Source organism: Trichosurus vulpecula, chromosome 1 (assembly GCF_011100635.1).
Source record: "Trichosurus vulpecula isolate mTriVul1 chromosome 1, mTriVul1.pri, whole genome shotgun sequence".
Classification (NCBI taxonomy): domain Eukaryota; kingdom Metazoa; phylum Chordata; class Mammalia; order Diprotodontia; family Phalangeridae; genus Trichosurus; species Trichosurus vulpecula.
The window spans coordinates 436,057,878-436,202,056 of NC_050573.1; the positions used below are offsets into that span (position 1 = coordinate 436,057,878).

General features: G+C 41.2%; 1 protein-coding gene across 2 annotated transcripts; it reads left to right on the forward strand.

Moving 5' to 3' along the window:
- Positions 1–5,759: 5,759 nt before the first annotated feature.
- On the forward strand, positions 5,760–117,227 carry SERINC5 (serine incorporator 5). 2 transcript variants are annotated; one of them, XM_036762526.1, is made up of 12 exons: positions 5,760–5,945; positions 56,159–56,326; positions 72,781–72,959; positions 73,988–74,070; positions 74,608–74,701; positions 82,814–83,025; positions 87,108–87,203; positions 89,522–89,648; positions 104,170–104,236; positions 106,863–106,902; positions 109,330–109,474; positions 111,378–117,227. In XM_036762526.1, the coding sequence occupies exons 1-12, from the start codon at positions 5,919–5,921 to the stop codon at positions 111,523–111,525; spliced, it is 1,386 nt and encodes a 461-aa protein (XP_036618421.1). In that variant the 5' UTR covers positions 5,760–5,918; the 3' UTR covers positions 111,526–117,227. The 2 variants fall into 2 exon arrangements, with proteins under 2 accessions (XP_036618421.1, XP_036618416.1); XM_036762521.1 differs by having other exon boundaries at positions 5,831–5,945; positions 109,327–109,474; positions 111,378–113,262.
- The last annotated feature ends 26,952 nt before the right edge of the window (positions 117,228–144,179 follow it).

The following is a 144,179-nucleotide window of genomic DNA, read 5'->3' on the forward strand; positions in this document are numbered from 1 at the left end:
TTAAGTAAAACATAGTCAACATACTGGTCATATCTGACAATTGTAGAAATACATTAAGGTTTCCCTTTTCCTTAAGGAAAACGTTAAGAAAAAATGTTATTTCGGTCTAAGTCCTTTCAGACGCCCTGAATGGAAAAAAAATCATACTGATACTTAATATTAATCTTACAATTATTAATACTTAACTTCCAAAGAAGCAAGGCCCTATTCTGAAATCCTTTTGTTTCATCACCATAACAAATCTAATCACTTTTATAATGGGAAACTCAATCACAGTTTTCTTGAAGTTAATCAAAAGAACCTTAAATTCCCTGAAATTAAATTAGAGTGATGACCAGATTAAGGGAACTCTTTTGATTGATGCTATTAAGAACAATACCTCTTTCTCTACCCTCTGACCAGATTTGATGGTTTTAAAAAGATGATCTTCCAGGGTTTGCTGATAAGTTTAAGTTATTGTAGTTCTCTTTTAATAAGGTCAAAATCCCTAACCTAGACACTATACCTCTGTTTTTGTCTTTCTGTAGAATTTTGTCTTTGTTTCTAAACACTAAATTTTAAATAGCAAGGACTGGAGTCAGAGACATTTCCAATAAGCCCATGTGGCTCTCTTTTACCAACCATGCGTGAATAGATAATGAATAAATTTGTCTTTGACAGACCTATGCCAAATGAGCTAAGTGTTGAGTTTTTCCACATAAATGTATGCCTCATTCTTTACCTACAGTCCATCTCCTCTCAGCTGAGAGACAGGAAGCATGTCTTTTTTCTCAGTTATATGTAGCACTGAAGAAATGCCCCAAAGCTGACTGGGATTAATAAGACAATGGCTAGAATTGTACCAGCTATCTATCAATCTTTTTTTTTTTTTTAAGAATTGTACCATATTGACAACTTATATGAGATACGCCTTACATCCAGAGGCTGGGCTGATGGGCAACTTGGCCTGAATATCTTCGGTTTTTGTATCTTTCCTTAAAAATTTCCTTAAGATTTTTAATTTGGTTCATCACTGTCATCCATCCAGAAACCAAGATAAGAATGAAGGATCAATCTTTGAAGGGAAATCAAAGGAACAAAACCCAATGAGGTGCAAAACTAAATCAAAAGAAGTCTATCAGTGATGCAAATATCAAGTTACTAGAATAATAAGCAAAACAGCATTTATGGGGATCATTTTCCCAACAGATAATAGGTAGACAGAGTAACTGGTAGTATCGAAAGGAAGAAATCCAACTAGATTTAATCGTGTGAAAAAAAATGCTTCAAATCATTAATTAGGGAAAGGCACATTAAAGCAACTCTGAGGTCCTCCTACCTCATGCCTATCAGATTGACAAAGATGATAAAACAGGAAATAAGATTTGTGGAGGGGCAGCTAGGTGGTACAGCAGATGAAGCATCCAGCCTGGTGTCAGGAACATCTGAGTTCAAATCTAGCCTCAGACACTAGCTGGGTGACCCTGGGCAAGTCGCTTAACCCTGCTTGCCTCAGTTTCCTTATCACTAAAATAAGCCAAAGAAGGAAATGGCAGATCACTCTAGTGTCTTTGCCGAGAAAACCCCAAATGGGGTCTCGGAGAGTCTGACATGACTTAACAACATTTGGTGATGGGTTTTGGCAAACCAGGCACATTGAGGTGCCTTTGGTGAACCTATAGATTGAATTGGTCCAGACATTATGGAAAGCAGTTTGGAACTATGTCCCCAAAGTCATGAAACTGTATATGTTCTTTAATCCAGCTATGTCGCTTATGAGGCCTCTACCTCACAGAGATCAAACAAAGAGAAAAAGGACTCCTAGATACAGAGCATTTCTAGCAACTCTTTTTTTTTAATAGCAAAGAATTGGAAATGAAAGGATGCTCATCTATTGGGGAAAGGCTAAACAAATTATGGTATATGAATGTAATGGAATATTATTGCACTACAAGAAATGACAAAACGGTTGGTTTCAGGAAAACTTGGGAAGATACCTATGAACTGATGTAGGGTGAAGTGAGAAGAATAAAAACAATTTATACAATAGTAGCATTAGGAAAAATAACTTTGAGCACCTGCCCTCGAGTCAGGAGTACCTGAGTTCAAATCTGACCTCAGACACTTGACACACTTACTAGCTGTGTGACCTTGGGTGAGTCACTTAACCCCAGTTGCCCTGCCTTCCCCACTCCAAAAAAAAACCCAAAAAACTTTGAAAACCTTAAGAACTATATGAGTGCAACTACCCACATGATTCCACAGTATTAATGATGAAATACCTACCTCTTGACAGAGACAAGATGCAGAGCATAGGACCTACGTTTTCAGACACAGCAAGTGTAGGAATTTGGTTCACTTGACTGTACATTCATTACATGGGGTGTTTAAGAAGGACTAGTATCTTCAATGTGAGGGCATGCTGAGCCCTTTTCAGGGCTGCTTATCCACGTTTGATGTCTATCTGACTCTGGCTGTCATTGATTGGCCAACAATAGGTAAACCACCCTTAGTAGTCATTGTTTGAGGCCTGACTGGCTCAGAGTAAATGTAAATAGCAATTGTTTCTGTTTTGGCCAGAAACCCTAAGGGTCTTCCCCTCCCAGACCAATTTTTTTTTTTTAACTAGGCAAAAGGGGCTGTTCTCTGTCTCATTTCTTACTTAGCCTTAATCACTGAAAGGTGTTGCCTTAGTCAAACTTGAGACCTGGGAATAGCTTAAAAAGGCCAAGGTCTCCCACTGCACCCAGGGCCATCTCTAGTCATCCTGATGTATATCTTGCCACTGGACCCAGGTGATCTGACTGTGACTTTGCACAGCCCTCCCTCACTTAAACCCAATTCACTCACAAGTCACGGCATTACCTTCCTGATCTTCTAGGATTAAGGACCAACAGCAACAACCACCACCATCTGACTCACTCATCTCTCTCCTGTAGATTCCAGAATTGTAGCATGCACAGCAGTCACCCCTGGTAAAACTGTTGTACCAGAAGCGAGTGAGACACGCCACAGAGTTTAAGTTTAAATGGAGAATTTATTAGCCGGCGGCCATTGGGGTACTGCAACTGCAAATCAATGGCCCCGTGTTGGGGTGACAGCTTGACTTATATAGGATATGTTGGGGTACAGGGTGGGGGGAACAGGAACAAAGGTCCTGGCTGATCAAAAGATTCAGTCAGGTTATCGTACTAGTGGGATAATCTCATTTACATTCCTTGGTGGAGTCACAGAGCCCCAGGGATATCTGCTAGAAAGGGTCTGCCAGGTTATCCTTCAGTGGGGTGGGATGGTCCTATCTATTGACATTCCTTGGTGGAGTCATGGAGTCCCAGGGGGTTTGCTAAATGCCAAAGATATCTGAGTCCATTCTTTCTGGGAGTGCTTGTCAGTAGCTAGGGGTTTCTCAGGGGTTCCTAATTTTCCCTGTATTACAAAACCATCTCAGTAGATAGACTGCAGATAGACCAAATCAGGTTGAAGAATACAGGCTTTGGTGAATTAAGGGGATGTCTATCCCAAGCATATGAAAACTTCCCCTGGTGGAATGGACAGATGAGAACAATTTGTTCCAAGAGCTCTGAAGGCGGTTGAAGCAGGCAACGTGGAGTGCTTAGAGCTTGATCAGAAACCAAGGATGCCAAAGTCATCCACTGCATCCCAGGATATGGCCAGTCACATTGATTTTTGTCTTGCCACTGGACTTTGATGACTCAGAAAGAGAGAGTGAGGCTGATAACGACTTTGTGTAATTCTACCTCAAATGATGTGCAAATCAAGACATCACCCTGTGGTGTTACTGGTTATTGAAAAAGGAAGGACAAACAACATATTTGTCACAAGTTTTTTTTTTCTCTTTTGTCAGAAGTGGGGGATAGGTAAAAATGGGTGAGGGGGGATAGGGATGGCTAGGTTAAGGGGCACGATCTTAGGGTAGCACAAATGAAAAAAAGAAAAAGATGCTATGAGGCATCTTTTAAAAATGTGCAGATGAAACACCAGAAAACACAGCCAACAACTGGCCAATTCTATTTTTTTTAAGGAGTTCTTTTCTTCTGTGAATTTTTGTACATTTTTTTCCTTTTGACCAGTTCTGTTTTTTAAGTAGTTCTTTTCTTCAGTGGATTTTTGTGCCTCTTTTACATTTGGCTTATTTTATTTTGTAAGGTGTTATTTTCTTCAGTATTTTTGTGTCTCCTTTACCAAGTTATTGACTCTTTTTTTTTTATGATTTTCTTGTATCTCTCTCATTTCTTTCCCCAATTTTTCCTTTATCTCTTTTAGTTGATTTAAAAATCCTTATTGAGCTCTTTCATGGCCTGAGACCAATTCATGGTTTTCTTTGAGGCTTTGGATATAGCTGTTTGACTATGTCATTTTTCTTCTGAGTCTTTGTTTCTATCTTCTCTTTCACTGTAGTAGCTTTCTGAGGTCAGGTTCCTTTTTTTTTTTTTCCTCTCATTTTCCCAACCTATCTATTTCTTGACTTTACTTTAAAGTTGTACTCTGCTCTCCAGGTGGAGGGGCACTGTCCCGAGCTTCAGGTTTTTTGTGCTACTGTTTTCAGAGCTAGTTCTGGGGGCTGTCTGTAAGTTTTCCAAGGTCGAATGCTCTAAGCAGAGGTGTGGTCACTGCGCTTCTGGCCTGTGCTTTAATCTTTGGGGGACCACAAACCTGGAACAGTCCCTACTGCTAGCACACTAATGCTCCGCCTTGAACTGAGACTGTGACCTAGAACCTCGTATGGGCAATAGAGCAGTCTTGCATCCAGTGACAGCACAGGGTTCCCGATGGTTTCCTTTTGACCAGTTTTCTGACACCCCTCCCCACACTCCCCTTACTGACAGTGGACTGAGAGTCCCAGAAGCTGCTGCTGCTTTGGCTTACGGGGCATGGCCTGCAGTGGCACAGCCTTCCCACCTTCTAAGCTGTCTTGGGCTGGAAAACTGTTTCACTTTGTCCTTTCTGAATTCATTTTGCAGGGTTGTTTGGGGGAACTCAGGCAAGTCTCTGCCTTTACTCCTCTACCTTTGCCTTGACCTAGCTAATGTCCATCATCTAGTAGTTAATGAAACCTTCTGAAATTGAACACCAAATTACATCTTACATTTTATGGAGTGCTTTTACGTGGACGAAGCGCACTCCCCACAACAACTCTGCGGAAGGGTTACTACAAGTATAATTATCTCCATTTTACAGACGAGGAAATTGAGCCACAGGGATAAAATGAGTTGCCAATCGACCACAGAGCTAGTTAATAACGTGAGGGCAGATTTTAAACCAGGTCTCCCGTTCCACATTCAGCCCTCTAGCCACTCCACGACCATGCATTTTCTCTGGGGGCGGATTTTTGTCATTTCCAGACAAGCCGATTTTTCCCAGCAGATCCGGGTAGAGAGCAAACCTTGGGGTGGTGGTGGGGTTTGGGGGGGTGGGGAAAGCCTCGTTTCTTTTAATCAGTGCAATCAGCCACTGTTTTTTTAATCCCAGCCTCCTACTTAGCTCTTTTTGTAGGAACCAGGGGAGTGGAGTGCTCAATAGACAGCTCCTCTCCTATACCTCAGTGGTGCGGAAAAGAAGGTAAGTTTGGAGAGCAACTACTTCTTCCCACCGGGAAGTAATTTACCAGTCTGGGCTGTCCTGACGACAGCGGAAGTCAGTGCAAAGCTAGAACCTATCACTCCCCGGCTCTGGAGAGGCGAGGGTGGAAGGGGGCGCATCGCCGCTCATTGTCTGTCCTGGGAGGGTGGGGGCGGGGCCTGGGGTTGATAGAGGGGGCGGGGCTCACGATCGTTTGTTTTTGCTGGGCTGCCCGCAGAGCTCGGAGCTGCTGTGATCGCTGGAAGTGGGAGGCGCGTGAGGCTGCTAGTGCTGCGTGTTCCGGCCGCTGGAGCCCAGGAGCCGTCGGGGCAGAGCGCTGCTCCTCTGCAGCTGCCGTGATGTCAGCCCCCTGCTGCGCAGGCCAGGTGAGCGGGGCTAGCTGGGGCTCAGGGGTGGCTGTCACCGCTCCTGCGCCTCCTGGGGACCGAAGCTCCGCCGGGGAGCTGGTAGGGCTCCGTGCTGGGAGAAGGAGAGGTCCCCGATTCATTTGCATGGGTGGGGCATGCAGGACGACTCTCTCCAGCCCCTCAATGCCATCTCGACTCCTGGAAGCGTGGTCAGAGCTCCGGCTCAGCGTTGCCCCTTTCCTTCCGGGCCAGAGCTGGGCGCACGCCGGCCGTCGGGGGAACGGCCCAGCCTGGATGGTCCGCGCGCCCCTGGGTTCGGGTGCAGCCGCCGGGTTGGGGGTGGGGGATCGGCGGGCGGCAGGAAGGGCTGGGCTGCTCTTCTGAGAGAGAGGAGCCTGACCTGACTCAGGGGCGGGTCTCCTGTACTGCTTTAATGAGGGTTTCTCTTTGGTATCTCTCTCTGACCTCATTGCAGCCCGGTTTCTACTCTCGGTGAATCACGTAATCCCAGACTCTGTGTGTGGGGGGGCCTCCCGGGGTCGTCTAGTGCATCCCCCACCTGTAAGGGAATCTCCGCTGCTGCATCTCCGACAGGTGGTCACCGGGCTTGGACTGGAAACCCTCCAGGGACGGGAACCCGCCCCCTCGGAATCGAGGGGAAAGCCCGACCAAGTTGCACTTTCCAGTCCTCTTTGGCCGTAAAATAGCGTGAGTTCATCCCCGCTTGTTACCGTCCTTGGAAGAAGGAACTTGTGAAGGAAGACACAGTGGTACCCTTTGGGTGTTTAGACTTTAAACAGACTGAAAAAAGACAGGAACTCTGGAGTGTGCAAACTGATTTTTAAATTGGTTTTTCTTTTGTCGGACTTGCCTTAACTTGTTAAGATGATCGCTTCCCAACCGGTTCACTTGGGGGTGATGCATTTTCATCTCCTTAGTAATATACTCCCAGGGCAGAGTGGATTGAACTTGGGCTTGTTCGGTTCATTTTATCTCATGCCTTGCGGGAGTTTGGTGTTAAAGGAGTGGGTTAGGTGAGTTCCTACCTTTTCAAGTTTCTTCTTCAGGAAATGTCCTGCCTATCTTAATTTTGTTAACAAAATTGTAAAGGAAATTGATTTAGAGCGGCTACTTGGTGTAGCGAATGTAGTGTGTGTGTGTGTGTGTGTGGGGGGGGGGTGTCCAGAAGACCTGGGTTCACATTCAGTGTCAGACTAAGCCGCATGCATCCAGTGTCCTTATCTGTAAAAGGAGGGGATTGGTTGCATGACCTCTTCCAGCCCCAAATCTACGGTTCTTTGACTTTAGGTGATGAAGTGCCGGTTTTCTTTAGCTCTTGAAGAGTGGAGACTTCTCCCTTTCCTCAGAACCTACCAAATCATAGGTGCTTAATAAATGCTTGTTGTAGTGGGTTAAAAGTAACCCACTTGGGTAATATAATTGTATTCATTACTGCTAATAAGTGTAGCTGTATAGAAACCCACAAATGAATTTGAAGTTGGACTAGTAAGTGATGTGTTCAGAATGGCCATATTTTAGATGATTCAAGATGGCTTTGAAGTGATCACCTGGTATCTTAGTTTTAATACCGTACTTAATAAACATTCAGCTAGGTCTTTTTACACTTGAAGATTTTAAATCGAGGTTAAATGATTTTTGCCCTGGGTCAGAACCAGGCCGACTAATGTATCTTGAGACCTAAGTAATGTTGTAAACTTCACCTCTGAACAGCTAAAGATTCCCAGGCTTGTAAAAGCACACAAAATTTTTTTTTTTGGTTGGAGGCATTGTGGAGGTTGTTGGTACCGAAGAGGAATAGCTAAGTTATCAGTATTTTGGTTGAATTGTATTTTCAAATTTCTGAAATTCCCCTTTTGGTAGCTCTACCTTGGAAAGAACCAACTGCTAAGATGTTCATCAGTCTGTGAACTTGTGTATTCACCCAGTGTGTTCATGGATCTCTGTAGTCCTGGAGTGAATTGCCACTATGTCTTTTTTGGATCTCAGCAGCAATGGGGATCATGTGGGGGTGTATGTGTATAAAGATGTTTGTAAAGAGCAGTGGAACTCATAGCAGTTACAGTGAACAGTATCATACTGAGAACAGTGTGATACTGTAAACAGTACAAAGGAAACCTCATTTGAGTGTTCCCTAACACTAGCTTTACTGTATCAACCAGTCTTTTTTTTCCATGGTGGCAAAGGAAGCCTGTGTTCATGATGGTGATACTAAAAGGCCACTTTATATAGTGATTTTCACTTTTCCCAACAGCAGCCCTCTATTATTTCCATTTAATGGATGAGAAAGCTGAGGTTCAGAGAAATGAAACGATTGTGCCCATAGGCACATGACAAAGTGGATAGAATGCCAGTGTGGAATCAGGAAGACTAAGCTTCATGAATTCAGATCTGGCCTCAAGACACTTAATATTTGTGTGACCCTGGGCAAACCACTTTACCGTGTTTCCTTCAGTTTCTTCCTTTGTAAAATGACTGGAGAAGGAAATGACAAACCACTCCAGGATCTCTACCCAGAAAATCCCAAATGTGAGGTCGTGACCAGCAGTGACAGGACAGAGCCACTTAAGTGGGTATGGGAGGTTAAGCAGCTTCTCCAGAGTTTAGCACAGTGCTTGGCACATAGTAATCAATCAACCAACATTTATTAAGCAGTTACTGTATGCCTTAGCAAATGCCCAGTTGAGTAAGTGGCAGAGCCAGAACTCCAACCCATGCTTTCTGAGTGCCAATCCAAGGCAGAAGATAATTCCTTGAAATTATCTGGAACCTGTCAGACATACCTGAGGTCCCATTTTATTGCTTTGATTGTATAACTGTTTTGATGTCTTGTCGACACACAACTGGAATTGAAATGGTTGCCCCGCCCCCCCCCCTTTTTTTTTTGCTTGTTTTTTTTGCTGCCTTGAAAAAATAATCAGGGATTTCTCTTGTTTCTAGGCTAAAGTTTTGTGTCAGTTGTACAAATGCACACCAACCCCTGTTTGGTTTAAAAATACGTTCTAGATCTAAAATTAAGGACACATTTTTTCCCAAGAGATCATTGGAGAATAATTTGTAATTATGTAGAATGATGTAATAAGAATTGCCATGCTCTTTGTCTTTTAATATAAATCAGGTGCAAGTTTGAAATTTTAAAAAACTGAACTACCTTGCCATTCATCCAAAAGGTATTTCTTGAACAGCTACTAAATACATGGGTGCACGGTACTTCCGGTGATGAAAAGATGTATTTCCTTATTTCTCTATTCTGTCTCCCCCTTGACATTTGTCCCTCTTCCCTTCCCCCACAATAAGAGAAGGGATTTATTTAAGCAACTTCTACTAGAAAACTTGATGCTAGGTGGAGTTGTGGTTAGAGTACTGGGCCTGGAGGTCCTGAGTTCAAATGTGACCTCCAACTGTGTGACCCTGGGTAAGTCACTTAGCCCTGTTTGCCTCAGTTTCCTCACTTGTAAACTGAACGGGAGAAGGAAATGGCAAACTACTTTGCCAAGAAAACCCCAGGGTCACAAAGAGTCGGATGTCACTGAAGTGACTTAACAACAATAAAACAGTCGAAAACCAGAGGGGACCCTACGATATTCCAAGGTCTCCCCTTCCCAATCTCAGGTGGATTTATTTCCTTTAATGATCCCCCACCAGGTTGCCTGCCACCTTATTCCTGAGAAGGGACACCAGCCTTGAGGACAGAGGTGGAAAGAGAGGCAGAAGAAGAGTTCAGCTGGGGTCCTGCCTCCCCGACAATGACTCTTTCCAATCAAGTTTTTAATCCTCTTTAGGCCTTATAGGCACACTCATAGATTATTGGGGTTTTTAATGGTTAAGTATGGATACTGAACTTCCTTTCAGTGTTCTTTGGCTGGGGAGATGACGTGTGTGTGGTGTGTGTGGTGTGTGTGGTGTGTGTGTGGGGTGTGTGTGGGGTGTGTGTGGGGTGTGTGTGTGTGTGGGTGTTTTCACGTGTGTTCATTGTTCTAACACACTTCAGTTGTCTTATTCTCCCAAGCTATGAGGAAGCTGCCCCAAGGCCCCAGCTTAGTATTCAGAATAATTTTTTAAAAATTTCTTTGCCTTGTGTGTTGTAGACTTTGAATTACTTTAATATGACTAAACTTTCTTTTTAAAGACCTTGCCACTTTTTTAAAAAAAGAAGTTCCCTTTTGTAGATTTGATCTATTCTATACAAGGCTCTCTTTGTTTTCCTTAGGCATAGTAAGGTGGTATGTGTGTTTTTTTAAAAATTTCATTTTAGATCAAAGGCAGCCGTCTCCCAAGAGCCGATATCTGGCCAAAAGAACCAGCCCGTAGCAGAGTCCCGTTCCCCCCATCACAAATAGGAGAAAACCACTTCTGCTTTTTAGAGAAGATATATTCAGTCCTCTCTTTAAGGGCGGTAATAGTAGCTCACATAGAGTTTATTAGTTTCAGGTAAGAGACTGGATTAAAGTTTGAATACCTTGAATACCTATTAGCATTTTATAAAGTTAGTCTCAGGGTATTTGAAGTTGAGTGAAAGAAGGCAAATGTACTCTTGAAAGCACATAACGGGGTGAATGTGTGGCTTCTGCTTTTTTTAACCTTCCAACTGATAGTATCTCACTCTTTTTATTCCTTACTAAACAGTTTCATTGGCCTGTGTGTGCAGATATTTTGCTCATTAACTATGCCCTTCTTCCATCCCTCCAGGAAGTAACTAAGAAACATTTCCAGATAACAGTTAAGCAAATACAGTCCACTTCATTATGCTTGAAACCCTCAGGGGAGCAACAGTTTGCATTGTCTTTATGTCCCCAAGTGCTTAACATGGTGCCTTCACTAAATCTAAGAGTTAGAGCTCCAAAAGAACTTTAGCAGTCATCTAGACCTACCTCTTTTTTTTTTTTTTTTGCAGGTGAGGAAACTCAGTCCCAGAGTTGTAAAGTGACTTGCCCAAGGTCACAGAGCCAGTATGTGTCAGAGACAGCACCTCCCTCAGTCTTCCCAATGGCAAAGCCAACTCTGTTTACTGTTGCAGAGCTGCTTCTTGGCCCTCCCCTGTACTAGGCACATTTGTTAGATTGGAGGGAAAAGGCCATTTTGTAGTGGAGTCATTGGGGAAGGAAGATTTCATATAATTTTAATTCAGTAAACATTTATTAAGTGCCAGGCATGGTGCTAAGCCTGGGGATACAAATAAGTAAATCTCTGCCCTCAAGGACCTTACATTCTAAAGGGAGAAGACAGTATAGGAAAGGAAGCTGAAAAGGGGGGCCTCAGGATATATTGGGGGGGCAGGGATGATGTTCTGTGCAGTCAACCAACCAGAGCTGCTGAAGTAAAATGGAGAGTAATTTTACACCTGGAAAAAGTCCATCTTAGTACAATCTCTGATTTTCAGATAGGGGAAACTGAGAGCAGAGTTGACTAGTTCAAGGTCAGGCAGGTGGTGACAGAACTGGGACTAGAATCCAGGTCCATAGGGTTTTTTCACCCATGTGGAGTTGCCTGTTGACCTGGGCCTATGAGGTAATGTCTGTGTGATTGATTTGACCAAGAGGTGGGGTGGGCGTGGGTTAGCATTGTACATTGAGTTAATTACAAAACCTATTTTGCTTAGGCCTTGATTACTTCTCACCTGTACTATTTTTAATAGCCTTTTAATTCTTTTGCTTTCAATATTTCCCCTTCTCCAATCCATTCTTCACTTAACTGCCAAATTAATCTTCTTGGGGCCTAGGATTGACTATGTCATCCCTGGTTCAGAACCTAGAGTGGCTCATTCACTGTAGAAAGAGATAAATGTCTTGTGTTTGGCCTTCATTCTCCATGAGGACCATGACGACATCAGGAAAATGATGACATGACTTGCGGTTGGCCTTCATTTGGGTGAGGGAGGGCTGTGCAAGATCACCAGCCTCACTTTCTCCTCCAGAGCCATCTGAGTCCATTGGCTTGATAATCACCAGGACAAACTGGAGATGGCCCAGGATGCATTGGGAGACCCTGGCCCTTTCAGGCTAAGGCCTGTTCAGGTTCTCACTTTGAATGAGTAACTCTGTTAACACTGTAATGCCCATTCAGTGAATAGGCCTCTTTAAGGAGTGAGTCAAGGCATGGGCCCTTTAATCCAAAAAAAAAAAAAAAATCAGTATCTTAGACTGGCAGTTAAGATACCCTCTCCTCCCAGCCTTCCTTTCTAACTTTATTTCATACTTCCTTTATTTTATCCTTCCTTTTCATTTCAGCTCAATTCGACTATTTAGCTATTCCTCGATTTCCTCCCACTTCTTTGGGTATATTAATTAGTAAACCTTTTAGGCTCCTGTTTGTTTCAGACACTGTGCTAAGCCCTGAGGGTGCAAAAAGAGGCCAAAGACTGCCTCTGCCCTTAAGGTGTTTCCAGTCTAATAGGGGAGAAACAAACAAATCTAAACATACAAGCTATAGACCCGATAAATAAGAAATAATTATCAGAGAGACAGCAGTAGAGTTAAGAGGGGTTGAGAAAGATTTCCTGTCTTCCTGATGGATGTTAGTTGGGACTTAAAGGAAGCCAGTAGGCAGCAGATGAGGCTTGACCAGAAGTGAGTGACGGAACAGCTGGGAGTCACTGGATCTAAGAGTGTCTGTCAGGTATAAGAAGACTGGAAAGGTAGGAGGGGGCTTCTTCAGGAAGGGCTTTGAATGCCGGAGGATTTTTTTATTTGATCCTGCAGGAGATACAAGAAGCCTCTGGAGTTTATTGAATTGTTCTTAGGACGAGCTGTTTCTTCTCCCCACTCCCCACCACTGTGGCTGGGCCGGTCGCCTTCATCTCTGCCTCAAAGAAAATCATTGCCTTTCGTTAAGGCCCAGCTCTGGTGTCGGCTCCTTTAGGAGACTTTGGGACTGTTAGTCTGGAATTAAGAGACCCACCTAGTCAAACCTTGCTCCTTTTAAAGATGATGAAAGTTATGTAGTCCTGGTAAGGTTTAAGTGGCTTGTCCAAGGCCAGACAGCTAGTCAGTGCTTCAGATGTGCATTTGAATTCCTTTCTTCTCTGGCCTAGTGTTCTTTCCACTGTATTCCAGCTGCTTCCCTTCCTTTATATCTGTATTATCTGAAACGTGATCTATGTTCTCACATTTTCTTTTTTCTTGAAGCCCTTTGTCTGAAGCCCTGATGTCTCCTTTTTTTCCTTATCATTTTCTTCTGCACATTTCCTCCTTCTCTCCCCCTTTAGGTTATAAACTCCCTTGGATGGACAAGGACAATTCCCCCCCCCCCCATTTTTATACTCCGGCACTAGGGCCTGGAGTCGGGAAGACTCATTTCCCTGAGTTCACATCTGGACTTAGACAACTTACTTAGCTGTATGACCCTGGGCAAGTCACTGAACCCTGTTTGCCTCAGTTTCCTCACCTGTAAAATTAGCTGGAGAAGGAAGTGGCAAACCACTCCAGTATCTCTACCAAGAAAACCCCAGATGGGGTCAGGAAGAGTTGGACATGACTGAAGAACAACAATCCCAGCACTTGTAAGAGTGGCCTCTGCTAGTCAGCCCTTAAAACAAGTTTGTTGAACTTTATTAAGATGCCAGAGCAAGGGGCAGCTAGGTAGCACAGTGAGTGGAGCACCTGCCCTGGAGTCAAATGTGACCTGAGACACTTGACACACTTAACTAGCTGTGTGACCTTGAGCAAGTCACTTAATCCCAATTGCCCTGCCTTCCGCCCTACAAAAAAAAAATGTAAAAAAAAAAAAGATGCCAGAGCAATAGCAGTTTTTTATTTGCTACGTTTACTTCATGTACAAAGATTCATTCTTTCCGTGGCAGACTGTAGACACTAGTGGTAAGCCTTTCACCAATGGCATGTTTTTTATATGCTTACATTGAGGTGCTTTAAATTTCTTTTCCTTGCCTTAAATTCTAAGAAGGGCAAAGTGCGTGGTGTTGGTTGCTGTCATTTTTTGTATAAAGTTTGTTCACTCAGGCAAGGCTGCTTTTCTAAACTGGCCTTAGTTGCCCTGGGTGAAACTGGCACATAACCCGAGACTGGGAAAATGTCTCATGGAGTCTTTTACTTCTGGAGGTGGCGTTTGGGGAGCGGCAGACCTGTAGTAACGACAACTTCTGAATTGTTTTAAATATTGTTTCAATTTTTTTTTGTTCTGAACAAAAAATATACATTGACAAGTAGCATCTTCACCTTGGAAGAACAGAAAAAAGGAATGGATGTCTACACAAATCCATTATGTAAAGGTTGCATAAAAAAATTTAGTATATTAGTTTCAAACTTGTTCTGATTCTATCTCCTTCTGAACCTTCTGAACCTCCTGTTCTCTTATGTTCATTTTTTTTAGGCAGTTGGGATAAAGTGACTTGCCCAGGGTCACACAGCTACCAAGTGTCTGAGGCCAGATTTGAACTTGGGTCCTCCTGACTTCGGGCCTGACACCCTATCCATTGTGCTACCTAGCTGCCCCTTTCTGTGCATTTTTCAAATAAATGCTGAAATAACCCTCTTTTCTTTTTGGCATCATTATTTCTGATCCCTCTTTTCTCCCAGACTCCTCTCCTCCCTCTGTTAAAAGCAAACAAACAATACAATAAGTGTAGTCAAGCAAAACGAATCCACATATTTTGCCACGTTCAATAAATTTATATGTTTACTCCTGAGTCTAAACCTGTCAGGCAGATGGTAGTGTATGGTGTGCTTCATCATTATTTCTCAGGTATTATGGTTGATCATCGTATTGGTCGGAATTCTGGTATATCAGAGGTTTTTTTTTTGTTTTTTACAGTGTTGGGGTTATTGTAGACATTGTTCCCCTGGTTCTGCTTACTTCACACTGCCTCAGTTCATATAAGGGAATTCATCTACAGCCCAGTAATATTCCATTATCTCTCTCTCTCTCTCTCTATATATATATACACCTTAATTTAGTCAGCTAATTCCCAAATGATGCCCTTCCCCGCTTAGTTTTTGCACATATGTAGGTATGCCTCCCTGCATTGGTAGAAAGGCAATTTCCTTACCCTAGTAGTTCCCTGAACCAGTGAGAGCACAGACCTGACTAACCTCTACCTTAAGTTCTGACTCATTTTTGGTAATGGTCTTTCTTGCTAAAGGATAAAAACGGGAACTGCTTGTTTATTATTATTATTATATATTCCATTTATTTCAGTCTCTCCAGCGTGAGGTACAATATCTTCCAATATGAATACAGAAAAAGTAAAAGGAGCTATCATTAGAAGCTTAGTTATTCTTCAGCTTTCTGGCTCACAGGATAGTAGACTTGGGGCTGGAGGAGCTCCTTGGAGCCTCATTTTGCAAAAGAGGAAACTAGGGTGGGGGAGGGGGAACCTGTGTTGCTCCTGGTAACACAGGTATTAAGTGGCAGGACTGGGGTTTGAATCAGACCCAGCGAATCTCTCTCCTGCATCCAATTGCCTCCAAGATGGCTTGATCCATAACCCATTTAAGAAGCCTCAAAAACTGGGCAGAGGATAGTGACCACATTTACTTGTGCGTCAGCCAGTTACTAGGTCCATCCATCTAAGGTAATTTGACCTCAAGAAGAAAATCCCCAAATAAGATAGGCTCTAAAGAGCCTAGCCTGATGCTTGGGTCAGCTTAGTAATAAATACCCTGAATTATCCTGGGTTGTTCAATCTGTATTTCTGCATTACTGACTAAGTCAGTTCTCCCTTGAATTTGCTGTTGCTTGCATGCCTTGGCCAACTGAACACAGAACTGAGATTTGGTGCTAAGTGATATATATCAAGTTATAGACCCCATGCCTTACCCGGTGTCCCTCAAATATTGTATGATATTTTAAAGACCAATTTCATCGGCAGGGATATCCCCATGTTTTGTTAGCATGTGGTTTGCTTCTCCTTCCAGTTCGGCCCATACCTTATAAAATATACGGGATACAGTAGATGGGGTGGAGCTTCACAATAGTGGTTGGTTTGATTACATAAAACATCTGTTTGAATTTTACAGGAAACAGGATTTTACATTTGGCCTTTCCTCAGTATTGTGCCTCATGAGACGAAAATTGAGCTTGTATTGAAGGAAAACAGCTGTTGTGGAAAAACTTAGTTACTGAGCTTCTTAGTGTAGAATAAAATTTACATGGAAAAAAAATCCCTTTACAGTACAATGTGATTAGACAGCAGTTCCTCCCGCCCCCATCAGGAATGTCTAGTCAAAACAATTTTTTAAAAAATGGTCATGCATGTACAAGAGATAATTAGGAGAGATTAGCATATCAGACTTCTGTTTGTGTCTTTAAAAATTTTTTTAACACTATTGTCATTTTCCCCATGATCCCTCTCCCTCACAGAGAACCATCCTATATAACATTAAGACAAAAAAAAGGAAAAGAAGAAAAAATTAGCCCAAGCAATCAATACATTGAACAATTCTGAAAACGTACAGTGTGCACAGTGTAGACCCTCTGCCTCTGTGATGGGGTGGGCTGTGGGGGTGTGCTTGACCTTTCCATTTACATCGTTGTAGTCATCGTGTGTATTGTTTTCTTGGTTCTGCTTACTTCATTCTACATCATTTCCTGTGTATCTTTCCATGTTTTCCTGTATCCATCACGTCCATAGTTTCTTACAGCACAGTAATATTCCACTGGGGCAGCTAGGTGGTGCAATGGATAGAGCCCAGCCGTGGAGTCAGGAAGACTCACCTCTCTGAGTTCAGATCTGGCTTCAGACACTTAGTGGCTATGTAACCCTGAGCTAGTCCCAGGGCAAGACCTTGTTTGCCTCAGTTTCCTCATCTGTCAGGTGAGCTGGAGAGGGAAATGGCAAACCACTCCTGTATCTTTGCCAAGAAAACCCCAAATGGGGTCATGAAGCGTCAGACACCACCGAACAATATTCCACCGCATTCATATACCACAGTTTGTTTAGCTAGTCTCCAATTGATGGGGCATCGACTCTGTTTCACTCTTACATAAACAAACCAGTTACATTTTTGAATTATAATCTACAGGGTCACTGTTGGATTTACATTGTGTAGTTGTAAAATGGCTCCTCACAGATGGAAGGAATCTGCTGTAGGAATAAGTTTGCATTAGCGATCTAATCGCCCACCTTGGCTTCATTCTTGGCTAGAGTTTGAGTCTTGTTAGGAGCATCAAGTGACAGTGGGAAGGTGGGATTTTTGGTCTGTTTTCTCTTAGCATTCATTGACTCATTCATTTAATCTTCTGCATGGGCATAGAGACAGATGTGATGTTACAGCGCCATTGGCTTGTTTTATCTGCTGAATGTGAATTAATAAATAACACAGGTTTCTGTAGGGCTGTATTTGTTGTTCAGTCCTTTCCGTTGTGTCTGACTTCATGACCCCATTTTGGTCGTTTGCCATTTCCTTTTACAGCTCATTTTATGGTTGAAGAAACTGAGGCAAACAGGGTGAAGTGACTTGCCCAGGGTCACACAGCTATCATTTTTTCCCCCGGTACATGCATCCTGGCTATTCCTTCTCTTCTTTCTCCCCCAATTCCTTCTCTACCCGAATGCCTACCTGTCAAGGCTCTACTCCACATCACCCTCTTCAGTGACCATCCATACCATAGCGGTCTCCCTCCTCATGAGTCCTATGGAGCATTTTGTACCTGTCCCAGGCTCCTTTGGCTCTCAGCATGAACTACCTTGTATTGATATTGATTTATTGGTATTATTGGAAATAGATCCATAGTGCTGAAATGTGCACAAAATGTTCTCTTTCTCTAAAGTGGAAACTTCTTGAAGGCAGGGCTAAACATCTTGTGCTTAAATGTCCTCCCAGCTTCTAATGTGGTGCTTTACACAATATCTGTGATCAATAAATGTTTGTTACTGAATAAATATATGAGAAAAGAGAAAGGAGAAGATGGCGATAGAGAAAGAAGCATGTGAAAGAACTGGGCAGAAATGAAGTCAGTGTTATTCTAGAAACCATGTTTGGAGAGCTATAAAATTCAGATTATTGAGGCCAGGAAACAAATGGGCATGTGCCTACTTGACTATAGTACCTAACAACCATGCCTTCTGGTAAGGCTGACTCTTTTTTTAATCAGTCAACAAGCATTTTACTAAGCAACTACCATGTGCCCTGTTCTGGGACATAAGTAAACAATTTTTGCTCTCGAGGAGCTCGAGTTCCACAGAAACCTATGTTATTTATTAAACAACATTCATCACCCGACAGCAGATAAAACAAGCCAATGGCGCTGTAACATCCCATCCGTCCCTCCCATGCTGAAGATTAACTGAATGATTCAGTGAATGCTCGGAGAAAACAGACCAAAAATCCCACCTACCCACTGGCTGCCAGTATGTCATTTGATGCTCCTAACAAGACTCAAGCTCTAGCCAAACTCTCCTCCCATTAGGGGTGTTAGGTACCTATAAAGATAATGGAGGCCATGGCAGATGACAGGATGGGCACAAGTCTCATGGAGGAGGTGGTATGTGAGCTGTGCTCTACCCCCCTTCACCACCAAATGTTGAGTATTTCTCATTGTGATTTCAAATAGATTTCACAAAAACTTGACACTAATGTAAATTTTGGATGTCTTATTTTTCCACACTTCATTCTGAATATATTGTTCCCTTCCAAGCTTTCTTTTTTATTTCTTTTCCTTATTTTCTATTCTTTTATAACACAGTGAAAAAGGAAAGAGTTGGAAAAAAAAGACTGAAAGCAGTGTTACAAAACTAACCAACCGAGTCTATTGCCCATGTCATGTTCTGTGCAAAGAACGGTGTATTTTGTGCAAAATCGGTCATTGTAAGTATTGTTCTTTTGTTTCGGTAGTCCTTTCCATTTGCATTGCTATCCTCACTTTTTCTAATCCATGTGCTTTGCTAGTTCAAGGCCCCTCTTTCCAAGAATGACTGTCAGGAACCCCTGAATCAAGGAAACTTGCCTAGAAGAATGATGGGCTTCAGAAATTAGGCCAGAGAATATGGAGAGGAATTTGGGTGTCTCCACCTGGTCAACCAGCCTAGATTACGGTCACAAATGATGGTGTTTTTCCTTTTGCAGAAGTGTTACAAACAAACAAAGTGACACAAATGTATCAGTGTAGTTGAAAAGCCTTTTCGTTATGCATAGAAAGAAACAGAAAAATAAAGTTTATTTTTTTCTCGATAGGCAGTTGAGTCAATGATAATACTGGAAATAATTCACCAGGGCTTCTGACTTGTGGTTTTGAATGGGGAGCCACAAGACTGTCTGTCATCCCTTTATGTAAATTTAATTGCAAGAAAAAGGCTCTTTCTTGCCTAGGACAAATATAAGAGAACTAGATGAATTGTGGAGGTACTTGGCTATTTTTTTGATCACCAGAACCAAAGTGAAACCCTTCAGAGGTGGAGTGGGGGAGGAAGAGGAGATGGAACTAAAATTTCCTATCTTAAAAGTGGGCCATTATAGCTTATAGACAATGTCCTCACTGGCAGTTATTGATGGCGTGTGAAAATACTTATGTGAGTCTTATTGGGCACAACAGAAAGAAGGGAATCACTTCCCTTGGAACTTGATAGTTACAGTTGGGAATCCTGAGAATCACTTATGGTGGTAACTGATGGAATTTTTGACAAATCAGGTGCAACACAAACTGACTTTTACCTGACAAACTAGGTAACCCTTGATTTACGCACAATAATAGGAAGAAGTAGTGGCTTCTATGGTACAGAGGACTGGTCTTCGGATCATATGGGGAGGTGGTATAACTGAAATGAGCAGGAGCTATGGCCCTATTTTTCTCATTCATTCATTCAAAAAATATATTAGCTTTCTGTGTGTAAGATACTTCAGTGGGGGCTTACCCAGTTTCAGTGAAAAGGATAAATAAGAGTCACTTGTGTTTTTTATTTTTTTCAAGCAGTCAAGGTTAAGTGACTTGCCCAAGGTCACACAGCTAGTGTCTGAGTCCCGAATTTAAACTCCAGTCTTCCTGAATTCAGGGCCAGTGCTGTAACCACAAGCACCACCTAGCTGTCCCCAGTCACCTCTGTTAAACCTTATGACATAGTATGGGAAAAAAAATCATGCAGATAATTATGATCACAGAATCACAGAAATGCCAGAGCCTTAAGGGACTACAGAGGCCAAATAGTCCACTTCCCTCATTCTAGTAATGAGGGACACTGAGACCCAGAAGATGAAGAGACTTGTGCCGGGTCCCAGGTCAGAAGTGGGATTTGTACCCCTGGGATCTAGTCTGGTTCTCAGCACCACAGAGTCTGTGCTCAGCTCTGCAATCTGAGGTTTGGCTTTTCCTGTAATCCACTCAAAACCTTAGTTCAGAATGAAAGGCTTGCTTGTGATGTTCCCAGTCACTCTTGGAGGGAAATTACTTCTAGATGGCACACAGTTGGATGGTACAATTAGTTCTTAAGTCCCGGAAGGGATAATTAGGACTCTGAGAAAGTCATAAGATTTTAGAGGTGGGAGGGACATTTAAGAGATCATTTGGATTCAATTGCCGGAATGCTGGATGAAAAAAGAATTTATTAAGTGCTTATAGTATACTAAGCTTTGGGGGTAAAAATAGAAAAATAAGACAGTCTCTGCCCAGCTGGAAAGGCCCCATAGTCCTGATAGTGGCAAAACAGCTGTTAATGCTTCTTCTTAATGTCATTTCTGCTCATTAAAATCCCATCAGTTTCTGTTGTTGAACAAGGAGGACTTGGGTTTGACTCCCACTTCAGACGCTAGCTGTGTGACTCTGAGCAAGTCAGTTAACCTCTTGGAACTTCATTGTTCTCATCGATAAAATGGGAATGGTAGTAGCACCTTCCTCTGAAGGTGGTTGTAAAAATCAGATGAGAGATGTTTGTAAAGCAAACCTTCAACACTGAATAAACATCCATAAAGGCAGCACGGTACAGTAGAAAGATAACACACATCAAACCCTTGAACTGCTGCTTCTAATAACATTTGTATGGCATAGCAATTTAAATTTTGCAAAGCATTATAAATATTATTTTGTTTGATTCAGCAACCCTGGGAGATAGATACCCCTTATCACCTCAAAGGGCAGCTAGGTGGCACAGTGGATAGCGTACCTGACCTGGAGTTCAAATGTGAGCCCGGACATTTACTAGCTACGTGGCCCTGGGCAAGTCACTTAACGCTGTGTGCCTCAGTTTCTTAGGGCAAACCACTCTAGTATCTTTGCCAAGAAAACCACAGATGAGGTCATGAAGAGTTGCACGGGACTGAAACAACTAAACAACAAAAATTACCTCATGCTTGGATTATTGCAATAGCCTGCTGGTGGGTTTGCCTGTCTCAAGTTTCTCCTCCATCTAGTCCATCTTTTATTAAGCCACTAACATGATTTTCTTAAAGTGCGGGTCCGATCATGTGACACCTCCCCACACCTTCACCCCCCAGTAAACACCAGTGGTTCCCTGTTGCCTTGAAGCAGATACAAAATTCTCGTTGTTCAAAGCCCTTCGTTCCCTAGTCTCCAGATGCCTTTCTGTGTTTCTTACTCTTTGATTTGGTAGCAGTGGCCCACCCCTCACTCGCCAGTGGGCATTTCTATGGCTGTTGCCTAAGTCCCCCGCCCCCATTATCATATAATACAGTGGTTCTGCCTTGTTCAGAATTAAGGTCGCCAGTCACCTAGCTTCATTAGATCACCTAGGTCAGGCCCAGCTGGCTTTGAAGCTGTTTTAAAATAGCCCTATTCTTAAACGAGTAACACTAGTAAAGAATTAGAAACAGCTTCTTCCAGGTGAGGGCCCTTGGAGCCAGCCTCTCTTATGGTTGGGAACTTGTCTACCCAAACCACCTGGGGTAGGGGTTGGCGTGTGGAAAGAGATGGAACTTTCCATTATTATCCTATGGAGGAAAATGGAGTGGTAGGTGGTCTTCCCCAGACCCTCAGACTTTTGCGTTCTGCTGCTGAGCTCACCACCGTTGCCCCTTCTGCGGTTTCTCAGGGCCTGCCTCTCCTTTTTTCTGGCTGGCCTGCAGTCTTCCTTCTTTTCGTCCTTCCTAGGGAGGTCTTCCGCCATGTTGCTTTGTTGTAAGCAGGGCTTGGGTCTGGGGCACTGCCTCTTCTCAGTCTGTGAGTGAGCTGGCCCTTTGCTTCTCTCCCTCTCTGTATTCCTTGGTAGCCTCAGCTACCAAGAGATCCTTTCTAAACTCTTTTCACATGTTGTGACCTAGGTTTCCATTTGCGTGGCCACCTGCTTTGTTAAGCTTAAAATGAGGCACGTGCCACCCTGAGTAATTTAATTAAACTAATTTAAATCTCAAGGGTGATGGACCAAATCTTTGTTTACGTTTTGTTCTGTGCTTCTAGCCTATGAAAGGGAGCATCCTTTCTGAGATGTGTTTATAAAAGTTTCAGGTGGTTGCTAGTTTTCTGCTAGGGCCACTTTGGGGAAGTGTGGTTAATGAATTGAGACTTGGTTGCAAATTAGTTTAAATAAATTCTGTTCAACCAAAAGTTCTAGCTAGAAATAGTTTATGGGGTGGAGACGGCGGGGGGGGGGGGGGGGGGGGGCACTGGGGATGGGGAGTGCAGGGAAGGGGTGCCCAGGAGGAGGTAGAAAGTTAAAAAAAAAAGAATTAAAAAACTCAGGGATTATTTTTATGTTCTTTGTAGTAAAGCAACCCTGTCCAACTTGTTCTTTCCTTCTGTAGGTGTGGAGAAGGGAGGTAAGGCTCCAAGCAATAGAAAAGCAAACAGGCAGTTCCCTTTTGCCTTTGTCAGTCCACTTTAGCAAGGTGGGCAGAGAGCCTGGATCATGTAGGCATTTTTACGTGAAGAGATTGTGAAACCCAGCCCAGTAATGTTTGAACTTTGTGTTTAGACTAGCAAAAGGCAGTTAGGAAGGACTTCTAATCTGCGCTCCCCGAACTACTAGATTGAGATCTCCTGGTAGATTTTTTAAAAATTTAAATTAAATTTTATTTTCAAACTAATATCAGACATTTTCCCCTTCCTCCTCTACCTCCCTTGAGAAAGCAAGAAAAATACAACTTGTCACAGACATCTGTAGTCATGCAAAACAAAATTTCTTCATCAGCCATGTCTGTCTGTCTGACTGTCTCTCTCTCTGTATATACGTATCTATATCTATACACACATACATATATACATACACATGCACACACATACACACCTCACTTACACACCTATCTATATCTGACTTACCTGCATTGTAAACCCATCAGAAGGTGTTTCATCATGTGTCCTGAGGATTTGTAGTTGGTCGTTGTGTTGATTGGAATTCCAAAATTTTCTTTTTTTAAAAAAATATTTTGTTTTAATAAGTCAAGATCCACCTTCTCATCCTCCCACCCTAAAATTCCCATCCCCATTGAGAACCCAAGAAAAACAAAGCCCGTTACAAAGATGTCTGGTCAACATTGGCCGTGTCCTCAAAGATATTTATTTCATTCTGCATTCTGAGTCCTTCATCTTTCCAACACGTGGTGAGCAGGTAGCCCATTTCCTCATAAATGCTCTGGAATCCTGATCAGTCATTACTCTGATTAAGAGTAGTTAAAGCACAATAATATTTCATCACATTTATATTCCACATCTTGTTCATCCAGTCCCCAGTTTATGTGCATTCTCTGATTCCTATTCTTTGTCTCCTCAGAAAGAGCTAAATTCTTTTTTGTATGTCCTTAAAATGTATTTTTCTTAGGACAAATCCCTTTTTTAATCCCCTCCCCCCATTTCCCTCTTATTTCACTATTGAGTGAAATGTATTTCTGTACCCAAACTCTGTGTGTGTGTGTGTGTGTGTGTGCACGCGCGCGTGCGCATGTGTGTGTGTCTGTCCGTCTGTGTCTGTATTTGTGTATGTATGTATGTGTGTAGATTTCAAAGACTACTGCACCACATCCTGCTCCACTCCCTAGTTTGGATTTCCAGGGGAGGAGAACAAAGCTTGTGTTCCCCTATCTTCTCCTGCTACAGTGAGGGGTGATTACCATTCAGCTATCAGGCAATCAACAGGTATCTATTAAACTTCTGCTGTGTGCTAAGGAGTACAGTGCTCCCTGCTTGGGACATAATTAGAGGATATGGGGCAAAAGTAATGGCCAAGTGGGTTTGGTCATTGAACTTGCTTTCCACTAAATTCACAAATGTCTTTTTGAGAAGCGAATGTGGGATTGGAAACCCTGGAGTTTTGAAGTAGTATCGACATCCTAAGAGGATCTCCCAGTATTTTTTTCCTTTGCAACACCCCCCCCCCCCCCTCCTCATCCTTATTGGGGAGGAGGAGGGATGTGCCTCTGATAACAAAAGTCATCACATCTGAGAGGTTGCCTATTGCGGAAAGCTGAGACAGTTGGCTCACCTTTTTTTCATAGTTCTCCCAGACAATGCAGGGCATTTTTATCGCTCTTATCATTAATTTTACCCATCAGCTGTTTGATAAGGGAAGCTTTCTTTCCAAGTTTTACTAGGAAGAGGGAACTGAGGAAAAACTGTCTTTGCTCATAAAAATAGAGTGGAAGATTAAATTTAGCAAGCAAGTGGCTAGATTAGCTGCAGATGTCTTGGGAAGTTCTATTAAAAGGGTCTCCATGGACCAAAAACAAGGAAAATCCATATTGGTGTGAAGTGGGGCCTTGAACTAAAACCTATTTATGTGAAATGGATAAGCTCCTAGGAAAACAAAATGTCCATGTCATAAAATACTTTATGGAAACTTTATGAAGCATTTTACAGCGGAGCAGTAACTTCAGAAACAAATGAAAAATTATCTTAACTTATAAAATATGAGGACTTTGCCCTTGGAGGGTATTTTATTCCTTTATAAACAGGTGTAGCAAAAAAAAAAAAAGCCAAAAAAAAAACCTTAAGAAAAAAACTCCAACCACTTTCATTTTACTCTTAAACTGTGGCTGGAGAAGATGTTGATTTCTCCCCCCACCCAAATCTCATAGTTAGAAGGGACCTTAGATGTCCTCTAGGATATCTTGTAGCTGAACAGATACCCCCTCCCCCACTATCCCCAACAAGTGGTTTTCTAGTCCTGCCTGAAAAACTCAGGTGAGCCGGGGCCCACTCTCCCCAGGGGTGGCCCATTTCCCTTCTGGATGGACGTGTTATGGTTTTTCCCAAACCCAGCACCGAAATCAGCTTCTGCCACTTTTATCCATTGCTTCCAGTTCTGGTCTCTGGGGCTAAAGGAGACAAGGTCTAATCCCTCACATCCCTTTGCTGATGCGCATATGCTGTGATCTTGATGCCAGCTTGGTATCTCTTCTCTGAATACTTTCTAGGTTATCAAGATCCTTCCTAAACTATGCCACAACGAACTAAATAAGATAGTACATAGAGATCTGGACTGACCAGGGCAGAGGAGTTATATCATTACCTCCCTATTCCCGGACACTATTTCTTTAAATGCAGCCAGATATCTTATTAGGTTTCTTGGCTGCCATATCACAATGTTGGTTTTTATGAGTTTTGAGACCATTAAAATCCTAGCTCTTTTTCAGATAGATTGGTATCTTACCCGTACCTCCCTCATCTTTTAAAGTTGCCAGTTCTAAAAACCCAAGTGTGAGACTTTACATGTATTCCTGTTACGTTTCTTGTTTTTATTGATATTGTTTATTTTGATATCATCTAGATTTCCTTCCTTATGACACCACCAAAGAGCTATCTCTTACGAGAAGAGTTTTAAAAAGAAAAAGAAGAGAAAAAAGGCAGTGAAACTGCTCATTACTTTGAGAAAAAATCCTGACATGTGCAGTATTCCACATCTTTAGACCCCTGACTCCTGCAAAGGACTTGGGAGAGATGTCTCCTTGTACCCCTTCTTCTTTGGGACCAACTTTCTTTATACATTGTTCCACTTGTTTTATGGTGGCTGTCCCTTCCATTTACATTATTTTAGTCATTGTATATATTGTTTTTGTGTCTGTGCTTCACTTTGCATCATTTCCTTGAAGTCTTTCTATGCTTCTGAATTCATCATGTTTGACATTTCTCATAATATTCCATTATATTCATGTACCACCATTCATTTTAAATTTTTTTTAGTGATTCCTTTTTCCATTTACATGGTTGTAGTCACTGTGTGCGTGTGTATATATATATATATACACATACATATGTATATATATACACACAGTGACTACAACAATGTTAATATATATATATATACACACACGCACACAGTGACTACAGTGTAAATATACATATATACGCACACAAAGTGACTAAAAAAATGTAAATAAAAGTATATACGCACACACAGTGACTACAACATGTTAATATATGTGCACACAAGTGACTACAACAATGTGAATATATATAATATATATACACTCACACACTGACTACAACAGTGTTTATATATATATGCACACACAGTGACTACAACAATGTAAATATATGTATATATGTACACACAGTGACAACATGTTAATATATATGTGCACACAAATGACTACAATGTAAATATATATATACACATACACAGTGACTACAACAATGTTTATATATATATGCACACGCACACACAGTAACTACAACAGTGTAAATATATGTATATATGCACACACAGTGACTACAATGTTAACATATATATGCACACACAGTGACTACAACAATGTAAATATATATATTCCTCTTTCCATTTCCATTGTTGTAGTCACTATATGTACACACACACTATACATATATATAGATATAGATGCATAGATATATGTTTTTGGCTCTGCTTTTTTCCCTCGGCATCATCAGTTCATATAAATCTTTCCATGTTTCTCTGTATTCATCACTTAATTTCTTACAGCACACTGCTATTGCATAGCATGCATATACCACCAGTTGCTGATCATTCCTCAGTTGATGGGCATCTGCTTTGTTCCCAGTTCTTTGCTACCACAAAAAAAGTACTGCTCTATTTTGGTTCACGTGGATGCTTTTCTTTTTGTCCATGATTTCCTTGGGCAACATAGCTGTTACTCACATAATTCTAAATTGCATTTCAGAATAATGCCAGTTAGACCAGCAGTGCATGAGTGTGCCTGTCTTTCTACAACTACTCCAACATTGATTTTCATCTGTTTCCTTTCCCATTTTTGCTGGCTGTGTGAGATGAAGCCCCAGATTTGATTTATTTTGCATCCATTTCTCTTATTGTCAGTGGTTTGGAGCATTCTTTTAGATGGCTATTTAATAACCTAAAATTCTTTTATTCATATCCCTTGAGTAACTAATCAATTGGAAAATAGCTTTTGGTTTTACAGATTATATTCTGTCTTATTCTTGCTTGTCGGGATCTTTTTTTGGATCCTCACCCTGTCATCCCTCATGTTATCTCTCTCTCCAATTTTCATGTCATCTTACAATTCCAATGGACATGCTTTTTTCCGTGTTTTTATGCAAAACCTTGATTAAAATGCTAAGTAGCACAGGGCAAAGGGCGGGCGAGATCCCTGGGCTGCTCCATTGCAGTCCTTCTTTGTGGACATAAGACGATTAATCACTGCCTTTTGGGTCTGACCATTCAGCTGGTCAGTTTACCCAAGGGAACTGTTGTCTGACCTGTATCTCTCCTTCTTTCCATTAGAATAACGTGAGAGGTCTTATCAAGTGCTTTGTTAAAATCTGGCTCTGTTACATGTATAACATTCCTGTGTCCTGCCAGTCTAATAACCCTATCAGAAAAGGAAATGAGTTTAATCTGGTATGGCCTGTTCTTGAGGAAGCTGTATGTACTCTTTAGGATCACCACTTCCTTTTCTAGGTGTTCACTAACTTTCCCTTGAAGGATGATCTCTGATTTCTAGGAAAATTCTACAAATCAAGTTTATTGGGCTGTAGTTGTAGATTCTAAAAATCAGGGCAGGCCTTCTCCAGAGACATGTGTAATTCTCTTATTCTTCACAATCCTAGGATCTTGGATTTAGGCCTAGAAGGACCCCATCCACAGAGGCCTCTTGGTCCAAGCCCCTCACTTTCAAACGAGAAAAATGAGGCTGAAAAATGAGGCCCAGAGTGACTCAAATTCATGCAGGTTAGCACTCTGTAATCTAAATCTAGACTTCCGGTTATTAAACCATAGTCATCCTTTAAAAAGATCACCAGGAGCACTTTTATGCATCCCAGGGTCTTGGCTTAGTAACTTGACTCCTTGAAGAGCTGGGTGACTTGTCTCCTTAGTAATCTTGTGTTTCAGCTCTTTAGTAATAGCGATCATTTTTGTTCTGTCCTTTCCAGTCCAAAGATCATTCTCCCCATCATCAGAAGTGCAGTGCCAAGGCACATAGTGAAACCTTTAGTAAATGCCTGTTCATTGGTCTGTTATCATTTCTTCTACACAGCCATGGGGATTCACCGTAGTAATGCTGAACTTTGTGTGGGTGCCTGATCTGCATAGTCCACTGTATCTCAAAACTCCACAGGTGTGGGCATACGCAGTTCCAGTCCCTTTTGAATGATCTGAGTGTCAGTCCTTCAAAACTGTGATTCCGTGCTGTGTGTCACCATCAGAATACTGGTGTTAGAAAAAATAGGTCTTTGTTTCAGAGACTCTTCAAATCATTAAAAGAACTGTAATTACCTAAAAGCAATCCGTCCCATTCTCCTTCTGCCCAATTCTGGTTATATTGATGCATCAGCTGTGTGGCTTGTCCAATAAAATACATGCCATAGTTTGGAAAACAGGTATTTTTCATCTATTTTTTTCCCTGCATGGATAATGAGGCTGAATTCTTGAGTGATTATGAAGATCAGAAATGTTCTAAGCTTGATATAGTCAACATGATGTCATTCATATATTACAGCCCCTGAAGGACCTCTCCCATGTGTATTGGAATACCTTTTCCATTTCGGCTCTGTAATGGAACTGCTCCATGATGGTGGAAGACATCTTTGGCAAGCATTTGTCTCTCGCAGTTTTATGTCTCACTTAATATTAACCATTAATCCATTAAGTGGATTAAAAATCCACTAAATACTATTCCTCTGCCTCATCCAATTGTCATTGTGCTGTGGTGACTTGGGTTCTTGGAGGCAATGCTAGCAGAATGCAGGCCCTGGCCCTTTCTCCCATGCTGCAACAGCTTGGGAGGGTCCTTAGCCAAGTGGAGCAGCATAGTTTAAGTACTGGCTACTTGGGGATGAATTATTTGGATGTGGCAAGCCCTGAAACAATGAAAAATGGCCCTTGGTTCTACCTTGCCTTCTTCCATTTTTGCAGTAGGAGTGGCAGAGACAGAAGAGGGGAGGAAGAGACCTAAGAACCACATCTTTTTAGATCATATGTAAATATTACCTTGGGCAGCTAGGTGGTGCAGTGGATAGAGGTCCCAGCTCTGGAATCAGGAATATACTGTGAGAAGATAGTTAAAATCAGATCAATGAGATTGACCGTTATTATTTTTTTTCCTCCCACCTTTATTGAAATAAGCTGTTTTCTTTTCATGGTGTTCTGTGAGAAAAACCTTATACTTATCACTTAGTTCCAAATGTTCAGTGGTCCTTCTTTTCTCCTCTTTCATTCGTGAACATCTCCCCCTCCCCCTCATTGCCCAACATAGGCTAGATTTCTCCCTTCCTTGTTAGATCTTTTTCTCTATTTTTACTTTGAAGCACTTCTCATTCTTTCAAGGAATATTTCACTTGCCACAGTTACCTGGAAAGTGGAGAAACAGTCTTCTGAAGTTTCCCTTTCTCCCCTAAAAGATAGACTGGCCTACACTTTGTACATTCATAACTATTAACTTGGACCTGAAAGAAATGAACATCAGTCAGTTCACTGCAAAATTGGCCCTGCCCTCTGGGCTTTCTGGAAGTAAGATCTTCTCAGTCCTTTGTTGTTCTTGTTTACCATTGTTAGTCTGCTCACATGGCTTATTCCTGTGGAAAACTACCTGTTTGCCTATCTGAGGGCTCCACAGTGAGGCTTTTTGCTCAATCATCTTTCAGATAAATCTAGCTGGTTCACCTGCCCTTTCTTGGCAATTAACTTCCTGTCAAAGCCACAACATGGATAGATTCCTGTTGCTGCTGTTTTTGGAGGAAGGCTTTTTTTAATCCAATTATTAGCCAATTTCTACCTCTTTCTATCTCTTCTACCCTTTCTTAAACAATTTTAGGAACTCTTTCCAGCATTGAGTCTTTCTGCCTTGGTAACTTTGTTCATTTTTGTTTTTCTATAAAAGAAGTTCTGAGACTTTTTCAAGTTGATGTTCTGTCTTAATTTGCATAAGTTTTTGCAACATATTCTGGCATGACATTCATTTAAAAAAATTAAAGTGTATTAAATAACTTTATTTTGAGGTTTTGAGGGGATAATCCCTTAAGATAGTTAGCCACACTCTGGAATGCTGCTAGATGGGAATTGTCAGTCATAGCAGTAAAGAGTGTATGATGATTTCTTCCATTAGGCTCATAAATTTCTATAGGTTAACCATCTTCAGCACTAGATGGTCAATAGAAATTCAAAAGATGGTTGTTTTTTGGGGTGGATGGTGGTGCTGCAGATAGGACAATAGAAATGGTAGTAACTTTTTTTCTTGTTGATCCAAACCTATGATTTTGAGTATCAATGAGGAAATTTCCATTGGTAGCTACTCTGCTTCTTAAAGTCTTGGAGAGTGGTTTGTGGCACTGAGATCTTACGTGACTGTGTAGCTAATATATCAGATGGGACTTAAAACGACATCTCCTTGACTTTGAAACTGGCTTTCTAGCCCATGGGCCTGGCTGCTTTTTAGTAACCCGAGGCAAAATTCATATTCTGTAGTTGTATCTCTGAATTAGAGAGTTATCATGAAATCAACAAGCTTCTTAGCCAAATTACATAGTTACTTAGTTAACATTTCTGTTTAGCTAAGCAGTAATTTGAGAGGGAAATGAGGCTTACTTTGACTTTCCAAATCAGTTATTTTTATAATCAGTTTTGTTCTCTTCTGTTTGCTTTCAAGAGCCTCCTCTTCTAAGCTATAACCTTTTAATAGGTTTTCTTAAGCTCCCCCTTTTTTTGAACATCCTTCTTCCTTTGCAAATGAAAATTCACATTCATAATCCATAAATCCATAAATAGCTGCTTGGATATCACTTAAAACCTGCAAGCCTGGCTTTGACTACTTTTCTACTTTGCTAAAGAGAAAGCAGGAAGAATTTTTAATATGGGCAGTATTTTTTTTTGGTTGCTGTTTTGAAAGGAAATTCTCAAAATTCAGAAAATCAGATACCTGATGTCTTCCTTGAGCTTATTATATATTATATGAAATGTACTGAAGATGTACATATTACTTATGATGTACTGAAGAAATACCATAAAAATTCTAGCTGTCATTGTGCCTTCTCTTTGGAGCCACAAATAAAAATTGTTTTCTCTCCCCTAAATTTTTTTTGATAGAAAGGTCTCCTTTATTCTTTGCTAATTATAAAATAACATCATGTAAAAATATTCCTTTTTGAACTAGGAAATAGGGAGTTACTGGATCCTTCATCCTTTGGATCCTGTGCAGTTTCTCTATTTGCATTCCATTATAGGAAGCTTTTTTTTGTTTGTTTTTAAAGTATGCTAGGTTGTAAAGTGGATAGAGTGCTGGGCCTGCAGTCAGGAAAACTAATCTTGCTGAGTTAAAATCTAGCCCCAGACCCTGTGTGATCCTGGGTAAATAGTTTAAACCTATTTGCCTCGGTTTCCTCATCTGTAAAAAAATGAGCTGGAGAAGGAAATGGGGAAACCATTTTGGTGTCTTGCCAAGAAAAGCCCAAATGGTCGTGAAGAGTTGGACATGACTGAAATGACTGAACAACCTTGAAATGCCTCTTTTGATATGTTCAGAACACACATGGGACAGTAGTACACATTCTATTTTTGGTGTGTGCGTGTGAGACTCTTCTATGTGCTTTACTTGAAAAGGCATCTGGGTTGGGGGTTTGTATTATTTTTGTGTCATGGAGCCCTTTGGAAGTTTGGGTAAACCCTGCCCTTTTCAGAGTAGTGGTTTAAGTGCTTAAAATACATAGAGTTACAAAGGCAATGAATGATATTGAAATACAGGTCTCAAAATATATTTTTTTAAACCAGATAAGTTCATAGACCTCAGGTCCATGGAAGAAGGGTGTGGGGATCTGGGGGCATAGGTGTGGGTATAGGTGTGACTGGCTAGACCCTGGGAGGCAGTCCTTGCAGTCCCACCCTTCTCTCCCTTTGAAAACTCAAACTGAATTCAAGTCAACAAACCTTTATGGAACAACCACCATTTGAAAGAACACTGACTCTTTAATCCAACTTGGCTGAAATGTAGACCACATGAAAGGGGACTAAGTAGTGTGAAACAGGACTGGGATGGAAGGTTTGGGCCTGATTATGGAGGGCCTTTAATATCAGGAGCTGTGATTTCAGTGAGAAGCAAATGCAGGTTTTGGAATGATAAGATAGTGGAAGGGGTTGATTAGAGGATCTTGTAGAGCCTTTCAACTGATTACAGGATGAATATCTAGGGATATTCTGGGTGTAGGCAGCTAGGTGGCGAAGTGAGTAGAGCATCGGCCCCCCTGAGTCAGGAGGACCTGAGTTCAAAAGCAGCCTCAGACACTTGACACACTTCACTAGCTGTGTGACCTTGGGCAAGTCACTTAACCCCAATTGCCCTGCCTTCCCCCCTCAAAAAAACCCCTCAACCCCAAGGAATTCCTGTCAGCACTGAGGTGGTGGGGTGGTGGTGGCAGTGATAACCAGCTTCACATATTTCATTTTTGGGTTAGGGCAGTTTGGGACAGATGAGGATATCTTTACATTTTCGTATGACTTTACAAGCTAATATTTTTTCCCTACATTTAGGAATCACATTTCTGGTGTTTGTCTGGATATCTTTTCCCCTACTGTTTATTTAAGCTTTGTTTACTGTAAGAGGAGGCTGATTTCCTGTTTACATTTGTTTTGTAACTTTCCAGGTTTTGGGGACATTTAACTTTAAGGTATCATGTGCACTGTTGAACAGCTGTTGTATTTGTGGGCAACAGGGTCTTCAATTGTTAGCCACAAAATAACTATGAGGAAGAAAAGTTGACTGTGGTCGTATTTCTGACATTCCAAGTAGATTGTCTTCTTGAGACAGAGGAAAGAATTTTCCAAATTTGCCAAAAAATTTTTTTCAGATCTAACTTACTACTTTTCCTTTTGGGAAGGGGCTCAGGCTTGCCAACTTTCATTTCCCTCCCAGCCAACTTCTGACTCTCTGTGGATTTCTCCAACGTGCCCCAGCCACCATCTCACCCTGGAGCTTCTCTCTGGTATGCTAGCTTCCTTCTCCCATTAGTGAGTTCCTTCTGGTACCACTGGCCTCAGGTCTTAGAGACCCTTTAAAAAGTGATTTGAAGGATACTCAGTGTTCAAGGTGGGTCAAGTATAGGACGGCTGAGACTTATAAACATGCATACACAAATATTTAAAACATAGAATGGTAACTTGTGACTCATGTTGTGCTCTTATACTCTTCTGGGAGATTGGTTCTTAAAAAATTAAAATTCCAAATCCTCAGTGGGTCTATTAAAGAGCCACTTCATCATTTCTCCTCTTCATTTCTTTTTTTTTTTTTTTTTTTTTTTTTGGTTTTTTGGCAGGGCAGTTAGGGTTATTGCACCACCTAGCTGCCCCTCCTCTTCATTTCTTAAAGGCCCCTATCTTCTGGCAAGTCAGAGCATGGTCAGAGCATCCCTTGGTAGCTGTCGTGGCCATTCAGTGCCAACCAAGGAACCCTATTCAAAAACTCCAGAGGTGGCCACTGGGATTGCTGATCTGTCTGTTACCTGTGTTGAAGGAAAGAAGCACAGAGCAGAAGAGGGGTCCAGGCTCAGGCTTAGACAGTCTGTAGATGCAAGCAATCCCCATTGCTGAAGAGAGGGGTAGAGGAGAAAAGAACCCAAGGATGAGAAATCCAAGAGATGGAAAGAGTGCCTGAAGGTAGAGTAATTCCTTTTAAGGTCTATTGAGTGGGTGTATCAGTAATTAGGGTGGGGCTTTTTTTTTTTTTTTACTGTTTTCTTTTTTAGAATGTTAAAGTAATCAAGTGCCTTTGATTAAGTCTTCCTGGGTGCTAAACCTCAGATCCACACCCTTTTGCTAACTTGGTGTGAAGCCCCAGGCCCACACCCTTTTGCTGATTAGGTGTAGAGCCTTCAGGCCCTAAGAAGGATATATAAACTCCAAGGTTAGCATTTTGTTTGGGGCTCTCACTCACTGGGGTGTGGGCACTCTGGGTAGCTGCTGGAGCCTCCCTCCCTCCTTTGAAAAACCCCAGATATTGGTGGTTCTCTTGCAACTATATATTGTGATTTGGTCTGTTTATATTGTCTCTGTTTGTAATTTCTATTTGTATTTGCTCTGAGGTTCAAGGTGCTGGCATTTCCCCCTGAACTGAGTGAATGGTATATGTGTGTTTGATTAAAGTGAGATTATTAACCCTTTAATGGTTGCTTTCCTTAGAAAAGCAGATCAACTCTTAGCTGCTGGTCTTGTTGGGTCTTACACCTCAGCAGCAGCTACTAGCCACATTATTGTTATAGTGGGCTATTCTTCTTGGCCTTTGCCATCATGGAGACGAAGTTTCTGTATTATCCCCAAATACTTCAATATTCAACACATGTTTCCATCACTTGGTAAACATTTATTAAGTGCGTACTATGTGCCAGGCGTTGTGCTAAATGCTGGGGACGCAAAGAAAGGCAGAAGACAGTCTCTGCCTTTATACTCTAATGGGGGATTCAGCATACACAAGCAATCTATATACACAATAAATAGGAAATAATCAATAGAGGGGAGGCAGTTGAACTAGGAGGGATCGAGAAAGACTTCCTGTAGAAGGTGGGATTTTTATCTGGGACTTAAAGGAAGCCAGGAAGTCTCCAGATGAAGAGGGATAGCATTCCGTGAGTGAGGAACAGCCAGTGCAAATGCCTAGAGTCTGGAGATGAGTGTCTTGTTGAAGGAACAGTAAGCCAGTGTCATTGGACCAAAGAATATTTGGGTGGGTGGGTGGGGAGCCATAAGATAGAAGACTAGAAAAGTGGGGGTGGGAGGAGGCAGGTATGTTCAGTTCTTGTTTGAATAACATTCTGTGAAAGCCTGAGATGTTTGGGGCCCATGTGCTTTATTTTAACATTTTGCTGGCTTTTTAAAAATGGGAATCTTTTATACTTCACTCCTTTGCTGACTTGTGAGGATTGAGTTACGGTCCTGTGCTATAGGTTGTGTGGAGCCCTCAGTTTGAGCTTGCCGCTGTACTTTTTGTCAGTTCCTCATAGCAGGTTGGTCATGTTCCTTTTCTGTAGCAAAGAGATATGGGAGAGTGCAGTAGGATTCTCTCCAACATCAGCAGTAAAACCTGGGGAAGTATCAGTTTAAAAACATAGGCTTAAGCCTTGCTTCATTGAAAATACTAAAAAATCAATTTATGATTAAACAGTATTTCTCTAATAACCTTCCAACCAAAGAAAATTTGCCTCTGCTTAGGTTCATCTTGTTCTCCTTTGGAATGCACTAATGGGAGGTATATTTTAAAATAAAATTAAGCTGTAAATTGTGTTATGCCTGATAGGATTGGGGCGGGGAGCCCAACAAGTTTTACTCTGTATTTTTTTCAAGAAAGATCAGTGCTTCCTGAGTTTCTTGATTTATTTCTTCCTATGGTTCAGGAGATTACCTCTTTATTTTCTTGATTACAAATTGTCCTCAATTTATAAATGGGTTGTTTTTTAAAAAAAGTTCCTGTTAGATCTTGGGTTTTTTAACCTCAGATGCTTTACTTCCTATGGTTCAGGAGATCACCTCTTTATTTTCTTGATTACAAATTGTCCTCAATTTATAATGGGTTGTTTTTTTAAAACAAGTTCCTGTTAGATCTTGGGTTTTTCTTAACCTCAGATGCTAAGTATGGATGCATACCGAAGCAATGTCCTGTCTGGTTCCAGGGCCAACCCACAAAATTCTTTTTTTTTTTTAAACCTTAATATCCCAGAAGTATATGATACTTTGCTAATAATAATAATGCTCTAGGTACTAGCTAACCACCACACCACTGTGTGACAATGTTTGTACAAAAAATATCTAAACCACCACCTTGTTCCCTGAACCCCCAACTTAACCGGTTGTGGTTTCCATGGACACTTATTAATTTGGCAGAATTCCTGGTCACTCTCTTTTTTTTAACTCCAGACTTTTGTCCCCTTGCTTCCCTTTCCACTGCCACCACCTGTTGTTTTGGACCTCTCTACCCTCCCACCCCCACCCTCTGGCAAACTGGAAGAGAACAGACCACTACTTTTTCCACTCTTTTCCCGTGTTGTGAAGTAAGCACACGACAATAAAACCCCTTAGAAATGCTCAAAAGGGCTAACAGTAATGGGAAACAGATGCAGTGAAAATGATCATGCATGGAAAATGATCCCTTCTTTTTCCTCCCTCTTAGGCCCTGTAGGAAAAAATTAAGGGACGCTCAACAAACATTAAGTATCAACTGTATCCCCTTCCCCCCCCCCCATTTAGCTTACTGTATAGTCTATGGTAGAGGAATACAATACACACTGGTAACTAGAATACAAAATAATACATAAGAATATTAAAGAGACTTGAGTGCTGTCATCTAGTCCAATCTCTCCCTTTTACAGATGAGGAAACTGAGGCCCAGGGATTTGCCCATGACCGAAGAACAACATGAACTGCGCACTATTTATGTCTAGCTACTATTCAGAACAGTAACCTTTAGACATATCATTAAATGTCAGGCTACTTTGTGAGTTTTATTTGATTATAATATTAAACTATTTCTATATGCCCAGTCTGCATTTTGTAATTTTGTTGCTCCAAAGCTTTAAAAATTAGACTAAATGTTTTTAGTAAATAGGGGATGATCCAGGAGAGCTGGCTGGCTTTTAGGCAAGTCATTCAACATCTCATTTGGAAAATGATAGCTTTGGACTATATGGCTTCAGGTTTCTTTTAGCTATAGAGCTGAGATATTAGATATGATTGGGGACTAAAGCATGAATGAACAAGCATGTTGAATGAGTAAATGAACTTGAGGGTTAAGGGAGAAGAGGGAGAGAATAGAAGTATCTCCTGAATTTCCATAGATATTGGCATCTGGGTACACACTGTGATTGTTTAATTTGGTTTTAGTACAGCTCATCCTCTTTCAGGCTATGCTAAAATTTTATTTATTACTGGCTATTATCTCTTTCTCTCACTGCTCCCACCTCCCGATTTAACAATAATCTCACCCCCAATAAACTGTTGTGACAGATACGCACAATCCATTGGCCAATGTTGAAATTTGTTTTGCTGGAATTTGTACTTATGTGAAGTTTTTAAAAAAATTGTTCTGTGAAGAAAAAGGAATAGGAAAGAGATAAAAAACTACTATAGTTATGAATTTTTTTACTTTTTTTTGGGTGGGGGAAGGTAGGACAATTGGGGTTAAGTGACTTGCCCAAGGTTTTTAGTTTTTTTTTTTGGAGGGGGGAAGGTAGGACAATTGGGGTTAAGTGACTTGCCCAAGGTCACACAGCTAGTAAGTGTGTCAAGTGTCTGAGGCTGGATTTGAACTCAGGTCCTCCTGACTCCAGGGCCGGCGCTCTACTCACAGCACCACCTAGTTGCCCCAGTTATGAATTTTTTAAAAGAGTCCTAGATTTGGTATCAGGAGAGCCCTGGGTCCGAATCTTGATTCTGATATTTACAAGTTGTCAAACTATGGATATTGCCAGCTCTGTAAGATGATTAATACCCTCTTTCTCCCCCTGACAAATATGCATAGTCCAGCAAAACAAATTTCCTCATTTGTCAATCTCATTCTGTTTTCTCTCTGGTAGAAGATAAGTAGTATGCTTCACTTTCAGTCCCGGACTCCTGGTTTATGTTGAGTTCTGAAGTCTTTCAAGATGTTTTTTTTTCCCCCTATAATGTCATTTTGTGAATTATTCTTCTGCTTGGATCTGCATCACTTCATAGAGATTTCTCTGGTTTCCTCTAGAATCATCCCATTTCTTGTGGCACAATAAAATCCATTATATTCATTTACTCTAATTTGTGTAGCCATTTCCCAATAGGTGGGACGCCTCTTTATTTTCAACTTCGGGCTACTACAAAAAGAATTGCTGTAATATTTTGCACAAGGAAGCCTTTTCCCTCTTTCTTTGATCTCTTTGGGGTATAGGCTTAATAGAGATGCGGTTGATTTTTAACAGCGTTAACAAAAAGGGATTTGATTCATATATTTGATAGGTCTGGACAGGTAGCTGCCTCCTAGAGCTGCCCTTATCTGAAGGAAAATAACACACCTTCAAAGAGGCTCCAGTTAATGTTCTTCAGCTGGTAACTTCAATGAGGTGCTAAACCAGAAGCAGCCCCACACCTTTGGGGGCTGCTGATAAAAATCTATTTTATTGGACTAAGCTTGCAGGTGGATGGGGATTGCCACTGCTCAAATTGAAAAGATCAGTAGCCATGGATGCAGAGAACCAGCAGGAAAGTTAAGCCCAGTTAAAACAGGGCTCTACAGGTGCCAGGGGCTGGAGTTGACTTTAGAGGGCAGATGAACAGAGGCCAAGAGGATTATCCAATGGGAGCATATGTAATCTCTCAAAGTATCCTGGTTGAAAGTATGGGCTAAAAATTTAGTTCAGCCAAGTAAACTAAGAGAGAGCCACTGGCAAGGTGGTCTGTAGGAACAGCCTATGGGAGAGTGGAAGTATTTCCTCCCTTTTTCCTCTTCCCAGAGCTTGTCCCTGTGTTTTGGTAGAGATCACAGGAGTGATGTTGTGGCTTTAGGAGGCTCTAAACTAGGTGGCTGGCTTTTTTTATGTGCTAGGTAGAAGATAAAGACAAAGCTTCCCTTTATCGATTCAGCAAAGATTTTTTTAGTACTGATTATGTAAGGCACAGTGCCAGGCTGTTGGGAATACCAAGACAAAAAAAAAAGCTCACAATTTAAAAACTGTAGTATTAGATAAGAAAACTGGATGGGCTGCCAGATAACCTTAGTGCTGGTCAGCTGTGTAACCTTGGTTAAATCACTTTTAACTTTTTCTTTAAAGAGCTTTAGTTTTCTCATCTATAAAATGTGGGGCTAAGATTAGCCCTGAGATCCCTTCCAGCTCTGCAGTTCTCTGTGATTCTGTGAAATGGAGCTTAGTCCAGTCAGACACTTTTGCCTCATTTATATAAAGATACCCACGGCCACAGTCTGCTTACTATGTTTCTCATTTCAGGTCTCCTTTACACCTTGCTTGACTGCACAGGGCTCAACTTACTGGAGCATAAAACCTTTTGTGGCCTGCCAGGGTTCAGAGAGTTGGGTTGAAATGGATACCTGACGGAAGGACCTTCCAGATCTCACTGTTGTAGTGTGGCCTTCTCACTGACCACTCTTATTCATTAAATCTTAGTGCTTCTCGTCCCCACTCCCTTGTAAGCCAAGAATAGTAAAAATAGCAATTTGTTTGGTCCCCTACTCCTTCCAGTAGTTTTATATCCATTTTGTTATGACTATGCTTTGATCAACTGAGAAAGAGGCTTGCTCCTCAATGCCTACCTCAAAGGATACTAAAGGCCTGTTTTTTTTTCCTGAACTTAATAGTATTTTATTTTTTCCAGTTACATGTAAAGATGTTTTCCACATTATTTTTGCAAGATTTCGAGTTCCAAATTTTTCTCCTTCCTTCCCCTCCCCATGACAGCAAGCATTCTGATATGTTGTATATGTATAATCATGTTAAACATATTTCCACATTCGTTACGTTGTAAAAGCAGAGTAGAACAAAACAGAAAAACCACAAGAAAGGAAAAACAAAAAAAAGATGAAAATAATATCCTTTGATTCGCGTTCAGACTCCATAGTTCTTTCTCTGGATGTGAATAGCATTTTCTATCATGAGTCTTTTGGAGTTGTCCTAGAATCTTGCATTGCTGAGAGGAGCCAAGTCTATCAAAGTTAGTCATCAGAGATACCGTGTGTCCATAATCCTGTATAGTATTCTCCTGGTTCTGCTTCCCTTAGTCAGCATCAGATCACATAAGTTATTATGAAGTCCATCTGCTCCTCGTTTCTTATAGCACAGTAGTATTCCATTACCTTCATATACCACAACTTGTTTAGCCATTCCCCAGTTGATGGGTATCCCCTTGATTTCTAATTCTTTGCCACAAGAAGAGCTGCTATAAATATTTTTGTACATGTGGGTTCTTTTCTCTTTTTTATGATCTCTTTGGGATACAGCCCTAGAAGTGGTATTGCTGGGTCAAAGGGTATGCACCTTTGCAGCCTAAAGCCCTCTTATTATCAGAAGTGCTTTATAGGTCCATAGGATTAGATCTTAGGACTCCCCCACCCTTCTCCACTCCCCCCACCCCAGGCCTGTAGAAGGAAAGTCACTATGTACTTTCCACGATACTTAGATGTATTTCATGAGTGACCGAATTAAACCTTTTGAGTTTTATAAGATATCAGTGATAATCTGCCCCAGTTTCAAGATCCATACTACCTTTTCGTTGTTCGCCATACTTAACATTCATTATTTTGGGTGGTTTAAAATTTTTTTTCTTCCATTTTCTAAAATTTTCATCTTAATTCAGATAATTAAATGCTTAGCTTTTATGATTTCTTTTGCTTGCTTGCTTTTTGAGAGTTCCTTATACCCCTTGCGGTTTTAGATTTTCAGACCTTTGGTACAAAAAAAAATTTTGACATTAGAAAGAAGACTTGTTACTAAAGGAACAAAATAAAAAGAACTTTTCATTAATGTTATGTTTTTTGGTTTTGCTTTTTTTTTCCCCCTAGAGGAAACAAGATCCTGAGTGTTCTTTAGCTTTCTGGTATGCAGGAAGTGTTTTAATTTCAATAGATCAGCTCTCCTTAAAGTGCCACACTTTGGGCAGGGGAGGAGGAGAGAAGGAGGAAAAAGCTCTGAATCCCAGAAGTTTTCTGTTTAATCTAAACTAAATTGCTTTACAGGCTTTAAAGGGCTAGATAAATTTCAGTTGTAAATTTTTTTGTTTACAATTTTCTTTGCAGGAAAAATCATAAAAAGAAATTAAGTCAGCTTTAGTCAGTAGTCAATGAATATTTATTAAGGGCCTACTATGTACCTGGAACCCTACTGTGTTAAGTGCTGGGATACACATAAGAAAAAGATAGCTCTTGGCTTTAAGGAATTGATAATCTTAGGGGGAAGACAATATGCAAGGAAGCTAAAAGCAAAAAATTTGGGGGCCTGGTAGGGAACATGATGTGAGCTAAGCAGAGCAAAATGAGGAGTTATAAACCCCAATTGCCTCCCCCCCCCCAAAAAAAAGAAAGAATAAGAAAAATGAGGATTGGCTGAGCCCTCAAAGGGGGAAGGCTTTTGGAGGAATTTATTACTCAGCCCTCCAGTTGAAGGGAAGAGGCCTCTGAGAGTGCTAAGGTGTATTGAATATAAAAGCTGAGTTACCATGTTAATGACATTTCTGGTGATAAGCTTGGGGGTTGGGGAGTGGCAGAACTGTTTTTCTCTATTGATTATTTTATATATATATATATATATAGTTGACCTGTATGGAGCCAGTTGAAACCTGTAGTTGACCTATGTGGAGCCAATTGAAACCTGACTGTCTGAACAAAAGGTTTAAATGTATTTCAGAACAATCCCCACTCAATTTTATGATCTCCATGTATGTTTAACCATGAAACAAGAATAGGACTTTTCTTAATTCAGTAGGTTGTAAATACAGTAAGATGAGCTGACAAAGTGTCAATTGAATTTACAACCCAGGATCTCTGTGTTTAATTTACCATTAACATGCCATAACATAGTGTACATGTCCATAAAATATTAAGATAAGAAAAATCACAATATTCAAGATAGTGTCTCGGGTTAAGGGTCTCATCCTTAATGGCCATAGACAGATGAAAGAATGCTTGTAAGTCAAGCCCCATATGGCCTTGTTGACATAGGAAGAGGTATTCTCTGAGTAAACTCAGAGATTACAAAGCTAGCAGCTTTAAGGGAATAAACAATATGAATTTACATATCACCTAACCTGTTTGCCTCCTTTAAACCAACTTTATATATAAAATAATACAAAGAAGCTCTTAGGTCCAGACTTTTCTTCTGGTTGATTAGTTCAGGCTCTGGCCGTATAGAAGTTACTAAATTGATATTGCATGATTATCAATATGTACACATATATACACACATACTACGTGTATACCATAGATTAAAGTTTTTTGTGTTCTCTTGAAATACCAGAAATAGAATGGAGAATTTTTTTGTTTTGTTTTTTTACCTGGACCTGTGATTTCATTTCATAATTCCAGTTCATTTCAGTAATCAGTGTGCAGATATAATAAAAATAGAATGGAAGTTTTAGTCTTCATTTTGACCCTTAACTTTATAACCATTGGAAAGCCACAATCTCTTTTGGCTATAAAGCTAGGGAATATAGACTGGATTATCTTTTGACTTTCTAAGTCACTTCTAACTTTACAATTTCTAGGCACCTTCTAGCTGTAAAGCTCTATAGAATTCTAAAATTGGAGGTTAATCCAATCAGATACTTCATTTCATAGGCTAGCTACAATCTGCTGTGTTGGGGAAGTACCTCTTCAAATTGGCACCTGTTCTGCTCTTTGCTTAGGGCACTGAAAAGTTAACTTGACCAAGGTTACATAGCCAGAGTGGAACTTGGTTCTCATTGTCTTGTCTCTAAGGTCTGCTTTACTGTCTCAGGATGAAGAGTTACTGAGTGTTAAACTTTAAGTGATCTTCCTTAATTCCCCCAAACCCTGTAGAATTTCCAGAGTTAAATTTTCTGCCTCAACAGTATGTACACCTGATTTATTTTTTCCTTTTTAGCTTTTAAAGGGGCTTTAGTGATACAGTAGAGTTTTTGGGATACTCTATCTGCCAATTAAGGATATCTACTATAGTTTAAAAAAACCCATTATATAAATACATATGTACAAATACATGTACATACACACACACACACACACACACACACGCGCGCGCGCGCTTGCGCGCACATAGGTATGTATATATCCTGAGAGAGTCTGAAGATTCTAAAGAGAACAGCTTGGTCCCAGGGACAGGTCCTCACTGTGGAATGTGAATTGTAAATCTTGCATATCCTGAAATTCTTTAGTCCTGCTTAAGCTTTAATTGAGACAGGCTTTATCACTAAGTGCAGTTTCAGGCAGGATGTTGACAATTTGAACAGCACTTTGGATGGAGATTCTTTTGAAAATGGAAAGCAATGTACTTGAATATATAGTTGAAACTTATGTAGGAGATGACCTATCAAAAACACCCCATTATCTGAAGAATGATGTGGGTGGTGATTCTTCAAGGTAGATTTTATTGCATGTCATACATACACATAGACTTTGAAATGGCAGAGTAGGTCTGCTTAAGGGCATGGTCTATTGTTAATGGTGAATAAATATGGAACAATATTATTTCCTACATTAGCCATTACTGTGTTGAACATGGAACTTCACGAAATGGTGTTTTTCATGAAGTTTGTTCTTCTCTCCTTTATTTTAATTTTCTTTTGGGTCTAGGTGATATGACTCAAAATCTAGGACAAGGAATGCTGTCTGACCTTGTTTCACACCGTTCCCACGATGTGGGGCATTGCCTGGAAAGAACCACTTGGGCTGAGAGCAGTGATTCTTTTGAATTGATGGAAATTTAAGTAGGAGCTATCTTGTCTAAGTTGGGTTGCATTTGTTTAGTCTGTTTCATTAGAAACCAATAATCCAGTAGGACAAACCTCTGCTCAGATTTTTCATGTGAGACATTTTATCATTTAATAGGCATTTCGTTGTCACCCTGAATTTCTGTGCCACAATTCAAGAGTGCCAGATCTCTGTTGACTAACTTTTGCCCAGTGTGTTACCTTAGAAACAAAGTAAGTAAATCCATAGATTAAAAGAAGAAAACAAGCAGACCTTTTTTGTTGCATTATTTTTTACCATTTTGACTTCCATATTCTACTCTCTTCTCCCCCACATTCCCGTTTTATCCCTTGTTGCTGTTTGTATTTCAGGAAGAAATTCTCTGGCTGTGGCAACCATTTTAATCTTTTGAGATTCTTCTTTAGAACTTTTTGGGGAACATTTTAATGGTTTCTTTTCATACCAGCTATTTCCCCATCTATCCTTCCATGTAACAAAGAACACACAGTTAAACAAAACAGCTGACATCAGGATGAAATCTAATAGACAGACGTCATGCCCTCCTACTTTTAGTCCGCCAAACTATACAAAAGGGAGGGAAATATGTTCTATGAAACCAAAATTAGTACTTGAAATTCATATGACTTCAGCTGCCTTTAAATGCTTAAAAAAACTCAACCCAACATTATTGTAGTCCTTTTGTGTAACATTCTCCTGTTGATATCAGTTAGCAAGCATTTGGTCAGTGGCCGCCTTGTACCAAGCACTTTGTTGGGGATACAAAGAAATAGAAATGGAAATCCTTGCCCTCAGGGTTCTTACATATTATCAGAAGAGCCTAGTCTCCTGATTTTTCCTTACTTTTCTGTATGTCAGTTCAAAAAAGTTTTCCTATAAAACATCCTGGAGATTCTTTACATCAGAGGTATCAAACCCACTCCCCACAACATTCCCAGTGCCGGAAATATTTAACAAAGTAAATAATACAGTAAAATGTAATATTACATTTTTAAAAAGTCAGCACACAGCTCACAGGAATCCTGATGTACAGATTAGTGGCCCCCTTTTCTATGTTTAATACAGCTGTTTTAGACCATCCTTGCCCTCATTGATTAAAGAACAGTGTTGAAGGCATATACAAAGCTATTTGAAATAATCAAAATTTCTCATTTCTTTTAGCAATTCAGTTTTTCCTGAGGCAGAGACAGTAACTGAGAGTAATTCTGTTTAGGTAATGTTCTGTAATAAAAGTAGGATGGAAGTTTGGGGCTTTGTTCTGTTACTAACTTTGTGACCATTGGGACAGCACAGTCTGTTTTGGGCATAAAATTAGGAAGGATGCAAAGGATTATCTCTAAGGTCACTTTTTAACTGTACAATTTGTAGGTTTTGTGGCTTGTTTTTTCTAGTTTTGGACTTAGCAGTTAAATATATTCTGGAGCATCTCCATTAGAATACTTTTGAACTTGGTGAATGGGATGGATAATTGTGAAGACTTCACAGTGTATGTCTAATGGAGAGGTTTTGAGATTTGATTTGGCTTTGTGATTTTGGAAGGTGAGGGCCTGAAACTGTGGGCTGCCCTTCCCCCCCCCTCTCAGATGTTAGAAGATAATGAACTTCCTGTGAGCTATTTGTTCTCTGATCCAGGAAGGGTCTCTCCTTCCCCCACCCCATTTCTTCTCCTAGACTTTCAGACTCCACCCTGGCAGTGGAGTTCTGATAGGGAAAAACCTGAATGGACTGGATCAACCTTGGTCCTCTGTGTAGTTTTCGCGCCTAGACTGTAAGCCCACCTCCCAGCCAATGGTGAGAAGGGATAGAGGTGGGTGGGAATCTTTTTCATTAAGACTATAAATTAAGGCAGGTTCCCTTTTACCTCGCCTCCTCCATTATGGAGGTGTGCCCGAATCTTGCAAGGTTTGTAGAATAAATTTACTTTGTTTCTCCTAAGGATGTCTCTCCTATTATTTAAAAATTCTGTCCCATACATTGGGGAGAGAAAGAAGTAAGAGAACCAGCAGTAGTGCTATGAGGGGTGGGTTGTCCCTGAGTGCCCCCCCCCCCCCAACTTCCTGGTTTACATACCCATATTCCTCAAGGAGCTTAGGTATATAGACAGAAAAACTACCAGAAATAGGCACAATTAAGTAACTTAAAAACAACAATGTATCCTTAGGTGTGGTTCCAGTCACATTTAATCACTGTGCAAGGATGTCATAGGTCTTATTTGTAGTGAGCCCTTAGTTCACAGGATCATAGCTTCAGGGCTGAAAGGACCTTAAAGGCTATTGAGGCCAGCTACTCCTTTTTGCCCCAAAGGTTCAGTGACTTGCCCTTGAAGGGGGAAACTGCTTGGTAAGCTTGGAAGGATCATTCTGCTAGTGTGTGAATGAGGTAGGATTTGAATTCTGGTCTTTCTCACTGCAGAGTAGAGAAGGCATGGCAGTTGAGTAGTGTGCCTACCCTGTCTTACACTGTGGAACTGTATGCCATGAGCATGTAACATTATCTGATTGACACTTGGCCCTGGGGGGTAGCCCCTCCTTCATCGCTGCCAGCACCAGCTGCTGACCAGCTGCTACAAACAGCCAGGCACAGGAGATTTGCTGGGAGGGGCAGCACTTCCCTGTTATATCCCTGATCCTCCCTGCAGCCCGGCCTCACAGGCACCATCCTTGGAAGCAACTCCAGTGAAAAAGAAACTGTCCCCATCATCTGCCACACACAGGGCAAGCAAACTTGCAGCTAAAGCAGCAAGGGGGGAGAGAAGGGTGAGTCAAACCATTACCCACTTTGACCACCATCTCACCTCAGACCCTGATGGAGACAGCCCAGGACCCTGAGCCCAAGAACCTTGGGAACAGCAATATTTCCACCCCAGTGCCCTCAGCCATCATCCTGGGAGGCAACCCCTGGAGAAGCAACCTGGTCACTGCTCCTGCAAGGGCTCCAGCCACAGCTACAGAAGACCCAGAAAATAAAGTCCTTTTCAACAAAGTCCTTGACTCTGTCTATGTTAGGGACCATGGGAACTTTGCCGTCTGACTTGGCAGCTGAGACCGTCCAGATATGTTGTCTCCCCCATCAGAACATGCACTCCCAAGAGCAGGGACTGGCTATTTGTATCCCTAGCGCTTAGCACAGTGTTTTGCTCATAGCAAGCCCTTGATAAATTCTTCATTCATTCATTCATCAGAGTAGCATTGTGAGTGTGGGATTTAGGTGTTTTAGGATATCTTTTCCTCTTTTTATATGGAGTGTTTCCCTTCTGTTCTGTGAGTTTCCTGGGAACGTCTGGGTTTTAGGACCTTATTTCTTAGCTGCCTGAAATTTTGGGGCACCGAGAATAACAAAGTTTGGTGATAAACATGTACTGATGATGATGATGATGGACATTTATATAGCACTTGCTACGTGCCAGCCACTGTGTAAAAGCACTTTATCTCATTTGATCTCACAATAACCTTGGGGAGGTAGGTGCTATTATTGGTGACAGCTGCATTCTTCTAAACCATTCCTTTTTCCCTAGGGTGTGTCTGGGTCAGATATCAAGGGACCCTGACAGTACTTGTTCAGCCCCATAGCCTGTTACATTTTTGAGGTCTTTCAAAAGGCCCTGTGCTGCTACTGCCCTTCAAGGGGGAAATTACTTGGAGAGACTGGAAGAATTTGTTTATGACAATTTTATTGCTGGCTAGATATCTGCATGGCCTTAGTGTAGGTAGCTCCTTTTATCACTGTTTGAATGGTTCCTTAGCCCTGGACGAACATAGCTAGAGACACCTCTGGAATCCACTCTCCCAAGGGAATACAGATTTAAAAACCTTGTATGATGAAGGAATAACAAGGTAAAGTGGATAGAATGCTAGATTGGAGACAGAAGGCCTGGGTTCATATTCTGGCTTCTGCTACTTACAACTTATATGACTGTGGGCATTTTATTTTATTTTTCCAATAAAAATTTTTATTTTAAATAAATAAAATATTTAATTTTCCCTCACCTATAAAATGAGGAGGTTGGACTCTTATGTCCTCCTAAAGTTTTCCAGCTTTAAAATCTTTAATCCAAAGAGCTGTCCAGATCCACAGTTATGGAAAAACTCATGTAAGCATAGGAATCCTGTATTTTCCAATACCTGGTGGTGGGGTAGTCTCAAATCATTAGCAGCTTTCTCCTGGGGGTGGTTATTGCCTTCTGCAGAGCAAAATTCCTCATAGATTTCCTGCCAGGTTTTGCATGCTGCTCTAGGTTCTTTTCTTGAGCTAATCTGAGTGTGTTTGTCCTGAGTATCTCCCAGCTGCTGACACATCTGGCTTTCATCTTAACTCTTGCTATTTGCTTTATAACTATGAGAGAGATTGACACAAGATGGTGAGAAAGCAGTATTCTCTATTGTTGGCAGCTTGCCCATTTTGAGAGTAGCTCAGGTGTTAACAGTAACAATAACAAAGGAGATGTTAATTTCCTCATGTAGTTATGTTTTAGATTTAGGTACAGTTGTCCTAAATGGGGCAAACTGGTAAGAGTTTATTTATAACTTTTCTGCAGGCTAGCAAGGAGGATAATGAGTTCCAAGATTTTAAAGTACCACCCCAATTTTAAAAAGTGTATTTGCTACACTAAATGGAAAATACCACAAAGATAACCAAAGGATAATCAAAAGCCACCATATTCTTCTAAGGTTTTGGTAGCAAAGTTTGAATCTGATTAAATTAGCCTAGCTTTCCTTTCAGATTTCCCACAATCACATTTGTTTGCCACGATTTGTCTGACTGCCAATAACCAATTAGGTACACATTCTATGCATTCATTTGTGTATCTGTTAATAATTGGGCCCAGATGCACAGAGAATTGATTTAAATGTTGAAGCTACTGTGGGGCTGGTAAGAGCATACATTAGTGTCCTGGAAAACTGTCTTTCTTTCCTAATGCTAGATAAGATTATTTGTTATGTTGTAGTAAAAGCTGGGCTACAAACCCAATACTTATTTCAGAAAAGAAGTTAATTGTTAAAAGTGGGGGGAGAAAAGAGAAAAGGCAAAAGTGGAGGAAGAAGGAGGGGATGAGCTGAGACTGTGGAAGATACCCCTGGAGTTGCGGGGTAAAGGGAGTCTTGTGGAGAGGAAATCTAGTAATTGCAAAGATGTTCCAATATATATAATGTAGGATTGATAACTAAAGTATGTTTTCATTTTTTAATAGGCATTAATGTACTTGTAACATACTTACCCTTGTTAGTAGGTTTAGATACATAGTACTTAGAGCTACGATACTGTAAAGCTCTTGCTGTTGTTTTTGAAATAGAATATTGTGAATGTAGCTTTCCTGGTCCTTGTAATGAAGAGGAGAGGAGGAAAGGAAGGAATCCAGTAAAAAGGATGTCCTCATGCAGTACATTGTGATGGATGATGGGAGAGCTTGTCATCTAGTGTACTGAACCTGAACCCGATGGAATGGCTTTTGTTGTTGTTGTTGTGGCAGTTGGGATTAAGTGACTTACCCAAGGTCACACAGCTAATAAGTGTCAGAGGCTGGATTTGAACTCCTGACCCCAGGGCTGGTTCTCTATCCACTGGGCCACCTAGCTGCCTCCATTGGCTTTTAAAGACTTCTGTAATGTCTCTCTTCTTTCTGAAACTGCTACCTCTCAAGTTCATTATCTCTCACCTGGAGTATTGAAACAGCCTCCTCCTATAGGCTTTCCCCTTCTAACACTGTTTATTTGAGCAGCAGCTGGATGAGGTGATCAGAAGTCATCAGCGGTTCTGTGATGCCGACTGACATTAAGTCTGAAGTCTTCAGCTTTTTGTTCAAGGCTCCAGTTAATCTTTCTAGTCTTATCCTTCTCTACGTGTGTGCTGTACACACTGGCCAATCTGGAGGACTCACCACATTCTATGCTTTCTTGCCTGTGTTTCTTTGCTTACACCATTAGATGTTCTCCCTTTGTGTTTACTTATCTTTAAAACCCTACTCATTTAAAAAAATCCCCTTAATGCAACCTTCTTCTTTCCTCATCCTAACCCTCCTGAACTTCCATACACTTTTGGTATAGAGAAAACATTTTCTTATTATGAATCAGATACTGTGTTAAGTACTAGGGATACAGATATGAGCAAACAAGACAGTCCCTTCCCTTGAACATACATTTTGAGACAGCACAGAAGGGGAAGTTGGAAAAGGTGGGGTGGAAGGGGAACCAATACAGAGACATCTATTGATGGCAAGAAGTTCTTGCCAAGGTAAGTGTTGAAAGTGAATTTATGGAAGAATAGAACCGACTATCTTGTTCTGTATTAACCATTCTACTGTATATCACCCCTCATGAACTACCAGGCCAGACACAGCTCACTGATATCTTTCAGTGTCTCTTCTTAGGGGTACAGAAAGAGCTAGCTGCTGGAGGTGGAGGATTCTGGAATCCTAGGAATGTCCTCCTCCCTTGTCTGGCCTGATAGCCACTTCCCTTTGATTTGGTGAAACTATTTATGCTAAGGTGACTCCCTTATCCATTTCGTAGAGCAAATGATGTAAAATTTTCTTTTAACAAGTATGTTATTTTTCTTTGTATGACCACCTGCATTTTAATGAAGTCATCTTTCTTTTCTTGATTTCATGTGATGTATAATTATCGCTAAGTTGCAAGTGGTGCATTCCCCATCAGTAACTGGAAGGAGCATTTATTATACTCTTAGTGTAATAAAGCCTGTTTCTCATTCATTCTGGCCTTTTGGCATTAGCTAGTTCAATTGATAAATAAATTAATTTGACATAAGGTAAAAGCTCACTCAGAGTCCAGGGTGGTCCGGGGCAGAGTATACATGTTTCTTGTTTGAAGGAGGAGGGTAGGCCAGAGGTGGTGTGATGCTTTTGGCACTTACCACATTCTAGCTTGAATTGTCAATTTACTTCTATACTTACTACTTGTCTACCTCTTCTGCTACATATGGCTCTTGTATAGTTGTTTTTTGTTCATCTTTGAAATCTTTTGTACCAACTAGCATGCTGTTTGAACAAATATACAGGAGGCAGCTAATAATTTTTTTTATTTTAGTGAGGTGTGGCTTAATGGTACATGTGAGGAAAAGTCTTCTGATGAGGCTGAATTCGAATAAAGATAGAAAGAAACTACATTAGCCCAAAGTCTTGTAATGATGGATGCTTTTTCTTTTCAGCAAACTTCGTAAAATAGAAGAGGGCATGAAAATCAGTAGGGAGATTAAAGGCAGCTTGGCAGTTATGTTTACATAACCATGTTATGTAAACATAAACATAAATATGTTTACATAAAGGCAGTCATATGCCTCGATTATGTTAGGGCACACGTTATTTTTGTGCAGCAAAGGCAGAAGAGCCTTTTTCAGGGATGTATTTAAGAAGTCTGTTTGCCTTATGACGTATGGTTTCAGCCTATTTTCCTATACTTTTGATACTTAAAGGCTAGTTGCCTTGTAGGAAGGACACCAAGGCAGGGCAAAATACTGGACTTAATGAATCATCAAAGAAATATTAAATTGTTTGTAGGATCATAGATTTAGAGCTAGAAGGCATCCAAGAAGCCTCCTAGCCCAGTCCTCTTTTTACAGATGAGCAAAGTGAGGCCCAGAGACTTTCCCAAGGCCATGTTTCAGGGCAGCTCAGGCAGTTCCCAGTGTCAGAGCTGCTGGCTCAGCTTTGGTGTCATAGTCCTCTTGGGACTATGCTGGTTCTTCTAGGGACCTGATTAGCTTAGCTCAGTTCAGGTGTTTTATGAGAGTGGGGTAGTAGGAGCCTTCTAGCCAAGTCTGACTGGTTGGTTTCCAACCCTGAGATCCTATGAGCTAGGAAGCAGGATTTTGTGGCTACGGAGGATCCAGCAATAGGGGTTTCAGAGAAGGAGAAGGGGTGAGAGTAAGGACATGTTAGGAAGGAGTAGAGCAGGACAACATGGTTAGAGAATAAGGCAGCCTGCTGGAAAGAGAAAGACCAGTCTGGAAAAACTCCAGTATCCTTTCTGAAGTGTTAGGATGAATTTTAATTTACTCCCTGGTGTGGGAATAAGCAGAAAGGGGGATGAGGGATGAGGGAGGCAGCTATGGCTTTATTTGTTTGAAAGGCTTTTCAGTCATCAGAAACCCCTTTGCTAAACTCCAAATAATCTGTTATGCCAGAAGGGGGTTTGACTTGGCTGCTGGATGAAGTGCAATATAACTTTTTGCTATCTTGAGGCATAAAAAAGGAAGGTGATTTTTCTGGGTCCTACCTTTTCTTCCTTCTCTTTCCTTTTCCTTCCACAGTCCTTACTTCTGCCTTGTTTACTTTTCAATTTATCAAACATAGTTGGTTCACGAGGCAGGATTACGTTTTGCTTTTCCATTTTTGTTCTGGAGTTGCCATCTCTTTGGTGTAAGGACTCCCTTGACCAGTGCAAATTGGCAGTTATTCTGCTACTCAGTTGACTTTTGTCCGCCCTGGTTCGCAGAGCCAATATTTGCAGTGCAGGGGTTTGAACCTAGGTCTTCTCAGTTCTGAGGCTGATTGTCTACTCACTATCCCATGGTGCTTTTCTTTCTTTCTTTCTTCCTTCCTTTCTCTCTCTCTCTCTCTCTGTTTCTTTTCTATAGGGTGAAGGAATTTGGAGCTACATCTAGTTGAGGTTTTTACAACTCTTAACTTCACAGTAGTTATAATCACACAGGTTTAAAGCCCTGTATAAGCCTTTTTAGGTGTCCAGGATTGTCCTCTCTTTTTTTCAGTCCAGAGGTCCTGATCTTTTGGGGCTGGTGGCTTTGACTCACCTACTTAGTTTCCATCCAGAGCTCGTAGAATGTTGAAAGATCATTGAATTTGGAGTCATAGGACCTGGGTTTGAACTTCCTACCTTTGCAACTCTCAGCGAGTCATTTTACCTCTTGTGAACTTCAATCCTATCATCTTTGGTGCCTTGGAGTCAGAAAGACCTGACTTTAATTTGGCCTCAGACCCTTACTTAGCCATCTCATTTGAGCAAGTCACTTAACCTTTGCCTCAGTTTCCTCATCTGTAACATGGGGATAAACAATTCCCATGTTACTTCCTACTTCTCAGGATTGTTGTGAGGATCAAATGAGATAATATTCATAAAGCGCTTTGCAAACCTTAAAGTGCTATGTAAATGCCAGATGATATGATTATTGTTATTATTATTGTAACCCAAAGGTTGCTTTCAGAAACCTGGGAAGTCTTGTATAAACTGATGCAAAGCGAAGTGGGCAGAACCAGGAGAACATCAACATTGTAAAGACAGACAACTTTAAAAATGCCAAGAGTTCTTAGAGCTGTAGGAACACTAGCTGCTGTTATTACTATTAATTATTTTTATAATTATACTGTCACTATCTTCATCCCAAAATTTTTGGGAAGAAAGTTCTTTTAAACTTTAAAATTCTGCATAAATAGGAAATGTAACTGGTCATAGGTTAAGTTTTTACCTTTGCTCTGCTTGGTCTCTGGAAGTTTTAAGGTCTTTTCCTGCCTGATATTACTCTGTGTACATGCCATCTGCTTTACCTTTAGCTGGCATTCAGCCCAAACACTGATGAAGCACGTATTTTGTGTAGAGCACTCTGCCTAGGTACCTGAGGGAGTCTGACTCTTGGAATTCAGAGTATCTCATTTATCTACGGCCTTTGCCCTTACAATCTGTCCTTTGATTTGGAGCCTTGAAGGCTCCCAAGAGCCCTTTAGGGATTTTAAAAAAACTTCTCATATTGGGAGTACTTGTTACTTAGTAAGTAGTGCCGTTTTCCCACCATGCTTCCAAATGAATTTTGTTATTTTTTTCTAATTCAATAAAATAATTTTTTGGTAATTTAATTTGGATGACATCAAATATATAAATTAGTTTAGGTAAAATTGTCATTTTTATGATATTGGCCCTGCCTACCCATGAACAATTAATATTTCTCCATTTATTTAAATCTAATTTTATTTATATAAAACCTTTTTTACAATTTTGTTCACATGGTTCCTGGATTTGTTTTGGTAACAGGTTTTTAGGGAATCTAGTTCCCAAAGAGACCATATATATGTTGTCTTGTCTGATCCTTAAAGTAACTCTTGAGATGGTTTATACAAGGTGGTTTATACAAAATCCCCATTTTGAATAAATTGGGACTCAAAGAGGTTATGACTTGCTCTGTCACCAGCTAGTAGGGGAAAATATACTAAAAGTAATTTTCATTTTGCATGTTTCCTCTTATGAATTCCATTGGATTTAAGAGCCCAGTTTATATTTTAATACTGTAACATCCTCCTCTTTCACATTTACTTACCTTGGGGAAGGGGATTGGATACTGTAAATTAAGATTTATCGAGTGAACCTTTTAAGGATTATCATAAGTAGGGAGAGGTCTGTGGGGGCGATCTAGGGGCAGGGCACCAAGAAAAGAGGAGCTGAGAGGGGGGAGTGTGGGAGGCCGACAGATGAAGTTGTCTTATTTCACAGTTTTGTCTGGAGTGGTTGTCTTTTGCTAACCCTAGGCCCTTCCACAACCCTGGCTATATAGAGCCACTAGACTGCTGCTAAAAGATTAAATTAACCAGAATACTCATCATTCAAGACAATGGAGATTTTATTTTGTACTTTTCCTCTCAGGAGTTAATAAAACAACTAAGATCTACCAAAGATTATTTCACCAAGAAGAGCAACCAAGCTCATTGTGAAGAGTGAGGTGTCTGGGCTTTGTTTCCAGTTCTTTGTGAAATGTTACCTGACTTATTAGCAACTAACCCAATCTGGGGAGTGCCTTGGGCCCTGGGCCCTGTGGGTGAAAGATGATGTCATCCTTACCTCTTAAAGACATCTGCTTCCAGCTTAATGGTCATTCAGCTAGACTCCACATCATGAAATGCCTTCCCTTTCCAGCTTTTAAATCCTTGTACATGGTTCAGCTCCATTCTTTTTTACATCATTCTCAGCCCTTTATATTTCACTGCCTAGCTCCCTTTGCTTACTTCTCCTCTCCCTAGGCCTCTTCCCTATTGTATTCCTAGATACACAATATCCTTCCTTACCTGTACTCTGCTTTCCTAAAGCCTCTGGGACATGCACCAGTGTCCAATTACCTCCATCCAGCCTTCCATCCTAGAATCTTAACTCCTTGTCAAAGTAAACTAACTGTTGCTGCTCCTGTGTCCCTCCTCATAGTTTTACCTAATTACCTTACAGCACAGTAACAGTTAAGAGGTCACTGTCTGTATTGTAAACATTTATTTTCTACTCTCCCAGATCTGGTATTTTCCTTGTTTGATTGCATGGCATGTGCCCCAAATCACAGGATTTGAGAGTTAGCTGGGACCTTAGTATCCATCTAGTCCAAAGCATTTATGGAAGGCATCCCCACTATAACATACTGTAACATACTATACTAGATATGCATGTGCACACACACATATGTATACTATAAGATACTTTAACATCCCCACATAACATACCTGACAAGTAATCTGTCCTCTGCTTCAAGACCTCCAAGGAGGAGGAAAACAATAACCCTTGAAGCAACTCATTCCGCTTTTCAGTAGTTCTGACTGGTTTTCCTGATATCAAGCAATTTCCCCCCACTGCTCCTGTCCTCTGGGACCAAAGAGGACAAACGTAATCCCGATTCCACATGACGTCGCTTCAGATACCTGAATACAGCTCTCATATCCCCTTTAAGACTTCTCTTCGACATAGTTCATTTCCTTAAAATGATCTGACATGAGAAGACCTTTTACCCTCCACATTGCCCTACTCTGGACATTTTCCAGCTTAGTCACTTCATCCCTACCAACCACTTCATCCTGGAAGAAAACTTCAGCCCTGGAACTCGCCTCTGAAGGCCCTGAGACCTCCTACCCTCAGATTGGATGACTCCTTGAAGAAGCTCCATTTAAGGAAGCTGTCAAGGACAGCCATCTTTTTGTTTCCCAATAGGCTGCAGTCCTCCTTCCCCATCCCCCCCCCCTTAGATTCCTTTTATGTTTTCCCCATTAGAGTGTAAGTTCCTTGAGAGCAGGGACTATCCTTTTTGCTTGTACATATATTCCCAGCATGAGGCATGGTGCCAGACTTGTTGACTGACTATTGACTTGATTAAAGACTTAAAAGGCACAGTGAATAATAGAACTCTGGATCTGGAGTCAGGAAGACCCAAGTTCAAATCTGGCCTCAGATTAGCTTTTTGACCCTGGATAAGTCACTTAACTTCTGCCAGCCTCAGTTTCCTCAACTTTAAAAAAGGAGATAATAGCACCTACCTCCCAGGGTTGTTGTGCAGATCAGATGAAATAATAATATTTGTAAGGTGCTCAGCACAGTGCCCAGTGCGTAGTAGACTTTTAACAAATGCTTGTTCCCTTCATCGTCGATGTCCGTCCTAAACTGTGGCATCCAGATCTGCACACAGTAGCGTAGATGCATTCTGACTACACGATGACTGTAATGATGGAAATGAAAAGTTGTTAGCATACACTGAATGGGCTTATTGGGTCCCCAGTGGCTGTGAGCTCCTGTGCATGATGATAGAACATTTGCGTGTGTGTTTCTTTTTCAGTTGGCATGCTGCTGTGGATATGCTGGGTGTGCCTTGTGCTGCAAATGCTGCCCCCGGATCCGACAGTCCAGGAGCACTCGCTTCATGTATGCCCTCTACTTCATTCTCATCTCCCTCATCTGCTGCATCATGATGTCCAGAACGGTAGCCACAGAGATGAAGAAACATGTAAGTTGGCATCGTGTTAATTTGCTCAAACCAAACTTGGACTTGTCTATGCACAGATATTCTTTTGGAGAAGTCCATTGAGATGGTTGTGGGGGCAACATCTCTGGTCCAGGGACCTGGGATACCTGGTTCTGCCTCCTTATTTGAGATGTTCAGCTTGGGGCACATTTCCTCACCTGTAGAATGGGCATGATAGAAATGAATTTAAGGTTAGAAACAAATTTAGGGTTACAATTTAGGGTTAGGGTCAGTCAGTTATTAGGACAATGATATCAACAGGGCCATTAAACAATACCTAAGGATCCCTACAGGTCCAATATTGACCTAGAAAACCACATATTAACATTATCTATTTCTATTTTATTTTCGTTTATTTCGTGAAATGTTTCCCAATTACATTTTAATCTGGTTCTGGCTCATTGGAGTCGTATAAACAGATGATACTTCTGTAGTGGATAGAGAGTTGGCCCTGGAGTCAGGAAGGCAAGGGTTCAAGACCTGACTTTTTGACCCTGGCAGAACCTGTTTTTTGGTTGTTGGGTTTTTTCATTTTTTTTTTTTGTGGGGTTTTTTTTTTTTTTTGAGGCAACCAAGGTTAAGTGATTTACCCAGGGTCATACAGCTAGTCAGTGTCTGGGGCCTGATTTGAATTCAGATCCTCCTGACTCCAGGGCTGGCACCACCTAGCTGCCCCATTTAATCTCTTAATACCCCAGACTGAGACACATGTGATTTGTCAATTTCCCTCAATGGTGGCTGTCTCTATGATGGAAACTTCCTGTATAGGTGAGATCGCAGTTAAATAAAGGAGAAAGAAAAATGCTTTTATCATCTACTTCAAAAGGTTGTCAAGAAAGTTCTGCGCGCACACACACACACACTCTTATCTATTTATATGGTGCTTTCAGTATTCATCACAGCTATGAGAATACCAAATGGTTGGATAGCAGAATTATTGGGAGTAGAGAGGGGCTCCTGGAACTCTTTCTTACCCACCTAGTTGAGGCCAGGCTGCTGGTGGTGGGGAGGGGTCCCCTCCAGTTCCCTAGAACAGTAAATGCAGAACTTGGCATGCTGCCACAGCCTCTTACAGAACCTATTTCTGGGTCTCATTCTCTTTGCCTCAAATAGCAGATTCTCTTCACATTGCAGTATTTAAATAGTCAGTGTGGGAATACCATGTTAATTTGGAATTCAGGAATAGGGAAGGGGCTTGGGCTCAAGTTTATAATTGCATTTTACCTAGAAAGAAAGGGCACTCACAGTAAGCGTGGTATAGATAACATTTCAGAGAGAGTACTTAAAACTACGAAAACAACAGACCCATTTCAAGCACTTTGCTAATATCAAATTATTACCTATTCATTCATGTGAACTTAACTTCCCTTTTAGGATTTGGGGGCGTTTATTACAAAATACTTTAATTGTGGTTGTATGTACTATAAGTACTATAAAGTAATGAAGCGGGATTTAAATTCTTCTCTAATCCAGATTTTTCCCTCTTCCTTGGCTTGACTTAGTAAACTGTTAATGTATATGTGCCCTTGCCATGACTTAATCTTGAATACTTGGGTTAGGAAGTTATAGAGCAAACAAGATGCTAATGTCATAAGAGTTTTTGAGTCTTTTTGTTCCACCTTTACTATTTGGGGTCCAGCGCTGCCACTTTTCAGTAAACATTTAAGTGCCTACTATGTGCCAGGCAATGTGCAAAGCACTGGGGAAGAGGCAAGAGACAATCCCTGCCCTCAAGAAGATTACAGTCTAATAGGAGGAACAACATACCAACAAACGTATGCAAAGCAAGACAGGATAAACAGGAAATAAGGGATGGAGGCTGGGGAAAAGGCCTTCCTGTAGGAGGTGGGATTTTTGGTTGGAACTTAAAGGAAGCCAGGGTGGTTTGCTGGGAAGGTCACATAGCTGTGCCACCTAGCTGCCCCTCACATAGCTCTTCTTATGGTATATTAAAATTAGTTTAAGATTCTCAGGTTTTTCTTATCTAAGATAAGGAACCAGACAGGAAAAGTAAATTTATGACACTTTACCTTATGGAGCTGCTAGGTGGTGCTGGACCTGGAGTCAGAAGACTCATTCTCTATTCAGTCTGGTCTTAGACACTTACTAGCTGTGTGACCCTGGGCGAGTCACTTTAGCACTGTTTGCCTCAGTTTCCTCCTCTGTCAAATGAGCTGGGGAAGGAAATGACAGATCATTCCTGTATCTTTGTCAAGAAAACTCCAAGTGGGGTCATGAAGAGTTAGATGGACTGAAAAATGGCTTAACAACAAGCCTTATAGTTACCTTCCTTGCAGTCAAAACTCCTAACAAATCTTTTCTTTGTTTATTGATGGAGCCACCATCAGGTTCTAGCTGTGAAATTTATCTTTTGGTTTGTAACTTTCCTTTCAATTAGCCCTTTGTAAACTCTCCAAATGTAGCCTTGAAGTGTAAATCTCCCAAGCCTAGCTTTGAAAGGTAATTCTTTCTTTTTTTCCTCTATAGACCAAACTGTTTGTCCTTGTATTTTCTTTCCTTGAATTATGGGTGAGAATCTGTTTCTTCTTTAACACAGGTGTAAAATAAAAAATGAATGATTACTAAAATTGTTTCTCTGTCTTTCTAATGTAATTAAAAGTTAGGTAATCCTTGTGAATTTTCTGATAAGGGCCCAGAGTTTATTAATTCTAGGTCTGTGCTTAACTGTCTAAAAAGCCTTGGTTTTGCCTCCTGGCAATAGTACCTGTCAGCAGACTCCATGGGTGTTTTCCCACGACACTAATAAGGCAGAGTCCCCTTCTAAGACATGTCTCAGACAGCTGCCTTACTTAAGGGGGTCCTATTTCTGTGTTCCTACCTTCATACAAAATCTCTAGAGCATTGGCTTAGCTCATGAGTATTGATTTAACGCCTTCGATATATTCTAACACTCTCCTAGGCACCCCACAGAGATCTGTGGCGTGGCCCCTCAGAAAGCTTTCAGTTTTGGGGGGAGAATGAAGCAATTAGGAGAAAATGAGAACATGCAACATCTATAAATTTAGATATGGTAATATATCTACAGACCCATCTATGTCTATGGATGCATTTCAGTGATTCCTTTAATGTCAGAGAGGTAAAAATAGTAGAATAATAGAATGATCAATATTAAATTTCTTGCCTTCTTGAGGAAGGAGGAGGAAGAGAGAGAATTTAGAACTCAAAATTGAAAAAAAAGATTGTAAAAACTTTTACATGGAATTGGGAAATATTTAACAAAATAAAAATATATTAAAAAAATAATACTGGAAACATAGAGCAGAACCGTTCTTTCTACCCCCTTCTTTGGAGTGCTAATCTCTCCCAGGCTGGGCTCTGACTTGCCTAGTAACACGACTGTCACAGACCTAACCCTGAGAAACCAGAATTTTTTCCAGTTGTCTCTGCATCCAGGCTTTGGGATATGAATGATAATTAGTCAGCAAGTATTAACCTCTGCCAAGTGCATATTGGTGGCAGAGATAGTTCATCCAGAAACATTTATTAAGTGCTTTCTATGTGCTGTGCTCTAGGGATACAAGGGAAGGGGAAAGGCCTTCAAGAAGCCCTTCTAAGGGGGAGGCAGCATGTAAATAGCTAGATACATGCAAGATATATATATGCATATATCACATATGCATATATAATATATACATATGATATATACAGAGTAGACGAAAGGTGATCTCAAAGCAGAAAATACTAAGGGGGGCTCAGGGTAAGTGGGGTGCAGTTTATCACAAGTGAGAGTTTTGAAGGAGGTGAGAGCATTCTGGGAATATTCAAAGGCACTGAGATGAGAGATGGGGGTGTCATGTGTGAGGATCAGCAAGTGAGCCAGTGCAGCTAGATTTATAGCATGCATGAAGGGGAGTGAAGTGTCAGAAAATTTCGAAGATGATAGAAGGAAGGACCCAGGTAATGGAGGGCTTTAAAATACTGAAGAAAGTATTTGATCCTGGAGATGAAGGAAGCCGTGGAAGTTTATTGTGTGGTAGGGAGTGGGGTGACATGATCAGAGCTAAGCTTTAGAATTTTGCTGGAGTCAGGAGAGACTTGAGGCAGGGACTAGAAGCTTGTTGCCAGAGGAAATATTAATTCAGTACCCAGATATATGGTGTAGGTACTAAGTGCTATAAATATGAAGGAGGAGATCAGTTGGGAGACAGTGTATGGTACAGTGGAAACAGCCCTAGATATTTGGTCGGAAGACCCTTGGTCTGCAACTTGCTGCCTCTGTATTTGCTTTTTTTTTTCCGATTCTCAATTCTCTCACCTATAACTGGAGGTAGTTGGACCAGATGACCTCTAAGATCCTTTCTAGCCCTAGGCCTGTGATCCTTTGATAGTTAAGAATAGAATTATCTGGGAAGGTTTGAGATGGGCTTTGAAGGATTAGATTTGTAAGATGTAGATTGGTGGGAAAAGGGAGATAAGGAAGGAGAGTGTTCCAGGTACATTGGTTAGATGGAAATGACATGGGTGGCAATGAGTAGCCAGCTTTGCTAGAGCAGAGGGTGTTTGTTTTGTATTTGTTGTTAAGTCATTTTCCGGCCGTCTGACTCTGAGTCTCTGTCTTATGAACTCTTATCTTGTGTCTCAGCTCTTCAGTAGGAGCCAGGGTCAGGTGAACATCCAGGGGTACTGGGAGGTGGGGAGGCATGCCTTAAATGGGGTGGGGGAGTCATTGTTTGTTGTTCAGTTGTTTCAATCATGTCCATCCAACTCTTCATGACCCCTTTTGGGGTTTTCTTGGCAAAGATACTAGAGTGGCTTGCCATTTCCTTCTTCAGCTCATTTGACAGAGGAAGAAACTGAGGCAAACAGAATTAAGTGACCTGCCCAGGGTCACACAGCTACTAAGTGTCTGAGGCCAGATTTGAAGATGAGTCTTCCTGACTCCGGGCCCAGCGCTCTATCCACTGTACCACCTAGCTGCCCAGAATGGCCCCATACTTATCTATTAAATTTTGTCATTGGAGAATTCTCTCCCAAATCCTTCATTTGATTAGCCAGTGCCTTAAGTGACTGACCAGTTTTACAAAAATAAATATATTCCACTGTGCCTCCTAGAAGGAAATACCATTGACTGTGGAAAATAGAACCAGACTTTTTTCTGGTAGACAGCGGGAGCCATTTAAAATTCTTAAGACGGAAAGGGAGGGAGCAAATTTTGGAAGCCATTTGCAAGATAGATTGGAGGGTAGGCTTGCATGATTGAATTAAAAGTAAGAAGACCTCATTAAAAGGAGACGATAATGAAGACTTCTGAACTTTCTGTGCTTATTTACCGATTATGAATGTGACGCTACTAAAATTCTTAAGGTTCCCTCATCCCCTTCTTGGGCTTTTCCCTGGAGGAACAACCAGAGCATCATGGACATTTTCCAGCATGCCAACTTTGTCCCACAGTCACTTTTGTCTCATTGGCCTTTTCTCCAAGTGCAGAACAGGAGCTGACATCATCATCAACATCATCATCATCATGCCCTCACGGTTCCTTCTGAATGGGAAGGCTCTCAGTGGTTCAGTGAAAGAACTCCTTGTGGAGACTTAGGCTGTGAGCCTCGGCTTTGCCTGACCCACTATGGAAATTTAGGACTATGACTGAGAAGAAGAATTAGGATTGTAAATTTGTAATTGCTGGGAAGAAAAACTTCTTTCACACCCACCCCAGCATTCTTTCCTTTTCGCTAACTGTGTGCAGGCTCTGTCTATGGTCACATGGACCTCTGGTGTGTGGGAGTGAGCAACACAAGTACCGTCCCCGTCTTTAGCTTGGTTTATTTAGAGCATGTCCTGGTAAAGAAGTCATAGAGAGCATCTGGGCCAGCGATTTTTCATCTTTGGGCATCTCTGGCCCTTGGGTGATTTAGTGAAGACTATGGACTCCTCAGAAAAATGTCTTTAAATGCATAAAATAGAATACGCAGATTTACAAGAGAAAGTAACTCTACCAAAGTATAGTTATCAAATATTAAGAAAAAAGTTCACAGACCTTAATCTAGTCCAATTTTATAAACAGGAATTAAGGCCTTGGGAGCTGTGGTGAACCCCAAATCACAGAATTCTGAAATGACACTTCTGGAATTTTTTTTGTAAAACTGGGCGTACCTGGATCTCTTGACTCCAAGTATAGTCAGTGTCAGAAAGAGCTCTGTATTTGGAATCAGAAGTCCTGGGTTCAAATCCTAATGTTTCCATTTACCAGCTGTTTGATTCTGATCAAATCATATGATTTCCCAGTGTTTTCATTTACAAAATGGAAATGAAAAATAAGTGTGTGACTCTTAGAGAAATTGTTCTATTAAACAAGATGATAGAGGTAAATTGCTATACAGGTAACTGCCCTTATTTTTAGTAACGGTTTGTATTTGTTTACTTTTTTGCACATGCTCTCTGATTAGTTATTTGTGCATGTGTAGTGCCTGTCCATCTTCCCCTCCCCCCATACTGGATTGCAAAATCTAATGCAGTGCCTCCTAAGTGTTTGTTCCATTGAACTGAATTTACAATCATGTACTGCAGAGCACTGCAGTATCTACTCATACCTTCTCCTTTCATTTTAATAATAATAATAATAATAATAATAATAATAATAATAAACATCTATATAGTGTTTAGTGTGCGCTAGGCAGTATGCTGAATGCTTTGCAGATGTCCCATTTGATCCTCATAATCAACCTTGTTGGTAGGTACTGCTATTATCTTTGTTTTACTGAGGCAAACAGAGGTTAAGCAGCTTGTCTAGGGTCACATAGCTAAGTTAGTGTTTGAGTTCTGATTTGAACTCAGTCCTCCTGACTTCACACCTGGTGCTCTATTCACTATACCACCAGCTGCCACTAATGAGTAACATGTGTGTTTATTATTTTAAAAAATTCAGAAATGGGAAATCTGCTTATTAGGCTCTTTGGTTACCTAGCCGATCGTTTCTTTTGTGATTTTCTTCCATCTCTTAATCTGTAACCCTATCTTTTTTTATTCCATCCAGTCCTGACTTTGCCTGAAATCATGCTGGCACGTGGCCTCTTTCCTCTTGGATTGTGGTATTTGTGTGCCTTTTCCCCTCTTCTCCCCTTTGGTCCCTGTTAGTTTGTGAACTTCTTGGGAGGAGAGCCTGTGTCATCCTGGCTGGCTTTTCCATCTTTTGTCACGTGGTATCTTCTTTTAGGAATGAAGGCATTTTGATAGTGACTGGCTGAAGGTGAAAGGGTATATGGCTGCATACTATCCACAGCACATACAGTTATCTGGCTGTGGGAGATAAAAGACAAGCACAAAACATGCTCCCTGCCCTTAAGAAGATTAGTGAGGGCTAGGAGATGAGACATAGACATGTCATAAGGACATCACATATGCCAGAGACTTTGTTAGCCTTAAAGTGTCCTATAATAAATGTCACTTATTGTACCTTAAGAACAAAGCATGTGATTAAGAGTCAAATGATCCTTAAGACAAATGATTATAATAACTGACATTTGTAGAGCACTTTAATATTTGAAAATTGCTTTCTTCACATATCTTACAGTGTATATTAGCACCCTGGAAAGCCCATATGCTTAATTTGTAGCCATTTCCTTTCTTGCTGCTCCTTTTCGCTAATGTGGTCTGGATTGCCAGAAAAAGTTTCAGAATTTTCTGAGATTGTCATTCTTCCTGAAATGTGTCTTGGTCCTGAAGCAGCCTTCTGTAGCCCACTGTAACACCCCCATCTCTATCCCCTTGTGTTGAGTTAAAGGATCTCCTTTGTGGAGAGGCTGCCTTAAAGCTTGTTAGCAAGAAGGAGGGATTGAAACTGTCACCTTGAGTTATGTATTTGGTGGCTTTCCATGTGAAATGGGGTTTGCCTTAAAGTTTTTCTAGAAACATACTTTTTAGTGGCAAATAATATTTACCTTTGACCCAGTGTGCCATGTAGCTCCCCCAACACAAAGCAAATCAGATCTGCCTGCTGAATATGGAAAGTCTGACTCTGATTTTGAGTGGAAGACACTTGCTGAGCTAAGTGAATTTTGTACTTGAGATACAGCGACTGCAGATGTTAGTGGAAACATTGAAACCTCCGAGTGGAAATGGGCATTCTTAGGCCAGCTTCCATGTGAGGTGTGAGAGCCAGACCAGCTTCAGCAAAGAGAGTTGCTAACTCAGTGGTTTCTTTTGTCTCAATTTTTGAAGATTCCTTTTATTCCCTTATATTAGATGGTTTTCAAAAGTTTTCTTAATGAACTCAGAGAGTGAGTACCTTTAGAGATGATGAACATGTTGAAGTTCAAGTTGCAGAAGGGGATTTTGTGTTTTGCTGCGGAACATCAAAGCTGGGGCGGAACATTAAGGGGAAAGTCTCATTAGGAGTGTGTGTGTGTGTTGGCAGGCATCTAGGGGAAACCTTCCCTCTCCTCCCTGTCTGGTCGATTGTGAGAAAGCTGATTTCTAAACAACTTTCTCTCTCTCCCAGATATCATCCAGACATGACACCAATAATTTCCCATAAAGAAACTTGACTACTTGAAAGGCTTTCTTTTAACCTCTTCCTCTCCCCTCCCACTCCTTTGCCCTCAAGGGTTAACCTTCTCTTCCCTGTCTTCCCTACCCTCCACCCTGGACCTACAGAAATGTGTGCTGGGAGAATAGCAGTGGGAAATGAATTCTGTACTAGATGCACCAATGTGAACCAAATGCTATCCTGCTGAGAATCTTTTTGAATCTGAACCAAGGACAAAGAGGTTTGATTCCTGTCCAGTAAGTAATAAGCTTGCCAGGAAGTAGAAGAAAAGAAACAATAGTTATTGTCCTGAGCTGGTGAAGATAATTTGTCTTTTTTTTTTTTTTTGGTGTCACATATTAACGAGATCTCTGCTTTAGGATTGCCTTGTACTGTGGCTTTGTTTTGGGGAGGAGGAGGAGAAAAGGTCAGAAATTGCCTTCCTAAGTCCTTCTTTTTTCCTCCCCATCAATTAAAAGCTTCTTTTTCCCCAGGACTGTAAATAAATCATACAGGCACAGGTCTCAGGCTTTGTGACCCCTAACAGTCTATAACCGCCAGTATCATTCCGTATGGGTGAGTTATGTGGCAAGAAGAGGAGATATTAAAGAATAAAAATGAAGACCTATGAATTTTAACGTATAAATATTTGAATGTGTCATACATTCGGTCACTCATGTACTTGATAGAATGCTGGGCTTGGGAATCCAGAATGTTTGGGTTGAAATCCTGCTCCTGACACTCTTCACCTCTTCACTAGTACAGTCGGCAAGTCACTTAACTCTGTTTGCCCCAGTTACCTCATCTCTCAAAAGAGCTGGAGAAGGAAATGGCAAACCACTCTAGTATCTTTTGCAAGAAAATCCCTGAAAAGGGTCACGAAGAGTCAGACATGGCTGCAAACCAACAACAACACCGTCGGGGTAAGGCTCAGTTCTGTGTCGCTGCTATGATGACACGTAATAAGATGTACTGTTCAATTCAAGTTGGAGACTTAATCAGAAGGGGCTCTGAGAATTGATCTAGTTCACGTAGTCAAGCAATATTTTAAAGGTGGGTTTAGAGAGGGTGTAGTTTCTATGACTCAGTTTTCAGGAATCTCTTCTTAATCACTATTCCCTGAGAAGAGGTGGTGGAGGAGTGGCTTGTACTGCAGCTTTGTTTGGGGGAGAGGGAGGAGAAAAGATGATTTGGAACTTGCCTTCAGAATTGTCAGAGATCTAGTTAACATCTGACCACCCCCACCCCTCCCACCCCCCCCAAAATAGACAAATTGTGTTCACCAGCTTAGGACCATAACTTTTCTTCTACTTCCTGGTAAGCTTATTACTTATTTGGACAGGAATCAAACCTCTTTGTCCTTGGGCTGGATTCAAAAAGATAGCCATTAGTTCGAATTGATGCCTGTGGTTGGAGGCAGGGAGAGTAATACAGATTTGGGGGCAGCCACAAGGACCCCTGAAGTGGTGCCGTAGTCTTCGGTCACCAAGGGCTAGAATGTCAGGAAGTATGCCCTGGCTAATGTCTCTCCCGTGTGTCTGAGGGTTGCCATCATTTTCCCCTCATGTATTGCCTCTGATCTTTCCCCTAAATGTTTAGGTTAGAGTTCACCAAAGAAGAAAGTAATGCAAGTTAACAAGAATCCTGACTTTAAAGGCTGTCAGAAAAAGCTTCTACAGTCTGGATCGGTCATCCTTGTCAGTGTTGAGCAACTTTGAATGCTAGGGAATACTTCTTTCTGCTTAATCTAATTCCCTCTTGATGCAGCTTGAGCCTCTTTTCTCTTACTCTCTTTAGTGGAGAAAGAATTCACCTTCTTGGGTGAGAGAGCTCTTCATATACTTTAATATTATTATTCAGTCACATTATTCAGTAAGCCCTCTATTGTTCATGTTGAATAATTGAACAAACTGAAATTTAAGGCCTCTTAATTTTAACTCTTTAGTCTTGTTTTTGGTGGAACCTTTAATTTGTCTATAATCTCTTCACCTTCACCTGTTGAGAACTCCAACATCTCATTCTTTTAAAAAAATCGATAAACATTATATGTATGTGTGTGTATGTATTTATATCACCTTCATTTCTAAATGATATATCGATCCCTGCTAACTAAAAATTTTAAAGGGAAAATGATAAAATGAAAGCAGTTCAGCAAATATAACCAATATGTCAGCTAAATCTGATAGTTTAAGCAATGTTCTACTCCCCTAGCTGTCCATTTCTGCAATGAAGGGAGGGGGAGGTGCATTTTCTTCTTTTTTCCTCCGGGCCAGTCTTGATCATTAGAATCACACAGTGTTCAGTTTCATTTTTTTGTTCTTCCATCTACATGGTTGTAGTCATTGTTTTCTGGGTTCTTCTTCATCTTTAATATTCATGTGGTACAATAATATTCCATTACCTTCATGTACCACTATTTGTTTCTCCATTTGGCAGTCCATTAACATCTGCTTTGTTTCCAGTTTTTTACTACTGCAGGAAGTGTTTCTGTGAGTGTGAAACATTTCTTTCCGTCTTTGGTTTCCTTGGTGGATATGCACAGAAGTGGGATCTTTAGGTTAAAGGGTATGAAATCATGTATCGTATCATTGAATAAGCATAATTCCAAATTCCTTTCCAACATGATTGGACCAATTCATAGTCCCACCAACAGTATATTAGTGCACCTGATCTGGTTTGTATTCCTGTTCTTATAGCATTAACTTTGAGATTGCAGAGAATTATCATTAAGCAGCTGTTGCTGTTTTAGGAAATACTTCCTGATTCAAGACAGAAGGTCAGACCACACCAGAGATTGTTGCAGAATTTCAGTTCCTCTTTTGGCCTTCAGCTCAGTTTAGCAACGTAGGCAGTCCTGTCACATAATGAAATATCCTATGATGACATCTTCTCTTTGTTCAGCCCCAATATCACGATAGGGTCCTTCTGCTTATTATTGTGGAGAGGGATGTTATACAGAAACCACTGACTCCACAAATGGAGCATAGGTTCTTGAGGATAGAGACTTTCATTCTTCATTTTTGTATGCTCAGTGCCTTAATCTCAGCAAATTGAAGGCCGAATTTATGTTGGTACTGCCCCAAAGTGCTAGGAGTTCAGTGACATCTACTCGTTTGCTCAGCAAACATTTATGTAACCAGGAGAAATACAAATATAAATTCTTAGAATCTCAGCATTGAAAAGGACCTCAGGGGTTATTTATTCCAACCCATAACTGATTAGGAATCCCTTCTATAAGTAGGCATCTTGTTTTTGCTTCTTTAGGATAAGAATTCCCAGTTCCTTTAGCCAATCCCTGTATGACTTGGTTTCCAGTCTACTCCCTTCTCCCATTGCCCATTAATGACACCCAGATCTGAATACAATATCCCAGATGTATTCTGAGGAGACTAGGAGTATTTATTACCTTTGAAGATCCTGCTTTGGGAAGGGGGAAGGGTGGGACTTTCTTTATATCTCTAGAATTTAGCACCGTGCATAGCACATAGTAGGTGCTTAATAAATGCTTTTTGACTTGACTTACATTAACACAGCCTTATTATCTTTTTTTGGCTTCCTTGTCGAGTTGGTGATTTCTACTGATATTTTAGCCTGTTAAAACTCTCAGGTCCTCTTCATATAAACTAAAGGATATATCTCCTATTCTCAAAGAGTTTACAGTTGAGTGAATTGTAACTAACATTTACACGCAAATAGAATAACCTAGTGTATATGAAATAGATTTTGTCTTCAATGTTTTTATAATTCTCATTCTTATCTTTCATCCCTTTCTGCTGCTTTTGTTGTTTTTTGGGGGGGAGAGGGGGGAAGGCAGGGCAATTGGGGTTAAGTGACTTGCCCAAGGTCACACAGCTAGTGTCATGTGTTTGAGGCCGGATTTGAACTTAGGTCCTCCTGACTCCAGGGCCGCCCTGAGGTTTTTTTTTTCCCCCTGCTTCTTTCAATCTCCATATAACTTTTGTCTTCTTAAAGTTTCCAAAGACCACCTAAGTGGCTGGCTTTCTCTCTTTTTCTCTCTCTCTTTAAAAAAAAACAACCGTTTGCCGTTTCTGGAAAACAAACAGAATTGGCCAATCTGCTTTTTCTCCATCTGTTGGCCTGCCTTTCTACCTTTTTTCTCACTGGCATGCCAGAGATCCTAGAAGCTAAGAGTAGAGAGGGATGTTAGAGATTTAGTCCAAACTTTTTACTTAGAAATGAAAAAAGTAAGACCCAGAGATATTAAGTGATTGGTCCCAGGTCACAGAGAGGAGAGTCCAGGATTCAAATCTTGGTCCTGATGATTTTTGATCAATCTCGGTAAAATCCCCAGGTCTGATGATCTTTGGATTATTTTGGGCAAGCTGTCTCATGTGTATGCACAGATATACTTTTTTTCTAGATATCATTTTCTCCCTTTCACACTCTGTAGGGTTTCAGTTTATAGTGTTCTAATTTTTCTGTTAAATAAAATATGTATCTGTAGGCATACCTCATCTTAAAACTTTTCATGGATTCCTGCATATAGATCTGAATTTTTTGGAAAATCAAATGGATAGTTTCAATGTACTAGTAAAGGCATCTTATACTAACTTAATATGTAAAGTGAAACCTCCTGATTTGTTGTGTAAGTGTGAAATTTTTTTACATTTATCTAAAGTGAGGTATGCTTGTAGAGGGCCCACAGGTTTGGACTGATTACTGGCTTCTAGATGGACAGAGACCAGTTATGTTATTTATGAGCTGAGTATTTTTAGTAATTTTTGGCCCTGAATTTGTTTCACCCAACCTTCCATGTGGTCATTTTGCTTGCAGAGAAGTTGATACAAGACCATCCCAGACAAATCAGTGGGTTTAATGTTTAAGAGAGGTTTCTTCTGATGTTTGGTCAGTCTAAGGAGGTGACACCCTTTGGCCTGAGATATATTTATCTTTTTAGTATGGAATATGTGTGTAATGTGTGTTTTCTTTATTAAAAGCTAGGAAAGGACTTAGAACAACAAATATTTGACCAGAGCAAATTATCCTTGTTAAAATTTAGACTCCTTTTCCCTGTATATATTTAGCATTTTATTAAATGCTGACACTGTATTAAGTCATGTCTAGAATGTATAGAAGGTTTTGGTAAGTATTTGAGGGGGTGGGGTTGTCTCTGTTTGGGCTGAGGTGTGTGAATGACCCATTGATTCAGTGTTACAGAGCCAGAAACCTCATCCTTGCTAATTCTCATGGAACCTTCATCCATATCCCTTTTAGACCTACACCCTCACAGCCCCAACTTTCCCTTCCATTGTGATGACTCTTGTTCTCAAGCTCCCTCTGCATGTTACATCTACTCTCATGCTGTTTCCAACTCTTTGTGTTCTTGGAAACTTACCCTTCTATAGAAGGGTCTTAATTTCCTCTCTACCCTTGTGTGCTACTCCTTCCCTTAGATATATACAGGGTCAGGAAGTAGAGTCACCTTACTTCCATCTTCTACTACCATTCAGCACCCTTGCCTCCCTTAAGGTTGATGCTATCTTAATATATTACCCTGGCCTGATTCTTGTTGCTGACATTTACTGTCCTCCAGGTCACAGGTCCTTCACTCCCTTTGGTATCAGTTCCGCATCAGAAGCCAGTCTTCTGGTTTCCTTTTATTTACATTCACAGTTTATGATGTCATTCCTATATTGCTGCTCATTCAGCCATTCCTGCATAAGGGCACCCCCATTTCAACATCAAGGGTTGGAGGCGCTGCTTGTGTGATAGTGTAGTTAGCTGTAATAGCCATGCTGTGAAAAGAGACAGCGTTTTTGTTGTTGTTATGTTATTTTTCAGTGTTATCCTACTTTTCACGACTCCCTTTTGGAGTTTTCTTGGCAATGATACTGGAGTGGTTTGCCATTTCCTTCTACAGCTTATCTGACAGATGAGGAAACTGAGGCAAACAGGGTTAAGTGACTTGCCCAGGGTCATACTAGAAGTGTCCAGTCCTGATCTGAACTTGGGAAGATGAGTCTTTCTGACTCCAGGCCCAGCGCTATATCCATTACGCCACCTCGCTGCCCAAGAGACAGTTTAGTGTGGTGCAAAGGATGCTGACTACTCAGAAAACCTGGACCTCAGCCTCACTTGTACCAGTTAATATTTGACCTCAGAAGCTTCTTATTCTTCAGAGTGGAAGTAATAATATTCCCCCCACCCCCAACCTCACAGCGCTGTCGTGAGGAAGCTGTGACATATTTTAGGGATGTGATTTATGATCACTCTCCCGGGGTCCCTTCAGATTTGAAGGGCTCAATTTTATCCCAGGCCCCATGTGTAACAGTGACCACTCTTCTATGCCCCCCCCCCCACTCCCACTGTATAAAGGTCAGATGTGTTACATTTCACCTCTCCTCCAAGGGTTCTCTTTAAGGCAATTTGGTGGGTGGTGTCTAAGCTCTTTTTCCCTGGCACCATTCCTCCATGGATGGTAGGAGGTGGGGTGTCCCCCTGCACCACCCCTGTTCCATTTAACCAAAGACTTCTTTTTACAAAGGAACATTTACTTCAAAGATAGGAAGAAGGAACATACAAACATTTCCTCCCTGACACCAAGGGCATAATTCCTACCCTACTCCCCCCCTACCTTTTCTCTGAGGGATTAAGTGGTTCATAGTTTGGAGCCCTTTCTATATAGCACAGTCCCAGGTTCCAAGTCCGAAGTTCCTTTTGGGCTCCAGTCCCAGGCACTCATTCTTCTCGGTTTTCCTTTTCCTATTGAGCTGCCTGACTGCAAATCTGGCTCCAAATTATATTTCTAAGGTCACTATGGCTCAGTTCTAGGTTCGATGGGGATTATAACATCTATACCTAGAACTGAAAAAGGACGCCCCCACCCAAAAAAGACGAAACAGAAACCAAACACCAAACCTAAAGGGTAAACTAGAGAAGGAGGAATAGGGCACCTCCCTGCCCCCCCATCTTAGGCCACAGACCCATGCTGTGGATGAACTTAGATATTCACCTGGATGCTATGGGAAGGAATTTACTTTTTGTCTTTTTATTTCAAAGCCTGGGACAGGGCCTGGCTCAATTAATGAATGAACTTAATGATTTGTTCATTGATTTGAACGGTAGGGCGAGGGATTCAGTGGTCAGGAATTAGGAACTAGAGGGTCAAGATGTTGACCAAAGTGAGACTAGACAACAAAAACAGGGATGATGGACCGCCTGGGGAAGCAAGGAATGGAATGACTGTAGGTTTTCCTCTGCAGGAGGAGTGAGTCACAGGGAGAACTGGAAGGACGGGAGATTATGGCTGGAATTTCAGTCTTGTCAGGGTGAAAGCTAACAGGATCTCTTTCCTGCTTTTGTGAGAGTTTATGGTGTTGCCAAACTCACTATATGAAATCTGCAATAATCTGATACCATATATGTCAACATTTTCCTATTGGACTCATGAATTATTGGGCTGGGTGGCAATATGTAGCTATCATGTTGATTCTCCTGCCCTCTCCCCCCCACCCCCCCTCACCCCCCATTACTTCTAACTTGGCAACTAGGTGGTGAAGTGGTTAGGGTTAGACGCCTCTCCCTGAGTTCAAATATAGCCTTAGATATTTGCTGGCTGTGAGACCTTGGGCAAGTCACTTAACCTCCGTCAGCTTCAATTTCCTCCACAGTAAAATGGGGATAATAGTACCTACCCTGCAGGGTTGTTATGAGGATAAAATGATAAAATGGGACAATATTAGTAAAGTGCTTTGTGTAGTGTCTGGCTATAGTAGGCTCTTAATTAATTCTTGTTCCCTTTTTCCATTCTCCTCAATAATTTAAAGTCTTTCAGGGGAAAAAAGTTATTGGAAAATAATTTTGTCTACCTTAAATCTTATTTCTCCATACCTTGTTTTCCCTCAGACCTACCCCAAGGCCTTGACTACATGGAAGCATGTGTGCTAGCCAGTTTTAAAAATTATTTCTTCTCTCCTTTCCTCTCATTCAGATTCCTTTTTATGAAGACATCTGTAAAGGCATTAAAGCAGGGGACACTTGTGAGAAGCTAGTGGGCTATTCTGCGGTTTACAGAGTGTGTTTTGGAATGGCCTGTTTCTTCTTCATCTTCTGCTTATTTACAATCAAGATTGACAACAGCAAGAGTTGCCGAGCCTACATTCACAACGGGTAAGTGGCCGTTGTGTGAGTTCCTGTTTCTCTTTGTTGTTTAAGTTCAGTCATTTCAGTCATGATCATTTTGACAGATGCGGAGAAACTGAAGCAAGCAGGGTTAAGTGATGTGCCCAGGGTCACACTGCTGCTAAATGCCTGGGGCTGGATTTGAACTCTGATCCTCCTGACTGTAGGCCTGGCACTGTATCCACTGTGTCACCTAGCTGCCCCTATTTCCTTACCCTTCCTTACAGTTCTGAGGAATATCTGATTCCCTTTGAAGGGTGAATATTCCTCACATTCTCCCCCCGCCTGTCAGCTGAAATACAGCTAGAAGGAGGTGTGTTGTGGGGGCTACGAGGGTATCCTGAAGTCTGAAGATGGGGAAATCTTCTTTGTGAAATGTGGCAGTAAGAAATGAAAAGCACCACGTTCATTCCTTATAACAGGACCTTTACCCAGCTTATCTTTCTCTCTCTTCAGTTGTGGAGGTTTTGTTTTAAATGAGACTCCAGAGCCCAGCTCTCTAAAATCACAGTAATAATCATTTGCATTTAGTTTCAAGAGAACATTTTTTAAAACTTTTCTTTGTTTTTAATTATGGAATAAAATAAGCATTTCCATGACATAGTATAATAAAAAAATGATTGCACACGAAACTGCAATTCTATTACGAACAACTTGTTATTCTCTTAAGATATATAATAAAGTTAATCATGTGAATTTTTTTTCTTCCCTCTCCCCCACCCTACCCTAGAATGGCTACCATTAGACACAAATATGTGTGTGTACATATGTAAAATCATTCTGTACGTACTTCTATTTATCAGTTCTTTTTCTGGTTGCAGATAGTGTCTTCCTTCATATGTCTTTCGTAGTTATTTTGAGAGACCATTTTTTCAAAGAATGGAGTTGAAAGCTCTTTCTTTTAGGATGTCTCTTTTGTAAGCAAGTTACCTTCCTTTCTTGTGTGTATTTATATTGTATTTTTATTTTGTACTCAACATTTAAATTCATTTCCCCCTTGTTTTTCTCCCTGCCAGATTCTGGTTCATTAAACTTTTACTGTTGGTTGCCATGTGCTCAGGAGCGTTCTTCATCCCAGACCAGGACACATTTCTGAAAGGTAACGATGGGCAGTTTAGGGGCTCCATTTTGTCTTTTTACTTGCCTTGTGAAATTAGCCACTGGGGTAAGCCAAAGAGCATTTATTGATCAAAACAATGGACCTTCTTCAGAAAATTACTTATTTTCTCTCCTTTGTCTCTCTTTCCACCCAGTCTATAGATTTTGCTCTTGTTTTCATTCCATATTATTTACGTTCTTGCTCCTTGACTGTGTTAGTGAATACTATGACACTATAACTTAGAAAACCCTAGAAAGTAGTTTAAACAAGGATTTATTTTCTTTCCCTTCTCTCCTCTGACCTCTCAGCTTCCTGGGGGAAAAAGACAATCTTTCTAAAAAAATATGATAGTCAAGGAAAACATTCTCTCATTGATCCTATTTAAAAATTGTATGTCTCATTCAGAAATGTAACTTTATAAGCTATAAAGGGTAATAATATATAAATTTATAAGCCCTAAACTGCAATAATAATATATAGATGAGTTAAGTCTTAAATTGATTCATTGATTTTTTTTTCTTTGTTTCTGCTTTGTAGCATGGCGCTATGTGGGGGCCATTGGAGCGTTTCTCTTTATAGGAATACAGCTCATCCTACTGGTGGAGTTTGCGCATAAATGGAATAAAAACTGGTATGTACTACTGTAGCAAAACATTGTAGCAGTGCTTTTCAAAGTTAATTTATATCCAACGTATGAATGTTCCTTTTTTCTTTCAGGAGGTTTCTTAGCCTAATTATTGGGGTTTTTAAACTTAAACAAATTTTTTTTCTCCTGTGCTTTACAAAAAGTTCAAGATCAGTTTATGATCTACTAAATATTAGAGTATGTGTAGGTCCTACTGAGTGGTTATGGAAGCACTTAAGATGCTCTTGGCAGAAAGCCGAGTATAACATATGTGCTGGGTAATAAATACACATATGTGTGTGTGTTGTTTTTATATGTATGTTTATGTATGCATGGCTGTATATATGTGTGTGTGTGTGTGTGTGTGTGTGTGTGTGTGTGTGTGTGTGTACATCATATAATATGCGTGCATACAAACATACACACACACACATTTGTAATGTTGGATCTTTCAGCCATACTGCTGACCACCTCCTTCCTTATGCCTATTGCTGAGGCTGACCCTTTGGTCAAAATTCTTTCACATGACTTCATTTTGGGGTTCAATCTTCCCAGCTGTCTTGGACATCCCATATCATGTTTGGTGGTAAGTAAGAGAGGCAGTATGGTGAGTGAAGAGAGCTATGGATTTAGAGTGAAAGAACCCCGAGTTCAAATCCAGGTTATGCCTCTGCACTTGTATGTATGACCCTTGATCAAGATAAATTAGCATCTCTGGGCCTTCATGTCTATATCTGTATAAAATGAGAGAGTTAGAGTCCTTTCCAGCTCTGCAGTCCTAAGTCATTTATGTACATTTATTTTGAATTTTTCATGAGACTTCATTAATTTTTTTTCTGCAAGTCTTTTTTTTCCCCCCAGGAACTCGGTACATATTTCAAAGAGGGAATTTTAAAATAAAAACCTAGTGTCCTTGGCATAGTATCGTTTATTTACTTATAAAACAAACAGTGCTCTCCTGGGACTGCCTCTTGGTTTTTTGGCTCTGTAGTGTTCTGATGACTTCTGAAGCCATTTTTTTTTTTCTGAGCCTGTAATATCCATGCTGCTTTGTTGGCTGGCACTTCTAGAAATGGTTGGGTTGCTTTAAAACTTTGTAGAAATCACCATGTAAGCAGTTTAAACCTACCTAGTGAATGTCACTTATGTCTTTCCTAACCTTGCAACTGATATCTCAATGAAAATCCTTTATTAGCATTTTATTAGTAAATTATACTTCTGTTTTTAAAATAAAGAATTAACTACCTGGGCCAGTAATAATGTCACCCATAATGATCTAATTTAATAGATCTTTTCCCTTCATTCAAGAGCTCATGATGCAGAAAATTGGTGCATTTCTTCCACACTTTTAAAAGTGATTTTGAGAAAGTAGATCCCATGTAACACAGAGCTGTGTAGACTTTTTTAAACTAGGAATTTAGAGAGCATGAAGATTTTTTTTGCCCCTAAATGAGAACAGTCTTCTGAATTTTCAGTTAAGATTCAAGTACTCTGTAACTGATTTTCCCAGTTGTGCTCAAGGACCAGAGCCCAGCCACCAGTTTATAGGTCCAGTTTCAGCTTGCCAGCAGTCTGGTGCTGTCTGCTTCTGTACCAGCCCCTTTCCTGGCCCCTCTCCCACAGGGCATGCTATTCATAGAAGAGCAGGGAAGCAGATGCATCTCAGAGATCTTCAAAGACACTATCCTGACAAGTTTCTTGAAATGTGTGGTGTTTGAATTTTTTTTTCATCTGCTTCTGAGCTGAGAGCACTGGGCTGGGCGTAGAGTCAGTAAGACCTTACTTCTTCTCTGGCCTCAGACACTTAGTAGCTGTATGACCCTGGGTGAGTAATTTAAGCTTTGCCTCAGTTTCCTCAACTGGGGATAATAATAGCATTTACCTCTAGGGTTGTTGTGAGAATCAAGTGAGACAGTGTTTGTAACAGGTGGTTAGCACAGTGCCTCTGGCACGTAGTAGTTCTGTAAATACCTGTTCCTTCCTTTTCCCATCATCATCATCATCATCATTTTAGTTTTTGATAGGGAAAAACTCAAAGCAACTTATACTCTTCCAGGAAATGTCACTTTGATCTGAGGTTGGGGTCAGGGGAAAGCTCTTTGAAAATATTCATCAGAAGTCCTTTTGGCTTTTTGTTTGTCTTTTTAAAGACTGGGAACCCTGCCCCCCCCCCTTCCCCACTCACCCAGGTCCTACTTTAAAGCATGGAGTTCTTGAAAGGTATGTCAGTTGAGTGCAAGCAGTGAACAGAGGAAAGATCATAACTTCTGGACTCAGGGGACCTGGGTTCAAATCTCATTTCTTCAAATCCCTCTTCTGACGCTACCTGTGTGAATATTGGACAAGTCACGTTACTCTCCCTGGGTCCAGTTTCCTCATCTTTAAAATAAGGAGGTTAGATTAGGTAGTTTCTGAGATCTCTTCCTATGATCTTAAATTCTAACATCTTGGAAGAGCTCCAAGAACACTGGGCCTAGAGTCAGGAGGACCTGCCTTCAAATTCTCTCAGACATACTAGCTGGGTGACCCTGGGCAACTCCCTCTGTTTCCTCATCCATAAAATGAAGGCCTTTAAGATCCTTCCCAACTCTAAATAGAAATCCTTCACCTTATGAATAGAATCCTAGTGACACAGAAGTTGGCAGTTATTTAAAGGCCTAATGAGCCAAACTTTATGGCAGCTTATCATCACAAAGTTAACTGCCAACTGGTTTTTTTGTGTGTGTGTATCAGTGGTAACTCATTTAAAAAAAGGCAAATACAGAATGCAATTCATTCTGTGACTCCTTCCCTTCTCCAGTGATGGTGCGAGATGGGGCAAAGATTAGGCAGTGCTAAGACATCACACTAATGTCACTTGGTACTCTCAATGTATAGTCATTGTCAGGTGACCAGTGGATGATTTCATATGCTACTGGTGAAACCAAACCACATCCCTATTGACATTGACTTTATACTGTATTGAGATTTGGTTAATCATTCGCCTGTCTTACGGTACATTAGCTGTACTTTACAGTTTCGTGTCATCTGCAGAATTGATTGTGTATGTCTTTAAATAATTAAAAATTAAAAATGATTTTTTTATAATCAGCTTTCTTCGTACGGTCGGTTTATCTCCTGTTAGAACAGAAGTCAAAATAAAGAAGAAAGGGTGAAGATAAGACCATGAGTAATTAGAACTCCACTCTAGCTTGTTTAAATTTTCAACTCTGAATAATGAACAGAAGCAACAACTGCTGACTGTCACCGTTTCTATCATGACCCCAGGGAGTCTGAAAGGACCCAGAAGCCTCAGTCGGCCAACATTTTAATCTCTTTACCGAGTTCCAAGTTGATGTAGTTTACAGCCTCATTTGCAAAAACATCTTAGAGCATGACGGAAGATTGAACTGTGTTGCCTCATAAAACAGCATTGAGATGATAACTTGGCGTGAGATTTAATTGAGTCATATTATCACAAAGACATTCATATATGAAACTGGGAAAGGCCCCAGATATATTAGCATTTTAATCACAATTTTATAGTGATCTGTTTTCATTACAGTGATAGTGAAACGTACTCCCTTACCTCTCCACTTTAAGTGCTATGTGTGGAAATGGAAATGACTTTTAAAAAGGTGAAATTGGGACGAGCGTCTGGGCCTGACCAAATACATACAAAGGAAACTGGCAGGACAGGCGCCACAATTCCAAGACCACGAGGGACTTTTTTTTTTGTCTTTGAGATTTCTCAGAGAATATTCTAAAAGAATGGAAAAAGGCATAGACAGTGCTCCCCCTCTGCCCCAAGTCCTTCCTACCCCTTAAAGGCAATGAAGGAGACAACAGCAGTTACGGACCCACGTGCCTACTTTATTATCTCTCAGATTTTGACTCCGTGAATGCATGAGAAAGTTAACTATTTTGTATAGTAAATTCCATCCCTAGGATCATGTAACTGAGAGGTTTTGCAAATATAAAAATCATTCTTTTATTGATTTCTTTTAAAAAAATATGGTAGTTAGGTGTGATGGAAAAAAGATTGCCTGGAGGATATTGAATATTGGAGGCTTTTAATTTTGTCTCTGCTTCTTCTTATCTGCAATCTTAGGCAAGTCACTGGTCCTCTGTGGGCCTCAGTGCCCTCCTCTGTAAAGTCAGACTAGATTACCTCTAGAAGGTCCCCCTCAGCTCTAAATGTATGAGTGATCAGAACAGAATGCAAGCTTAGAGATCTCCTCCAATAGAGTGTGTTCCATGCATACCTATGAGACTCCAGGACATATGTGACCACAGAGGTAACCTTATTTTCAGCAATATGTTGAATTAAATGAGGTACAAAATGCAGAAATAAATGCTCTCCTAAGTTTTTCTATTGTCATAGAAGGTGATCTGTATAGTGTCTAAACTAAGTGTGGATTCCCTATTGATAGCAAAGCTATCTAAATTTTTCTGTTTGCATGTAGTACCAAGCATCAGTGAAATCCACACTGATGTAAAAGCGGTTGATTAAACCATCCATACGGGATAAACAAAGTGGATGAAACGTACATTTTTCTAGATCGTGACATAGAGCATAATGGATAAAGCACCTACTATGTACCAGGCACTCTGCTAAGTGCTGAGGATACAAAGAAAGGCAAAAGACAGTTTTTAATACAGGAACATGCGACATACAGCCTACTTATGCTCAACAAGAGTCTTTCCACTGCCCTTTTGTTTGTTTATAATTTTGGTTGTTCTCCAACAGTGCTCTTCTATGGTCCATGATAGAATTAGTTCATATGTCTTAAACAGATCTTGCTGGTATATAAATTGAGTAGGAAGAGATTGGGCTGGATTCCCTTTGGTAAATTGTCCAGTGCTTTCAATGATCCCTACACAGCAGAACATCTCTTTTACTTCTGTGTTCATTTAGGAATGAGATATTACCTTGGACCATAGAAGAGCACTGTTGGAGAACAACCAAAATTATAAACAAACAAAAGGGCAGTGGAAAGACTCTTGTTGAGCATAAGTAGCCTGTATATCGCATGTTCCTGTATTAAAAACTGTCTTTTGCCTTTCTTTGTATCCTCAGCACTTAGCAGAGTGCCTGGTACATAGTAGGTGCTTAATAATACCTATTGACTAACAGATCATTACTTTAATATGAGTTGTAGTATAAAAGATATTATCAAATTGATTTTTTCCTATGCAGTGGTTATGAGCTGGTCATGAAGCAAGAATTGTAACTAAAAGATGGGTGGTTCAGGAAGATATAATGGTATCCCTTAAATATGAAAGGAGCTAGAATAAAAGCATTGGCTCTCTTCTCTGGAGGATATATGGAAAAGACATGGGTAAAAATTATATAGGATAAGGTACCAGAGGAGTTGTAAGGGGTATCTATAATGGTAGGAGTAGGCTTTATGCCTGTACCCACTAGTTCCCTTTTGAGATCTCAAAATGAGATTCTCATCATCATTGAATGGTTAACAAAAGAGGTTTTTACCTAGATATCGCCAAGAAAGGACATTGGTAAGGGTATAAGTAGTGCTTAGTTTCGGTTTTGGTAGATGTGGCTTCCCTTGCTTCCTCATGGAAACCTTTCTGGTCAGCTGGATAGTGTATGGTGACCATTGGTCTCAGGACATATACTTAAGTTTGACAGTATATATAGTACATAGGAGTGGGAAACAGACTGGTATGGGCTGGTTATGTTAAGGGGGGGAAGGAAACCCTGGTAAATATTAATTCCATCACATATGTAGATTGCTATTTTCTAAATCACAGGTACATCAAAGTAGTGAGTATAAAAGACCAGTGGAGGAAGGAAGGGTCCAATTGAACAGAGTATTATCTTTGCGCAAGTAATTTTTTTCTCTCACACATCGTTTCCTCTAGAGGTGTATGGTGGCACAGTGGATAGAGCTTTGGGTCTGGAGTCAGAAAGTCCAAATATGGCTTCAAACGCTTAACTAGCTCTCTCACTCTGGGCAAGTCACTTAAACTCTTTCAGCCTCAGTTTCCTCAACTGCAAAATAGGGAAAACAGTGCACTTACCTCTCAGGATTGTTGTGAGGATTTGTAAAGTGCTTACCCTAGTGCCTGGCATATAGCACTTAATAAATGCTTTCATCCTTCTCAAATTTTTTCCTACTTTCTTTTTTCATCTTTTAATTGGGGATTATTTTTGTGGTCAGTAGTTTGAGTCATTCCTGTACGGTTATCACCACAGAGTGGTTGTCATCCTATCCTTTCCCGTTCTCATTCATTTTTGGTTACAGTAACTTTTTATCGTGGGTTCTTTGAATGTTTTCCAATTTCGTGAAAACAGTAAGAAAATTCTTGTTCTCTTTTTTCTTTGCTGCATTTCTTGACAATGAGGTTGCAGAAAGCAACCTAATTCTGAAAGTCAGATGACAATGATTCATGAAATATTTTTCTTCCTTTTGTTTCTCTCTGTCTCTTTTTTTGTGTGAACAGTTTCTAAAAGTTGGAATCATGTCTTTTTCCCTTCTCTCTCCCACCAATATTAAGATTTTTTTTTTTGGATACACAATTTTTTTTTTCTTATCAACATTGCTATTGGGAAACCATACTTAAAAATCTGTCTTCTTTTGCATGATGTTGTCCTCTCCTCAGTTTTATAAATCCTCCTACTTGCCTCCTCTCCTAATATTTCCAGGCCGACCTTTGTCTTCATCATTATAATTAGAGTTCTTTTGCTACCCCACCTTCCCTATAGTGAGTAGCGAGGTACAGAAAATATGACTTTGAATTGACGGTCCCTGAAGAGAGATGTTGCCAATGCAATTCTGGAATCAGTTTGGACCAGTATATGCATTTATTAAGTACCTACTGTGTTCCAGGTACTGTGCAAGGTGTTAGGAATACAGAAAACAAAAATGTAGCAGTCTTTGCCTTTAGGGAATGGATGGTCCACTGGGGGGAAGTGACATCTGTACAGATAAATCAATAGAAAATATATACAAAGTAATTGGAGAGGGCAGGTACTAATAACTAGGGTAGGTGTGGGGAACCTGGCCCTCTAGGTCCTCAAGTGCGGCCCTTTGATGACTGCATCCTTACCTTAGAGATGAGGAAAATGAGGCTGCAGGTTCCCCACCCTTGAACTAGGGGATTCAGGAAAAGGCCTCAGGAAGGAACTTGAATTGATGAAATGAGGAGGACATTGAAGGTATAGGGACTGAACAGATTGTGCCAGTTTGTCCTGCATGTAGAGTGTGTAAAGGGGAGTTAAGTGCCATGTATCTGGAAGCTAGATTATGAAGGGCTTTAAAAGCCAAGAGGACTTTGCTTAGCTAATTGGTGGCAGAATAGATAGAGAGCTGGGCCTGCAGTCGGGAAGACTTGAGTTCAGATTTGACCTCAGATACTTAATAGTTGTGTGACCCTGGCCAAGTCACTTAACTTCTGTTTGCCTCAGTTTCCACATCTGTAATATTAGGATAATAATGGCACCCACTTCTCAGGGTTGTGAGGGTCAAATCAGATAATTGTAAAGCTCTTAGCACAGTGTCTGACACATAATAATCACTACATACATGCTGGCTGTTGTTTATCCTCGAGGCAATAGGGAGCCAGCCATTGAAGCTTCTTGAGCAGGGGAATGACATGGTAAGACCTAATAAACTATTAGGGTACTCGAATAATAAGGAAAGCTTCTTTGAACAAGAGCCTTGGAGAAGAACTGCCTTAAGTATGTGCCAGAACTCATCCTACTGTATCATGTAATCATGTCATTGTAATTAATGGTTTTCCTTTCAGGGCTTCATGAAGATGTCCCAGAGTTCCAAAACTCAAAAATTCTGAATGCGAGCATTCATTTAGGGCAATGGTGGTGGTGGTGGTGGTGGGGGTCCCAGACTTAGACTTGGCCACAAGTAGAAGGCCAAAGCAGTTTCCAGTGGGCCTTTATGAGTTTCTTAGACGAAGTAGGTCAAACTTTTCCCAGCCCATCTAGCATGGTCACGGGGTGCATTCATTTCAGAAAGCCAGTGTGTGCCTTTTGTACCACTCGTTACATCATCGTGGGGGCTGAATACAAGGGATTTATTACTCCAAGAGTGTATAATAAGACAAATGATCCTCTGACTAATCTTCCTCTCTCTTCTCTCCCCTTCTTGGAAATAGGACAGCAGGCACAGTTCATAATAAAATGTGGTATGCCTTTCTCGCCCTGGTGACTCTTCTCATGTACACGATTGCCGTGGGAGCTCTGATATTGATGGCCTGGTTTTACACACGGGAGGAAGGCTGCTTGCAGAACAAAATTTTCGTTGGTGTCAATGGAGGCCTCTGCCTACTTATTTCCCTGGTAGCCATCTCACCCTGTGTACAAAATAGTAAGCATGGTGACGAAGACTTTTTCTTCCTTCCCCTCCCCCTACCTCATGGTCTTGAAAGCCCTTGAACAGTGGTGTCAAACTCAAATATTGACTTAGACAACCACAAATTAGTATTATCCGTGTTGTATTTTTATTTATTTTGTTAAATGTTTCCCAATTACATTTTCATCTGGTTCCAGCATCGGGAAATAGCTGAGTTTGACACCTCTGCTCCAGAACTCTGTGGGGTTTCTATTTGAAGGTATTGTCATTTATTCACTAATGTGGTTAGATCGATGGTAATAGGAGAACTGGAAAACCCACCTGAGATTCCTACCTGAAATTCCGTGAGGGATCCTGTTCCCAGTATGCGTCCCACGCATCCAGACTAAGTATGGCGTGCACATATAGATAGGTACCAGTTTGGAAAGGATTTGATGAACACAAGATTATTAACTGAATTTGTAAAAATCAGTAAATTAGTAGATTATTCAAAATAACTTCAAATAGTTCTTTGCTTCATAAGAGACTTCCCCATAGATTTCCTTTTAAGTAGACAACTCCCTGCTGCCTTTAAAATACATCCAAAGTTCAGTTTGCACAGTGCTTTGTAGGACTGTAGCTGTGACTCACAGGGACTAGCACATAGTGAGTGTGATAGAAATGTTAACTATAATAATAATTTTTCATCTGTAGAATGGGGGTGATAATGGCACTAACATCTTAAGGTTGTTGTGGGATCCAAATGAGACAATATTGGTAAAGCCTCAGTGGGATTCCCTGCCCTTCATCATCACTGACCCAGGTACTCTTGGCTCTAGGAAGGATCAGCATATTTAGTCAAACCCAAGTCCCTGATAAGTTCCTGGGTGGACTGTGGGAATACTCGATACCTGCGCTTGCTTGGATGTCAGGTCCTAGAAGGTAATGACTGGGGCACTGGGAAGACTAGGTCTGAGCTGGAGGCTTATGTGGGTAGAGGAGGTCTCAGAAGGTCCTGTTGCTCCTAGCTTAGCCTACCCCTTCTGCAGGGCCAGCTGCAAGTTTAGCTCTTTCAGGCCATCACCCTCTGAGTTCTTGGAGACCTGAGTGAATAGCTCAGGAATAATAAATACTTAGTTATCCATCCCTTCCATGTGTCGGGGCCGGGGGGGCAGATCTGGAAAATCCAGGCAAAATGTTTTTGTCTTCCCTTTGTACCAGAGAAGTCTGAATTTTTTCTTTTTCTTTTATGGGGTATTTATAGTACCTTATTGTAAGATTTAGGTTAAGTATTTGGTCATAGGCTCTGTGTCGCCTATGGTTTCCACAAAAGTCCCCCAAAATTCCCATTTAATTTCTTATGCCTACTTTTGATGTGGGGAAAGTTGAGATGTGGAAGGGATAACTGTTTTCTTCAGGACCTCCACCATTGTTGTGCAATGGAGAATGATCCATATGTAAGTATATTGTTATCTACATAGTAGCCTAACAGTTCTTAGAGTCTGCTGGCCCTTGTCCCATACAAGCCATAAATTGGGAGGAAATTTATAGTATATATAATATATATACTATAAGATACATATACATACATATACATATACTATATATATATGCTATATATGTGTATATATGCACATACATATATACACACAGTCCATATATTACATGTGCTGTGTAGTATGTATATGTGGTATATAACGTGCATATGTGTGTGTATATATATGTATGTATATACACACGTGTATACATTATATATAGTATATAGCATGGTATACACCATATATATAGCATTTACAGTTGTGGAACACAGTGACTAGGAGTCGGGATTAGGATTGCTCAATCAATCAGTAAGTGTTTATGTAACACCTTCTAGGTTCCAGGGATATAAGCATAGCAAAGTAAGACTTCGGTATTTAAACCTGATTTTGTCAGTTAGCAGAATTCCCGTAGGCAAATTACTTGACTTATCCTTATGTCCGAAAGGTCTAATGACATCGATTCTTACCCACTTTTGAGTTTTAAGATGATAGGTGTTGGGCAGCTAGGTGGTGCAGTGAGTAGAGCACCGGCCCTAGAGTCAGGAGGACCTGAGTTCAAATCTGGCCTCAGACACTTGACACACTTACTAGCTGGGTGACCTTGGGCAAGTCACTTAACCCCAATTATGTTACCTTCCCCCCTCAAAAAAAAACCAACAACAAAAAAAGAAAAATATGATAGAGTCTCATGATGACATGACCTTGTTGTCATGTTCTCCCATGGCTGTCTTGCTTAAGTGCTGGGGATAGTTTCTGGAAGGTGGAGGAGAGTGTTGTCAGGTTAATAAGCTTGTGCCTTAGAGGCTAATGCATTGTTAGTGTTGATTTGTTAACTAATCTATAGGGTTTGGGGTCTAAGAGAAGTTTGGATTTAAAGTCCATTATTATAAGTCAGAGTGTTTTTTCTAAGCCTCTTCACCCTTGAACAAGGCCTATTTTGATTCCTGCTTGTTAAGCAAATTTAAATATGTGCTAGGTTCTATATCTTCTTGTTCTTCTCCCCATCGCTGCTTGATATCATAACTAACTAAGGCGTATGTTAGTACTGTCCCTCAATGCCTGCATCACAAAGGGACCACATCTATTATGAACCTGTTTGAACATTCAAGAGTTCTTAATTCAGGGTCCATGGGCACATTTCAGGGGATCCATGAACTTGGATGGGGAAAAAATACATTTTTATTTTCATTAACTTCTAATTAAACTTAGCATTTACTTCTATCATGAATTTTTTTAAAATGCACATCATTATGAGAAGAGGCCCATAGGCTTCACCAGGCTGCCAGCGCAGTCCGTGACAAAAAAAAAAGGTTAAGAACTTCTGGTTTAAACATTCAGTGGAGGCTCTGAGTCTCACGATGACTTTATCTGAGAAGAGCACATGAGAGTTATTCATGATAGGCATCCATGACAAGGCAGTGCATTTTTCATTCGGTTTTAAAGATTCAGTAGCATGATGAGTAATTTACAAGTCCTTGTCATAATTGTAGTATCATCATAAATCCAAAAAAATCACAACAAAAATGATTAGTCACAAAACAAGTTTAATGTTCCCATGTAGGAGCTAATGACTCTAAATTAGAGCTCAGTCAGCCCGTTCATTTAAAATCCAGCATCTTAGGAGCCAGGGACACCTCTCTTTCTTGGAGCCTGTCTCCCAATAGATTTCTTCCTTAATTGATACCAGTTTTGTTCTCCACTCAGGACTCCATCAAGCGTTAGTGCTTTTGCCCTTTTACAGATGAAGAAACAGATGTCTTGCCCTCCCCCACACCCCCCAAGGGGCTGATGTACACCTAGCTGTGGAAGAGAATTTGTAATGCTTTGCTCCCAAGATGTCTCTTATGTTACCCCATTGAGCCGCTGGGGATCTCTAATAATTAGTGACACTTTTCTTATAATGTGCTTAGGAATCAGATTAGGTTTCAGGATGCCCCTGGGGCTGGTTACATTTCAGCATCATTATCATGAGGTGTTGGCAAAAAAATCTCCGTAGCAGTGTGGGCTGGGGTATAATTCTGCTTTTCATTTATACAAGTTCCCCTTTAAAATATATTAATGTATAATAATAATAATACAATACAATAAATATAACAAATAATATAATGAGTAAAATTAATATATAATTAAAATATATAAATATATTTAAACCATTAAGTTAAAAAATTATTGAATTATCTTCGAAAATTCTAGATAGTAGCAGAAAGTACCTTTTGTGTAAGAGTACATGTAATTTCTTTCTCCCCAATTCCTCTCAAACTATGGCAGGCCTCTAATTTTAGAATTAGGAAGTTTGATTAGGAGCCTGTAAACCCAAATTCAGACAATATCCACTAGGAAAAAAATGATGTTTCCCCTTCCCTGATGTTAGTACCATCTTCATAACAGCATGGTACAGCATAAAGTGTTTGAATTTGGAGTCAGAGACCCTGAATTGGAATCCTTGCCCTGCTCTTGACTAAGTTTGGGATCTTGGGTCTCACTTTTTACAGAATAAAGGGCTTGGACCAGATGCCACCCAAGCCCTCTGGATTCTGGCCTCTAGGATTCTCTGACCATGGACCTGTTCTCCATTTTCAGGGCAGCCTCACTCTGGGTTACTGCAGTCCGGCCTCATTAGCTGCTATGTCACATATCTCACCTTCTCAGCTCTCTCCAGCAAACCTGTGGAGACAAGTAAGTGATGCTTTGACTAATTACCTGTGTTGAGTATGTGTGATTTGTGGGGGAAGGACTTTTCTTTCTTATTTATAAGTTGTTATTTGAAAACATAAAAATCCAAATGAGTTGTTACTTGGAGGTCTTTTAACCTAATGAAATCCTTAATTGTGAATACATAAGTGACAACTACTTGTTTTGCCTTTGGCTGTTCTGAAGCAAAGGTAGCTGGAAGGCTGCCAGCTCTTTTTATTTCTTGGCTAGTCCCTTTGGAAGCCTCCTTTAATAGGATCCGTTTTCTCTGTCCCTTCTGATTTTGCCAAAAATTGCTTTAGTAAGAATGTTAGAAAGGACAGTTAGATGGACCTGAGTTCAAATGTGGCCTCAGACACTTACTAGCTGTGTGACCCTGGGCAAGTCGTTTAACCTTGTTTGCCTCAGTTTCCTCATCTGTGAAATGAGCTGGAGACTGAAATGTCAAACCTCTCCAGTATCTTTGCTGAGAAATCCCCAACTGGAGTCACAAAGAGTCAGACATGCCTAATAGGCTAAACAACAACAGAAACCTCGCTGTGAACAAAGATTGAACCTTGCAAATAAAGTTTTTTCCCTGCCCTGAACTTCAAGCCATTTACTTTTCATTTTAGGCAAAGTAGCGATTCATCTTTGTCAAAGCTATCTTCATAGTATAAAAGCTTAAGCATGGCTGCTGGGTTGTGCATAAAATAGACAAATCTCCTCTTGTCTGGAACTTTAAATTCAATACCCATCACAACAGTCTACATCTTCCCTCTTGCGTTGAGAGAATTTTGGAAGACTCCATATGCACCATGCCTATTTTTTTTCTATGTAGTTTTGCAGAACAGGAAGAGTTGCAGGTGGAAGACTCAGATCATGTTATTTAAGCACTAGCTCCTAGTTTGAAAAAAAAAAAAGACGAAAGAGAACATCCTGGATGCTTTTGCTTTAAGTCTAATTTTTTTCATGGCTTGTGCTACTTGGTTATGGTAGAATGTTGGAAGTGCTGCCCCAGCACTGAGAGCCCATTTATTTTTAATTTCAAATGGTTCTACTTCGACAGAAAATGCCTATTTGTGGCTGAGATCAGTGCTCTTTAGAAAAAGATTTTTTCCATTGGGCTGAAAACCAACACACTCCAAAAAACTGTGTGCATAGCTATTTTTAAAGCACAATTGCTAATAATAATTTCAGTACAACTTCAGATACCTAGGATCTGCCTGCTTGTGGAATGATTTCTAGGGGTAATTCAGATCTGTTCTAATTATATGTAGTCAGAGCTAGTAATTAAGCCCAACTTCTGTATTCAGAAATGGGGTCTGTGTGGGCCAGGGCATTGGATAATATTAAGGAAGGTATTTGTTATATTAAAGTAGGTGAGAGAACTTTTCAGAAAATTTTTTCTTTTAAAGGGCCTTACCTTAAATATTTTCTTTAACTATCCTGCTGCCTTCTCAGGAGGTACAGAAATAACAAAATGAAATTAAGGTGCCCGCTTTGTAGGGTATTTACAGAGAAGTAGTCTATAAAATGACACCAAGCTGTTCTAGTATAATTGTCTAATACAGAGCTCATTGAGAGTGTGTGAGTTTCCTCATCTTCTTTAAAAGAAATGAGGACTAGAACCTATTGATTTTTGGAAATGTAGGACTCATGGTCACTTCAGCTTGTCTTTAGGGCAGCTCCCAGCCAGAACCGAGTCCAAGGACTTGTTCCAAATGGGGATATAGATCTCTTGCATATCAGCTCCTCTTGGTGTACCCTGAGTAAGGAAGGGGTGGTAGGGTTGACATCTATTTCTCTAGAGAAATATCACAAAGTCTGTCCTATGCAGTGTTTGACTTTGTAGAGCAAAGCCTCTCCCTCTGCTCATCTTTTGGGATTCTGAGGGAAAATAAAAGCTGGGTTTTTTTGTGGTTCAGTCATGTCCTCTGACTCTTTGTGACCCCATGGACCATAGCATGCCAGGTTCTTTTATCCTCCACTGTCTCCCAAAGTCTGTCTAAGCTCATGTTTATTGCTTTCATGACACTATCCATCCATCTTATCCTCCTTTTCCTTTTATCTTCAGTCTTTCCCCAAATCAGGATCTTTTCCAGTGAGTTCTGTCTTCTCATTATGTGGCTTCAGCCTTAGTATTTGTCCTTCCAATGAATAATCTCAATTAATTTCTTTAACGATTGACTGATTTGATCTCCTTGCTGTCCAAGAGACTCTCAAAAGCTGTGCCAGCTTTTCCCCGAATGTAATCATCTTTTTCTGTGAGTTGATGGCAGGCTGCTCCTCACTGACTGTGGTTACTGTTTTTCCTTTCCAAGTTTTGGATAAAAACCAGAAGAACATAACAATTTGTTCACCTAACTTTGGCCAGGAACTCTATAGAGATGAAAATCTGGTCACGGGCCTGGGTACCACGCTCCTGTTTGCTTGCATCTTATACTCCTGGTAAGTAAGTGCCGTGGTCATGTGGGCAGCTTTGAGGACTTAAGGCAGAGGTACTGGGGGGCGGGGTGTTGGGATCAGGTCATGAAGGAAGTAAGTGCCAATTTGGTTAGTGGTGCTGGAAATTAAAAGAGAATGCTAAGGATAGACAGTTTCTTCTTCGGGCTTCTTATTCACCCACGAAGGGCATTGAAGAGAGGAAACATGGTGCTTATTCTTCCATTGACTAACACCTTTGGTCAAGGACTCCCAGTTGGTTCCATTTGAAGTACCATGTGCATTGAGCTGGAGTAGGAGAAAGGGAAGTTTTTAGCGACTTTATAATCCAAAGACATTCCTTTTGCTGGTGATAGAGAAAATATGTGAGCTGCACGTGCCACCATTTTGTAAGCAGTCCAGAAAAGAAGGGAAGTTTTTGTTTCCTTAGTGCAAAAATCCATGATGCAGCACTCCAGTAGTCTTGGCAGCTCCTCAGGCAAGACATGTAAGCAGGGCACTTCTCTGCTGTGTATTGTGAAAGTCAGTCTTTTATCTCTGGTATGATTTGTTCCACCATTAACAAAAAGTAATAACCTGAGTGAAGAGATCAGGATCAGGAAAGGGGAATGAAAAGATAAATTACTTGTTCTAGAGGTAAGTTGAATTCAAGGTGTAGACTGCCTTTAGCATAGCTTTAGCCTGTCCACCATTATGTTTTGGGCTATGTATTTGGTTTCTGCATGAAAATTCATTTTTTCCAATGAGTCCATCTTTACCCTCCCATTACAGAAATGAAATAATCATGATGATAATGGTTCATTGATGGAATTCCACTCTGATTTTCGATATTTTTTTTAACTTTTTTAAAAAAATTATAATTTTTAACATTGTTTTAAAACTTTTTAGTTCCAGATTATCTTCCCTCTCCTCCGCCCACTGAGAGGGCAAGCAATATGATATCAATTATGCACGTGAAATCATTAGCCACATTGCTAAAAAAGAGCAGTAAGAACAAAGAAAGTGAGAAAATTATCCTTCAATTTGTATTCACGGTTCTTTTCTCTCTCTCTCTCTGGAGGTGGATGGCATTTTTTCATCACGAGTCCTTTGCAATTGTCTGGGATCATTGTATTGATCAGAGTAGCCAGATCTTTCATGGCTGATCTGATCATTTCATTAAATTTCTCTCAGAGAATACTAATGATAGATAACTCACATCTACATAGCCTCTTAAGTTTGCAAAAGGCTTCATATAAATGAACTTCATTTAATTTTTACATCATCCCTATGAGTTAAGCTAGTATTCTTTAAGCCCATTTTATAAATAGGCAAACTGAGGCTCCAAAAATGTGAAGCGACTTGTCCAGAGTTACATATCTCTTCTGTGAGGCAGGATTTAAACCTTGATGTCCATCCAGCTCCCTCTCCACTCTACTCCGCTGCTCTGCTCCTTGTGATCTTTTTCCCTGTTGGAGTAATGAGAGGCACAGGGCCTCGAAGATTTAGAGGCAGAAGAGACCTTAAAAGTCATGTAATATGTACCCCCCTCATTTTAGGGGTGGGGCAGAATACAGGCTTAGAGAGATCAATACACATGTTCATACAGCTGGTAAGTGGCAGAGCTGGTAAATTAGGACCGTTGACTCGAGCCATTTGAATGAGGACTCCCCGTGTGAATTATAGGGTTGGTTTTTTTTTTTTTTAATAAGAAGACTTGGTTATTTCTGCTACCCATTTCAACTTCTATTTGGCAGCAAAGTCCTCTCCAAATGAAAATTTTTAAGTGGTAAGTCAGCATCCCCACTAAGGAAGGGAAAATGAGAAAACCTGTGTATAAGACTTACATATCCCAGTGGGTCTTATTAGAGGATATTTTCTACAACCAATTGAGGCCTCAGGAGGGCTGAAGTTGGGAGGAAGGTCTGTGGTATTCCAAGACTGCATAGTAATTGAGGTCATGATGTGATGGCTCCAGAGGTAGTTCCCCAGCTTTCCCCTTTTGCTTAGGAAAAGTCCCATCTCTGATGCATGTTAAAAATGATCTCTCAGTCTTCTGGGGTTTGGGATGGTGATTGCTGGTGAATAAGGTGCTATTTGTTGCTACTACTTCCAGAGCTAGACTTTGGGATTTTGGGGCATTGAACTGTATTGAAGTATTGAAATGCCCCACTCTTGTCTAACGGCTTGAGGTCTGCTAAGGGTAGGTAAGTAGAGAATGGAAGAGATTGAATCTGGGATCTCAGATGCTATGAGGCCGTTTGGGCCCACGTGAACAGTTTTCTCTGAAGTTATAATCTGGGGAGACAGAAGTAAAGATTTTAGGGGTGAAAGCAAAGGAGAGTGAAAAGCAATTATAACTAAATGGGGTGTTTCAGGATAGAAACCACTTAATATGGATATGGTAGGGGAAGGCAACTAGGTGGCCCAGTAGATAAAGTGCCAGGCCTGGAGTCAGGAAGACTCAATTTTCCTGAGTTCAAATCTGGCCTCAGATGCTTAGTGGTATGACCCTGAGCAAGTCACTTAACCCTGTTTGCCTCAATTTCCTCATCTGTAAAATAAACTGGAGGAGAAAATGGCAAGCCACTCTAGTATCTTTGCCAAGAAAACCCCAAATAGAGAGTCATGAAGAGTTGGATACAACTAAAGTGACTCATCTACAGCAACATATATGCATAGGAGCCTTCCTAGGGAGTTCTGTCTCTAAATTGCTTGGCTGTTGTCAGGATGATGGCCATGGGTTTGAGGTTATAGAGATTCTTCCCTACTTGGGTTGTCTCGAGGTCATTTGGTGGCCTGGATTATTGATTACACTTTTATGAACCATTCCTCAAGTTCTAAAACCTATTAGGGATAGTGAACAAATTTAACACTCATTCAAGGCCTTTGGTTCATTAGTTCATATATTGGCATATCCTGCATATCTGAGATGGCCCAGAAGGCACTTACTTAACTGTGGCGACAATAGATTTTAACATAGGGTCTTCAGTTCTAAATCCAGCCCACTTTGCACTGTATTATGCGCACATATAATTAATATAGAAGGTGTCATTAGGGCGGTCATGTAAGTTACCATTAAGGCAGTCTTTGTTTGCAGTTCTGCCTTTGAGTCTGTGCATGACACAGAGACTACATCTAAAGTGTTGATGACTAGTTATCCAGGCTGAACTATAATCATCGTAATAATAGTTAACATTTATTTATACTTCAAGGGTTGCAAAGGGCTTTTTGCATGTTATCTCATTTGATCCTCAGAACAACCCTGAGAAGTAGGTGCTACGGATGAGGAAACCAGTGCCTGAAGCAGGATTCATGCTAGAGTCTTCCTGTCTCCATATCTAGCACTCCATCCACTGCACCACCTAGTCCAGAAAAGGAAGGAGGGAGAAGGAAGAGGATAATGAGCAAGAATTATAGCTGCTGCCAAAGATAAAGGATTTCGGGACCTCACTGTGAACCCAGGGGTCTGTGTGAAGTTAATTTTTACCCAGAGATAGGGGCAGGGATTATGCTGACACAGTATAAGAGCACATGTTTAGTAAGTGAGGGACCCTATGGTTTGGGAAGAATCACTGGTGAGTCACTAGTGATGACTCCCGAGAGAGGAGCCAATACTAAATAAAACTTGGTCTCAGATGTCTGCACACAGACGCCCAAAGTTTAGCTAGCAAGCTAGAACTAGGTTCTTTATTAACATAAGGGGGCAAAGCCTCATAGGACCTACTGAGTGATAGAACCCAGGATTTATAGACAGCTAGGAAGGGCAAGGGGATAGAGCCCTGGCCTTGGTGTCAGGGAGACTGGAGTTCAAATCCTGCCTCACACCGTTTGCTAGCTATGTGACTCAGGGCTAGTCTCCTCTCCTCCTTGTGGTCACAGTTTCTCATCTATAAAATTGGAATGATAGCACCTACCTCTTAGGTTTGTTGTAAAGATCACATAAAATGCTTTGCAAACTTCAAAGCACTGTAGAAAGGTGAGTTACGATGATGGTGATAGCTAGAATGTGTTTCTGAAATGAATGAAAGACCTTATGCAGAAGAAGTAGGATAGCAGAAAGTTGAGTAGTCGGGGAAGGAGGGTTCAGTTAGTGTTGTTCACTCATGCGAGGAGATCCAAGACCCTGAGTAGGAGAACAGAATAGAAAATGTTTAGGTGAAGAACAGTGGAAGCTGGAGCAGGAGAAATTTATTTTTCTCAGTCTTCTACAGAATTGGCACAGAGGTTTTATATAATAGTAGTAGTGGGAGACCCCAGTTATCCAGACATCTACTGAATGCCTCTCTCTAGACTTGAATTAAAGCATAAATTTAGAGGCAGCAGTGATTTGGAATTAGGACATGGGTTCCAATCTCTTCCCTGGCTCTTTTGTTCACTTTCATGTGTGACCTTGGGCCAGTCCCTCAACTTTTATGGGCCTTTCCTCATCTTTAAAATGGGCTTTTATAAAAGGACTTGTGAGGTCCCTTCTGTCTTTGTATCTATGGTCCTACAGACCTGTAATTTCATTCTACAAAAGGTGGAGAAAGCAACAGAGAAAATCTATACCAAATCTGATTACCACTAATAGCAACTGGTTGCTGGGTTGGAAATAATTAGACCCTTGGGGAGAAGTGACCCTTCTCCCCTATAATTGGCAATAGAATACAAGACAAAAGCCAAGTATAATATGACTTAACAATTTAGATTTTGGGAAACCAGATTTCAAAGGGCTTGGAGGAAAGAAAGGTTTGGATTCCTGCGGACTGAAGCTCTGCAGGGAAAGTTGGCTGACTTGAATATGAATGAGAAAAGACTTAGGAATCTGTTCTGTGTAGAACTAACCACTCTTGTTAATCATATACAAATCCCAAATGTTCTGTTTGACATTCAAAGCCCTTCATAACCTAGCCCCCTTCCGCCTTATTAGTCTTCTTACACCTTATTCCCCCAAATGTATTCTTTAGTCCAATGACACTGGTCTCCTGGTTGTTCCATGAAAAAAACATGCCATCTCTCTGTTCTTGGAGTTCTCTCTGGTTGTCCTCCATTTCTGGAATGTTCTCTGTCCTCTCTGACTGCTGACCTCCCTGGCTTTCTTAAAGTGCCAGCTGAAACTCAATGTCCTACAGGAAGCCTTACCCAGCTCCTCTTTATTCCAGTGCCTTTTTCTCTGTTAAGTATTCCTTTCTGTCCTGTATATATAGCCTGCTTTGTAAGTATTTGTTTGCCTTTTGTCTCCCCTTTTAGACTGAAAGCCCCTTGAGGGCAGGGACTGCATTTTGCCTCTTTTGTGTCTCCAGCACCGAGCACAGTGCCTGGCACATAGTAGGCACTTAATAAGTGTTTATTGAATTGAATTTAGGATTTACTGTATGTTGTTGTAATGTGAAGAAGCTTGGATTTTTCTCCCTTTTAAAAATCTACAGATTTTCCTTCCATAGAAAGTTTAAAAAAAAAATTGCTCAGTGGCAATCGACCTTGACATTTACTTAGTGACATTTTTTGTCCCTTCCAAATCTTAGAACTGCCTCAGTGGGACATGGGAAGACCTAGTGTGGTCTTCCCTGAAGATGTCAATTTTTAATGCTGCCACCTGGTATCTGGAGATCTCTCTAGTTGTCAACACAGATGCTGAAGTGCTAACAGTAAATCTGTAAAAGCTATACTAACAGGGAGTGAGGAAGGAGAAGCAGCCACATGTAGCAGTTGCTAACATAATGTGGAAATTATAAGGATCATGGGTTTAGAGCTGGAAGGAATCTTTTAGACCCTTAAGCCCATCTTCCTCATTTTATAGACGAACTGAGGAATATTTTCTAGATGAGCAGAGGATGAGTGGCTTGCCCAGGGTCACTCAGCTAAGAAGTATCAGAGAATAAGATTTGAATATAGGTCTTCCTGACTTCAAATCCAGAATTCTATCCACTATGGTAAACTGCTTCTCTGAGAAGGAAGATTTTTGTCTCTGCAATGCTAACATTTCCCATGAGCATATCACTTGTTGGAAGCTGGCGAGTTATCCTGGCAAGAGAGAGAAGCAGCTTGTCAGGGTGGTGAGTGATTAATATTTAGAGTAATAGCAACCTCCTGCAGATCTGCATAGACTTACTTCCAAAAACTTTACTAAGCAAATAGTTCTTCAAGTTTGTGGAAGGAAAAGATGGAATGGAATTTAGGTTTACAGTAGGACATGGTAGATAGGGCACAATAAGGCAGGCCCAGAGGGGAGAGGGTGGCAATCAGTCTGATTGAGGAGGCCTCCAGTTATGAATGTCTTAGAGCTAATTTTCACTTTCCCATTTTTTCTACTCTATAAAGAAGTTTTTAATAATAGGTGGAGGGTGGAGAATGGGGGAGGATCTCTTTTAAGCTGATGTTTGAAAATTATTTCTGCAAGATTTCTTTTTTAGAAAATTTTTTTCTTAATAGTATTTAATTTTTTTCCTAATTACATGTAAAGACAGTTTTTAATATTCATTTTTGTAAAATTTTGAGTTACAAATTTTTCTGTCTTCCTACCTCCCTTCCCCCTCCCCATGAGAGCAAGCAATCTGATATTGGTTATACATGCACAGTTATGTTAAACATATTTCCACATTCATCATATTGTGAAAGAAGAATCAGAACAAAAGGGAAAACCACGAGAAAAAAAAAACCAACAAAAAAAGTGAAAATCGTATGCTTCTCTCTGCATTCAGACTCCATAGTTCCTTCTCTGGATGTGGATAGCATTTCCACCATGAGTCTTTTGGAATTGTCCTGGATCATTGTATTGCTGAGAAGAGCTAAGTCTATTATAGTTATATAGCACAGTGTTGCTGTTGCCGTGTACAGTGTTCTCCTGGTTCTGCTCACTTCACTCAGCAAGATTTAGAAAGTCTTAATAGAATATCCAGGAAGCTCAGTGACTTTTTGGAAGGCTGGAGGGAGAGGAGGCTATTCCTCCTTCCTTAGAGTGCTTGTAGAAAGTTGTGTTTTTGACTCGTATCTTTTGGATGCTGACATTGAACTTTCTGTTAAAAAAAAATCATATACTCTTTCATACTGTATTGTCTACTGGTAGATCTTTCTCCATTTTTATTTCTTAAGTGGTGATATCAAAGAAACTTTTAGCTCCTCAGTTCCAGCCTTTACGCACTGCCTCTTCTTTGGGGCACCCATTTCTCCTCCCCTGTCTGCTGTAATCTTGTTATACATAGAGGATTTAGACCAGAATGGAGAAATCTCTGACATGTAGCAGTTTTTTCCTGGCTCTTTGTTCTTTGATCACACTTTTAGTCCAGACTACGGAAGTGTGCTTCATTTCTTTTGCTCATTCACATTCATATAACTTGAAAATAAGAGGTCCATAATGACCCGTTTTGTGTAGACAGCATGATAATAATAAGAACAGTGATGTGTGCTGTTACTTTCCCCCTACCCCTTTAGATTGTAAACTCCTTGAGGGCAGAGACTATCTGTTTTTATTTGTATTTTTATCCCTGGTGTTTAACACTATACCTGGCACATAGTAGGCACTTAATAAATATTTATTGACTGACAAATAATAAGCAGCTTGGGGGCTTCTCACATTCTCAGCTGCCATTTCATTCATTATGGTGTTGGGCTCTGTTCCCAGCCATCGTTTGAGCCAAATATGATGCAGAAAATATACTGGCCAGAGGTTCTCAACTTCCTCTTTAACCTTTTCTAGAGGATTATTCTAGACCAGGGATTCTTTTATGTATTATTGTGAGAAAGGGGGCATAGGCTTCACTAGACTGCCAAAGCGGGATCCATGGCAAAAAAAGAGGTTAAGAACCTGTGTTCTAGACCTTCCTTGTCTCCAATTTAAGTGTCTGTCTGGGGTTACTAAGAAAACACTGCTATATGATAACTTTCTGTGGATAGTTTGCCATAAATGCTGTTGTCCAGCTCCAGCCTGCCAGCCTGCTTCTGGCCCTCTGCCTTCAGCTTCATGTAGCGTCTATGACTTGTCTTTTTAGAGGGGAACATTCATAGGGGAACATTGATGGCTATTTTTCTGTGATAGTTTGAAGTACAGGCCTTCTTAGAGACAGGAAGGTAGACCGACCTAGATGCCTTCTGTGATTAAGCAATCACAGTCCTATAATTAGAAAACAATGAACAACATGAAGTACTCCTTGAGCTTTAATGAGGTTTAAGGCAAATGCTCATTTGCCGTCCTGCTACCTTAGGGGCAATGTCATTAAAGATGTCAAATTGGTGTTTGTGCATGAATCTGTATTTGGTCTTATATCAAAATTCCAGATGGGATTTCCTGGTGCTTGAGGTGGAAAATCAGCTGTAGAAAAAGGAGGGGGGAGTGTGATGGGTTTGGAGTGGAGCATCCTTAGAAGGAAGGAAATAGGCAGAAACAGAGATTAGAGGAGCCATCGTTGTATGGTGGAAAGGAGGCTGAATTTGAAATTTGAAAGACCTGGCATCACTTAACCACTTGTGTGACCGTAAGCCAGTCCAGGCCTCAATTTCTCATTTGTAAAATGAACAGATTGGATTAGATGAATCCCTAAGGTCCATTCCAGCTCCTGATCTATGACTTTGAAGTTATGACTTTGAAGTCAGAAACCTGGATTCTAATCATGCCTCAGATACTTACTAGTGTGACCCTGGACAAATTGCTCCTTTTCTGAGCCTCCTTTTCCTCAACTATAAGAGAGAAACACAACCTATCTCACAGGATTGTTAAAAGAAAAACCCTTTGCAAACCCCAGAGTGCTATCTAAATGTGAGCCGTTGTTCTTATGGGGCAGCTAGGTGGTGCAGTGAGTACAGTGCCCAGCCTGAAGTCAGACTCACCTTCCTGAGTTCAAATCTGGCCTCAGACACTTAATAACTATGTGACCCTGGGCAAGTCACTTAACCCTGTTTGCCTCAGTTTCCTCATCTGTAAAATGAGCTGGAGAAGGAAATGGCAAACTACTTCTTCATCCTTGCCAAAAAAAAAAATTAGGAAGAGTCAGACACAACTAATTGACAAAACGACGACAACAACAAACCACTCCAGTATCTCTGCAAAGAAAACCCCAGATGGGGTCATGAAGAGCCAGACACAACAGAAATGACTCAATGATGACATGTTATTGTTTATACATGTTTGTTAATATTTCTGTTCTTGGTGAATCTTACCTACTGGCTCACTTGATCTTATGGCCATACATCCCTATACTAATATCGTTCACTAATTGTGATCTCTTGTTCCTCTTTTTCTTTCTTTCCTCTCTTCTCTCCCTCTCTCTTTTCTCTTCTTTCCTCCTTTTTTCTCTCCCTTCTTTCCTTTCCCATTTCTCTTCCCTTCCACCCTCTCCCCTCCTCCTTCCTTCCCTCGCACTCTCCCTCCCTTCCTCCCTCCCTTCCTTCTCCCCTCTCTCTCAGACACATAGACTTTCTCTCCAAGATCCTGGCCACCTTTCATCACAAATGAGCTCTTCTTAAGGAATCACTAATGCCAGGTTATAGACACAGTAGTACTATAGAGCCATAATAGACCCTCAGCCAACACATCCTTATCGCTTCTGGACAAGCCTCTCTCTCCTCCTCTATTCATCAAGAGGATTAAACTTCATAGAGTTGGAAAGGTTCTTGAAATCTCAAGTCCAACCCAGACCTGAACAGTACTTCCCTGCACAACATCCCTGCCAAGTGGTCATTGGGCCTCCTGTTATAAAATTCCAATAAAGGAGAACCCACTACCTCCCAAGGCAGTTGGTTCGACCTGTGGGTATGTCTAATGGCCAGGAAGTTTTTTCCTCACATCAAACTGAAATTTGCTTCTTGGAAACTTCCACCTGAATCTCCAGGTTGTCATCCAGGTCTGATGCTTTGTGGCCCTCTAATTTTATAACAAACAGAAGTACAGGTGTTAAATTACATGTACATCCGACCCTACTATTATAGGGTCGCCATTGAGGACCTTGGAGAGATCCCATTTGGAAGGTTGCTGAGTGTGCCAGAGCCTCTATTAGGGGCAGGTTAGGTTTTAGGCATAATCCTCCAACACCTTTCTATGGTCTTCTGAAGATCCTTTGGGAAGGTTGAAGCAGGCAGGCTACTTTTGGGTGGAGTAAGCAGTAAACAGGCCTTGGGTTCCAGACCTGCCTGTTTAGAGGGTACATACATGCCCCCTAGAAGTCATTCTGCCTCCGGGGAAGAGGTCTTGGGGATGCTTGAAAGTCTGCCTGCCATGTAGCACCAGAAAGAGGCATGTAGAGGGAGCCAAAAGTGTTGGGTTACCACCTACATTGCTATGATGAAGCAGACGAGTCATAGCAGAAGCTGGAATGTTGAAGATAAGAATTTCCTGGGCTAGAGTAACTACAAGTAATTACGCCTACCCTTTAAGAAGAATTCTGCATTCGTCAAAGTTAGAATGCTATAACTGACTTTATTTAAAACCAACAAACACTCTTAACATAAAACCAATTAATTACCCCAAGCCATATTTCACTAATACTTATCTAAAAGTGTTTTTTATGAATAAAGGAAAAAAGGCATTTCTTTAATATTATCTTGGACTTGAGAGTGCAGGCCCAGAAAAACAGATGGAAAATTTGGAAGTGGGGTGGGTACAGCAGGCAGGAGTCTCTTACTCATTTTTCCCAAAGCATTTTTTTTTATTTTGAACAGTTTCTGGGGTGCAGGGGAGGCAGCAGGGAGAAAGGAAGGCTGGGAGAAAAATTTTGTTTTTAGAAAATTAAAATTGTTGAAGGAAATAGATAACATATTGTTCATCTTGATTCTGGTCCTGGTTCCATCACTGATTTGGCCTTGCATCAGTCATTATATTTCTTTGAGCCTCAGTTTCTGTAAAACAAAGAGGGTCAGCCTTTTTGCTTTGTAAGGCCCCTTTTGGCTCCAACATGCCAGACAGATCCTATGTTCATATATTGCTACCCAGTCTTGAATCTCCCCCTCCCCACCAAATGATTTCTAAAAACTGTGTAATGGGGAATTTTAACATAAAACAGTTATCTCTGTTAGATGCTTTTCCTTCTTTGTTTACCATGTACAAACATAAATATAAGGGTGAGGGGGTGGATTTCTTTCTGCCCTCAGGCATTATTCATTTCACTAGAAAAAGGAAGGAGTCAGTACCTTCTTTGCTTGTCTACTTCCTTTTCATGACTTGTTCTTTAGGTTTTTTGTGTCATGGACCTTTTGGTAGTCTTATGAACCCTATAGACCCTTCTTAGAATGTTTCTAAATACATAAAATTAAAGACATAGGTTTACAAAGGAAGCCAATTGTATTGAATACACTTATACACTTAAAAACATGTTAAGAACGTGTGATCTACATAGGAGTGAGCAGAGGGATACTAGCAGTCACACCCTTACCCTCAAACCTCCCCCACCTCTCCCAACTTTCTAAGGCAGAAATACAAGGGATGATAACATTTGATGACATTCTCAAGCAAGCAGCACTCTTAGGTTTTGAGGCTGGGAAGTTCCTTCTCAATGTTCAAATATACAGAATGTCTTCAGTGCTAGGTTCCAGAAGGCAGGCTAGGATTCTTTCTTGTGTGTCTCACCCGTGCAGCAAAGAAAGTCTTTGCATGTATGATGCAGCCCCTTCTTAGTTCCTTTGGCCTGGTTCACATTCTGCCATCTTTTATATACCGTGAAATAAATTAGTCTAGGTTGGGAAATGTTTGCACTAGATTAAAAATAAAGTAGTATATGAAAGGGCAGAAAACTTTATTAGGCCAGTTCAGGCAAAGCTTTGTTTTTCAGAAAGCTTTGAGGGTAACTGTGACCCACTGGTTTGCAGGACCCATTGGTAATGAGAACTCAGAAGATACTAATATGATTAAAACATTATTTTCTTAGTTCTTTTCCTGAAAATGAGTGATATATTCTACAACTTTCTTTACATTTAAATTCTTCTTCAAATGTCTTTTTCACCCTCTTTTGGGGGTGGATTTCAAGTCGTCCCCCCCCACCCCGCAATGGCTTGAAATTTTCTAGAAATATCTTTATATTCCTAGAATGAGGAATATAAACATTTTTATATTCCTAGAATATCCATATATTCTTGAGACTATGGAGGACATAAAAAGTTCAGGAAATGCAAATTTCTAATTGCTGATACTTTCTTGTTAGCCCAAATTTTTACCTACTTCTTATAAACTCAAGAATCTGATATCTCTGAGATTTTTGTCTAGATTTTAGCAGCATGTAGATCCTTGGAAACAGAATTAGAAGCGTTTTAAATTAAATTAAATTTAGTAAGCTTGTAATCTTATGAATAAATGTTGCTTTTATGTTAATTATCACCATAATTTGGTTTGCCAAGTTAGGCATAGAGATGGTGTTGCAGATGAGGTAGGATTTGGAGTCAGGAAAACATGAGTTCAAATGCCACCGGCACTTTCACTTAACCTTTCTGTACAATTAGGGGGTTGGAATGGGTGACCTTTGTTCTCCCTTCTACTCTCTGAAACGACTGAATAAGTCCTTGCCTATCACACCTATTAGCCGTGTATGACCATAGGCAAATCACTTGAATTTTTTTTATCCCGAGCAGCTGTCAAAGGCAATTGTATTTCAGACCATCTGTTGATCTTTATTGATGGAGGGAGTTTCTATACCAGGAATCCCCTTCACCAATGAAATCTTAGTCTGGACCCCCTCAATCTCTGAAGCCCTTCCAGTTGTAAGTAGCATATCTTTGTGTTCTAAGACCAACAGTATTTTTTTGGAGCTAGAAAGTTTTTTGCCTGATCGGTTTAGATACTCTTTTTTTTTTTTTTTGTATATTTATTTTTAACATTCATTTAAACAAAATTTTTGAGTTCTAAATTTTCTCCCTTCCTCCTGCTCCTCCCTTATCCATTGAGAAGGCAAGCAATACAATATCAGTTATACAGCACATATTTCTTATTAAAAATTAGCTTGCATTTCTATAATGGTTGACAAGTTTTGCACTGATTGCCTTACAACAGCCCTTGGGGATGGTGGTGTTATTGGCTTCATGTTATGATTGAGGGCCCTGAGGCTTAAGGAGAATTTGTCCAGGGTCACACCGTACACTTGGTAATTGGTGGGGCCAGGATGCTAACTCAGGACTCCTAGTTTATCATTCTTGACACCACCTCTTAAACAGGAACTTTATCTGTTTGCTTTTGATAATAACTGAGAAACCTTCCTAGTCTTCTGCCATTCTTCTGTTATTTGCATCCCCTCATTATTTCTTTCTTAGGCTTTTTAGGGCTCCAATTCCTTAGGATTCGATCTATAGCGCAGACATGCATTTCCTTTCTTGAATACTAGATTTTGTTTAAAAGGATTTCTCTTTCCCCCAACTGTATAACTTCTCCCCCTCCCCCCAAAATTCCCTTTGTCACCCATATTTCAGTTCTTCTCCAAATGTCTTTTTCCCCTCTTGCTGGGGTGGAGTTTAAAGTGGTTTAAAATTTTCTAGGAATTTTTTTCATCTTTGGGTTTGAGGAAAATGACAGAGATTTTTCACCTGAATTGCTGCTATGTACTGGATTCTGAAAGAAAAGCTAGTCTGGGTGTCAATTACCCACCCACCTTGTGAATTATGAAGGCATTTGTTTCTGTGGCCCTCTGCAAATCTGGATGTACCCCTTCTTGTGAGCACCTCTCTCCAGGGAAAGAAAAATGAAAATACAACAACCCAGGCAGAACTTAGATGATTCTGTTGTTGGTTCCAGTTTAAGGCTATGTGAGAAAAAAACACCAAAAAAAACCAAGGTGCTGATGATGAGGAGTCATGGGGGTAAGCCAAGAGTGGCTGTTCTTTAAAAATGCCTGTATACCTCAAGCGCTTGGTACATGAGAACAAATGAAATCTTACTAACAAACCAACTCACTCCCTGCCAAAACTCTGTGCCTCATTTTTTAAAATGAAATAGCACCTACCTTACAGGGGTGGTTGTGAGGCTCAATTGAGTGAACATAGGCAAAGTACTTTGCAGACCTTAATACACGAGTAAGTGCATTAGAACTTAATGTGCTGTCTTTTATTTAGTTATTTATTTGCTTTTAGTTTTCAGCATTTGCTTCCATAAGATTTTGAGTTCTAAATTTTCTTCCCCTCCACTCTCTCCAAGATGGCGCGCAATCTGATATAGGCAATACATACAATATATTCATATTAACCATATTTTCACATTAGTCATGTTGTAAAGAAAAATTAGAACCAATGGGAGAAACCACGAGAAAGAAGAAACAAAACAACAAAAGAAAAGGAGAGCAAATAGTCTGCTTCAATCTGCATTCAGACTCTATAGTTCTTTTTCTGAATGTGGATAGCATTTTCTGTCATGAGTCTTTTGGAATTGCCTTAGATCTTTGCTTCATGCCCTAATAATATTAATATTATTATTCTCATCCCCTTTTTGGATAAAGTAGAAATTTAGGGCCATCCATGCTTTGGCCTAGATGTTAGCCTTCCAGGTAACAAGGTGACATCAGGAAAGCTTTCACCAAACAGTTCACACTGGGAAAGATTTCTTTCTTTTGCTGTAACAGAATGATGTGTATCATTGGTGACCCTCCTTTTTCTGTCTCCCTAGTCTGACATCAACAACCCGGTCAAGTTCAGAGGCTCTTAGGGGAAGATATGCTGCTCCTGAACAAGAAGTAAGTTTATTTTCTTCCCCTGTTTTTGCCACTTCTCAGAAACCTTTTTCCCAGGAATGCATTTAGTCATTTTCAATCTTATTTATCTACACATTTGTTTATTTAGCTGTGCATTTTGTATGTTGTATCCCCGTCAGTCTGTATTCGTCATCCACTTCTCTCCCTGGGAAAAAATGGAAGATGAAAGAGAAAACTGGTTGGCACCTTCCCATGTGTGCTGTGGGGGTGAAGTTGTTTAAACAGTTTCCGAGGCTCCCAGTACCAAAGTTGGCTCTTTGAGCACAGCTCCTGCTGCTTGGGCCTCCTAGCAGATGTTTGATTAACTATGCCATGCTGTGCTCTTGAAGCTCTCTGCTGCTTCCCTCAGTGAGCCTCCTGCTTCTGGAGGCTTCTAAGCTCCTCGAGCTATAGTGGAATGCTTGATTCTTACACCTCCACTATCTGTGGTGATGAGCTGAGAGCCTGGAAAATTAAATGGAACAATGGAACACCTTGGGCCCAGGGAAGATGCCTAGGCAGGTAGAGGGGAAATGATGATGGAGCTGGGAAGTTTTCATTTTAAGTCTGGGCCCCAGAGTCCTCTGGTCCCAGGCTTCTCAATTCTGGTGTTTTGCGAGGATAAGTCCATCATTTCCTCTTCTCTGCAAAAACAATTTTCTAGTCCATCCAGAAACAAGTCCTGCAAAAAACTTGAGCTAGGGCCACAAGGCCACATTTGGAAGGAATTCTGATACCATAGAAAGGAAGAAACAATAGTACCACCGTTTCCTGAAAAGCCCAGTTGCCAGTCCTGTAGAAATCCAAACTTTCATACAGTGGGGCTGGCCTGGGCTCTGGCCCCAGGTCAGGAGCACAAGGCCCACTTTGACATCTGGCCATCGGCTCCATCTCTGTGACCACTCCTGGAGAGACAAGCTTTGTTGTCTGCTAAGAAATGGTCTCTCTATAGCTGGCACTTTGCGGGTGATCTTCCCTGCACCTGAGCTGAGACAGTTGGGGTCATCTCCTGGCCAGCACATCTAATTGGATCTCTCTGTCACGGAAGAGCAGAGATGACCCAGCAGAGTTTGAATTGGTTATGGCACATCCTTTATGAGAAGAAAAGCCTCCCTCCAGAAGCTGGGGTCGTTTCTTGCCGCAGAGTGGGTGACCTCCTGCTGAGACCATCCTGTCACATTTTCAGTATCTTGATTGTGTTTAGGGTTTAAACAAAAAACAGCAGCCAGCCTCCTGATAGATTTATCTGTACTCCGCATGGGGAAAAAAATCCATTATCTTCCTCTTTCTAGACTAGCTAATGTATGGTTTGCCGTTTTCTTACTGGGGCACTTGTTTTATGAATGCAGGGTTTTTGGAGACAATAGTAATCTTTTGTTACAGCTCTGGAAGAGACTCGAGGCAGGTTTGGATCCTGCCCCTGATACACTTGTTTATTTGCTCTGTGTCCGTGGGCTAGCGCATGGGCTCCGTGCATCAGCTTCCTGTCTGTAAGATGATGGTGGTAATAGCATCAACCTCTCAGCGTTACGTGAGGCTCAAATGGGATGTGTCACACTCTTTGGAAGCAGTTAATGAACTTTATAAATGTATTCTATAGCTGTTAGAATTAGGAGTAGGATTTACAATGCATTGACGTCATTGGACCTCTAAGAGAAACGAATGTTATTTTGTGTTGGCCTAGCACATCTTGTTTTCATTAGGGAGGATAACTGAAATCTTCAGGAGAGCTCTCTGTTTCACAAATGGAAGGAAAAAAGGCAGAGAAAAGCGGAAGGGTTTTCTGCGACTAGCTATTGTCCGACCAGGCCTATGAACCCAGCTGCTGTGTTTTAGTTTGACATTCTTTATTCATTAGTCCCCTGACAATTTGGGCCATTGTGGTTCAGATAATAGCCTTGGCTGGATCCATCTTGAAAGCTGTTAGGATGACTATATTTTTGTACTCTCTGAGCGTCTTTCATTGAACTGCTGGGACATGCCGAATCTTTCACATGCATCTTGGAGGTGGCATTATATCCAGAAGAACACTGAATTTAGAAACAGAGGGACCTAAGTTTTTTTGTTTTTGTGTTTTTTGGAGGCAGTTGGGGTTAAATGACTTGGCCAGCTAGTAAATGTCTGAGGTTGGATTTGAACTCATGTCCTTCTGAGTGAGGGGCTGGTGCTCTAAGGGACCTGAGTTTTAATTCCCATTGTGCTGCTTACTACCCATGTAGACTGGATCAAATTATATCACATCCTTGGGCCTCATTTTCTCACTAGTAAAATAAAGGGATCTGAATTAGGAGGCCTCTATGATGGCACAATGAATAGAGTGCTGGGCCTGGAGGCAGGAAGACCTGACTTCAAATCCTGCCTTAGACAGTTTACTAGCCCTGTGACCCCCTGACTTCAAATCCTGTTAACTGCTCTGAGCCTCGGCTTCCTCATCTTTACCATGGGGATGATAATGGTACCTTCCTCATAGAGTTGTTTGTTGCAAGAATCAAATTAGTTAACATATATAGCACTTTGCAAACGTTAACGCCCGTATAAATGGCATTATTACTCAAGCTTGATATCCAGGTGTGATCCGAGGATGGTCTTATAACAGTTCTTTTTCTGTTTGCTTATTCTTGTCTTCTAGGTAGCCCGTTGCTGTTTTTGCTTAGCTCCTGATGGAGAAGGTATGTGGGGAATTAACTTTATTTGATGCTAATCCATTTCACCCACAAGACTTGGTATATAGACACTTTAACTTCGATTAGGATAATTTTGTCGATGGTAGAAGTGTTTGATGTGTTTTTATACACACTATTTTCCCTTTTCTCCTCATGGGGAGGGGGAGGATTTTGTATTCATTTCTCTTATTTTTTGCCAGGGCTTTACATTAAAACAGCCGGTGGGATTTAGAGGAATTGCGGGCAGCTTTTTAAAGGAATGGTTTGAAAATAAAAATGTCAGCAGCTCTTAAAGTCTTAGGTTTTTTTTTTTCCCTCTCACTTCCTTTCTCCATTTTCCTTTACCTGTAAAGTCATGTAATGGAAAGGCGGGATGGACTTGTGATTGTATTGGTCTAAGGAATTCCTAGATGAAGAAATTCGCTTTGTAGGCCAGTGCCTGCTCTGGAACTTAGAGCCTTTTTTATTTTTAGTTTACAACATTCAGTTCCACAAGTTTTGGGATTCCAAATTTTCTCTTCCTCCCTCTCCTCTCCCCCCAAGATGGCATAGAATCCAATGTAAGTTCTATATATACCTTCACATTGAACTTATTTACATAATAGTCCAGTTGTAAAGAAGAGTTATAACCAATGGAATGAATCATGAGAAAGGAGAAATGAAACCAAAACAGAAGAAAAAAAAAAGAGCAAATAGTTTGTGTCCATCTTCATTCAGATTCCATCTGGATGTGCATAGTTTTTTTCCACTGTGAGTCTTTTGGAGCTGTCTTTGAACCTTGTATTGCTGAGAAGAGCCAAGTCTATCAAAGTTAGTCATCACAGATACTGTGTATCTGTGATACTGTGATACTGTCATGCATAATGTTCTCCTGGTTCTGCTCCCCTGACTCAGCATCAGTTCATATGAGTCTTTCCAGGTTACCACGAAGTCCATCTGCTCCTCATTTCTCATAGCACAATAGTATTCCATTACATTCATATACCACAACTTGTTAAGCCATTCCTCAACTGATGGGCATCCCCTTGATTTCCAGTTCTTTGCCACCACAAAAAGAGCCGCTATAAATATTTTTGTACATGTGGGTCCTTTTCCCATTTGTATGATCTCTTTGGGATACAGCTCTAGAAGTGGGATTGCTGGGTCAAAGGGTATGCACTTTTTTATAGCCTTTTGGGCATAGTGGAACTTTATAGTGGAGTCTTGGAGAGCAGCCTGGGGCACTGAGAGATTAAGTGACTTGCCCGAAGCCAGTATAGATCCAGGTCTAGGCCCAGACTTGTGATTACCTGGCTCTTAGGCCAGCTTTCCTGGAGACAAGAAGATCTGAGTTCAAAAATCCAGCCTCAGATACTTAGTAGATAAGTGACCCTAGGCAAGTCACTTAGCCTCTGCCTCAGTTTCCTCATTTGTTAAATGGGGATCATAATAGCACCTATCTTAGATTATAAAGTTCTCAGCACTGTGTATTATATAGTATACTATGATTATCATTATTACTATTGTTATTGTTTTCTGTTGTTTTGTTGATTATAATTATTATTGAGAGGTAGACTGGTTTAACAGGCACTGGCCTTTGGCGTTGGACAAATCTTAGCTTTTCTACCATTTACTAGCAAGTCACTTCCCATCTTTGAGTCTCCATTTTTCCAATCTTTAATATGAAAAAAATAATAATACTTAGATTGCCTACCTTGTAGAGTATTGGGAGGATCAGCAGAGATTCTCTCTCCCCCTTCTGGCCTCTCCCTCTCCTTCTACTCTCCACCTTTCCTCTCCCCTCTGCTCTCCCCCCTCCCCCCTCCCCTCTTTCCTTTCCTCTCCCCTCTCCTCTCCCCTCTCCTCTCCCCTCTCCTCCCCTGTCCCCTCTCCTCTCCTCTCCCTCCTCTCCACTCTCTCTCTCTCCCCCTCCCCCTCCATCTATATATGTATGTATATAGAATGCTTTGTTAAATCTCAAGCCTAGTATCAATGTCAGTCATTACTCATAATTATCCAATTGCTAGATGTAAAAAAAAATCCAAATTGAATTAGGAAATCTTTGATGATAATCTTTGTGGTTCTTAGCTGTATCCTCTAAGGGGAGAGTCTAGGTGCTCATGGGATCATCCCCAGTGGGCATTTTTCTTCTAAGTTTGGGGCCAGTTTGCCTTTTGGAAGTTGTGCCAAAATGAATAGGGCTCTTGAGTAAATCACCTTTCAGCCAGAAAGTGCTAAGGCATTATTTATTTTTCCAGACATTCACCCTTCTGTAAGGGCATTTGAGGCCAGGATGAAATCTGCACTAAGGGTCCCAGGGAGCTTCTTTCTGCATTTCTTCCACAGTTAAAATCAGGACAAGATTGGGGGGAAAGAGGAGAAGGAAGGAGAGGAGCAGGAGCAGCCCCTCCAAAGCAGCAAAGCCCCTCACTTCTTCCCTTTGGTTTTCAGCAGATGTTGATGAGCCTGATGGTCGGAGGGGAGGACAGCAAGTCATCTATGATGAAAAGAAAGGCACTGTTTACAGCTATACCTACTTTCATTTTGTCTTTTTCTTGGCCTCCCTTTATGTGATGATGACAGTCACCAACTGGTTTAAGTGAGTAGCGTGTTTTCCTTAGGGGTTCAAGGTGGATGATGGGAGGTCATAGGAGCAATTTTGAATGATACTATAATAATAATAAATAATACCTATAATAACATAAAATATTGCATAGTAATTAAGGAGGGCAGATTTTGGAGAGGGAAGGTTTTCTTATAAGTGTCTGTAGAACATAATAAGCTTCTTGAGAGGAGCACTGTACTGTGTCTTTGTATCTCTAGTGCATGTATGTAGTAGGTGCTTAATAAATCATTTATTGCATAGGTCATTAAAGGGATACAGAGAGGTCTTCAGACCTTCAGGGCCTGGCCAAGAGCTTGCTGAAGGGAGCATTCCAGTGTAGGAGAAGTTTACACCAGACCAAGAAGAGGCCCTAGATGTAGATGATAAAATGTTGAGATGAAAGAAAAGTAAAAAAAAAAGTTTAAGCATGTTTTTATAAATGAAATGAGAGCACTAGAGGAAACAACTGGAAAAGGAATGAGAGCTATGGAAGAAAGAATTGCAAAAGGAATTAAGACCACTGTGACCTTGAACAGGTGCTGGCTGGTAGTTTTGTGGCTCACTATCCAGTTCCTAGTGACAGATACAGGGCCAGCTGAGGAAGGCATGTGAGCCCAGGGACGTTGTGTTCAGGGATAATGAGCAGTTGCAGACCCTGGGCTGTGTTCTGAGCTAGACCCAAGTTCAGAAGGTAGCAGCAGCTGTTTAGCTCATACCCCTGGAGTGGTCTCAGATCCAGCTTCCAGTGTGAAGCCTGCATAGCTATAATTAAGGTAGGAATCCCGAAAGGACGTGTGTGGTTCTCTCACTCTGAAGCAGCAGAGCTCTCCAGGTGGCTGATAATGGCTGAGTCCAATAGCTGTCTAAAAGACAGCTCAGGAACATATAGAGCTCACACCAGGGATGCAGCGATCAGATTATGTTGCCCTGGATCAGACCCTTTGGGAATTGCTGAAAGCTTGCAAGGACCCCACCTGATCTGTTCCTGAGATCCTTGAATAAAGTAACACCTCAATATCCCTAAAAAGCAGCAACAAGTCCAGTCCAGACCTTCCCTCCAGAAGCACCTGGAGCCCAATAGCATTAAGTCTGAAGTCAGAAAGTAGATTGGAAAAATCAACCAATTAAAAAAGGATCCCTTCATTAAGAGCTATTAAAGTGATGGGGAGGTTCAAAATACAAAACCCAAGAGTGATTCCAAAACATCTTCATATGAATGTAGGAGTTAATCCAAGTCTCCCCAGGATTACAGTTTTACAATACACAAGGTATTATAAATGAGGAATTAGACAGGAGAACCAGTGTAAAGAAAATCACCAGAGAAATACTTGACTGAATGTTTTTTAAAAATGGGCATATTCAGGTGGTATCTCTGACACATACTTACTGTTTGACCTTGGGCGAGTCCCCTGCTTCCCAAGCAGCTAAGAAGGTGCTGATCTGCCTTCTCACCAGGGCTTTCCTGAAACGAAATTACAGATCCAATTTTTTAAAAGGGTGCATCAGCCATAAATTGAGAGCATGAGATAAAGGGAGAGCAAGGCGGCTCCACGTGGCTCTGTTGGTATCCACTCAATGTCAAGAGAATGAGAGGGAGGCCCTTCCTGTGTCTCTGGATGCCATGGGGCTGCTTTAGAGGAGGACATCAGGAAGAGTGGGCATAGATAGGCCCTGAGTAGCAGCATTGGAAAGTACGCCCACATCTCTCAGTCAAACACCAAACATGGATCAAGCTCCTACAGTGTGCCCAGTCATCATTCCAAGTATTGGGATGCCAAGCCACCATTTTAATTATGAGATCTAGATGGCTTGGAGCATGATTTTTAAAAAGAAGCGAGTTAAGGGAAAAAGAACTGGCTTTAGGGAGCCTCAATCTGTTTATCTTTCTTTCCAACAGCTATGAAGGTGCTCACATTGAAAAATTCTTCAGCGGAAGCACATCTTTCTTCTGGGTCAAGATGGCATCTTGTTGGATGTGCGTCCTCATCTATCTATGGACCCTCCTAGCTCCTCTCTGCTGCCCTACCAGAGAATTTTCTGTATGAAAGATCTGAGAGCCCTTCTTTATCAACAACCATCATTCAGTTTGACCAGTCTGCGCACTAAAAGACTGTATTTTTAAAGGTTTTTTTCCCTAAAGTAATGGTTAATGTGAGCAGTGATTTGATTGGAGTCCTTAAAAACACCTGTGAAGTCGCCAGCACCAGGTTGGCCCAAAGGGGATCAGGAAAAACAAGCATGCGATAAGAATTTTTGGGTTATATTGTGTTTTTTCCCTGTGAAATGATGAAAGAAACTGCCATTTACTAAGGGAAGCCTAGTTTTATTTTAAATCTTAGACAAAAGAATTGTTTGGGTCCACACTGATCATACGTAATATGTACTGTACGTATGCTTTCGACTTTCACGACCTTTTATAATAAGATGGTGCCATTAAGTTCAAATTCAACAAATATTTATCAAGTGCCTACAATGTGCAGAGCACTGTACCAGGTGCTGGGGTAGGGGGTGTTGTAAAGATAAGTAAGGGGTGGCCTCTGCCTTCGTGAAGCTGATCGTCTACGAGGTCTCACTTGACACATACACAAGTAACTAATTAGAATACAGCTTTCAGAAAGCAGGATTCTAAAGGGCTTAGTGGTGTTTGGTGTTTGTTTCTTTTTTTTTTTTCTTTAGAACAAAAATCTGAGTTATTCTTTCAGCAGATTTTTTTTTTCCCAAATAAAGATCAAGGTTCAGCATATTTTTGTAGAGGAAAGAACAAGTTTCTGTAGTCTGAAATCTATATTCCATGTACAAAAAACATATCAAGCAGCCTGAGGGTCAGTCTTCGGCCTTATCTGGAAAGGGAGTTCTGGGGCTGACCGATTCTGTACTCGAAACACTAAGATAGTTTGTATCCTTTGTTTCTGGGATGAAGTCTGAAGCATGGAGTTCTGGCCATATTCTTCATTGTTCCTAACTTCCTAATATTTAGGGATCGGAGGAGGGAGCCCTTACTTTCAAGGCAGGTGAAATCTTATCTTTCAAGGCAGGTGACATCTAGTGATTTTAATCCTTTAAACAAATGCCAGAGATTTTGTTTTAATTTTTTTTTCCAGTCCTGTTTCCCTGTGGGCCTTAAATGTCTTTCCCTGAACCTGTGATGCTGGAAATCACAGGTATCATTTACTGTCCTCTTTGTCTCCCTGGGCCCCCTAACCCATTCTCTGCCACTTCTTTGTTATAATGTGAATAAGCACAATTTATTGACAACACGGTCTCACCTTAATGTTATTACTTGATCAAAGTATTGCAATAATTACAACCATCATTTGTATTGTTGCATACGTGATTTCAAGATAACTACAAAGTTGTCTTTTTCCATAACTAAACTATGAATAGATGCTTAGATAGGGGTTTTTTTAATTGTAAGTACTTTTAATAATAATAGTCTTAAAAGGGCTTAGATCCCAAAATTGCTTTTTTGGCAGAAACCTGCTGGGCACGTGACTCTCTTCTTTCCTCTGTCTTTCCCAACAAATTTGTTGTTTCTGTGCATTTGTGTAGCTTTGGTTATGTTCACTACAGTTTTAGCACCTTTGTTATTTCTCTGGGATATTGTGTCCCAAGAGAACCTTGGGGCCAGAGTCAAATAGGTCTGTTGTAGATGTGACGCTTAGGTTAAGAGAAGGGGATCCCATGGAGCAGCTAGGTTGCATAGTGACTAGAGCACCGGCCCTGGAGTCAGGAGGACCTGAGTTCAAATGTGGCCTCCAACACTTGACACACTTAACTAGCTGTGTGACCTTGGGCAAGTCATTTAACCCCAATTGCCCTGCCTTTTCCCCTCCAAAAAAAAAAAGAGAGAAGGGGATCCAGGTGTTTTATGGGAGAGGATAGTATTTGTCCGGTTACATAAAGCATCCTTGGGCATTTCATCAAATCAGTGCTTTCCTTTGAGAAACTGAATTTCTGGCCATGGCACAAGGAAATCTCTCATTAAAATCAGCCCAAACAGAGACATGATCTGCTGTGTAACCCTGGGTGCTCCATGATACACATGTGATGGGGGAAAGCTACACTTGGTATTTCTGGAGTTTCCTAAGCCATTCTTGGTCTAGAAATAGGAGCTGGGGAGAAGCAGGGGGTGAGCAGTGTTCAGAACAGCTCTCTTTTAGAACAGAGCTCTCTTTCCCCTCCTGTAGGTTGGAAGGACACTCTAAACCAAGAGATTTGTTAATGATGCTCTTGACCTTGCAGATGAGAACAGTTTTTCATGTAAAAGACCTATCAAATTGAAGTAGCCTACCACATGCTGAACGCCAGGGTTAGAAATGAGCAACCAGATCACGCATCTCATGGGAGCATATACATTCCTTTTCTTCTCTCTTGGCACTCTTCCTTCATCCATAGTATTCTCTTGTTCCTCTCCCTTAACCCCATTCATCAGTCTATGATAATAGATTGTTTAATGCATGTGTATCACACATATACATACATGTGTGTACATATATGTGCAACACACATGTATGACATGTGATATACACAATTATGCATGTATTCATATTGCCACAGTATTCTGTTTTTAGATAAGTCATATTGAGTTTTTTCCCCTGTGAAATGATGGAAGAAACAATTACTAGTCACTATGGAAAGTATTTTTTTTCATCTTAGAAGAATTATTTGAATCCACTCTAATTATGGATGATAACATATTGTACACATTGTAAATTCCATCACATTTTATAATTAGAAAGTATCACAGGAGCAGAGAAAAAAGGGAAAAAAATGAACTCTAATTGATCACCATACTTCTTGAATACATTTAGTGTCATAACTTGAAGTAAATAGCTATATATTAACTCTGGAAGCTTTGTAGCTTTGCACAGTATTTGCAGTTGTGGTCATTATTCACAGTTTAGAGGCACAGTGTTGTCTGAAAGTCAGGGGGTTCCTCAGATTGAGGCTTGGGTTCGATAAGGCTTAGGAGCAGTATTCCATGGAAGTTAGAAGGAAAAACTTGAACCTTTTTGGAGAAGACATGAGTGAGTTTTTGTTACTGGTGGTGGTAATAGTGGTTTTACTCCCTAGGAGAGGGTATAGTATTCCCTAGTTTGCCCTCACATTCTTCCTTTGCCTGGGCAATCAAGGCCCCATGCTCTAAACCTGAGACAGAACCCAAATTCAAGGGATATCTTCAAACCCTCAAATTACTGGGTCTTGTTCATGTGAGAGAGTGGCCTTTTGCCTCCTAGATCATCCCCTGGCGAAAGTTCAGGGTACCCTTGACCAAGGACCATTTCCAAGGGACCATGACCTCAGTTTGGAGATTCCATTGTCAAGCAGTCCCACTATATTCCTGAGTGTAACTTCCGAAGATTTGGTGTGTGGTACATGACTGTCTTTTAAAACCTGAGGTGCCCAAGTGGGCAGATTCACATACGGCTGCTATGGCCACTGTTTAATTTTTCCCCCTTTTTAAATTTTAAATATTTATGTTGATATAAAATGGGGTTGATGTACCCAAAGTACTGGTGGCCTAGGGGACATCTGCAGAAATCTACCTTATTTATTATAGTAATAAGCAGTGCTCAGGTGACAGGTCAATATGTATGGGTACCTGTCTTTTTGTGCCATGGGATGTTAGATTCTGGTGATGGAGAAACTGGAAAAAAAATCTTTGCCCACTTCACTTACCTGGTCTACTTTGAGTGGTTTGAACTTGATCATCTCACTGGCCTTTATCAAAAAGATGAAGCCTCTAGTGAATAATTAAAGAAATGACTCTTGATTGTCTAGTCCACAAGACACCTTCCCTCACTCATAGAAGCTAGAGAAGGCTGTAAAACCCTGCATTCTTTCTCTATACCATTCATTCACTTGATGTTAGAAATAGTGTAAGAATAAACCCTTATATTCTTTTCTGCCTGTTTTTGTTAATGATGAAAACACTAAGATGGAGGTCTCTGGGGATTATTGTATATAGCCTTATATAAGAATACTACACCTGATGACCATACATTCTTCCAGAAGCCAGCCTATTTACCATATAAGCTATTATGGGGTCTTGCTCAACAGATCCTTAAGCTGTGCCACATCCAGCACTGCCTAACATGAGTTCTTGGTCTCAGCTTTCAGAAATACAACTTTTCGTTTTTGTTTTTTTTGTTTTTGGTAGGAAGAGCTTGAGGAAACTACTTAGCAGGAGAATTTGGAGCAGTCTTGGAGAGGTTAGGGAAAGGGATATGAAGTATATATATGGATAAGGGGAGGATCCTGAGGATCTTAAGAGTTTCTGTGCCTATGAATGGGAGGTTTGCTAGCTGGGAGGCTTCCGTGTTTTATTCTTTCTAGACCCTTAGCAGAATTTGCTCAGTGAGCAGCCATGAACATTGGGGTAGAATCTCCCAAACAAAGGCTATCCTCTATTGTAAGGCAGTATATATTCACATTTTTTTTTCTCCCATGAGTTTACTACACTGGTGCTTTATGTTGCCCTAGCAAAGGGAATCCCAGGGATTGTATTTAAACTGCTGTGGCTCCTCATCCCTACCCCCCAACCCCCTTTCCTCCTCTCTAAATACTATTATTTTAATGCACACTTGAATATATATCTTTTCTTAAGTGAAAGAATGTTCTATTGAGAAAGGGAATGATGCCAGTGTCAGGAACATCAAGCCCAGGAAGAACGCTGCGTCGTGGGACCTTAGTCTGGGAGGACCAGTGAGGGCTTGGGGTTTGATTAGCTTGTAGGCCACGTCCTAAATGTAGCCTTCTTGGAGCATTGTTTGAGTGTGCTTTCTCCCCATTGTCATGTCATCATTAAGCTCTCAGCAGCTTTGAGCTTAGTGCTATATTCTGGGTGCAATTGGGATCTCCTCTGGGCCTTCCATGACGTGAGACCCAAGGAGAGCTGTTCACAAAAACTATGGGAATTATAATTGTCCAGTCTGAAGTCTTTCCCTCCAGATCTCCCAAATTCCTCCCCAAGTAGACATTTAATCAGACCCGTAGAGGCAGTTGTTTTGGGAGAGAGGAATAGTATTTTATTTTTAACCAAAGAGTCCCCCTTTTAAGAATTTTTTAAAAAATCAGTCATTTTGATAAATAATGGAAGAAACAAAGTGAGGTAAAAATTCAAATGTAGATGAAGTTGGATCTTATTTATATGAGCAAGGTTTAATGAAAGTAACTCAATAAGGTGATCCTTTCTGGTGAAGGAGCCTTGGAAATTCTTTCAGGTGAAGCTTGTGGCAGATTTATAATATATGTCTTTAGAGGATATTTATAAGAAGTTTAAGAGGATGCTTTTTTTTTCCTTCAATAAAGATTGAAATTTAACTTTATTTACAAAAATGGCTGCAAAAAGTTTTTTGCAATTTTTAAACTTTGGTGATAAGTTTTACAAGAAATATTTTTAAAATGTTTTTACTTTCCTGAAACAGAGACTTTTTTTAAATGTAGTTTTTGGAATGTTTTTACTTAGCTGTAGTTAAATAACATGGACATGTTTGCTAGATTAGAGTTTGAGGAATAATTTGTATGCTAAATGTACCACCGTTTTGAAGTTTGTATTGGCCTCCACTTGGGTGAGGATTTTAGCTTCTTACTGACAATTGGGTTTGTATGTGTTGGTTTCTTTTTTCTTTTTTTTTTTTAAGCCAAAAAACCTCCCTGTTTTCTATAAAGTGTCTAAAGCGGTCTCTTATGTATAATACTTAGAAATTGCTAAGTACAGAATTGAATAAAGTTTAAAATGTAAAAACTAGCTTATTTTTTTTTCTCTCCATCAGGTGTGATTTATAAAGTCACTGCCTTGGCGGGGAATAATGTATTCAGGTGTAGAAAAGCAAAATTTTGTTGAGGGGGGTGGGGCAGGGAGTTCGAAGGTCATGAACTCTTTTGGTATTCTAGCTGTCCCTGTGATTTTAATGGAATAACAGAGGGGGAGAAGAGTAGATGCCACAACTTCACTTAGGTTCTTTTCAATTTTCCTAAATAATAGAGGGTGTGTGTGTGTGTGTGTGTGTGTGTGTGTGTTAGGGAAAGATGCCACAATGCATTTGTGGACCAGCTGATAGCATTCCATGCTATATGCTGAGAATACAAAGAATGGCAAATATTTATTCTTCCTTTCAAAGAGCTCACAGTCTAATTCAGGAGACAAACGCAAACAACTACGTACAAACAAGACAAATACAAGATAAATTGCGGTAATCTCAGAGGAAAGACACTAAAACTTGAGGACTGGCTTCTCAAAGAAAGTGGGATTTTAACCGAGTCCTAGCTAGGGAAGCTAGGAAGCAGAAATGAAGAGGGAAAGCATTCCAGGCATGGCAGTTTGGGTGAGGACAGCTAGGGTCAGTCAAGGAGCAGATAAGAGGCCTCTGTCACTGGATCACAGAGTACATGGAGGGGAGTAAGGTGTAAGAAGACTGGAAAGGTGTAAAAGTGCCTGGCTGTGAAGGGTTTTAAAAGCCAAATGTGGGGTTTTACAATTCATCCTGGAGGTAATAGGAGCCATGGAGTTTATTGAGTGGGGAATGAAGTGAGCAGACCATCAGATCTAAAAAGCTGGATCCCCAGATTGAGACAGTGATAGATTTAAACACCTGTTTTTGATCGCAGGAGCGAACGTTAGATAAAGACTCGTCATTTCAATTGGACAAACATTTATTAAGCACCTACTGTGTGTTAAGGCTACCAAGATAAAGCACAACAAAAAGCCAGCCCGTGCTCTGAGCAAGCTGATGTTTCTACTGGTACATTAAGTCCAATCATGTTTTTTATAGACGTGAAAATAATAGTCTCATTTCTGTTCATGTATGTGATAAAAGCAGAATGAGACCTACTGTGCAGCTCACTAGAAATTTGGGTTAGAGGTAAAAAGGTGGACGAACTAGACTGAAAATGAATCTACTTTTTTCAAAAAGTTGGAGAGTTCTGAACTCATACAGATAATAAATAAACAAGCAAGTAAGACACTTCCCTCCATTAATAGCATCCTTAAGTTTAGCTTATACATACATGGGCCAGACTTCCTGAGAACTTTTTACTCTGCCTTTTCCCTTACTGGTGATGCAGTGTATGGAGTACAGGGCCTAAAGTGAGGAAGACTCATCTCTCTGAGTTCAGACCCGGCCTCAGATACTAGCAATGTGACCTTGGGGAAGTCACTTAACCCTGTTTGCCCCAGTTCCTTCATTTGTCAAATGAACTTGAGAAGGAAATGGAAAACCACTTCAGTATCTCTGCTAAGAAAACCCAAAATGAGGTCATGATGAATTCAACACAGCTGAACAACAGTAAACAATAGATAACACAGGAATGTTACTTTAAAATAATATTAAAGTGCAAATAGCAGAACTCGGTCTAGTATACACTAATTGTAAATAAGTAAAAGTTGGATATAAATACATGTCCATTTGCAAAGATTAGAAGCAATTTATAATTTAAATGATAAATATTAGAACAATTTATAAAGATTAGAAAATAATTTTGAGAAGCAGGAATAATTTGGAGTTTGGTGCTCATAATTGAACAAACAAACAGCATTGTTGTTGTTTGTCCATGTTCTCGTCTTCTTTAGGGGAAGAGAGGAATAGCAGTCTTTGTGGTACAGTAGGAAAAGCTCTTGGCACTGGAGTCAGAGGACCTATGCCCACATCCAGTCTCCCATGGCTTTCTACCTTGTGTGACCTTAGACAAGTTACTTCCCTTGTTTGGAGTTTCTGTTTCCTCAGTATGATAATGGGGTTGGATAAAGTGGTCTCTAGGGTCCCTTTCCAGTCTAGGTCTATGATCCTTTGATCTAGAAGTCATTCAGAAGCCTCAGAGGGCTTTAGAACAAGAGTCCTCAGATGGACAAGGAACAGCCCCTCACTCAATAAACTCCAGTTGCTCCCTATCACCCCCAGCATCAAATATAAAATTCTCTGCTTGGCTCTCCCTTTCCTACCTTTGCAGTCTTCTTAGACCTTACTCACCCCCATGTACTTTGGGATCCAGTGATGCTGGCCTACTTTCTTTTCCTCAGATATTTCATCTACTGACCCCGTACCTCTTCACTGACCATTTCTCTTGGCCGGAATGCTCTCCCCGCTCATCTCTGCCTCCTGCCTTGTCTGGATCTTTTCAAGTCTCAGCAAAAATCCCTCCTTCTATAGGATGCTTTTCCCAATCTCCCTGAATCCTAGAAGCTTCCTTCTGTTGACAATTTCCAAGTTACTCTCTATATAGTTTATTTGCACAGAGTTGATTACATGTTGACTCCCTAGATTGAGAGCAGACTGTTTTGGTTTTTTGGCTATTTTTTTTTTGAGGGAGGTAGGTATCCCTAGGGCTTAGCACAGTGCCTAATAGTGCCACAGGCACATAGTAGGCACTTCAATGCTTATCGACTGACTGTAGATGATCCTGAACGTAAATGTATCTTATCTTAGAACTGGAAGTAACCTTAGTTATTCAAAGTCCACCCTCCCACTCCCATCTCCATATGAGGAAACTGAGCCTTTTAAAAACCATTAGGGCCCCCATTTCTCCACTCTCCTTTTCTTCCACAACCTAACACCCACACATTTCTTGCATTAGTCTTCTGGTTGGTCTCCCTGCCTTAAGTCTTCCCCTACTCTAAACCATCCTCCACTCAGCTGCCAAAGTGATCTTCCTGGGACAGGCCTGACCACATCACTCACAACTCGATAAACTCTAGTGGTTCCCCATTGCCTCCAGGATCAAGTATAAAATCCTCTCTTTGTCATCTAAAGCCCTTCATCCCCTGGCCCCTTTTCTTCGTTCCCCTCCATGTTCTATGACCCATTTACTCCGGCCTCCTTGCTGTTTCTTCCTGACCACACTACATCTCCTGACTCTCTCTGACTGACCATCATGCCTGAGATGCCTTCTTCCTAACTTCCTAATCTCCTCACTTCCTTCAAGACACTGCTCAAATCCCATCTTCTGCTGGAGGTCTCTTCCCCCTCCTATCCACTCCCAGTCTCTTCCTTCAGAAATTTCCTTCCATTTACGCTGCATATGTCTTGTGTGTATATAGTCATTTAAATGTTTTCTGCCCCATTATAACATCAGGCAGGGATCATGTTTTTGCCTTTCTTGGTATCCCCAGACTTTAGCACAGTGTCTGATATGTGGTAAGCATTTAATAAATGCTTGTTGACTGTCATACATTTGACAGATAGATACCTCGGGGGTGGATAATGAATGGGGGTAGGTATTCCTCAGGAGGACTTAGGGTGTGAAGGTGCTGTGGATGGAAGCTTTAAAGAAACTTGATTCCAGAGAGCCTCTGCCCCATTCATGCTAATCCCTTGTCCCTGACTGTATGGGAGCCTCCCAGCCAATTGTCTCCTCTCCTCATGTCAGCTAATTTGTACTAAGGTAGAGAATGTCCTCTGCCAGGCATCCCACCAGGTGTGTAGGGTTCAGAGAGATTCAGGAGATCATCCTTTAGCTGGGGAGGCAGGATACATTCCAAAGAAAACAACAAAGGAAAGTCTATGATAGGAAGATAATTAGCACCTTAGGCTAACGTGATCACTGAGCACTAGGATTGTCTGGAAAGGTTGTGTGGCATGTGGAAGATCAAATAAATGACTGAGGAAACAAAGGTTTGATCTTCTGAGAATATCGGTTTATTAATCAATGCATGGCAATTGCCCAACAAACCAGGACCAAATCTCCCCAACATAGGTGTGGACCCCAATACAGAGGGGGACAGACTTTTTTATACATTAAAAACAATTAGCCAAAAAGACCAATTAATTAAAAGGAAACAATGCAACATCAGGTAATCTGATTTCTAATTGGAGGAAAGATTAGGGACTTTCTAAGTTGGGAATGAATTGGCAAAATTTCCTGAATTCAGAAAAAGAGGCACCCCACTCCCACTGTATCCATAAATAACCAATGGAAACAATATTGAGTGGTTCACTCAATTCCTGCAAATAACTACTTGCTGTCTTAATCTCCTTAGTTTCCTCAGTTGGAGGGTGGACGTGAGTCTTGGAGATCTCAAACAATGGGTAGCATTGCACAGGTAGAAAAGAGTGGGTACTTGAAAGTAGGAATCAAAGTCTACAATATCTCAAAACAAGCTATTCCCCCAGTGCAGGAATCATCTCTATAATATCCCAACACATGCTTGTATCCTGCAGGGGAAAAGGAGCTCTTTACTTAAGGGAGTGGTACATTCTATTTTGGAATAGCACTCATTATTTGAAAGCTCATTCTTTTAGTGAGCTGAGATTGGGCATTTCTACAGTGGTGCCCATTGGTCCTAGTTTTCCTCCTTGAGCAACAAAACATTTACTCTGTCTCCCATATAGCTACTAACTGCAAGGTTACCTTGCCCAGCCTTCCCACTAGGTCCTTTCTCCAGTTAACTTACTTAAATTTCTTCCTGACATGACATGGTGTAACATTAATGTTGCTAGCAGCTGCTGTGGAGGTGTAAGACCAACAACAAGACCAACAATACCAGCACACAGGAGGGCTGCTAGCACAGAATCTTTGATCTGATTTTCTAAGGAAAGCAACTTTAAGGGGTTTACAATCTCACTTTAATTAAACATACATATATCATTCACTTAGTGCAGGGGAAAAAGTCAGCACCCTGAATTTCAGAGAAACAGAAATCACAAGTAGAAATTATATAAACAGAGCAAATAATACAAATCAGCAGACAGGGCTTCTAACTCTGTCCATAGCAATACATATATAGTTACCAGAAAGAGAGAAGCACCAACATCTGGGTTTTCAAAGCCGGGGAGTAGAGTGGGGGGAGCTCCTTAACGGCAACCCAGAGTCTAGTCTGGCCAAATCACAGGAAGTCTTCCAATGAGTGAGCCCCCAAAGCAAAATGCTAACCTCAGAGTATATATACACTTCTTCAGGGTCAGCCCACAAAGGGCATCACAACTATTCAACTCAAACTCATGTGACTTAAGCAGGTCATCAAAGAGTCTTGATTCAAAGACTCTTGATTCAAACAAAGGCAAGGCTCAGTCAAAGGCACTTGATTACCTTAGTGCTGAGAAGAGCTAGAACTCCAAAAGAAAAAAGAGCAAAACAGGAAGTCCCACTTTGCTTGCCATTACACATGGGTTCCAGATACTTCATCATCCTAAATGACCTTCCTGTGGACACTGTCTGGTATGTCAGGGCTCTTCTTACAAAGGGGTGCCCACAACAGAATCCTGAATGTTCAGTCTTTTCATTGAATGACACGTAGATAAATCTGGCTAGAGGGGAAGGTGGTAGAGGGGAGTGATGGGAAACAGGACTGGAGAGGTGGGGTGGGGTGAGATTTTGGAGATCCTTGAATGCCTAGCTAAGGATAAATTCCTTAATTTTACAGAGAGGAGCTGTTGAAGATGTCAGGATATATATGAAATGGTTTTAAGAAGGTTCATATGAAAGTATTTATACAATTGCTTTAGGATTGATTTTAACTCCTGTTTGGCATAGTTCAGTTATTTGAGTATTTTAAAGTGCCTACTATGTTCCAGGTGCTGTGCTAGGGGGTAGGGACATAAAAACCAAAATGAGACAGTCCCTATCCCCAAGGAGCTTACATGCTGTAACTGATCAATGGATGGCCCTTTTAATCAAAACTCAAAAAAAAAAAAATCAAACTGGGAGGGGAAGACCCTCAGGGTTCCTGCCAAAAGAGAAACAGTTACGATTTACTATTTACATTCACTCTGTGCTAGGAGGGCAGGGACCTGTTGTCCAATCTATGAGCTCCAAAGTGAATTGGGTTTAAGGCTTGGTTTTTGAGAAAGAAATCTAGCCAGTAAACCGGAAGTTAAGGAGGCAGCTTTCAGCCATCAAAATGGAGTGCACAGAGGAGGCAGAGGCAGAGGTAATGCCCATTCAGTGAATGGGCCTGTTTAAGAAGTTAATCAGGGATGGCTCCTTTAATCAAAACTCAAAAAAAAAAAAATCAAACTGGGAGGGGAACACCCTCAGGGTTCCTGGCCAAAAGAGAAACAGTTAATATTTGGTATTTACATCCACTCTGTGCTAGGAGGGCAGACCTATTGTCCAATCTATGAGCTCCAGAGTGAGTTGGGTTTCAAGTTCTCACTCAAAGGGAGAACCTGAAAAGGCCTTAGCCTAAAAGGGCCAGGGTCTCCCATTGCATCCTGGGCCATCTCCAGTTGTCTTGGTGAATATCAGGCCACTGGACCCAGATGGCTCTGAAGGAGAAAGTGAGGCTGGTGACCTCGCACAGCCCTCCATCACTCAAATCAAAGTCAATTGCAAGTCATGTCATCATTTCCCTGATGTCATGCTCCTCTCCAAGAACGAAGGACAAACACAACAACATTCTATAGTCATGTAAAGAAATACAAAATATATGCAAAGGAAATTCAAGGCAAATTTAAGGTGGAGAGGGGCACTCACAGGGGATCAGGACAGGTCTCGGGTAGAAGCTTTGAAGTGCACTTTGAAAGAATATAAGGACTCTTCAGAGGCAGAGGTGAAGAGTGATTTGATGGTCTATTCAAAGACATGGAGATAGGAGACCAGGTATGATTGCAGGAGAGTGAGAATGTGTGTGTGTGTGTGTGTGTGTGTGTGTGTGAGAGAGAGAGAGAGAGAGAGAGAGAGAGAGAGAGAGAGAGAGAAAGATGGTTTCATGAATTTGGATCATAAAAGTCTGCAAATCATCTCTGTTCTGGGAGCAGCAAATTTAGAGATTTCATCCCCCAAATGTTCACCTGGATTCTTTGCGCCCAACCTGTGGCAGAGCTGTCCGAGCTTGGACACACCGTAACTTGACTCCAACAAAGTGGTGTCATTTTGGTCCTCTCTGAGAACGAAGGACAACAACCAACCTACCCCTGTCACGGTTTGGGTTGGCTTTGAAAAATGAGATTAGTTTTTGTGTGAAAGATAAAGCAAAAGCAAACCCTTTGGCCTCCTCCCTTGTACTTCGCATTGCATTCTCTTGTGCTGATTTTGCTGATGTAACGGAATCTTGACCTTCACCAACAGGGAGGATTGATTTTCTTCTTGGCAGGAATCTTCAGACCCAGCAAGGCTAGGATTGCTCCGTGTGTTTTCTCTCTGTAGAACAAAATGTTTAACGAGCTTATTGTTTGGGCATACTCCTCACACAAAATATTAATAGGATTCTAGAGCTGAGGAATGCTAGAAGTCATCCAGTCTGACCACTCCACCTTGTCTTACAGATGAAGAAACATACTTTGAGATAGGAAGTGACCTTCTCCACACTTATATGGGTGACAGAGATGGAATTCAAACTCAAAGTTCTTTTCATTATATCCATGCATCTTTTATTTTGGAAGCAATGAGATTAAGTGACTTGCCCAGGGTCACACAGTTAGGAAGTATCTGAGACTGGATTTGAACTCAGGTCCTCCTGACTCCATGGCTGGTGCACTATCCACTGGGCCACCTAGCTGCCCCTATACCCCTGTATCTTTTCTCTTGCTTTCTTAGTTCCAGATGACTTCAGTTGTTAGGAGGCTGCTGACTAGAACGCTTATGAAAGGCATAGTGGAGCCATACTAGGGTCGTTTCTGGCAAAGACACTGGAAGAATTTGCCATTTTCTTCTTCAACTCATTTTACAGATGAGGAACTGAGGCAAACAGGCATAAGTGACTTGTCCAGGGTCACACAGCTAGTAAGTGTCTGAAGTCAGATTTGAACTCAGGAAGATGAGTCTTCCTGACTCCAGGCCCAGCACTCTATCCATTGTGTCACCTAGCTGCTCCGAGGGTTTCAAGGGCCACATTCAAATACTGAATCTGTTTCAGGTGGATGCTTGAATCAGTGGGAAGGATTGAAGAAGCAGCCCTATGAAGATGGTATTTGGACTTTTCTGAAGAAGAGGGAAACTCGTAGACCTGGCCTAACCTCTTGGTTAGTGTGAAGACATACTACATGAATTGACAATTATGGAACCAAACTTTGCTGAGAATTAGTCAAGCCCACAAGCATTTGTTAAGTGTCTGTTGTATGCCTTATACTGTGCTAAGCACTGATACAAAGAAAGGCAAAAAAAACAAACAAACCCCAAAACCAAAACCAAAAAACCAAACCAAACCAAAACAAAAACCAGTTCCTGTCCTCAAGGAGCTCACAATCTTAATGGGGGAGACAGCAAGCAAACAAATATGTACAAACAAGCTATACCCAAGATAAAGTGGATCTAAGCAATATAAGGAAGGCACTAGCATTAAGAGGGGTTGGGAAAGGCTTATTGTAGGAGGTAGGATTTTGGCTGAGACTTGAAGGAAGCTGGGCGACAAGGATGGGGAGGGAGAGAATATCAATCATGGGAGGCAATCAGTGACAGTGGAGAGTAGGGAGGAGTGTCTTGTGTGAGGAACATAGAGAACAGTGACACTAGATCATAGGGTACAGGGAGAGAGTAAGGTGTAAGGAGACTGGGAAGGTAGGAAGGGGCCAGGTGACGGAGGGCTTTAAAATTTTAGATTTGCTCCTGAAGGTAATAGGACCAGGGATGGGGAACCTGCAGCCTCGAGGCCACATGTGGCTCTCTAGGTCCTCAAGTGCAGCCCTTTGACTGAATCCAAACTTCACAGAACAAATCCCTTTCATAAAACAGCTTGTTCCATGTGGCCTTCCAGATCCTCAAGTATGGCCCTTCAACTGAATCCAAACTTAACGGAATAAATCCCCTTAATAAAAGGATTTGATCTGTAAAACTTGGACTGAGTCAAAAGGCCACACCCAAGGACTTAGAGGGCCACATGTGGCCTCTAGGCCACACATTCCCCCCTCCTGTACTGGAGTTTATTGAATAGGAGTGTGATGTCGACAGGATTGTGGAAGGAAGTTTAGTTTGTTGGCTGAGGGGAAGATGGACTTCAACGGAGTGAGGTTTGAGGCAGGGACAGCCAGTTATTGCAATGAAATGATGGGGACCTAGATCAAAGTGGTAGAATTGTTAGGAGAGAAGGAGCGTTTATACAAGAGATGTGACTAAAGTAGAATTGACAGCAATTGGCAACTGTTTTGGATATGGGCAGTTAGGTGGTATCATAGTGCACAGAGCTCTGGGCCTGGAGTCAGGAAGACTGACTGAGTCAGAAGACTGACCCATCTGAGTTCAAATCCAGCCTCAGACACCTACTAGTTGTGTGACCCTGGGCAAGTCACTTCACTCTGCCTCAGTTTCCTCATCTGTCAAATGAGGTGGAGAAGGAAATGGCAAACCACTCCAGTATCTTTGCCAAGAAGACTCCAAATAGGGCCATGAAGAATTGGGCATAACCTAACAACGACAAATCAACAGCATCAAAGGCCGCAGAGGTCGAGGAGAATGAGGATCGAGAAAAGGCCTCGAGATTTAGCAATTATGAAATCACTGCCGACTTTGAAGAAAGCTGTTTAGTTTAATAATAATATTAGAAGTCAGGCCTCAGAGGGTATAGAAGAGAATGAGAGGAAAGGAAGTGGAAGCACTGATTGCAGAGGACCTTCTGAAGAAATTCATTTACAAAAGGGAGGTGAGATCTAGCTAGCAAGGAAAGACAGATCAAGCGATGGTTTTTGGAGGATTGGCGAAACACGAACACTTTTGTAGGCAGTAGGGAAGGAGCCAGTATACGCAGAGAGAGAGAATGAAAGAAGGGAATAGAGGGCATAACTGGCTTGAGAAGACAATGGAATGGGGTCACTTGTATGTGAGGAAGCGTTTGTCGTGGCAGAAGCTTTACCTCTTTGTACGAGACGGGGGTGAAGAAGGACATAGCGTTGGAAGGCATCTGAGTGATAGGGAACGAAAAAGAGGAGAGAAGAGGAAGTTATTGGTGAATAGCCTTAATTAAAATAATAAATGATTCTAGGCTCAGAAAAATTATGTTAGGTCAGTCCACAGCTCCCAGACCAAAACTTGGCAGAATACAATCTAGAGCTGGTCCCTACAGGTATTTCTTCCCCTGACCCATCTTCCCTAATAAGTGAGGATGGTCCTTGAAGAAAATACCCAAGGGATCGGTAATGATCAACTATGTAGCTAACTTATGTAGTCTTCCCACTTCCCCTTCCCTGCCCATATGAAAAATGGAGGAGATGTTTGTGCCCACTTATTTCACAGGATGTTTCTGGACAGGCTTAAAAAATACATGAAGAAAGATGAGATGACTCAACTCAATTCAGCGTTTATTAAGTACTTAATTTTTGCAAAGTACTGGGGCTAGAACCATGAAATGACAAGTTCCTAGGAGATGCCAAGAAGAGAGGAATGAGCAAGTAAGGGAAGGATCTCTTCTAGCTGAGGGCGATCAGAGAAGGCCTGAATCTCAGGGTAAGGCGGCAGCTGAGTTGGGTTGAATCAAAAAAAGAAGGAAAGGAATTCAGTTTGAAGAAATATATGTTGTTCAGTCATTTTGCAGTCCTGCCCAAGTCTTTGTGATCCCATTTGGGGTTTTCTTCACAAAGATACTGGAGTAGTTTGCCATTTACTTCTCCCACTCATTTTACAGGTGGTAAAACTGAGGCAAACAGGGTTAAGTGACTTGCCCAGGGTCACACAGCCAGTAAGTGTTTGAGGCCAGATTTGAACTCAGGAAGATGAGTTTTTCCTGACTCTAGGCCCCACGCACTATCCCCAGAAGAGATATATGGGCAGTTAAGTAGCAGACAGAGTTCCCAGGACTGAGTCCTCACTGTCCAGTTACTTCTTCCTCCAAATATACTTTTTTACACTCAGAAGATATCTTGGGAAGGGATAAGGAAAGGTGGTTTTGTTTGTTAGTTTGCTTTTAGGAGAAAGTAGGCATCAGAAGGAGCTGAGAGATTCACAGACAGACTGACTGAAAAATAGAACAGTGTGGATGATTGGTGGAGGTAGGTAATTTCAAGGAAGAAAAGTGACCAGGGGCACAGGGTTAGCCTTGCAGGAAAGAGGACACTTCATTGTTTGAGAGCAAAGGGAAGGCTGAAGGGCATCGAGAGGGTTCATGTATGGAGGGGCATAGAAGAAACAGCTTATAATAAATGGGCCCAGTCTTTTCAGCAAAGTAGGAGGCAAGATCATCTCCTGAGAGAGAAGGGGATAGGGATGAAGCTGGGAGCATGAGGAGATAGGTTTGGGACAGCCTCGGGATTACCTGGTTGAGGTCAGGTAACATAAATGTTGCAGTGAATGCTGACAGTTTGATTTAGTTGAATTCTTTTCAGAGGAGATGATAACTGGGGTTAACTAGAGGTACAGAATAAGAATAAAACATCAGGAGGTCAAATGGCTAAGGGAATAAAGAGTGGAAGGGAGAGAGGTGATGAACTCAAGGTGTAGAATAATCAATCAATATTTAAGTGCTTCCTATGTGCCAGGCACATAGGTATAGCTAGTGATAAAAAAGAAGAAAGGAATGAAAGAGCATCGGTGAAACTTGAAAAAATGCACAGGAGAGAGAGAAGGAAGTTCAAAAAGGGTCACACCGACAAGTGATAGTTTTGTTTTTATTGTGTCAAATTTAAAATAGACTTAAAAAGACAAATTGTAGCTGAGAGAGGTTCATTGTTTCCTATACAAACATCTTTTCTGTTCTTTGTATATTGAAATGTCCATGTTTAAGTTCACAATTTAAAAAAATTCAAAATAGCAGCCCAAGAATGGAGAAGAGGCCATTGGTGAAATGTCTGACCACAGAGTCTGAACCCTGAAGGAATGATAGACCAGAACAGAGGTGATAGACATGGAGAACAGAGCGGGTTTGAAGAATCTTCAGTCTCTTCTTATTCTTTGTGATGAAAGTGAAGAGTAACTTCAGGAAGAGGGAGAAAGATGGGCAATGGTTGTGACAGAGGCAATTTTCAGCATCTTGGATCTTGGAGGTGGCCCATTTTGGGGTGATGGTGAGTTCTAAGTTTTGACCATACCAGTAGCTGGCTAAGGAAGAGTTGCAGAGACAGTGGATTTAGGATGGAGCATGTAAGAGCTGCGCTTGTTAAAGAATGGCTAGGTACAGCGTATTAGGAGGGTCACAGATATGAATACTCAATGCCTCAGAGTATTGTGTCTCTGAGTGTGAGGTTGAGGCAGCTGGGTGGTAAAGCAGAGAGTGCCGGGCTCGGAGTCAGATGGTCTCATCTTCTTGAGTTCAAATCTGGCCTCAGACACTTACTAGCTGGGTGACCCCAGGAAAGTCACTTAACCCTGTTTGCGTCAGTTTCCTCTTCTGTCAAATGAGCTGAAGGAGGAAATGGCAAAGCGGTCCAGTATCCTTGCCAAGAGAATCCCAAATGGGGTTACTAAGAGTCAGATATGACTGAAAAAGACTGAACAACAAAGAATACGATGTCACAAGAAGTAGCCATTAGGGAACGTCAGGAAGTTCTAGCTTCACAAAAGTGTCGTCTACCCTGCAAAATAGCAAGAAGAGGCTTAAGTCCAAGCCTTAGGAGAGAAGGGTGAAGTTGCCAGACGCTGATTTCAGGATGGAGGACGATGAGGACAGAACATTTCCCCTATCAGTTCAGCTCTTTGACTCATAGCTATTTCTCCATCTTTTGGCTCTGCCTTGGCATAGGTTAAATGTGCCCTGAAAGAAGGCATTCATGGCACCTGGAAACCTGACCTTTCCTTTGCTTGGTGCCATAGTGTGGCCCCACCTGGAGTGGGGCTCAGTCAGTCAATGAGTATGGGCACCTGCTACTTGGCTAGTGGAGATAAAGTTCCAGGTTTACATTCAGGAAGATCTGAGTTCTAATTTTACCTATGGTGCTTAAGTTCTTTGCACCTCAGGCAAATCTCCAAGAGTTATCTGTTGAGTAATGTTGTTCATGCTTTGAAGGGGACCAATGACATGAGGAGGGTTATGTCTTGATTCCAACATCAATTGGATTTAAGTGAGGCAGAATTGTACAAAGTCATCAACCTCAGTTTGTCTTCCTGAGTCATCAAAGTCCAGTGGCAGGACAAAAGTCAGGATGACTGGTGGTGCCCTGGGAAGTAGTGGATGACCTTGGGCTCTTTGATGTCTTGACCAAGCTCTAAGCACTCCATAGCACCTTGATGGTCGTTGGAACAAATCATCTTCATCCACCCGTTCTACTCACGCTCGGGGTAAACATCCCCCCAACTCACCGATGGGTTTGAGGCCCCTTGGTTACCCTCAGGCTGGATTAGCCCATCTGCTGAGACAGTTTCTTTTTTTTTTTTTTTTTACCAGGGCATGACCACTGCTACAGTTTCTTGGAACCACCGGTGAAAGTTGGGTGAAAGGTGGACACCAAAGGTAGGTGAGAAGCCCCAAAAAGGACTCAGAAAGCCCTCACGTGAGAGGTGCTGGTCCTCCCTGAGTACCTCATAGACTCCTGGGAAAGCAATAACACCAGTCTGATTAGAGCAGGGGAGCAAGGGAAGGTCAGAAAGAGAGCTTGGGGAGAGAGAAGGCCTTGAATGCTACCTGTGGCTCTGTGATTCACCACCAGACGCTGAGCTATTTCAGTACGGTGAGAGAGGCTGGTATTCACCTGTGTCACATGGGAAGGCTGATTGTTAACCTCCCCTTTCTTCCACAGGAAAATAAAACCTAGGGCTGTCTTTGTATGGTGTGTATGTGTGTGTGTGTGTGTGTGTGTGCTCGCCCGTGCATGTGCCTGTGCATGTGCATGCATGCACTTGCAACATGTTGTCATGGAGAAGGGAGTGGGCTCATTCCCCTCCCACTGAGGTCATTAGTAGAGCCTTAGGTGAGAGGCATCCAGAGATGCCTCTGGGAGGCTCTGAAGAAGTGGGGACAGCTTGTCGATTGCAGTCTCCAGCGCTGCTTACAGACGTTGTCTGATTCCCATCTCTCTCCCGCTGGGCAGAAGCTGTCTGTTTGGGATCCCTTTGAGATGGAACTTAATTTGCTTTTTTTCCACCATCCTTTTCCAGCTCTAGCTGGAGTCACATACCCAGAAGGAAGGCCGGGGGAAAAGTACTCAGAGGGGAGAGAAAAAAAAGAATCTTTGGCCCCAAAACCTGGCAGGAAAACCTGGTTTTAGGATCAAAAATTTGATCTCAAATGTCTTGCTTTTCTCTGAAGAAGAGAGACAGGTCCAAGTGTGAGAGGAGCCAAATGTCGGGGGCCTGTTTTCAGAGGACTGTAGGAAAGGAAAGACTTCACTCCCTCCTTTACCAAGGCAACAGTCTCAGCCTTCCCCATCAGATTTCCCAGATGTGGTCCCAGATGTAGCTTTCTGAGTCTAGTTTAGAATAAATTTGGTTATCTCCTTTATGATGCTAATTATTTCCATATTTTAGCTTATTAAAGACCAGCTAAATCAAGGTTAGCCTAGGCTCATCTTCATTCCCAATGCTGTAATATTTTCCCTTTTTCATGCAAATGTAAACTCTTGATTCGAAGGAGGAAGTAGATAATAATAATAAATAGAATATGTATATATATATATATATATATACATATATATATATATTTTTTTTGTGGCAGCTGGGAGTATTTCCTACCTTCTCCTCATCCCCAACTTGTATAGCAAGGCCCCTGGACAAGGATACCCTAATTTCAAGGTACTCTGGGGGTCTTTATCTATCCAAAACAATAGCTGACAATCCTTTGTTGATGTGCTTATTTTCCCAGAAAGACAAAGAACACAATTAGTTTAAAGCAAAGGCGTTTAACCAAATTGTCTAGTAAGAAAGGTAGCAATGAAGCGGTTTCCCCATAAACTTGGTGCGGGTTTTCCCACGAATACAAACACCATCAACGGGAAAAGGGCACATACTAAGGGAACACAGTGCTGGAGTACATGCGTGGAGGGGCAGTTCAGTGGGAGAGCCACAGATGTCTTGTGTGGCCATTATGGCCTTGCCCCTGCTGGGCTCTGTTCTGCTGATCTCCACATGGCATTCAGACTCTGCCAGGCATGCACGCAGGCAGTCTCTTGTGAACATGTAGACAATGTACCATCTTGCCCAGCATTGAGCCCCTTCTGACCTCACGTGGCTGATGTTTAATAGTGCTGGACTGCTCATCATTGGTCACTGCCACGCACCGTTCCCATGGGCTTAAGGCTTGGGACCTTCGTCTACTTCTGGTTCTGAGCTTCATCTAGAATCCTCAGCTGAGGTGCTATTTCTTTCTGTTTCACTTTGAGCTTAAAATCAAGGGTTTAATAATAACCATCATTTATGTGGAATTCCAAAGTGTGTGAAGTACTTTGTGTATGTTATCCGATTTGTTCCTCATGACCACCCTGTGAGAGAGGTGCTATTACCATATCTATTTTACGGATAAAGAAACTAACAGCTGGAATAATAATACCTGGCATTTGTATACATACATACATACACATACACATATACACATACACACACATGCACATATATACACATATACATACATACATACATACACATATATCTCCCCAAGGGATGTCTGGGTCAAGAGTTCTCCAGTTTTTCAACCCTCAACTTGGTCTCCCATACAATAAATGATAAAGGAAAAGGCACAGAAACAAATGCCACCTAAACCTGGGTGGCAAGTTGATTGTCTTCCTCTGTTCATAGCTCCATTTCTGGCTTTATCATACATATGTGATTGAGAACAAGCTCCCCTGCGTCTTGTCCTGACCTTAGTGCTGTATGGCAGTAGTAATAGACCTTTTGGAGTTTTATAAGAGCTATTGTAGAGTGTGAATGGTCCTATCTTGTTAAGGGAGCCTTAAGGACGATAAAAACCACATCGATAAACATGAGATCAACTGCAGGTACTCTAAATCTAGGTCCTTGCTCTAGGGAGCCAGCATGGCTCCAAGGCAAAGAGCAGAGGCTTGTGAGTTCTGATCACCGTGCTCCTCATTCATGACGGGCCCTGAGATTTAGAGAAGCTGCCTTCTATCTTGTCTTGGTTTTCTTGTCTATATAATGGGAATATTTCCCTTGACTTCTTCTTCCATGGCTTATGGGAAGAACAAATCACCAAAGGGTCTTGGTCATGCTCTACCATCAGAATGGCTCTTCAGAAACGCTTGGAAGCAGGTGAAAGACTGTAAAATGTGCCGTGGGAATAGTGCTGGATTATTTGCAGTTGGAAGACCTGGCTTTGAATCTCAGCTCTGTTGTCACTGTGGTGGTGGGAGGGGGATATTTATGGGTGTCCACGTTCATGGCTTGGCTGGGCCAGGACCACATATATAAAGACTTTGTTTGAGGCTTTGCACTTCTCTGGAACTCAATTTTTGCATCTGTGTTTGATCAGGGGTTCTTAAGTGTTTTGGCACTTTTTGGCAGTCTGGTGAAGCCTATGGACCTCTTTTCAGGATGACACTTTTCAGAAATTTAAGGAAATGCTAAATTTCAGTTAAAAGTTAGTGAAAATTAAAATTTTTTTTCCCATCCATGTTCATAGATCCATGTAAATTGTTGGACTCCTGGCTAGGAATCTATAAACTAGATCAGAGGTGTCAGACATGTGGTCAGCAACCCTACTGAGGGCCTCCAGAGTGCTGCCTGAACCAGATTAAAATGTAATTGGGAACTATTTTACAAAATAAAAATACAATAGAATTCATCTAGTTTTTTCAAACTTTTAAAAATTCGTTATTTATTTGTTAATATTCATTTTAAAAAATTTTGAGTTCCAAATTCTCTCCCTCCCTCCAGTCCCTTTCTCACTCATTGAGAAGGCAAGTAATATGATATGATTAATAATAACAAGTAATAAGATAATATGCTTATATATGTGCAGTCATATAAAACATATTTACATATTAGCCAGGATATACATAATGTTAATATGTGGTTTTCTAAGTCAATATGCAGCCCACAGGGATGCTTATGGACAGTTTAGTGGCCCTCATTTCTATTTGAGTTTATTATTATTATTGAGTTTATTATCATTATTCATATTTTATTTGAGTTTAATAGGACTGGACTATGTGATCTCTAGGGCCCTTCCAGCTCAAAATCCTATAATCCAAAGAAACAGTATAAGGGGCGCAATCACCCACAACCTGCCCTCCCTTTCAGTTGCTGGCATTATAAAGGTTGCATGTAGGAGCAGCCTGGTTCCAGAAGTCCCTTTCAGGCTCCAGTAATAGGGCATTGCCCTCTTTCCATTATGATGGAGCTGCATATAATGTGGATGGCAGCATCCCAGGGCCCAAGGCACACCTTAAAGAATAGACTCAGGAGATCATAGATTTGAAGCCAGGATGGACCTCAGAGGCCACCTAGTCCAACCACCTCCTTTTGCAGATGAGGAAACTGAGACCTACGGAAGTATAGTGACTCCCCTCCTCCCATCCCCCAGAACTCCCTCCCTTGTACTATGCTATCTCCCTAGGCACTCAGACCCTTTCCTTGAACACCTCAAAGAGAGCCTGGTTCGGACAATTAATGGACATGAAACTGGTCATGGCTCTGAATGGCCTGGCTCTTCTTTGACCAATCCCTGTGTTTAATTAGAGGAGAGTAATCTGAAATTACAAAGATGTGTTCATCTTTGAAAGGGAAGCACCGAGGCCTGCTCAGGGGCCTGGTTCTCTACCATCCTTCTCCTGCCAGCGTCCACCCCTCCCTCCCCCTCCAGTCTTAACTTACTTCCAGCTCAGGCAGAGACTCAAGGCTTCCATGTGGTCAGCACATTCCTTTCCAGAATTATCGTGCAAGTGAAACACTGGGGCCCCTGTTTGCTGCATTTTGTGGAGATTTTAGCTCTGCAGGTTTCTCTCAGAAGCCTCCAGAGCTTTCTTTTCATTATTTCCAGAGGGGAAAGTGCCTGCCTCTGAGACGCTGGCTTCCCTAACCTGCCAGGGGTACTAACCCAGACACTGGAGATGGGGCAAATGCTCTGGCTGCTCTCAAGCATTAAGGCCCTTTCTTCACTGCCCATAAGGATGATTCTCTCTGGTCAAGGGGATGCTAAGAGTCTTTTATTGTGTTATAACCATACCTAATATGCCTGTTGGTATTTCCTTCCACTATTCAACGGCCTCCCTCAGATCTCCTTTCAGGGGCCCATCCAATGGCTCAGAAGAAGAAATTCCAGAAGCTCATGACCCCTTGAACAAAGTAAGGAATTTTTCTTTTTGAGTTGTACTTTTAAAGAAATCTGAGAAGGCATATGAAGATTAGGTAAAATTCTAGAGTTTGAAACAAGGTGGTTAAAAAAATCATTTAGAAAAAAATATGATGATTACTTGAGATCAGCAGAGGTTATTACCAGCTATCCATCCCATGTATAGTGTGAGAAAGGGGTGCAGCTATGTGGGGAGGGCGCAGGGAAGGAAGGGAAGAGACCCAGACATACATATCCTGAGGCTGTCTTGCTGATCCTGATCATTCTGCCTGGTTCCCCAACTAGGTGTAGAAAGGCTGGTTCAGGCTTGTTTTGTGGGGAGAGTGCCCGAGGAGAGAATTTTCACAGCATCAAGGCCATGGGAGAGGGGTGGCAGCCCGATGGGCAATGTGTTTAGAGGGAGAAGTCCACTTCCTCTCTGGGATGGCCTTTCCTGTCTAGTGATCCTCCATTGTGGTCCTCCACTGCAACCCCCTTCACCCCTTGAAGGCTGCCTTGGGAAGGAAGTATAACTCCAAATAACAGCACCTTTCAAAGAGGAAGCTCACCCCCTCCTACCATGTGGTTACCCTGTGGCAAAGCTCCTGGCAACCCTTTGGCAGGTTACAGCTCTGTGCCAGGCTCATCTTATTCCCTTTTTCCATTGGGTCATTAGCTCAAGAGAGCCATGGTTCTAACAAAGCATTTGACTAAGTTTCCCATTTAATCCTTGTGGAAAAAGCAGTGAAATGTGGGCTGTGTGAGAAGGATTCTAGGTCGATTGATTCACGATGAATTGAGTAATAGTTCTGTGTTGACCAAAAGAGAAGTCTTTAGAGGAATGCCATATGGTTCTATTCTGGGTGCTTGTCTATTCAGTGATTTTATCAAATACTTGTTTGGCAAGTGCTTACCAAATTCACAGGTTGTGCAAAGCTGGGAGGGATGGTGAATACCATTAGTGACCAGTTTAACATTCAGTTTGATTGGACATGATGTAGGAACCAAACCAACAAGAGGATATATAATAAGGACAGACGTGAAGTCCTATATTTGAGTTTTTAAACAAATCAATTATATAAATGCAGGATGGGGGATACCTGGTTTGGCAGTGGCACATGTGGGAAAGAGGCTGAGGGTTTTTATTTTTGAAATGTTGAGGGTTGGGGAGATGAGGTCCAGGAACCCCAAGACTGGAGTTCCCAGACAGGGTGGTTGAGGGAGAGTACCCCTCAAGGACCCGAGTACTGGAGACGGTCAGGGCCATCTGGAATGAATTCCCAGATTCGAGCATCCTTTAAGTCAACGTGGCAAAGATTTATTACGCTTTTCAGCGGGCAAGGGTTCTTAGGGAACCTGTAACCTTATAGGGGTGCAGTTAATGTTTTTACAGGATAATTGATGGTAAAACCTGCCAAATATGTTAATTAGCTGTTTTGGGGTGGGATTAGGGAGTGGTCAAGAGGTGGTCAGTTCTTAAAGGAACATGCACTTTTTGTTATCTACTGAGCAGGTATCTCACCAGAATTCCAGGAAATAGCCCAAGAGGGGCTAGATGGAAGTGTGGTTTTAGGCCTGAAACATCACTAAGTCAGCTAACGGTTGGGGCTGACTAGAAATATCTAGGCTGAATCCATCGATGTCTTGTTAGACAAATGAATGTAAGGGAGTATACATATGTCTATGTCTAGGATGCATGTCAGTAAGCTCAGTAAGTAGTAAATATCGTTATGGCCCAGTGCACAGCCAATTAGCGTGTACACAGGGAGTCTGGACCAATAAATTCTATAGGTGCAGCTGTCCATTGTATCAGGAGGAGAGATAAGCATTTTGCTAAGGGGAAACTGCTAGGGATAGTGTTTTGAGGCTAGGGAGAGTTGTGATTTTGGAACTGGGGTCCAGGCACAGGCACCCAAGCAGAGGCTAAGGAGAAATGTTAGAATTAGGGTCCAAGCACAGGCACCCAAGCACCCCATCAAATCCAAAGCTGTACAATAGGCACTGGACAAGGTTGTGGGTGTGCAAAGAGAAAACAAAAGATCTGCTGCCCTCTATGTGCTCTCATTCTACCCAAAGATTCTAAGAGTCTGTTTCTGTGAAATACATTTTAGCTTCTGGCAGATAGTGCACGGGCTTGTTGTCGAGTATCAGCCATTGACCACCTGGCTTTTCCCCTGAGGGGCAGAGATTTCATGGTTAAAATAAAAGGATGTTCTGTACTGCCCCACCCTCCTTGGCCAGACCCTCCCAGGCATCTTTTGACTGGGCACTGCCCTGTCCCCACCATGTAGGCTGGGATCTCATAGATCAAGAGAGACTCTTAGAGGTCATCTGTTCCACTCCATCCTCTCATTTTACAGATGAGGAACCTGAGGCCCAGGGTGGTAAAGGGACTTGCCTGTCCTTATATATATAGTAAGTGTCAGAGGCAGGATTTGAACACAGGTCATCTGACTTCTCTATAAGCATTCACCGTACTGTGCTGCCTCAGCCAGGATGAGAAGAGCAGCAGGCCTCCCAGTAAGCTCTGCAGCAGCACTTGGCAGAAGTGAAATGTATTTATCCTCGAGCAGGTTGGCTAAATCTCCTGAGGATGAAGGGCTTCCTCCACAAGAGGAAGATGTTTTGCAAAAACCATAGGGGATTTCTTCAGTGATTTTTCAAGAAAACCAGTTGCATCCATGATGTCTGTGGAGGAAACCCTGCAAACACAGGGGGCCTGGAAAATGTTCCACTCACACAGAAGAGGGGGTAGTGAAAAGGGTCAGGGGGAAGCAGAAGGGCAGGAGGGAGAGGCTGAAAAGGGTCTGTGGGCATAGCCGCTCACTCCCCATTCTCTATTCCCTCTTTATAGTAGTAGTAGTGATGGAGTTTAGACTGAGGGAACCCCCTTGAACCTCACCCTGAATTTTCCCACTAGATCTGGCTTTTCATGTCCAAATAGCCTAGCCTAGCCTTCCATTGTCTGGTTACCTCTGGATTGCCTTCTGGCCATTTTCCACCCTTGATTCCATCAAAATATCTATACCCAAGTCTGTTACCCTAGCCCTCACTGTAGGTCATTTCCAGGTAGCCTTCAGTGACTTCCCACCCTTAATCCCATTCTCTTGGTTCCTGGAGTCTGCCCAGTGATTCAGATATTCCTTAGATTTCTCCTGAGACCCTCCCTAAACTCCTCCTCCCATCACCCCAGGACCACCCTAGATCCCTCCCACAGTTTTTCTGTATATAAGCTCCATCTTGCCTCCATGAAGGCGCTCAAATTCAATCTAGCTCAGCAGCTTGAATCTGGCTGGCTTGTCAAATACAAGTGTCACAAATGGTGAGATTTCTTAAGACTCTACCCAATATGGTGAATCTTAAATAAACTTTGTTTTTCTCTTTGGCTATAAGAAGGCTTGAGTCTAATTCACTCAAGCAGGACCCAGTGTGTCAGTATTTTGGCATCTGGAGCACCCCTGAACCTCAACATGTGGTTCCCTGACTTCATCACCAGTGGACAGTGATATTGGGGGCCTATAGGGTAGAAAGCTCAGATGAAATGTGTGTGAATATATGCATGCTCACAGTCACCTGTGTGACTCAGGGTCAAATTAGAAATGGAGGGGGATCAGTAACAATGGACTGTTCGTGCATATAGGTCAGTCAGTCAGCAAGCATATTGTTATTCTGGGCCAGGCACTGTGCTAAGCACTGGGGATATGAAGAAAGGCAAAAATTAACCCCTGCCTTCAAGGAGTTCACATTTTAAAGGGGGAGACAACACATAAAGAAACAGAAATAGGTAAGATTCATACAAAGTAGATGTACGGTCAGAGGAGGAGGCTTTAGCAGCTGGGGACATGGGGAAAGACCTCTTGCAGCAGGTTGCAGTCTTGAAGGAAGCCAAGGGAATAGAAGAGGTTGGAGATGAGCAAGGAGTTTCACCCAGGTATGTATGAAGGACGAGATGGGAGATGGAGAATCCTATGAGGAAAAAGTAAGTAGGTTAGAGCGTTTGGGCCCTAGAACATGTGGAGAGATGTGTAACAAAGACTGAAGATGCAATGAAGAGCTCTAAATATCAAAGAAAGCACTGTATATTTGTTCCTGGAAATAATAGGGAGCCACTGGCCTTGATGGAGCTGGGAGACCACCACCATTGGACCCATGCGTTAGAAAAATCGCTTTGGAGATTTGGAAATTGGAGCGGGGAGAGACTTGAGGCAGTTTCTTCTCACCACCCTTTGTTAATTCATCATCGTGCAATGCTCCCTAACTGTGGGTGTCTGCCTAGGCTCTGTCCTGAGCCCTCTTCTCTTTTCCTTCTCCAGTCTCTCCCTTGGTATCCTCAGCAGGTCTCACGAGCCCAGTGACCCTCCCTGTGCAGATGCCTACTCTGCCTCTTGGACAGGATCTGTGACTTTATTGGCGTTTTATTGGTACTCTTGCTGAGGAAACTCCTTTTCTCCATTCAGATAGACACCTACTCTGATTCCTAGAGAAGGCAATGAGACATTGTGACCTACACAGGGTCCCATAACCAAAGACTCGTGGGGAGGGACTTAGACCCAGCTATTCCTGATTCTGAAGACAGCTCTCTAGTCACAGCTTCTCTCTTCCAGAGAATAATAACATTATTAAAGTGCCTTCAGGTTCATAGGATTCTACGTCTAGATCTTAGAGGTCATGGTCTGACTCCCTCATTTTTATGTGTGATGAAGCATGATGGCTGTTAAGTAGTAATAATAACATGAAACATTAACACGCAAATAATAAAAACAATACTTAAATATTTTAGTTATATATCATATATAAAAGAATAATAAGGTAATGACAATTTTATAGTGCCTAGATTTATTAATTACCTACTATATGCTAGATAGTGTGCTAAACCCCTTACAACTGTTCTCTCATTTGGTCCTTCCAACAACCCCAGAAGGGAGGTGCCATTAATTTCTCTTTTTACAGAGGAGGTTAAAAACAAAGGTGAGTGACTTTCCCAGGGTCACACAGTGAGTAGGTGTCAGAGGCTGGTTTTGAGCTCAGGTTTCCGTGACTGCTGATTTGGATACTCTATCCGCTGTGCCATCTAGTTGCATTAATACTTACTGATAGTAATTACATTTAAAAAGGGCTTCACATTTTGCGAAGTGCTTTACATACGTTATCTCATTCAATCCTCACAACCGCACTGCTGTGCACACTATATTACTATCACCATTTCACAGATGAAGAAACTGAGGATCATGGGGGTTAAGTGACTCGCCCAGGATCCCACGGCTAATAAGTCATGATGTGAACTCAGGCCTTCCTGACTCCAGGTTCAGCACTCCATCCATCCACTGTACTACCTACTTGCTTTTACTTATGTGATTATATAATTTTCTTCAGGTCATGCATATAATAAATGTCAAAAATAGGATTTGAATTCAGGGCTTCTGACTACAGAGTCATTAAGTCCTAGCTCCTACTTCATGATGTTATGGTGAGGATCATGTAAGATAATATTTGTAGATCGTTCAGCACGGTGCGGGCCCATAGAAGGTGCTTAATAAATGCTTATTTCCTCCCCCCTCCCATCGACTGTACCAAGAGCTTTCCTCATGACAAACAATACTGTGAGGTAGGTCCATGCAAATATTAGTATATCCATTTTTCAGATTAGGAGATAGGGCCTCAGAGAGAGTTTAAACGAAGTGCTGAAGGTTACATAGCAAACTACGGCCAAGAGCCAGAATAAGTACCCAAGTCTCCTGATTTCAGTCCAATGTGCTATTTATTATTCCTTGCTGCTTACCTGATGAGGGTCACTGGAATTCTTTTGAAGTAGAGAAGCTGGGAGTGGAATTTTAAGTTTGTAAACCTTTTGAGATGATTATAACTAGCAACCTTAAAGACTCTCCTACTTTTTGCAGTTCCTTGCATCCATCACCAAGGCAGGACACCTTACTCTAAACCATTGGAAACAATGAACATGAACTTGGAGAGAAGGGCCTGGCCTGCTATGGTCCATGGGGTCACGAAGAGTTGGACACGACCAAAGGACTGAACAACAGTCCCTCCTTTAATAGGACGTAAGCTCCTTGAGGGCCAGAACTGCTTCATTTTTGTCTCTGTGTCTCCACTGTCTAGCACAGTGCCTGGTATGTAGTAGCCCCTTAATAAATACTAGTTAATAGATTAGAGGAAGAGCAAAACTTTAGTATTCATTGGGAACTTAGCAACAGATAAGGATGAAAGTCCAAATTTTTTCCCCTTCTAATCATAACCCTGGGCAAGTTATTTTACCTTTCTGAGCCTCAGTTGTTCCAATGAAGGCAATAACACTTGAACTAAGTCATTCAAAGGGTTGTGAACATCCAGAGAGAAGAAAAATTTGTTGATAGAGCTGTGTGAGCTGTAAAATGTTGTAGAATTGTAAGTTACTGTTGCCTTTAAAAATAATTCTCATTTGTTGAATCTTTCATTCCATATCCCTACATTTCCCTTCTTAGGGCTAGTAAACTCCCACCTCCTGCTCACCCATTCCCTGTGATTCAGAGGCTCTGTCTCTCAAAGTAGGAATCCCCTTCTCTTGTGACCTCTCTTCCCTGCACTCTCATTCATCCATAGCTCAGTCCTTCTCTCCCCACACGATCTTTCTCTGCTCTCCCTTTCTACCGTGCCTTCTGAAATCTCTGTTGTATTATTCATTAATGCCAGTTCATCCCGATACTTCTTCCTTTCAAATTCTTCTATAGCTGACAGAAATTTGGATTCTTCTGGGACACACCTCCTTGGCCAACCTTTCCAACAACTGGAGTTCCTTTTCCTATATCCTTTGGCACATAGAACCAGAAGGGGCAAGGTAACTCCTTGCTCTCCTCACTGCCACCGCCAGACCCTGAGCCCTTCTACTGTCATTACTCAGTAATCTCTCAGTTGAGGTTCAGTTCATCCATTGAAATGACCCTGTAGAGATGCTCGTTGCTTTTGTCTGATGGCCTCTAGGTCTGCTTCTTTTCTCAAAGAGTCTGGTGCCAGGCTCTTTGTCTTCCTCTCCACCTCAGCCATTCACCTTGTTTATTAGGCAGCAAGGTGGCAAAATACATAGAACAGCAGGACTTGGAGTCAGGAAAACCTGAGTTTGAAGCTTGACTCAGAAACTCCCTAGTTGTGTGACCCTGGGTAAGTCTTTTAACCTCCCTGTCATCTGAATACCTCCCACCATATGCCATCTTTGATCTTACATCTAAACTGCTGAACGTTACCCAGGGGAAATCAGAACTACTCTGACCAGTTCCACTAGATTCATGTTATTTTTTAAAAATAAATTTTTATTGATATCTTTTTTTTAATATTACTAGAATTTCTCCCAGGATTCCTCTCTTTTCCAGAGAGCCATTGCACGTAATAAATGTCATTCAGTTCTTTCAGTTGTTTTGACTTTTTGTGACCCTATTTGGTGTTTTCTTGGTGGAGATACTGAAGCAGTTTGCCATTTCCTTCTCCAGCTCATTTTACAGATGAGGAAACTGAGGCAAACAGGGTGAAGTGACTTGTCCAGGATCACTCCAGGTAGTAAATGTCTGAGGCCAGATCTGAATTTAGGAAGATGAATCTTCCTGACTCCAGGCCTGGTGCTCGATCCACTGCACCATCAAAACTGCCCTCTATAACAAATAATATTTTTTAAAGGGAAAAAAAAAAGAAAAAGCGGAGGAGGGAAAAAATCAGCAAAACCAATCAATACATTGACAAAATGAAAATATATACAATGTTCTACCACCCATGGATATCCCACCTCTGCAAAGAAGGGAGGTAGAGATGTCTTCTCGTACCTCTTCTTTGGAGTCATGCTTGTTCTTTGCAGTTGTTCACTTTTGATGGTTTTGTGGTTGCTGTTCTTTCTATTTACATCGGTATAGTCATCACTTAAATTATTTTCTTGGCTCTGCCTACCTCGTTCTGTATCAGTTCTTCTAAATCTTTCCAAGCTTCTCTATATTCATCACATTCATCATTTCTTATGTACAGTAATATTCTAGTACTTAATTTGTTTACAATTTAAATTGTCCTACAATTGGTTTAGCCATTTTGCTTGACTGGTGTCTACTTTGTTTTCAATTTTTTGTTACCACAAAAAGTGCTGCAATAAATATTTTGGTGTATATGGGAACTTTCTTTTTATCAATGATCTCCTTGGGGTATATGCCTAGTAGTGCGATCTCTGGGTCAAAGTATACAGACACTTTAGTCACTTTATTTGCATAATTCCAAATTGCTTTCCAGAATGGTTGCACTGATTCATATAGCTCCACCAACAATGTACTAGTGTACCTATCTTCCCACAATCCTTCCAATATTGACTATTTCTATCTTTTGTCAACTGTTCCAATTTACTGAATAGGAGATGAAATCCCAGGGTTGTTTCGATTTGTATTTTTCTTCTTATTAGAGATTTAGAGCATTCATATGGTTGTTAACAATAGTTTACAATTCTTCTTTTGAGAACTATTCAAATCATTTGACTACTTATCTATTGGGGAATTGCTTTTGGTTCTCTCTCTCTCTCTCTCTCTCTCTCTCTCTCTCTCTCATCTATATATCCTAGATATCAAATCTATCTGAGAAATTTGATACAAAGATTATTTCCCATTTAACTGACTGCTTCCCTTCTCATCATAGATAAATTAAATTTTTTAAAGAAGCTTTTCCATTTTATAT

What these genes read in the sequence shown, in the direction of transcription:
- SERINC5 (XM_036762521.1), top strand. Translation starts at nt 5,919, where the DNA reads ATGTCAGCCCCCTGCTGCGCAGGCCAG. An exon ending in CCCCCTGCTGCGCAGGCCAG is followed by an intron (nt 5,946 to 56,158) that starts GTGAGCGGGGCT and finishes TTTCTTTTTCAG; the next exon opens with TTGGCATGCTGCTGTGGATA. An exon ending in CTCACCCTGTGTACAAAATA is followed by an intron (nt 83,026 to 87,107) that starts GTAAGCATGGTG and finishes CTCCATTTTCAG; the next exon opens with GGCAGCCTCACTCTGGGTTA.